Source organism: Oryza brachyantha, chromosome 7 (assembly GCF_000231095.2).
Source record: "Oryza brachyantha chromosome 7, ObraRS2, whole genome shotgun sequence".
Lineage (NCBI taxonomy): Eukaryota > Viridiplantae > Streptophyta > Magnoliopsida > Poales > Poaceae > Oryza > Oryza brachyantha.
Window position 1 is genome coordinate 11355303 of NC_023169.2, and position 142759 is coordinate 11498061.

General features: G+C 40.8%; 13 protein-coding genes, 1 non-coding gene and 1 pseudogene across 15 annotated transcripts; 6 read left to right on the plus strand and 9 right to left on the minus strand.

The window, feature by feature from the left end:
- The first annotated feature begins 238 nt into the window (after positions 1 to 238).
- Positions 239 to 5778, plus strand: LOC102703050. The gene is made up of 8 exons (XM_006658521.3): positions 239 to 1399; positions 2860 to 2978; positions 3232 to 3291; positions 3382 to 3921; positions 4108 to 4390; positions 4460 to 4607; positions 5207 to 5294; positions 5430 to 5778. The coding sequence occupies exons 1-8, from the start codon at positions 533 to 535 to the stop codon at positions 5545 to 5547; spliced, it is 2223 nt and encodes a 740-aa protein (XP_006658584.3). The 5' UTR covers positions 239 to 532; the 3' UTR covers positions 5548 to 5778.
- A 663-nt stretch (positions 5779 to 6441) lies between these two features.
- LOC121054993 lies at positions 6442 to 7617 on the minus strand. Its single transcript, XM_040526308.1, has one exon. The coding sequence runs from the start codon at positions 7615 to 7617 to the stop codon at positions 6442 to 6444; it is 1176 nt and encodes a 391-aa protein (XP_040382242.1).
- Positions 7618 to 16986: 9369 nt separating this feature from the next.
- LOC102718190 (GTPase activating protein 1-like) lies at positions 16987 to 18890 on the plus strand. Its single transcript, XM_006657668.2, has 3 exons — positions 16987 to 17200; positions 17990 to 18085; positions 18329 to 18890. The coding sequence occupies exons 1-3, from the start codon at positions 17060 to 17062 to the stop codon at positions 18617 to 18619; spliced, it is 528 nt and encodes a 175-aa protein (XP_006657731.1). The 5' UTR covers positions 16987 to 17059; the 3' UTR covers positions 18620 to 18890.
- Positions 18891 to 22327: 3437 nt separating this feature from the next.
- On the plus strand, positions 22328 to 24636 carry LOC102703322 (protein C2-DOMAIN ABA-RELATED 8-like). Its single transcript, XM_006658522.3, has 3 exons — positions 22328 to 22530; positions 23773 to 23868; positions 24092 to 24636. Exons 1-3 carry the CDS (start codon positions 22396 to 22398, stop codon positions 24380 to 24382), a joined length of 522 nt encoding a protein of 173 aa, XP_006658585.1. The 5' UTR covers positions 22328 to 22395; the 3' UTR covers positions 24383 to 24636.
- Positions 24637 to 40805: 16169 nt separating this feature from the next.
- On the minus strand, positions 40806 to 42752 carry LOC102721135 (programmed cell death 6-interacting protein-like). Its single transcript, XM_040526490.1, has 2 exons — positions 41140 to 42752; positions 40806 to 40897 (listed from the first exon to the last, which is right to left on the minus strand). Exons 1-2 carry the CDS (start codon positions 42494 to 42496, stop codon positions 40860 to 40862), a joined length of 1395 nt encoding a protein of 464 aa, XP_040382424.1. The 5' UTR covers positions 42497 to 42752; the 3' UTR covers positions 40806 to 40859.
- A 5423-nt stretch (positions 42753 to 48175) lies between these two features.
- LOC121055066 lies at positions 48176 to 48314 on the plus strand. Its single transcript, XR_005812285.1, has one exon. It is a non-coding gene; the product is annotated as a small nucleolar RNA Z247 (small nucleolar RNA).
- Positions 48315 to 53998: 5684 nt separating this feature from the next.
- On the minus strand, positions 53999 to 58565 carry LOC107304550 (calmodulin-binding protein 60 B-like). 2 transcript variants are annotated; one of them, XM_015839155.2, is made up of 6 exons: positions 58469 to 58565; positions 58294 to 58399; positions 56215 to 56397; positions 55277 to 55791; positions 54402 to 54460; positions 53999 to 54133 (listed from the first exon to the last, which is right to left on the minus strand). In XM_015839155.2, exons 3-6 carry the CDS (start codon positions 56283 to 56285, stop codon positions 54056 to 54058), a joined length of 723 nt encoding a protein of 240 aa, XP_015694641.2. In that variant the 5' UTR covers positions 56286 to 56397; positions 58294 to 58399; positions 58469 to 58565; the 3' UTR covers positions 53999 to 54055. The 2 variants fall into 2 exon arrangements, with proteins under 2 accessions (XP_015694641.2, XP_040382143.1); XM_040526209.1 differs by lacking the exons at positions 53999 to 54133; positions 54402 to 54460; positions 55277 to 55791 and having other exon boundaries at positions 56071 to 56412.
- Positions 58566 to 71192: 12627 nt separating this feature from the next.
- LOC102703597 (bisdemethoxycurcumin synthase-like) lies at positions 71193 to 72912 on the minus strand. Its single transcript, XM_006658523.3, has 2 exons — positions 72705 to 72912; positions 71193 to 72217 (listed from the first exon to the last, which is right to left on the minus strand). Exons 1-2 carry the CDS (start codon positions 72910 to 72912, stop codon positions 71220 to 71222), a joined length of 1206 nt encoding a protein of 401 aa, XP_006658586.2. The 3' UTR covers positions 71193 to 71219.
- A 4646-nt stretch (positions 72913 to 77558) lies between these two features.
- Positions 77559 to 80221, minus strand: LOC102703882 (bisdemethoxycurcumin synthase-like). Its single transcript, XM_006658524.3, has 2 exons — positions 80014 to 80221; positions 77559 to 78758 (listed from the first exon to the last, which is right to left on the minus strand). Exons 1-2 carry the CDS (start codon positions 80219 to 80221, stop codon positions 77761 to 77763), a joined length of 1206 nt encoding a protein of 401 aa, XP_006658587.2. The 3' UTR covers positions 77559 to 77760.
- A 3276-nt stretch (positions 80222 to 83497) lies between these two features.
- On the minus strand, positions 83498 to 93111 carry LOC102704161 (annotated as a pseudogene).
- Positions 93112 to 95513: 2402 nt separating this feature from the next.
- On the minus strand, positions 95514 to 96833 carry LOC121054994 (probable carboxylesterase 12). Its single transcript, XM_040526309.1, has one exon. It carries the CDS (start codon positions 96831 to 96833, stop codon positions 95514 to 95516), a length of 1320 nt encoding a protein of 439 aa, XP_040382243.1.
- Positions 96834 to 114996: 18163 nt separating this feature from the next.
- LOC102704434 (bisdemethoxycurcumin synthase-like) lies at positions 114997 to 116946 on the plus strand. The gene is made up of 2 exons (XM_040526416.1): positions 114997 to 115431; positions 115937 to 116946. The coding sequence occupies exons 1-2, from the start codon at positions 115224 to 115226 to the stop codon at positions 116932 to 116934; spliced, it is 1206 nt and encodes a 401-aa protein (XP_040382350.1). The 5' UTR covers positions 114997 to 115223; the 3' UTR covers positions 116935 to 116946.
- Positions 116947 to 119450: 2504 nt separating this feature from the next.
- Positions 119451 to 121666, plus strand: LOC102718469 (protein C2-DOMAIN ABA-RELATED 5-like). The gene is made up of 3 exons (XM_006657669.3): positions 119451 to 119904; positions 120823 to 120918; positions 121361 to 121666. The coding sequence occupies exons 1-3, from the start codon at positions 119788 to 119790 to the stop codon at positions 121646 to 121648; spliced, it is 501 nt and encodes a 166-aa protein (XP_006657732.1). The 5' UTR covers positions 119451 to 119787; the 3' UTR covers positions 121649 to 121666.
- Positions 121667 to 122074: 408 nt separating this feature from the next.
- Positions 122075 to 127664, minus strand: LOC102718753 (receptor-like protein 4). The gene is made up of 9 exons (XM_006657670.3): positions 127345 to 127664; positions 125572 to 126630; positions 125069 to 125216; positions 124296 to 124367; positions 123904 to 123975; positions 123282 to 123353; positions 123122 to 123199; positions 122806 to 122990; positions 122075 to 122708 (listed from the first exon to the last, which is right to left on the minus strand). Exons 1-9 carry the CDS (start codon positions 127442 to 127444, stop codon positions 122578 to 122580), a joined length of 1917 nt encoding a protein of 638 aa, XP_006657733.1. The 5' UTR covers positions 127445 to 127664; the 3' UTR covers positions 122075 to 122577.
- Positions 127665 to 133993: 6329 nt separating this feature from the next.
- LOC102704720 (transmembrane E3 ubiquitin-protein ligase FLY2-like) lies at positions 133994 to 141261 on the minus strand. The gene is made up of 15 exons (XM_015839861.2): positions 141064 to 141261; positions 140326 to 140395; positions 139283 to 139410; positions 138725 to 138840; positions 137762 to 137822; positions 137468 to 137531; positions 137316 to 137393; positions 136990 to 137147; positions 136839 to 136898; positions 136638 to 136731; positions 135725 to 135892; positions 134799 to 135127; positions 134492 to 134608; positions 134255 to 134411; positions 133994 to 134149 (listed from the first exon to the last, which is right to left on the minus strand). Exons 1-14 carry the CDS (start codon positions 141244 to 141246, stop codon positions 134310 to 134312), a joined length of 1728 nt encoding a protein of 575 aa, XP_015695347.2. The 5' UTR covers positions 141247 to 141261; the 3' UTR covers positions 133994 to 134149; positions 134255 to 134309.
- Positions 141262 to 142759: the final 1498 nt, after the last annotated feature.

The window sequence follows — 142759 nt, forward strand, 5'->3', positions numbered from 1 at the left end:
ACGTAAAGACCGCCCCGTGGTTTACCAGGCGGGACGCAACGCAACGCGCGACGCGACCAACCCAACCAAACGCATTACGCATCCGCACATGGCACGGCGCGGGCGCCACCGGGAGACCGGCCCGAAACCACGTAAAAATTCGCACCACCTCGCGCGGGCGCGGCGGCGGCGGGCAACCGAGCCAACGGCACTAGCGCAGTTACGCCGCGCGTGATGCGCCTCCCACCACCACCGGCACCGCCTCCGCCTAAACATAGCTCTCGAGCCACCCAACTCCGTGCGTGTCTCTCTGTTTGTGTGTGTGTGTTCCGGCGGGGGGCGCAACGGCTCGTCGCTTCCGTTCGATTTCCCTCCATTTTAATCCTCCCTTCTTCTGTCTCCTCCGCTCCGGGATCGCGGTGAGGGGGTTGTGTCTATATTTACCGCACACGCGTCCGGGGTCGCCGCGACCACGGGGAAGGGAAGGGCAGGGAAGCGCGCGGAGGAGGCGCGGTTCCTACCTTTGGCCTTGGGTCTGGGTGGCCACACGGCCATGGCATCCTCTTCGGTGGCAGCCATGCCGCACGACTCCACGCCATGGAGGGACCCCTCCAGGCCCTCCAGGACCCGGAGGTTCTTTAACATCCTCGTCCCGCAGCCCCAGCCGCCGCGATTCGCCGATGAGGATGCTGCTGCCGCCGGCGCCGCCGCGGCGGCGGCGGCGGAGCCCACGCCGAGGCGCAGGAGGCAGATACTGGATCGGTGGGCGGCGGCTGCCGCCGCCGCCGCCGCCACGGCGTCCGCGGAGGCGCCCGCGCCGCAGGAGCAGAGGCGGCGGGCGAGGGAGGCGGAGCTGAACGCGCTGGCGTCGGCCACCCGCCCCGTGGCCGCCCGCGCCGCCGTGTTCCGGGAGCCGTCCCCGGCGCCGTCGGACGCGTCGTCGACGACGGCGGGGGCGGGGGCGGGCCCCGCGGAGCTCCCTCCCGCGGGGCCGCGTGCGTCGTCGCTGATCCAGCGGTGGCGGGAGATCGAGGCGGTGGGGCCCGCCACGCCGCGGCCCTGCGGCGACCCGGCCTCCGACTCCGACGGGGGCTCGCCCCGGGGCCGCGTCGTGTGCATCGTCAAGAAGCTCAGTGGGACGTCGTCGCTCCCCGACGACGAGCTGGACGCGGCCAGTAAGGAGGTCGCGCTTTCGCAGTCCGCGCCCCCGTCGCCGGCGCCGATGCGCGCCGCGGTGGACGCGCCCTCCACCGCCGGCATCAACTGCCCAAGACCCACGCAGCTGGTCGTCCGGACAGTTCGTGGCCGCCGGGCAATGGAGGAGCTCGTCGCCATGATGGCCCATCGCCGGAGGTGCGAGGTCGCCGCGGTCGCCGAACGCCACGTCGTGTCTCGGTTCGCGCACAAAGGCAGGATCCAGGTGAGCTCCCCATTCTCTCATGCGGTCCTCTATTCTTCTTTTTTTCTTAAAAAAACATATTTCCATAACGCACTGGATATTTCGATCAAATTACCAGTACTAATCATGGATCAAAGTACTTGTTTGTCGATTAACTAGTGGGATATTGTTCTGTTTCTTGATCGAGAAATCATTATTTTAAGACGAGCCAAGAAGTTAGAAGTGTGAGTTGTTGATTTTGACCCTCTAGTCCCCCAAGGATGGGGCCATATGGCTGTTTGGTAGATCATGTTCCCAACTGGCATTGCTGATCATTGTCATGTGCAAACCACACTGTCATGTTCCTGTTTGCAGGTTCGTTAATATGCATCAGAACGTGATAAAAATGAGTTAAATTTATGACTTGATTGTCGTAAAGTGAGATGCTAATAGCCATTTAGTTTTAGTTGTGACTGGTTCAACATGTAGCACAACATCAACGAAAGCTCTACTAAAAGACCCAAGAATATTTTGATAATTCTATTGCTATGCAGCAATGTTCAGCGCAGAAGAAATGGATGTTAAATTGGTGAGCATTTTTTCCATCCTCGAGGAGGTACCATGAGATGTTACTATTTTCTATATAAAATTTGGTATTTTCTAGTATCTAAGGTGCCAAGAGCCAAGAGGTACCAAATTTTATATAGAAAACAGTGGTACCTCTAGGTACCTACTCAAGAATAGTAAAATTGCTCTAAATTGAAAGATCGCTTCCGGTTAGATCTAGTGGACGAGATGTCACAAGTGAATAGCATCGCTCGTTTGTCTTGACGTGCAGAATCTGACGTCCTGTGGAGTTTGTGGATGCTGCAGGGTTGTGGCTAGAGACCACACGAAACATACCACATGACTACACTAGAGTGTGCACTTGTTGCACATAAATATGATTAATGACAGAGCAGTTTGTTAATTGGAAGTACAACGCAATTTTTCAACTGTTATTAATGGCATCAACTTTTAGGTTGGATTTTTATGCTACGGTACGTTCCTGCATTACTTAGAACATTTTTGGATATTCTTTACTCCAACTCCAGAGAATATTGATGGGCTTGTTTCCCAGGAAAGCTTAACTTTTTCCTGAAGAATACATTGACGGTGTGTAGAAGTATAGGCAGTATTTGGAAGCAAATAAATTTTTTCGGCGCAAATTTTGAACTTTTTTGCATATTCAGGCATATGTAGGGCATAAATTGTGTTATTATTTATTTCTGTGAACAAGATTATTTCTTCTTATGAAAGATCGATAAATAGAACAGAGATTCACCTTTGAGATGGTGCAGCTATCATTATTTTGTCTGCCAAGTGCCAACACTCATGCATGAGAGTATCTATTCTCCGGTTCATTTCATTGGACTGTATCTATGCAACACAAGTACTTTTTAAGTATGTTTCTTAATTATGTGGCTTCCACTGTTCTTGAAATATTCTTTGACTCCATGCAGTCCATGCTTCGTCTTAGGCTGTTGCGTCAAGGAGTTAAAGTTAAGGATGAAGTTTGGACTCTACCAAGACCAGTCAGGCCACGCTTTCTGAAAAGTGAGCCTGAGGCCTGTATCATAAGGTAAACAACACACACTTTGGTAACCAAACTTCATCTTGTATGGTTTGTGATAAAAACTGGTGTATATGAAAATGTAACATCCCAATGTATTCTTTTCCACTACTGTTATGTCTACGTCCTTCCTAGTCCTTTCCAGGTTGCAGTTAAGTTCAGGATGGTTGCATTGTAAAACTGAAGTGGTGGAGTAAAAAAATTCTTATCTATTGCCTTATGCAATTGTTCATTACTATTGTTGATCCATAATTAATTGCAGAAATGATAACAAGTACACGGATGTACAAGATGCTGCTAATTTCGTTCAAGAAAATAATGGGTAAACAACAAAGAATTTGATCTTTATCGTAATTGTTTTACTGTTTCTCCTTTTTTGTAGCCTATGCCTAACATAAGTTATTATTTTCAGCAAGTGCATTGCTGATGACCAACATAAGGATGCCCATGTTTTGGCTGAGAAATCTAATGATTCTGGCAACAAACAATATGATGGGCACAAGAACACCAGTGGAAATCAATATCAGGAAGGTTGTGTAAACATGGTAAAATTGTGTGCCCAGAATCAGGAATATTCTGAGGCATCAAGCTTCGTGAGGTATGATGAGCATAGTACTGTCGATGATGTCTCGCCAAGTACCATAAGCACATTGCGCGAACTTTGCACACCATCCTCAAGAGGTGATACTCTACGAGAGGAAGACAACCAAAGCCTTAATGGCTCTTGGGAAGAGAGGGCTTTATGGATAAGTAGCCTTGGTTGGCCGGCACCAGTAGATGCCATGAGTCCAGACAGTTGGAATCAAGACACAATTGAGAATCACACTCAGATTGAGTTTAATGATCGCCCCTGGATAGACTCCCCTAACTCATGGAGATCATTGTGCGTTGCCACACAAGCAGACAGCCGTGCTTTGTCTGGCAATGCTGACATTTGTAATCTTCTTGAGAGGTAAATAAACCATTTTACATATTTGCACCAGTAATTAGATGCAAATCACTTACATAATGCTATGTTTTCCTTTTTTTTATCTTTGATTCAAACTTTACTTCATATGCCAATTATATTCCATAGAAGTCTTATTTGTAAATACTAAACCATATTAAACCATGGTTTTTTTTTTTCTCTTCCTTGCAGCAAAAAGGTGTCAAAGTCTCTTGAGAGTGATTTTAGCAATAAAATGAACAACCTCTTGCTAACAATATTGCACAAACAAAGGCAACAACACATGATTGATGATTTTGAAGGATATTACAATGAGCGCTTATACTGGAGGCAGAATGATGAACCCCAGAATGTCAATCAGGAGGTCTCTGCACCATGTTCTTTAGCACCTGTCTCCCATCTTGGCATCCACCAGCAAGAAAGCTGGCAGCATTCTACATTTGAACATCAACATCACGAAAACCAAAATTTCCTTGTAAGTTTTGTGCTATTCAAGTCAGTTTGTGGAGAAGTCATATTCTGACTATATTTTACTGTGTTATAGGAAATGGAAGTCAGGGTTAGAAGTGAAATGGCACAGGTTCATCATGAAATATATGAACTAAGGAAGTTGGTGGAAAGTTGTATTGCATCCCAAGTAAAGATCCAGCACTCTATTAAAGAGGAGGTGTGCAGTGCACTTCGTGAAGCAGGTGAGTTGTGGTGAAGTTTTCTAAGTTTATCTTTCCTATCTGCTAGACTGCAACAACCAAAAATGTTGTCCTGAATATGCATGAAAAAGAAAAGAGCCTGGTTTTCATATTCCTGGCATTTTCAGAAATCAGAACCAAGGCTTCCTCTAGAAGATTGCATTGAAGACGATATGAACTGTGAGTGAGCGAGCTAAGTTGCCTTTAAAGGGCAGTCAAATGAGATCTGGAGAAAAAGAACACAGTTGGTTTTGCAGTGACTATTGGAAAGAGTTACCCTGGTCTTGAAAGCAAAACTATGCACCATCTTTTTTCATAAATCTTGGCCTCGACCAACTCTCTAAACTAATACTATATAATTGTTAGTTTGCTAGGCTTTCTATGGCACCTTTAGGCTGCTTTATAGAATTGACAGATTTTGTAATGCGGCATGCTGAGTTTTTTTTTTGGAAATAAAATACCATGTGAACTTTGATTTGTTCTTCTTCACTACTTGGTCTTTGCACCTTATTGAGATCTTAATTTTACCTCATCTGTAATCATTGATGCACACTTTTTATACTTCAACATCCACTTCTTTCTGATGCCATTATTTTCAACAGGGTTGATGCCAAGCCAACCTGACACAACAGCAAAAAGGGGAAGCTGCTGCATCTGCCATCAAACACAAGTTGACTCTCTACTTTACAGGTAATGATCTGCATGGGTAGATTATGTGCTTTGACCCACTTTAACCTAGAAAATGACATCTTATGTTCACGATTTAACGAGAAACTGCACTCGCAATCTTGCTAAGTGTGTCCCTTATCACCGTCATTCATTCAGGTGTGGACATATGTGCACCTGTTTCAACTGCGCCGATCAGCTGAAATCAAGCAGCAGGAGTTGCCCAATCTGCCAATCTCCTATTGAGGATGTTGTTCGGGCGCATATGAATTTTTGAGATGTAGGTGTTAGGGGGAAGAACAACTGCCACTCCTATATAGCTTTAGATGTGGAGTTTGTGAAGCCCTGGTTTTGAAGGAGGCTTCTTCTTAATTTACAATTCATTGACCACTAAAAGTATACGAGCTAGCGTTTCTTGAGAAATGTAAATATGTTTTGCAAGCGCGATGTGTACTGACAGAAAGGAACCAAAGAAAAATCTAATCCAAATGCTGATCTTGTTTCAGATTGTTCTTCTTCCTTCTTTTTTTATTTCAGTTTTGTATTGAACCTGATTGGAGCCTTTGAGCTCTGATAATTTGGCTTCTCTTGTTTAATTGCTGAAGGTAAAAATTCTTACATTTGGAGAGATTGGCTCCTGGAGAACAAAGTAATATGATAGCAATCCGCGAAAGGGATAGGAATGGGTTTTTTTACCATCTTTAAAAAGTAACTCAATATTTACCACATGTTTTATATTTAAAAAATAAAAGTTCATATTTACCACACGTTTTATACTTAAAAAATAAAAGTATGTATGTTAAGGTACTTTTTTAAATACGGTAAAAAAAACTAGATAGGAACTTTTGCCGTAAAAACTACTCAAGTATGTATGAGCTTGCAATTTACTGTCGAATTTATTAAACAAAACACACTAATTACTTGTTAGCACATAAATTGCTTTGAACTCTTTCAAGGGAAGAATTTGCGACTAATTAAATAAAAATGAAACGAAAGCTAGCTCTTTCAGAACGGGATTTCATCCATGGAACTATGGAAGTATTTAATCATGCATATATGACAATAATGTAAGTAAATAGATTTTTAACTGCAGCAAATACTAGTATATGTTTACTGAGATCTTCACGCGTCTGTGACGTGATCTGAGCTTCAGGTATGCTGCGGTGAAGTCCTAATGATCGCCGGCGAGGACGCCGGACGCGTACGACGGCGTCGATGTCGGCGCAGACCCTGACGTCAGCGAGAACCTCACATGGCGGGCCGAGATGCGCCCTGACCCGTCCGTCGACATCCTCCCCACTGACGGCCGCGCCGCCGCCGCCGCCGCCGCGCGGCGCACGCCCTTCCTGAGCACGCTCTTCCTTATGCCGTCGCTGTCGAACATGAACGCGGCGTGCACCGGCAGGTCTCCCTCGTCGTCGCCGTCGCATCCAAGGATGAGCTCCAGCGGCAGGTCGAAGTACGCCGACGACGAGGGCGGCTCGCCGTCGAGGGCCAGGCCGGAGAGCGAGGACGCCGAGCACGAGCCGCAGTCGAACCGCTCGAGCGACACGGCAAGCGACATGGTGCTCGGCCGCGCCGTGCCTGGGTCGGACTCCACGCAGCCGCCGCCGCTGCCGACGCTGTGGAACGTCGTCGCCGGTGAGGAACACGATGACGACGTGCGCGCCGCAGCGGGGTGTGGATGCTTGGCCGTCCTCCTGGCGCCGAGCCCTGGGAGGAAGGGGCAGCACGTGAACGGCGCCGCTTCCCCTCCGCGCTTCGCCTTTCGGCGTCGGCCGTTCTTGCCGCGCCCGTCCGCCATGGCGTAGCCTGTCGAGTCATCGGCGCTGTCGCCAGCACCGATGAGAGGCACGTCGCTGCCCCACCGCTGCGGTGCGCTCGCCTTGCGCTCCGACAGCGAAAGGATGACGTCGAACTCGTCGTCCTCCATATCCGCCTCCGGGGCGCCGGCGCAGGACCTGCTCCTCGACATCGCCGCCCTGGGAGGCGCCATGACCGCCAGCGCCTTCGACGACGCTACGCCCGTAGGCGGAGCCGCCATGACCGGCAGGTGCGCGTCCCATCTGGTGGGAGGCGCAACCACGGCGGACAGGCGCCGCGGCGACGTCGCGGCGGAGCACGGCACGCTGGAGCTGGCGCCGGCGAACAGAGCCGGCCGGTGCGGGTGCGGCACGTCGTGGCGGTAGCGGTGGTCGACGGAGACGGAAGGGATGGGCAGCGGCCCGTCGATGTTGAGCTGGGAGAACTGGCGGAGCGAGAAGGGGTCGACGGCGATCTGCCTCTCCTCGGGCTCCTCCTCCTCGCCGACATGGCTCGCTTGTTGGAACACGGTGTTTCGCGCCATGGTTGGGCAAGGGTGTCACAAATTTCGCGCGAAACTAATCAACATGTAATGAAGCGATGGAGATTTTGTTCGATCACTTGAGCTGCTAGGTTAATTAGCTGTAAGTATCAAGATGGTTGACATGCATGCACGTAGACTGAGATCTTCTCGATCATGGCCGGCGTTCGTGCTTGCCACCACTCACGTCTCTAAAACTGTCTTGTTATAGTTTCTAGATGAGGTATAGAGCTAATAAGAAGCATTTTCTTTTTTTTATTAAAAAAAGACTACATATTTTGATATGGATGAGAATTCGAAAAGGGCAAAGTTTTGCATTAATATTCATGTTCCATATAACTGAGGCCGTTGGTCTCTGTAATCTGCATGGGCTAATGGGCATTCCTTAGTTAATTCGACTGGTTAGAAAAGTTACGCCTTTTCTTTTTTTTTTTTATATTCTGAACAACCGTAGAGTTACGATGAGGCAAAGCAGCCGAAACCGTTATTAGCACACGGGTGTATGTACACCTGTATGCTATCTAAATAGTTAAAAAATATGAAAAAAATTGATAAGATATATTAATATGAGTTATATCACTTCTCAAACATACAAGTTTAAATTTAACTTTTATAAGTTGCAGCAAAAAACAAACAAAACTAAAACTAAGTATACTCATATTCATAATTGTTTTTGTTATTTTTGCTACGACTTGTAGAAGTTGAATTTAAATTTGCATGTCGGTGGAATGATATAACTCATATTAAACTATCCTGTTAAATTTTTTCATATTTTTATAACTATTTAAAGAGTACAAACAACGTGTACATACATCTCTCCCCGTGCTTAACAAAAACTGCTTTCGGCGAAGCAGCCAAAGCTAGTGTGGTTCTCCGACTGCACTGCCCTGGCTCGATGGACATCTGCGCTCACTCCCTCAGCTGTCGAGATTGCTGCAACCTGTGCCTTCATGATTGGTTTGCTGCAACCTGTGCTACTGCTCCGAACAGTGACGTATCCAAAGACTTTTATTACGGAGTTAACTTTTTTTTAATTATCACAAATATGATATGCAAATATACAATAGAATATAAAATTGATCAAAAATATATTTTTATATTAAGAAATAATATTTTTCTTCTATTTCTATTTTTTCTATATAAATATGTGTATATATATGCTTAAGGTGAGAATTTTTGTGTGGTCCGGGACCATCCACTGTGTCAGCGGTCAGCCCCTGGCTCCAAATGCATGTTATTCTGATGTTCCCTAGCTTTCTCTCCGATCGGTTGCGAGTCCACATGGACTTAGAGTATATACAAGAAAATGACTAAATTTTAACTCTCCAAATTAAAATTTAGCTATTTATTTTAGTTTTGGCAACTTAAATTCTGAGAGCATCTTTAAGCAGGGACGAAGCTAGAGCGAAATAGAAGGAGTGCCACGGGTATTTGAATTTGAATCGAAGATGGTGAAAATTCATAAACTTTAGTTAAAAATTTTTTCGAGAGAGCATCTTTAAGCAGGGACGAAGCTAGAGCGAAATAGAAGGAGTGCCACGGGTATTTGAATTTGAATCGAAGATGGTGAAAATTCATAAACTTTAGTTAAAAATTTTTTCGAGGGGGTTCCTGGGAACCCCCTTCTTATATGCAGCTTCGCCACTGTCTCTAAGAGACTCTCTGTCCGTACTCTCTAAATCCTGACAATGGGAGGATGACAAAGGGTCCCACCCACGTGGGACCCATGAATAGTAATTTTGCTAGTGGGGAATGAGTTGCTAGATTTGGCCATTGATGACTCAAAAGTTTAGTGATTCAAATGGCATGACAAGTCAAATAGTCAATCTCTTAAAGGATATTTTTTATATAAAATTGCCAAATTTAAGTACGGCAAATATGATGATCATTCTCTTGGAGATGCTCTTAAGCTATAATCCTACGTGATATGGTGCACATGTGGAATTTTTGTACGTTTATAACATTTTTTTCTCCTATCTAGTTAATTTTACTAGATGATAAGTAAAAACTGTAATTGAAAATATCAAATTTTGTAATATGTTCCATTTATGTTAACTAAAATGCAAATGAAAAATCCAATATCCAAAATTTCAAATTAATCCGCGACTATTGAAGGTTTTGTCTGTAACAGGTGCGAATATTGATTCTATACCATATCCATGCTGATTATCTTATATATTGTATCACTTTTTATGAATATGGCCATGACGTGACTCCCTCTTTGCTGTCTTTAGGGCATATCCGATCTGAGGAGCGCTATGGTGAAATTGGTGGCATTGTGTGCCGTTGTGGAACGAGACAAGTGCAAAGTTATTAGGTATCTTTATGGAGGTCATTACGGTGGTTGCGTAGGCGGGCAAAAATCGACATATTGATATCTGTAAAACCAAGTGTTGGTTTTATGTTGCGATGGAAAATTGGCAAAGGCCGTAATCTTGTGTTGATAATTGTGGAAAATTTGAATGATACTTGGAGTGTGTCAGCATACGTACGTGTGACTAACGTGAGTCAGATTGTGGCATAAGTACCTGAAACAATTATTTCGTCCATATGTGTATAGGTGACAAAAGGTCCACATTTGCCAATGAACTTCATGACAAGGTGGAATGACAAGGTAGAATAGGTGTTGACAAGGTGGAATGACAAGGTAGAATAGGTGTTGATATTTGTGTACTAGGACTACGCTTAGGAAAGAGCGAATGTCAAGGTGGAATGAATGTCATATTTATTAAAGGTCAACTTTGATCAAACGGCGAAAAATATACTAGACTTAATGAGGAGTTGAGATTCATAACGATTGGGATACTGGATGATAAGGTTGGGGTTAAGGTTACGCACGATGAACGAACAATGGCTGGGTTCGAAGTAGAAAATTGCAAAAGCTGATTAGCAATGCGGTAAACGATAAACGTAATTAGTATATGATTAATTAAGTATTGCTTATTAAAAATTTATAAAATAGATTTATTTGATCTTCTAAAATAATTTCTATATAAAAAATTTTCACACGAAATATACCATTCAGTAGTTTAAAAAGCGTGCTAACGAAAACCGAGAAAAAATTTAGCTGGCTAGGCTGAAACGAACGCAGCCAATGCTTGGAGAGGAAATGCACGACATGCTTCACAAGTTACGTGGAAGCGCCAGAAATTTGCGAAAAAAATCAAAGAAGAAAAGGGGAGCAGTACATGGTGTAGTGCATGGGGCCTGGTATGCATGTATGAGTACGTGTTGTGCATGTGTGGGCCATGGCTCGGTGCAGCCTATGCACGCACTTGGTTGGCAGGAGGCAGGCGCAGATGCATGTTGGAGTGCGCGGGCGAGGCAGACGGTGACAGAAGGCTGAAGGAAGGACGGCCCACACAGCGCCGAGGGAAGGACGGCCCAGCGCACATGCAAGGAAGGCCGGCGGAGGGCACACGGCCTACAAGCGCAAGGGCGCAGTGGGGCCGCGTGTGACCAAAAAGACTAATCGGCGCGCACGGCCTTTCTCCGCCTGAACACTTCTAAAATAGATATATTTTTTTAATATATATAAATTTATTTACGTGGAATACCTATACTAAGAGTATCGGTAATCTATATATATATATACACACGTATAGGTTATGGGGTACCGAATAGGGAATCAATCTTATATGTACCGGATTCTACTCTGTTAGGATAGATCTTAGTTTGGTTGTATTAGGACTCTATCCGTAAGTCTTATCTCCTATACTATATAAGGGGGACATAGGCACCCCTTAATACACATATCATATTCAAATTATCTATTTTCTAGTTTGAAATTTGAATTTGTTTGACAAATTTTTAGGAGGTTTCAAGGAAGGGGATCTAGAACTCGAAGTCTCATCCAAACCAACGAAATGCATTGGACATGTTTATTTGTGGTTTCAAGGAGCATGAAATTGGGATCTATCTTGCCACATAACCCTAATTACAATCGAAGAACCAAAGAGTTTTGAAAATATGAATTTTAATTAAAATATGTTTTTCCTCGAAGCAAAAACTAGAGCATTACAAATTAGTGCCAAGATTCATGCTTCGGCGACGTCTAATGAGCCTTGATCTATGGTGAGGACATGTGACTTATGTTTTGGGTTTGGGATGTGGAGAAATAAACTGTGGGAGATTGCTAGGCATAGAAGGATGGCTATATGAGACGTTGGCCTAATGGTGAGCCGCAAGGTGGTGATCTTGGCATGAAAGCTATGGGGTTGTGAATCAACTATTGGGCCAGTGTTGGTGGTAAGGACATTAGATCCTAAATAGTTAGATGATGGAACCAACGATGATATTTCCGGCGACGGAGGATCTGCTAGATATAGGGAAGAAGGTGGACATAAACACCACCATCCCTTGGAGAAGAGGAGCATGGAAAGGAAAAAAAATAAAGGGTGATAATGTAGGGATGAAGCTAAGCAGTGGTACAAGGTGGCAAGGAGTTGTTAGAGCAGGAACGAGGCGCAGTCCAAGGTTGCAAGGAGATGACAGAACGGGAGAGGCAAATATGACCGTGACAAGGAAGTGAGGGAGTAAGGAGAGAACATATAAGGCTAGGTGTGCACGAATCTCAAAAGAATATTGATGGTTCAAATTATGTGATTTAGTAGGAAAAAATATGTTGGATGGTATAGACAAATCCTAAAAGGAACGATCCCTCCTATATATTGTTTCTTATGGGATAAGGGTGTGTATGGATGATGTCCTGAGAATCTCGTCTGACGCAGGCTAGGTGTCTTTAGCAGGTATCCATTTCGTTCACCTATGATCATATCGACATACATGAGTGAGAACAGCCATACCAAGATAGTAACCAAACACATTCTAATTCTAATTCCTGCAAGTTGGACATGCAACCAGGTAGCAGCTAGGCTGGGTCAACCGTTAGACACAGTAAATAAAACGTGAAAGCACATAGTGCTGAAGCAAATTGCCTGTGCAAGCTGATTCCCAATTTATCTTTCTCGTGATTTGTTCCACAAATATCGACTGCCTGACAATAAGAACGTGTATCATGCCTTCCAGAATTTTACTCAAAAAATAAAAATGAATTGGTCTGCAAAGTTAACACTATTATTGGTCCAGCGCCATTAACTTCGTCAGAGTTGTACGCTGGACAGATCATACAATCAAAGTGCTAGCTAATGCCTGAACCAGCGGTGGGAATGGACTAAGGCCCATGGATTCTTTCACAACCGTATTTAATTTTTAAATTTTTTTAACTCAAAACTCTATACCATTTTATTTTCAACCCGTTTTAAACCCGACATTTAAATTTTAAGTGCAAAATGATTGGACTCATTACCATCACTGAACCTAATAAGAAGGTTGGAGGCACAACTTCTGTCTTTTCTCTTCTCTGATCTTGGTTTAAGAATTTATGTATGGGTAAGATGGTTTCTGAAATTTGTGCTTGCGTAAGTTCGTGCAGCATAAGCTCTCGTGCTGAGTTGATGGTTGTGTCAAATCTTTTAAAAAGGGTGTGAGTTTAGGTGGCTTGTTTGGTTGTATAGAACCATTTTGGATGCATAGGCGGGTTTTATTCCATTTAAAAAACTCGAATAAAAGCTTAACCTTGAATACTTTTAAAACCTTATCATTTCGGTTACGATAAGTATAAGCGAAACCCTTTATTAGCACTTAAAAATAATTTATGGGTAGAACCTTTGCATATGTTTTTTTATTGTTCTAAAAATAGGATAAATTACAGTGAACAAAAATACAAAATCAACTTCAAAATTAAATTTTTAAATTAAATTTTGCCTTATGCATATATGCAGTTTCTGAAAGGATGTGGGCTGTTAATGATGTTTCAAACACATATAGATTGTGTTTAGCCCATGCATCTTGTTAGGATTATATCAATATTTGAAAGCAAAGTGTGTTTTAGATAGCAACCTTGCCTCCCCATTTTTTCTTTTATGTTTATATTTATAAGCCAAAATTTAAATTTTTAACCTTAAAAATTGAGTTGATTTTAGAGTTTTTTCATCATAGTTTATTTTCCAGTCTATTTTGACTTTAGATAGCTAAGAATAAGTATATGAAAGTTTTATTTATAAATTACTTTTAGTTTACAAATATATCGTTTGACTTTACAATCATCCCTACATTAAGTGCTCTGAACTGAATCTAACGATAGTTTAGATAAAGAAAACAAGAGATACAATATGCTTCGTAGTGTTGATTTACTCTATCCGGATTTTTATTTTATGCCATTGATTTCTGGATCTAGGTATAATCATTCATATTATTTAATTATTTTGCAAATATGCAAAATTATAAGTCATGTTTAAAATGTATTTCATAATAAATCAAATAATAGTTATGTATTTTTAGTAAGACAAATAGTTAACCATAGTCTCAAAGGTATCAAAAAAAAATAGTGGAGGAGTACGTACAATCTAACCAAATGTGTATCACGCCGCAATTCATCATAGACTTTACCACTATATATAAATAAGTAGACTTTACCACTATATATAAATGGCACTTAATTAGACAATGCATCATCTGACATCGTGATTTTCAATAACTAAGGTTTAAGCATCGATAGCAGAGAGATCCACCGTGACAGCACGCAGAAGGTTATTAACTAACCATGAAACCAAACCACATACATCCATAATTAGATTGCACAAATGGATCCAGAGTAACCAGATCACATGCACTGGTACGACTTACAGAACCTCTATATCTAGAATCTACACCAATTAACAACAAATTAATACAGTACTATATAGCAGTGATCACAAATCACGATGATATACCTAGTACACATGTTTCACACACTATTTGACTTTGTGACTAAATGCACCTTAGAACTACAGTCGATCGCCTAAATCATCATCAATTTTTTTTACCATCACTTGCACAGATTAATCAGATTCAAGCTCGAATGTCAGATCAATCAGATCGGTCTAGGATAATTGATTATGAAGGAGCACGAGTTACACAAGGTAGAGAAAAAAAAGAAGCCAATGCATCTCATCTGATGGTCAACATGTGGCAGGGAAGGTGAGGTTAGCTGTCTGTAATTAATTATTTTTAGTTAGGGGCCCACATGCGAAATAAATAATAACTGGTAGAAGATTATCTTGAGTTTTTTTCAAACCATGTATGATCCAAGCAGAAAATGATACTGCTGAAATACAACATGTGCTGATGTGCCTGCAATAATTCAGGCTTGATGTATCTGACTTGTACCTGCGACAGTTCAGTGTTCAGGTTTTGTTGTCTTCTAGTAGTATCTGTTGGTGATCTCAAGCGAATACAGATGTGTAAACTGTTTGGAAATTCTCATATCTTAGTTATACATGATTTAAAAAGAAACATTATGGAGTATTAGGGATTTAGGATTACAGAATTGCTAATGTTTTTACCCAAAAGTTTAAGTTGTCAATACTTTACACAATTATACAAACTTTTTTTTTACAATAACGATATATCCATGTCTATCGAGAAACCAACGAACCAATTAAGATGTATTATCACAATTATGTCGTTGCATTTGACTCCCTAATCCCACTTATATGCTTCGAAAGAGAGATCAGCCATGTATTTATTGAGGTCCCATGTATTTTTAAATGATTATTCTATTTTGTGCTTAATTTGTGACTATGGCGACAAAGATGTCATTTATTTGTCAAGCTATCACTATTTTCTTCCTTATCTATCAGTCACTTTTTAAACACCAAACAAAAATCGGGTAACTCGTACGTACTTGTAATTTTTCTTCTTACTTTGAAACTAAGAAATTTCTACTCCAAGATTAAAAGTAGTTTGTTGTTGAGAATCACTGTAAGTTTATGATCTAAATCTTTTATCTTTCATACTTACAAGAAAGATAATAATGATGATGATTTTCTGGTCCATATATGAACTAAAATTACTACAAATTACATTCATATAGAACGCTATGATTATATGTCTTTGTCACTGCCAATCCCAATCCAACGGTAACATGCTCCGTATCTCTTTCCTCTATAGCACGCTCTCTTCGGGAGCCTAGCTACGAGATGTTTATGTGTTTCTCCAACAAAAAGTCATATCCTCGCGAGCCCACCACACATCTCCTTAATTTATTATCAAAAACCATAAAAACGAGGTTTCCATGTATTGTTTTTCATCCCCACTTCCACTTCCAAGTTTAAAATATGGTTGTCCTTGCGAGATCTAATGCATTCCACATCAAAAAAAACACAAAATTGCAATTTCTATAGCTTGTAACACACGGTGCGCTATCATTAATTCATTGTCTTCCATTCCATTGACAGAAGAACTTCCGTACCTGGTATCATCACCATCATTAGAGACAAGGTGAACCCCATGTCTAGGGATGAAAATGGTTCAGAAACGAAAATTATCGGTTTGATTTTTTTTCAGAATTTATCAGAATCAAGAACATATTCGGATTGTTTTTCTCGGAAGCGAAAACAGATACGGTAGGTGCACTATTCATCGGAAATCGGAACCGGTCAGAAACTTTTCAAAAATTTTCTTGGAATTTTCACAGGCCTATATACCATAAATCTAGAATATCAGTCTAAATAGCCCAATTCACTTCAACAAGTTAACCTTAAGTCCTTAATTAGTCAAAACATACACAAACACTTTAGTTTACAATAACTTATATGATGTGCACTTTACTTTCTAATATGATATATAAACTCTGTAATAATATGTGAGATGTGTACATTAATATATAATAAATGATAAACTATGGCCTTTATTTGGTATTGGGCCACGACAATCATTAATAAAGTGATCTATGAACTGGTTTGTAATAATAAAATGTTCTATATATGGTTATATATGATTAGTTATTAATGTTTGGAATTTTTGATCTACTATTTTAGAAAAAAATTAAAAGCTCGGTTAAGGTTTCTATGGTGCAATAAATTTCTGTTAGCGTATCTGCTCTGATTTGTATTTGATAATATTTGATTCCATTTTTACATCTGAGGTTTCTGATTTCGATTCCAAAAAATATATGCAAACAAAAACAATAGAGATGGTTTTTGGCCTATTTCCGAGCCATTTTCATCCCTACCCATGTCTCATATGGTGTTAAAAATGACAAACATATAAGGTTAATTTTGTTCGTTAAGATTAACGTGCTTTGTTAGTGGAAATATTAAACGTGTGCACAACTTTAGGACTTAAAAAACTACTCCCTCCCTCGCATATTATAATATATTTTAACTTTAAGTAGATTTATTGATCAATCGATGTATATTATAAGTTTTCCAAGTAAGTCGAGACGAGAAATTAAAGTAATTATAAGATGGAGATAGTATTTGACAGCTGGGTGACTGAGTCCAGGGGAGCACTATGCAGGCCGTGGCCTATATAAACGGCGCCGGCCGCCTGCTCCATCCATCCACCTACTCTACTCTACTCGTCCTCTTCCTCTCGACTGCCCCACGAATCGCAGCTTCACATGGCGGCGGCGGCGGCGGCGCACAAGGAGGAGGTGATCGGGAAGCTCAACGTCCGCGTCATGCGGGCCTCCAACCTCGTCATCGCCGACCCGCTCACCAAGACCAGCGACCCCTACGTCGTCCTCTCCTACGGCTCCCAGGTTTGTCGCTTGTACCTGTACCCCCGTCTGCCCTCCTAATCCCCTCCCTGCCGCCTGTAGTTTGTTTTTTCTCTGTTTCTCCTCGCCGTCGGGATGCCATCTCGTTGTGCTCGCCATTCTGGCGATGGGGGACCGGGGGGGGGGGGGGGGGGGGGACGTTTGAGCAAGACACCGACATGCTAGCGAATTTTCAGGGACGGATATATGTTTTTTTTTTCTCCCCGCTTAATTCCATAGGGTATATTTTTGTCTATGTTCATGGTGATGGATATGGTAGGCATTACTTGCGAACACGTTGGTAAGGATTCTGAATTAATCGATTTGAGTTGTCCCTCGCACATCATCAGTCCCAGCCTGTTTGTGGACCTACGAAAACCGGCTAATTGGTGATTCTATATTGAAAGATCACAGATTGGTAGTTATTCTTTGACGAAAACTTGAAATGAACTTAACAAAATTGGACGGAATAATCCTTTGGCTGTCCCGGCAAGAAGAATCTCTTGAACTGAAGAGCAGATTAATAAGCCCTGTCACGACAAATCTTGTTAACTAAAGGGCTGCGTAACTTCACAGAACATCACTCCAGATGAATAGTTACTGCAGATGGTAATGTTGAGTATGATGACAAGATTTTTAGTTTAGTATTTTGCATAGTTGTAAACTTCTCAAACTGTAGTTTTTGCAGAAGCTTCCATGTTATATTCTGCGGATGCTCATCATTTTTTTAATCCTATTCCGGATCTTATTGATTCTTTTATAACTGAATTGTTGTTTTTACTGATGGTATAGAAAGTGAAGACCAGCGTCCAGAAGAAGAATATGAATCCTGTCTGGAATGAAGTGCTGCAGCTCTCAGTCACAAATCCTACCAAGCCAGTAAAACTTGTAAGAATGCTAACTGAATTCCAGTTTGACAGGCTAGTTTCTTTGCTGTTAGAGAGCCCAGTGCGTGGCGCCTAGCTAGTAGCTGGCTTTTGTTTGTCTCTTTAAAACTACCCTCCTAATAGAATCGACTGTACCCATCATACTTCCGTGGACGATTCATACCAATATAATTGAGCATTTGTTTTCCACCCATCCAAGTACGAGGAAAACGCCTCTGATTTCTGAACTGCCAAAAATATGCAGGAAGTTTTTGATGAGGACAAATTCACAAGGGATGACAGCATGGGCGTAGCTGAGTTCAATGTAACTGACATCTACGATGCTGCTAAGCTGGATCTGAATCATGTAACTGACAGGGCCATGATCAAGACAATCTACCCAGTTGGGGTGAACTACCTTGGCGCCGAGAGCCACGTTTCATGGAGGGATGGCAAGGTAGTCCAGGACATCATTTTGGAGCTGGCGAAGGTTGAAAGTGGCGTGATCGTGCTGCAGCTGGAGTGGGTTCACGTCGTCCCAGGTGTTACCCTGTAAGCAGTATCTGATGGTTGTGGATGGAGCTGCGGGTGCAGTTGGTCTCTGAACGTCACATTGTAGACTATGCGTGGATGTTGTTTACTGATTACAGTGTACTCCTGATATGTGTGCTGTTGATTTGAAGTTTCTGTTGTTATCTTTGTACCCGTTGTGAAGTATCTGTGCTAGTGTTTCGTAATAAGAATCACCCTGCTGTGGTCACCAGGAGTCAGGTGTAAATGAAGAATTCAGCTTAAATTACAAGGCATTGGGTGGTTATTATGTTGCAGATTTGTCTAGCTTGTTCCAGTACTGCACTATTGTGCTTTTGATGGTTACTATCGGATTGAAGATGCTGCACGAGAGCTGTATTCAGTATTGCCAGTGAAGTTTAACCTTTCTGGCAGACAGGTCGTCTGCGTATGCTAATTTAACTTTTATAAACTTAAAGCATAATTTATTTGATTTTTTTCGAGCAACTTATTTGCAAAAAAACTTGTGTGTAAAATACACCGCGTGACTGTTTGAAAAAAAAAGTATTTCCTAGAGAAGTAGAAGAGAACGGACGACATCTTAGTCCTTACTCCCTATGTCTCGAAACAAAGAAAAGGAAAAAGTAGTACTACCTCAATCCCTAAATATTTAACGTCGTTGATTTTTTTTTATAAATATTCGACTACTCGTCTTATTTAAAATTTTTATCAAGATGTAAAACTATATATATACATAAAAATATATTTAACAATAAATAAAATAATGATATAAAAATAATTAATAGTTATGTAATTTTTTGAATAAGACGAATAGTCAAACGCGTATAAAAAAATCAATGGTGTCAAATGTTTAGGGAAGAAGGGAGTATTAGATTAGGCATTCTAATACCACAAAACTAGACAGACCCAAGGTACCAGCCGGAGAGTTCGCTGCTAGCTTGGTGGCTCCAAGGTACAATCGCCCCGACAAAGGAAATTTCAAAGGCTCTAAAGATGCTGTACATTTTGGTAGCATGGGAACTGTGGCGCGAACGCAATAGGCGGGTTTTCAAAAAAGAAGAAATGGATAGCACACGCCTACTGAACAAAATCAAGGATGAATTGAAGAGATAGGTGTTTTGTGGTGCGTCCCAATCTAGCGAGAATAGTAACATAACTTCTGAAGGTCATGTAAGGACCGCGTAGTCACAACTCACAATCAGTTGCAGCTGCTTGTTCAGCCTTCTTTTCCTTTCTCTGGGCATTTCTGCCCCAGTCTGTAAATATACTCTACCTTCTTTAATATAGCACCAGGCAAACTGGCTTATTTCAAAAAAAAAAAAAAAGAGACACCTCCTAGTAACATCGGATATGCTGTCCTGCTGGGATACGTTTCAGGCGATACTCTGTTCGTATTTTAATAGATAATATTGTTAACTTTTTTTATATATTTGATCATTCGTCTTATTAAAAATTTATGTAAATATATAAAAATATAAGTTATAATTAAAATATAGTTAGTAATAAATCTAATCACAATAAAAATAAATAATAATTACACAAGTTTTTTAAATACAACGAATGGTTAACCGTGTGACAAAAAGTCAACGATATTATCACAGAGGGAATAGTTGTTATTATAGAAGGGATGATTGTAAAGCCAAACGATATATTTACAAATAAAAAATAATTTATGAATAAAACTTTTATATACATGGTCTTGCTCGAGAAGTGTGCCCATACAAAGCCAAATTTTATAGAGAAAAAACAAAGAACAGGGCTTTGATAGATTAGCTGAGTAAACATTTAAACTCTACTGTGAGCGCAATTTGTTATTCGGCTTAGAAAGCCCATGATGCTTGTTCTCCGCAACACTGTTGCTGGCGAAAAGCCCATCTTGTTAATGGCGGTGGCCTGACCAGGTTCCCCTTACCGTTATCGCCGCGAAAATCACGGTATCGCGCTCTCGCGGATCCCACAAGGTAACCATAAAAACCGCAACGAATTTGAAAAAAAAAATTGAATTCAAAACCGCACGGTAAACGCGGTTACCGCGCAGTTTCGCGCGGTAACCGCGGTAAGTACGTGTTGAAATAACGTATGAGAACGGCGGAAACTGGGGTTTCCTGCACGGTTTTTCAGCCAAAACCGTGGTTACCGCGAGAAAACCACGGTTACCGTGAGAAAACCGTGGGTATGATGTCAAATGCAAAAAAAACATTGAAAAATCTTGAAAAATACATGAAAAATAGGAAAATATTTTGTGACTATATTTGTGAGCTGTGACATAGGAAAAATAGGAAAATAGAACATGTTTTAGAGAAAACGAGAAAATTTCATATGACCTTTTCTAAATTCTTGATATTGCAATATACAAACACACACCGTCATATAACTCATATTACCCTTTACCAAATAATTCACACCAATAACAAGTAATAACTTTATTTTGATTGCTGCGTCACAACTATAACTACTACCAATTATTACTAACGTGCACGTGCACGTATAATTTTTCTTCATACATATTTTCCATATATCCATCATTGTATATTTGTATTTCAACATTATGTACTCTAGTGTCTAGTGTAAATTAATAATGACTTAACAACAATTTGTTTCTTAAAATTCTCGTTTATGATTTTTAATTACGCCGAAAATACATTTTTTTCATGAATTTCTTTGACAAAACTACATTATATATCAACATATACAACATATATTTTTTTATTAAATTTCCTCAAATTTTTTAAATTCTCCTCAAATTTAAACTTAGTTACCGTGGCTTACCGAAACCGTGCCTCCGCGGAGGGCACGGTTACTGCGGTAACCGCTGCAGTACTCGCGGTTTCGGAAACCCTGGGCCTGACTGCTTGTTGTTCGATAGTATCCATGACTCTAGCGAAGGATCCAACGTAGTGAATCCTCCTTGTTGTCGCCGTCGTTGTTGTTACCGCTGCTGCCGCAGCCATCGTAGTCGTTGCCAACACAGCAGATGCTATCGACCGACGTCGCTACCACCATTGTCGTGAGCTTGTAATTAAGGTCACCGCGGTCGTCGACCTCGCGTTGGCGTGACACAGGCCACCTCGACGACATCGTCAACAACGCCGGCGTCGTGGGCTCCATGGTGCAGTGCCGTCTCAGCTTGCTTAACCTCGCCGACTTCGATGCGGTCATGGCGATCAACATGCACGGCGTCTTCATCGGGGTCAAGCATGTCGCGCGCGTCATGGTGCCCCGCCACAGAATCACCAACATCATTGGCGTGCTCGGCAGCATCACCCTCGCACCCGTATAGCGTCTCCAAATCCGCCTTGGTCGACATGGTGAGCATCGTCGCCGCAGTCGTTGTCGTATCCCGTCGTCTACGGTATATCGTTGTATAGTATTTCTCTTAATAAAATTGAGCGAAAATTAGGAATAACCTTAATTAAATTATCAGCACCATCCACTTCGCAGTGGGGAGCGACATTAGTGCTCCCTCTACCTCAAATAATTTCATTTATCACTCATCCTAAGCATACCAATAAAAAAATACACTTCATTTTATCAAATCTCAATACAGTTGTCTCCTACTTTACCCATTTCAGTGTATTGATTTTTATTTTCCCAAACACTAATCCAATAATTACTTACAAATAAATTCATTTTACAATAAACAGGTGGAAAAATAAAGCTGATCTTATTTGACAGCTGGGTCCAGGGGAGGAGTACTATGCAGGCCGTGGCCTATATAAACGGCGCCGGCCGCCTGCTCCATCCATCCACCTGCCTCTACTCGTCCTCTCCCTCTCGACTGCGCACGAATCGCAGCTTCACATGGCGGCGGCGGCGCACAAGGAGGAGGTGATCGGGAAGCTCAACGTCCGCGTCGTGCGGGCCGCCTGCCTCGTCACCGCCGATCCGCTCACCGGGACCAGCGACCCCTACGTCGTCCTCTCCTACGGCTCCCAGGTTTGTTGGTGGTACCCCCCAATCCTCTCCCTGCCGCCTGTAGCTTGTTTTTCTCTGTTTCTCCTCGCCGTCGGGATGCCATCTCCTTGTGCTCGGCATTCTGGGGATCAGGGCGGTTTGTGGGGAGGGGGGCGCTCCGATCTGCCGCTATTTCGGTGCGCATGCCGCGCCGAGAGATGGGGGTGTGTCCGGACCGGGTTGCGAATCTGCCGCTTTGTGTGCTCACGATCACGAGACGTTTGAGCAAGACACCGACATGTTAGCGAATTTTCAGGACGGATATATGTTTTTTTCTCCCCGCTTAATTCCGTAGGGTATATTTTTGTCTATGTTCATGGTGATGGATATGCTGGGTATTACTGGCTAACACGTCGGTAAGGATTCTGAATCGATTTGAGTTGGTCCTCGCTCATCAGTCCCAGCCTGTTTGTGGAAGATCGCAGATCGGTAGTTATTCTTTGACGAAATCTTGAAATGAACTTAATAAAATTGGACGGAATGATCCTTTGCCTGTCCCGGCAAGAAGAATCTTGAACTGAAGAGCAGATTAACAAGCCCTGTCATGATAAATCTTGTTAACTAATTAAAGGGCTTGAGCAACTTCACAGAGCATCACTCCAACCCTGTACTTTGATTAGTCTTTCTGTTGCGTCACAGCATACAGTGAATTGACGATCAGAATACCATGTTCCCTTCGTAAACAGGTCTTGCTGTTGATAGCTCATGAAGTAGTGAAGATTATCCAACGCGACTTCCCTTGGTATTTTCAGTTTATAGCGTGAATTGTTCAAGGGTGTCTTTCATGTGTAATCATTTGTTAAGGACTTGGTCCACTGTCGCGGCATTGTATGATTATTCTACTCCTAGATTACAATGCACCAAAAAGTCCTGCAAGAAGATGTCATGTTTTATTAAATCGCCTAATGCAGTTTATTGAATGCTATAATTTTTCTATCATATTTTTTGTCATGTTTTATTAAATCCCCTAATGCAGTTTATTGAATGCTATAATTTTTCTATCATATTTTTCACATAATGAAATAGTTACTGCAGATGACGTTGAGTATGATGGCAAGATTTTCAGTTTAGTATTTTGCGTTGTTGATTGTAAACTTCTCAAACTGTAGTTTTGCAGAAGCGTCCATGTTTTATTCTGCGGATGCTCATCAATTTTTTTTTTATATAACTTCGGATCTTTGTGATTCTTTTATCACTGAAGTGTTGTTTTTACTGATGGTATAGAAAGTCAACACCAGCGTCCACAAGAAGAAATCGAATCCTATCTGGAATGAAGTACTGCAGCTCTCAGTCACAAATCCTACCATGCCAGTAAAACTTGTAAGAATGCTAATTGAATTGCTGAAATATTTACATATTCAGTTCAGTTTGGTACTCCCTGCTATCTGATAAATATATTTGTTCTTAGAATAAGAATAGGTAGATGACTGTCTCCATCATAGTTCCATGGACGATTCATGCCAATATAAATTGAGCATTTGTTTCCCACCCAGCCAAGTACTAGGAAAATGGCTCCGATTTCTGAACTGCTAAAAACATGCAGGAAGTTTTTGATGCGGACAAATTCACAGCAGATGACAACATGGGCGTAGCTGAGTTCAATTTAACTGACATCCACGATGCTGCTAAGCTGGATCTAAAGCATGTCACTGACGGGGCCAAGATCAAGACAATCTACCCACTTGGGGTGAACTATCTTGGCGTCGAGAGCCACGTTTCATGGAGGAACGGCAAGGTAGTCCAGGACATCATTTTGAAGCTGGCGAAGGCTAAAACTGGCATGATCGTCGTGCTGCAGCTGGAGTGGGTTCACGTCCCAGGTGTTACCCTCTAAGCAGTTTCTGATGGTTGTGGATGGAGCTGCGGGTGCAGTTGGTCTCTGAGCGTCACATTGTAGACTATGGGTGGATGTTTTTTTAGTGTTTACAGTGTACTCCTGATATGTGTGCTGTTGATTTGAAGTTTCTGTTGTTATCTTTGTACCCGTTGTGAAGTATGTGCGCTAGTGTTTCATAGTAAGAATCACCCTGCTGAGTTCACCTGAAGTCAGGTGCGAATTACAAGGCATTGGGTGGTCATTATGTTGCAGATTTGTCTAGTTTGTTCCAGTACTGCACTATTATGCTTTTGATGGTTATTATCAGGTTGAAGATGCTGAACGAGAGCTGTATTCAGTATTGTCAGTGAAGTTTAATCTTTCTGGCGGACAGGTCGTCTGCGTATGCTTATTTAACTATTATAAACTTAAAATATAATTTATTTGATTTTTGTGAGCAACTTATTTGCAAAAAAAACTTTTATACAAACTACACCGTATAACTGTTTGAAAAAAAAGTATTTCCTAGAGAAGCAGAACAGAATACCACAAAACTAGACGATCCTAGCAACATCGGACATGCTGCTATGTTGGAAGAATATGTCTAATAAAGTAATAAGGTGGTGTTGAAATAGAGACTTATTTTTAATCTACGTCACATTGTTTAGACACTAATTTAAAACTAATTACAAAACCTATTTTATAATCTTGGACTAATTCGTGAGACAAATCTATTGAGCCTAATTAATCCATAATTAGCACACGTAATACTACAGTAACATTTGCTAATTATGAATTACTTAGGCTTAAAAAATTCGTCTTACGGATTAGCTCTCATTTATGAAATAGTTTTTTTATTAGTCTATGTTTAATACTTCAAATTAGTGTCTAAACATCTGATGTGATATGAGTTTAGCCACTTCTAAACACCCCTAACCTTTTTCTATTTTAAACTTGGGGGTCTGTACCGCGACACCTTGTGGCCGTAGAGGGATCTGTATGGATGAAGGCCTGCTAAGAGCACTTACAATGTATTATAACAAAGCGTTAACTTTTTTGCGTACGTTTGATCATTCGTCTGGTTAAAAAAATTTATATAAATATATGAAAATATAAGGTATAATTAAAATATATTTAGTAATAAATCTAATCACAATAAAAGAAATAATAATTTGATAAGTTTTTTAAATACATCGAATCATTAAACCTGTGACAAAATATCAACAACGTTATCTATTAAACTACAGAGGGAGTAGTTGTTATTAAAAGAGAGTGATTGTAAAGCCAACCGATATACTTGTAAGTAAAGAAAATAGTTTATAAATAAAACTTTTATATACGTGTTCTTGACGATTTAAAAGTCAATGCTGGAGAAGTGTGCCCATACAAAACCAAAATTTATAGAGAAAAGAAGAACAAACTTCGCTCGATTAGGTGAGTAATCATTTAAACTCTACCATGAGCACAATTTGTTATTCGGCCTAGAAAGCCCATGATGCTTGTTATCCTCAACGTTGTTGCTGGCGAAAAGCCCATCTCGTTAATGGCGGTGGCCGGTGGCCTGACTGCTTTCTTATCCATGGCTCCAGGGGAGGATCCAAGGGAAGGGCTATACAGGATTCAACATTCAACAGCCCCTACACACGCTGCATCTCTATGGAGATTGGAAGAAAAATGAGAGGGGAGAAGAGAATTTTAAGAAAAATATGAGGGAGCTGAAAATATAAGAAGACGACCATGAACCCCATCACTATCCAAATCCTGCATCCGCCACTTCCAATGTGTCATTAAATCTTTTTGTTAATAAAGTATGTCTTTATTGATTGTATTGGGAATAGCCTTAATAAAATCGAGCCAAAACTGAAGGAGAAAAATAAATCTGATATTAAGAATTCAAGGAAAAGGTCTCTGTGGTCATTTTTTTCAATTCTAGCCGGTTACACTTATTTAACTTGACCCATCCTGGTAAGAAATGCTAAGCATAGTTTGATAAATCATGGTTGACACTCATAGAATCATCGTATAAAACATTTTCATATTATATAAATTTCACTATCCAAAATGTTACTATATTTTAACAATGTGGCAAGCCAAATGTCACATTTGAATGACTTATATTTAGAATCATGTTATTGGCACAAAATCGCCACCGTACATTTGAGCATATCGGATGCAACCCACAGCGACACCTAGAGATGCATCGCTGCATGGAGGGCACGTACCATCAAACGTTTACCTAAAAGGGACCATGTTAGGGTGAACTTGGTTCAAAATTTATCCTAGGTTCGGCAAGACAACTAGGGGATCCTCAAATGTCGTACAGATGAAAAACAACGAACGATTATGGATTAAGAGGTTAATGTATATGAGATATAAGTAGCAAGAAGAAAGGATAATATGTAGAATATAGAGGGTAAAGGTAAAAGATTGCTTTGGTGATTGATTCAATCGGTCTTGCCCCCCTATATTTGTAGGAAGCATGGTCTTACGTCTGCGTCTGCAGGGTCTTCTCCACTTCCAATTAGGCTTAGAAAAGTATTAGGCTATTAGCCCCATATTTTGTGCAGGAGGTGAATTTAATGTTGCCTATCAAAAGTCGTTCAAAATTCTTTTTAAGATTATTATAAACTTTAAAAATAATCTTATTTGATTTTTAAGCAACTTTTTTGCAAAAACCTTTGGTACAAAATACACCGTGTGACTGTCTGAAAAAAGTGTTTCCTGGGGAAGCAGAAGAGAACGGGCGACCAAAACCTTAGTCCTTACTCCTCCGTGTGTCTTAAAACAAAACCCGTAATATTATGTTTTTTTAATTTAAATTGGACAGAGTACACAACTAGATAATAATCTCTAACGTGACACCCCAATGTTGCGGCCCTAGAGGCACCTCTAGAATCACGTCAACGGATAACCCCGGCTAAGGACACCCTCACTGTATTATTTTGGGTCCTAATGTGGGCCTAGGGTCTACGTGGTACTCTCACCGTATTTTAATAGATAACGTCATTGATTTTATTTCATATGTTTAACCATTCATGTCATTCAAAAAAATTCATGCAAATATGTGAAAAATATGTTAAGATATAATTTATAATTAAGATGTATTTAGTAATGAATCTAATCACAATAAAGTAAATGATAGATTTACATAAATTTTTAAATAAAATGAATAGCTAAATGTGTGCCAAACATCAACGACGTTATTTATTAAAATACAAAAGGTAGTAGTTATTAAAAAGCCACAATGTATTATGGGGGTAATCGTTAAACGATATATTTGTAAATAAAAAATAATTTATGGATAAACTTTTATGTACATACTCTTAGTAATCTAAAAATAAGACTAGAAAATAAACTATGATGAAAGAATCTCAAAGTCTTCAAAATTTGATAAACAGAAACGTTTAGGGGTTCACCTTATAAAGATATCATTGATTAGCAATTAATCTTCCATAACCAAACGTTTAGGGGTTCACATATATGTAGCTTTATTCTTTCGTTACCGGCAATAGCATAGAGACCCGGTAGTAATTGTTGTCTCTACCCACTGTGCTTCTTGTGTACTCTCTCCGTCTCAAAATAAACCAATTTTTCACTTTTTACTTATATAAACTTTTTTCCGATTGATATTTTTGTTTTTATTAGATGATAAATTATGAATAATACTTTGTGTGTGACTAATTTTTTTTAAATTTTCTAAAATTTTTTTAAATAAGACGGATGGTGACACGTGAATTGAAGAATTCGTTTTTTAGACAGAGCGAGTAGAATAGTTACGAAGCTGGAGCATATTAATTGTGTGTACCTTAAGTTCTCTGAAATCAAAAAGGAACAAACAGAACAACTCAACAAGTGATCGGTAGAGCCTGGTATGAGTGAGAGCCCGGAGAGAGCCTGGAGCCTGGCGAGCTCACGCCACCCGCCGATCGGCACCTCGCCGCCGGCGACCACAGCCAAGCGAGGTCGCAGGACCGCACCCTCCCACCCATCGACCAACCCGTCCCTGCAGCTAGAGCCGGTAGCCCAGGGTCCAGATCTGCAGAATCGCCGGGTGAATCCGAAGCCATTGATTGGGGATTTGATGAAGACGAAGAGGATCCCTGTCCTCACGCTAGCCCTGCCGAAGGATTCAAGGCGGAGCTGTGCGACCGGCCGGGGATGCGGAAGAGCTGCGCCATTGAAGATTGATGGCATTACTTCAGCCACCCCTGCAGGTAAGCCTACGCCACAGGCAGAGAAGATCGAGGCGCCGAACAAGCTGAAGTCGGTGATCGTAGCCAAGCGGCAGGAGCAAGAGGTGATGTTTCACGAAAATGGGAGGTGGTGCGCTCGAAATTTTGGTGGCGGAGGCGCTCTTTGTCGGCACCCCCAACCACCGGAGTTACTACGGGCCATCATCAATCGTGGAGAAACCTGGCTACCAGAGGGAGGTGTTTCCGCTGCCTGGCCAAAGATCATCGCATCGCGGATTGCAGAGACCCAGTCCGTTGCATTTACTGCAGGAAATCAGGCCATACCGCCTCGACCTGCCGGGCCACTCCATTCCGTCCACTCCCGTATCTCATTCGCTTCAAAGTTTTCTAAGAGGAATTGCGCCTATTTAAACCTGCCTAGTGCGCAAGAATTCCCACCACTCCCAGCCAAAGCAAACCCATCCTATAAGAGTGAAGGAACTAGGGAGCATGGAGAGCCCGCCGGGCCTACCGAAGTGCCGGACCCGCGCTCGAAGTTCGGCTATGCCGCTATTCCGGGCACTGAGGTCATGGAGCATGAACTGGAGCAATTACGCCACCACGGTGTCGTGATTTCCTCTAGTCTGGTTGGCCATGTGGTTAGCCCAAGCGAGGTGGCGTAGGGCCTTGTGCATCAGATTGGCACCCCCTTGCCAACTACGAGTCACAGCCAGGGTTCACCTTACCGAAAATCCCTCCCGTGCCGCGGTGACTATGGAGCACCTTTACTGCACGGCAACTGTGTATATCGCAAAAACCACGATGAATTTAAAAATTAAAAATTTAAATTCAAACCTGGCTGGTAAATTCGGTAACCGCGCGGTTTCTCGCGGTAACCGCGGTTTTCGCAGCCAAAACCGTGCGGTTTCACACCGTAAGCGCGGCTAATGCGTGCCGAAACAATTCATGAGAACGGCGGAAACCGTACGGCTACGAAAACCGCGGTTACCGCGAAAAACCGCGGAGAGAAGAATATTTAAAACCAAGAAAATTTGTGAGATGTCAAATGCAAAAAAAACTTTAAAAAATCTAAAAAAATACAGACAAATAAGAAAAATATTTTGTGACTATATTTGTTACATTTAGGATATGTTATAGGAAAACAAGAAAATTTTAACATGATATTTTCTAAATTTTTGACATTGCGTCATAAATTTATTTTAACGAGTAACAACAACTTTATTTTAATTGCTGTGTCACAAATATACCTACTACCCATTATTACGATTTACGAACAAAACTATTATGTATGTACTAACATGCATATATAATTTTCCTCCATGCATATTTTCCCTATATCCATCATTGTATATTTGTATTTTAACATTATGTATAATGTATGTCTAGTATAAATTAATAATGACTCAACAACAAGATATTATTAACCATCTTCTTACGAAATATTATTTGCAATAGGCTATTTTTTATTTTTTTCCTCCGAAATTTTTGGTTATAATTTTTAATTACGCCGAAAATACACTTTTTCATGAATTTCTTTGACAAAATTATATTATATATCAACATGTACAACATATATTTTTTCCATTAAATTTCCTCAAAAATTTTAAATTTTCTCAAATTCAAACTCAAAACCGCGGTACAAACCGTAAACGGCCTTCATGGGACGGCCGGTTACCGCGGTAACCGTGGCGGTTACCGCAATAATGAGAACCCTGGTCACAGCCCATTTGCCGGAGGATTTCTTCGTGTACTTTGATTTTCCGGAGGACCAGGTCGCGGCGGTGAGGAGGGGATCGCTCAAACTTGATGGCGTTGACTACGTCATAGCCCCATGGAGTGCAGATAGGCAGATGCATCATCCCACCTGGGCTTACCGGGTCCGTGTGTGTTTGGAGGGCACGTTGAACACGTATAAACACATAATAATTTAATCGATCGCATAAATAAATCATCACAATGTAAAACGAAAGCATGACAATACATGGATCAACCAACCTGAACAGATTTAATCTAAACATGTATGCGAAATAGCTACATACGAATAGATTAAACAGATACAGAACTAAATTAAACATAGTTAATCTGTACATACCGAAGGTTGTTTTGAGGAGGATTGGGAGCAGCACGAACGAATCGCGACGTAGGATGTTGACGACGGCGAGCCGCGACCGATCGACGGGGAAGACGAGCCGTCGTTGACGAACAGCGAGCAATCGCGCAGAGCGCTTCCCAAAAACCTTATTCGTCCTCTCCCGGTGTAGGACTTCACGAGGACGACGGTTCCGGAGACTTGCTCTCCTGGTTGCCGGTTCACGCCGGTGGAGGGGATGGAGTAGACGACGGTGGCGGCGATGAGGTAGCGGTCCGATATTTATAGGACGTGTGATCAACACGCCTATCAATCGTAACCGAACCGGATAGGCTGCGCGTATCTACGCTATCTCGCGCAAGGAAGAATCCGATAAGTTTTCAAAACTAACACCGGAATTTCTGTTTCATGCAAGGAAGCCGTATGTCATGCGCGTGCACCACCCGACCCGGCCTGACCAGGCGAGGCGAGCGAGCGCGCGTGTTCCTCTATTTCTTTTATGCTCAAGTGCTTAGAGAGCACTCTCTTATTTAAGGATGTCTCATTCTCATAGAACTAATAAGGTGGTACTAAAGGTTCACATGGATGCTTCCATGAGGTGTGATTTTATGATTTTCCTAGGAATTATTATACACATGGGCCTTAGCCCAATCATTAATTCTAACAGGGCATCCCCAGCATGCTTGGTAGAGGGAAACGGTGGACAGGGTGCTTGGAGATGTTTGCCTGTTCAACCGGGTAGAGCATGAAATGGCAGAGCGGCAAAACTCGGTGATCTTTACCTGCTGGATTTGGATGTGGAATCCAAAAGATCTACCAAGAACAAAGCTGGTGACCTTCTTCATGGGTTACGTGCTGCCTCTACCCGTAGAGGTGGCGCCGCTACTAAAGGGCGGGATGGCGCATGTCATCATCCATCTAGACAGGGTGGAGTACTTGAGTGTTCCCCTAGAGCCGCACTCACCGGGATTGGGGGCGAGCGGGCTGCTAACCTCATCGGAAACATCCGACTCCTCCGATCAAGTGCCACACATCCACAACTATCTCTGACACATTGGTGCCGTCGACGCCAAGCAACCAAGACGCCATCGCGTTCTGCCGCGTGATGGTTGTGGAGGCAACCACCCTAGGCGCGTTGGGAACGACGAAGATGACGATGATGACGACGTGAGGCGTCACTGTCAAGGTATGACTGATCGGCACCATAGCCTATCTCGGCGGCGGGTACGGTCTAGGGCCGATCGGTGGTGCAGCAAGGGGACGGTAACTTACGCCGTCAGAGTCGTACTCCTCGCCCAGGGGCACGTGACAGGAACAGGGCAGATATAGACTCAAAGGATTTGATTGGACCACAGAAAAAATACAGGAATTTGATAAGAGATATAGACTCAAAGGATTTTTTCCATGAGGTTCAACCTCTTGTTAAATTTCCTCCAAAACTTGTATAGGAAGATGCATTCCATAGGAATTTTATAGGATTTCATAGGGTTCATTCCTTTGATTCAAAGGGTTTTGGAGAAAAAATTCCTATAGTAATGAAATCCTCTAAAGTTCCTATGAAATTTCTTTGAATCAAAGGGGGCCTAAATGCGTGAAGTCAGTGCAGACATTGGAAGGCCAAGGAAGGCCAAGGATGCGTGCAGCCCAGGAGAAGAATACCGGCCCTACTTAGGAAGAAGGCCTAGAGGCTGAGCTCTCACCCGTTGATGGCCAGGGGCAATCCGCCAAAGTGGGCCATTGAGGCAAACCAGCTCTTCCTGCCAGGCCTGGAGCCAATTCTTCCAACCGCGCCAACTCTGGTGCAGTAGGGAAGGCGCAAAGCAAAGGTCATGGAGACTCCTGTGCGCCGCAGTAACAGGCAAGCGGTGAGAGGGACATCTGTACCTATATCCTAGAGGGCATATGTGCGTGTCATGAGGGAGATAGGGATCCTGGGACCAAATGATGGATGGGGACAAGAAGCGGTCACAAACTTTGTGGAGGCGTTCAAGAAGCCGCTACCAGCACACGTCATCAAGGGACTTAGAGCCATTACAGGCTTGGAGGGAGGACTTGCTGTGGCGATCGCAGGAGAAGAAGGAACTACTTTGGCTTGAGGGGCTGTCACCAGCGTTGGCAAAGCGCCAAGAAGTTGGAAGTTCGAATTATCAATTTATGTATCCAGTAGTTTTGTTAGATCAGGGAGTAGTTTATCTGATCTATGAGCTTGGAACGGCTTCAACGTATCAAGCGAGCATACCTTTGCCTAGTAGCTATCTGAGCAGTGGGGCGGCTCCACTACCTCGCACTGGATTGATCCGTACTAACTTGCTCTTAGAGTTGTGCTTAGATATCGTAGTAGCCAAATGTACAATCAAGTAGTTGGTTGCAAATCTGCTTGTAGACAGGGGGGGTTTCACCCCTTTTCTCATGGTTTAAAAACAATCTACATTCTGGTGCTAAGTGGATGTTTATCGGTGGTTGATGTGGGATGACCTAAGGATAATGACCTAGAACGTGCGGGGACTTAACTACACGGCAAGGAGAGAAGCGTTGTGCCGGATAGCAAACATAGAGAATTTAACCATCTTGTGCCTACAGGAGACTAAGCTAAATGCTATTGACAGTGCCTTTGGGCGAGGAATTGGTGGACAACGGTTGACCAACTTTGATTTCCTACCAGCCATAGGAACTAGGGGAGGAATCGCGGTTTTCTAGGATAAAGATGTGGTTTCTCTTCATTCCTTCGTACACAAAAGCTTCTCTGTATGGAATGCATTGGATCACACAAACGCTTCAAGCTAACCATGGTCTATGGGCCGACGCAAGAAAGAGAAAAAAGAAGTTTTTCTACAGGAACTTGTAGGAGAGCAACCAGACACAACAACACCGTGGTTAATCGTCGGAGACAACAACATTGACTTTATGCATGGTTATGTTTAAATCTGAACTGTCTTGGTTTAATCCGATCTTCTATGTTTAACATGAATATGCATGCGGTTATTTATTATTGTTTTATGTTGATAATTAGTCTAGTTTTGCTACATTTAATTCATTGAACACCCTATCGGCTGCTAATTGCATGTGTGATAAGTGCTAGATCGGTCCGATCGGCTAATTAATCTTGAAACTGTCTCGGTTAAGTCTGATCTTTTAAGAGAAGTCAGTTGATTGAGCTATTTAGTGGTTATCCTACTCATAGTTCAGCCGATAAGATATGTTTTCACATTATCCCATGAAATTCATGTAAAGTCGATTGTTTAACGTATCGGCTAGGGCCCTAAAGCGATATCGGATATTTGGTCGATAGAGTCTTTAGGTTTAACAGTTTTTTCTGTCTTTTTCATATCATTTCAGTTACATGATCAAATTAACTGGCACGCCTGGTTTCTAAGTATTTAGGTCATGCACTGGAGCGTTCTGAGAAGTGGCTCCCATCCATTCGTGTGTGACACATCAGCAATCACATTTTGACGTCAACATACTCACAACCTATGGTATCCTTGAAAAGTTTTTTAGCACCTGTTTAAGCACTCATGTGTTGGAGATGCTCTAATAACCTATCTCGAGTAATCCAGCCCAAGTGCTCTGAGCCTGAGCGATCATACTTTAGTGCCCTAAGCCCTAGTGAAAATAACATCAAATTAACCTAAACAATTAATCATTAGATTGTTTTGCATAAATAATCATTAGATTGTTTTGCATAAATAAATGTCTTGAAGGCTCTACTAATACATTAACTCGAGTAGTTACGTGCCTGAGTTAAGTAGCACTCTAGGCTCACCCTGGCTAAGCACATACCGCACAGTATCGATTAAGCGCTAGGCGAGGCATGTGTCATCATTTTAATAGCTCAATTATTCACTAGATCCTCCTATAGTAGATTATTTTTCTCATAATTAACTTCTCAGTCACTCGGCATGACTATACACTTCCATAATCTATGACATCGACGGGCTTATAAGATATCTCTTTAATAATCTAGGAGGAACAAATCCCATGTTTATCATCCACTACGTGTTTTATAGCAAACCCAAAGACTAATTTTATAACTACCCATTCACAATGTACAGGTTGTCAGTCCCTATATATATATATAGGCTATTGCACATGTTAAGAGAAAATTGCTATTATGCTATCTTGAATATGTGCATTGGTCCAAATACCATTTTAGAATTTATATTCGCTAAAATACTACTCTTAAACTGAGAACTACCTTTAAAATAGATTTCATTCAATGCTAGTACGATGAAGTAAAGATATTATACGTATTATTGTTAAAGTACGAACGAAGCTACCCTCTCCACTCCTTCACAAGTCACAGCACAACTCCATTTGCTCCTAGTCCCCGTCGCCTCCACCCAGCTTGGACGCTGGCACTCTCCACCCAAGACCGGTGCCGGCGCCTCCATCCGCCGCCCCGGCCACCGAAGCACGCTGCCGCCGCCTCCAGCCCATCGCGCCGACGTCGCTGCCTCCCCCATCGCGCTGCCGCCAGATCCCGTGCCACCGGGTCGACTAGATCTCGACGCCGCCGCGGGCTCGGCCCTGCTGTCGCCGCCGTGGGCTTGTCCCGGCCGCCTCCTCCGCCGCCGGCGCGGGCTGCTTCGTCCCCGCCGCCATCGGTGCGGGCTCGGTCTCGCCGCTGCTACTTCGTCCCCGCCGCCGCCGAGCTGCCCCAGCCTCAGCTACATACTCGTTTGCATTTGTGCTAATGACTGTATAATAGAATAATTTTAAAATTGTCCAAAAAAAATATTAATATTTACAAAATATTTAGAAACTTAATATATAATATATACTATAAATATTTAATGCCACCCGCAACGCACAGGTCGACGGCTAGTTCCATTTAATTCACCATTCCAGTAAAATTGATAGCAAACTCATTGTATTATGCTCAACCAGAGGCATTTGGGTCATAACATTGATGCAAATATGTATATACATATTTCTATATGTAGTAAGGAGGTCAAATGTTAATTTGGCAAGTTAAATTGTTTGAGAGTGACATTTCAGCGAATGCAAATTCTAAGATGACATGTGGGCGAATGGACATATTGAAGATAGCAAAATAGCAATTTTCGCAGAACCATGATGATCTCAATGGTAAGGAATCAACATCATAGCTACTCAAGACCAACCAATAGCACATAAGGGCACGTACAAAGATGCCTATTAGCTAACTCTTTTAATCGCGACGTAAGCAAATTTTGTGACGTGGAGGAAAGAGACGGAAGGAGAGAGAAAAGCTGTTGTCATACATAATAACGGCTTAGAGTCGACTATTAGCGTTTATTAAAGGAAAGTTCCTTGTATGAGAATGTATAAAAAGGAAATTAGCTTAATAAAAAATATTTTATTGTATTAATAAAGAAATCACACCTGACTCTACCTTTATACGTATCATTATAAAATAGACTCTGGTTGCTGACATGGCTTGAGATAGAGTCCATAATGGGCTCTACCGTTGAACCCACCCTAATAGTCATTAAAGTGTCGCATATGGGTTTGCCAATATTTTCTGTAGAATTTGTGCATGTTATCCGGCAATCCATGTGTTAATCTTATAATCATATTAGTTGCAGATATGATATGATTAAGGAACATTTAGAAAATAGTACTATACATATCATATAAAGAGTCATAAATGAGTCATATATATACTTATTGATCAACAGCTAAGTTATCTATTTTAAGGAATGGAATAGCAATTTATTTTTAACATTTATAAACATAGTAAGTGATACAATCATATCTATATAATTGCCTCTAGATATGCATATCACTGATACTCATCACCTAGTATCGACTTTTAAGAACGCTGTTCTTAACACAGAGATCTGTAATGCTGAGACAAACCTCCGATGTATCACGATTAAAACTGGCATATGGTGCAAACTTATTTGCATTATAAATCTGTACATGAGTCAATCCATACGGATGCCTATTCTACAGTAGATCAAAGTGCCAGTAACCAGCGAAATAAATCGCTACACTATATCTCCCATTCACTGCTGGCTTGTATTGCGTCCGTTGTTGCCTGGGCCATTTCCTTACTCGTGTCCGAAACCAAAAGGTCCGTCCTCGAGCACTGCTGCAGTGGAGAAGTTAGCATGACGTGGGGCGACAGGTTGAAGTCAGATTCATATTCTGGCTCATCGATTGGCGTTGGGAAGTCGGAGGCAAAATCGTATTGCAGAGGAGATTTGTGTTGAAAAGGCCGGAGATTTTGCTCCTTGCAAAAGATTCTGCACAGCCGCCACTCGTCCTAACGCAGAAATTAACCACACAAGAAGATGTAATAAATGCCCATGCGTTTAAACAGTGATTAGAGCAAGTACAATAGCAGACTATAAGCATATTTTAAAGAGATAAGAGAATAAAGAGAAGAGAGATGTAATAAATGCCCATGCGTTTAAACAGTGATTAGAGCAAGTACAATAGCAGACTATAAGCTAAGCTAGCAATAAGCATATTTTAAAGAGATAAAGAGAATACAGAGAAGAGATGTGCTACTAATTTGTAGCCAGTTACACACGCACTCCCAAGACACAGTGTGTGTATGACATATAAGACCATATACTAATGTTTTGTAAATAACTATTATATGAATTGGTTATTAGATTGACTATAGATGAACTAGCAGGTGGCCCGCGCATACTGCGCGACTAGCATCATTATAAATTGTAGCTACATAGGTATCTTATCTTCATAATAATTAGGTTCTAATTGTTATTTGATTTTAAATTTTTTAAATTATATTTTTACATGGAACTCTATTTACCTGTATTCTAAATTGTACTGGTACATAACTCATTTCTACATAATATTTAATTTATAATTTAAATTTTAGATATTTCTAAATTGTTTTTATATATTGACTTTTTCTCTTAATTTTTCCTGTTAAGTTGCATGCACCAGCCAGTTGCACCTAAAAGCCTAAGCTGATAGGAAAAGCGGGCAATTCACTTTATACACTCCAACACTCCCCCTCACGCGAGACCCCCTCAAGTCTCAAGCGTGGAATATTAGAGTGGGCGCTGCAATTATTTTATTTAATTGCGCGCCAGCCAGGACTCGAACTCGAGACCTCTGGCTCTGATACCATGTTGGAAATATGTGGAAAGGTTAATTCTATTCCATGTCAAGGCACAGGTATATATTGAGGCTGGGGTGGCTGTAAGCCAACCGCACAGCCTTGGTACATGCCACTAATCAAGGGCATCCTACTATAATTACACTTGCTATAATTACAATAGGCTAACACTCCCCCGCAGTCTAATCGGGAGCATCGCGAACATTCAGGCTGGATCGAAACTCCTGAAACAGTGAGGTAGGAAGGCCCTTAGTGAAGACGTCGGCGTACTGCGATGTCGTAGGAACATGAAGGACCCGAACATGACCGAGGGCGACCTTCTCTCGAACAAAATGGAGATCAATCTCAACATGCTTCGTCCGCTGATGCTGCACTGGATTGCTGGAGAGATATACAGCACTGATATTGTCACAGTATACCAGGGTGGCACGACGAGGTGGGTGGCGAAGCTCAAGGAGCAACTGACGTAGCCATGTAGCTTCAGCAACACCATTTGCCACAGCACGGTATTCGGCTTCGGCGCTTGATCTAGAGACCGTGTGCTGACGCTTGGAGGACCAAGACACCAAATTGTCCCCAAGAAATACTGCGTAGCCAGATGTCGACCGACGAGTCTCAGGACATCCGGCCCAGTCGGCATCCGTGTACACCACAAGCTCAGCAAGTGACGATCGGTTCATGGTCGACCCAAGTGACAATGTCCCCTGCAGGTAGCGCAAGATCCGCTTGAGAGCAGCGAGATGTGGCTCCCGAGGATCATGCATATAGAGGCATATCTGCTGAACAGCAAAAGCAATGTCTGGACGGGTGAAGGTCAGATACTGCAGGGCGCCAGCTAGACTGCGGTACTCTGTAGAGTCAGCGACAGGAGGTCCATCAGCAGATAATTTGGAGTGTACATCCACAGGCGTGCTGCAAGGCTTGCACGCACTCATCCCGGCGCGCTCCAAAATATCCCGAGTGTACTGTCGCTGAGAGAGAAACAAACCATCTGTAGAACGTGTCACTGAGATGCCCAAAAAATGATGAAGCGGACCCATGTCGGTCATAGCAAACTCACGCTGGAGTGCACCAATGATATGCTTCAGAAAATCATCCGAGGAGGCAGTGAGAACAATATCATCCACATACAGCAACAAATAAGCCGTGTCTGGTCCACGACGATATATGAAGAGCGAAGTGTCTGACTTTGTTTCAACAAATCCAAGTGATACAAGGTGAGAGGCGAACCTGTGATGCCAAGCACGAGGAGCCTGCTTCAAACCATATAAAGACTTGTTGAGCCGACAGACATAATCTGAGCGAGATGAATCCACAAAACCAGATGGCTGCACACAATATACTGTCTCCGTAAGAGTGCCATGTAAAAATGCATTCTTCACATCCAGTTGATGAATGGGCCAATTCTGAGATAATGCCAGTGAAAGAACGACACGAACTGTCGCGGGCTTGACAACAGGGCTGAAAGTCTCATCATAGTCCACCCCGGGCCGCTGTGTGAAGCCCCGAAGGACCCAGCGTGCCTTATAGCGATCTAGTGACCCATCTGCAAGCAATTTGTGTCGATAGATCCACTTGCCAGTCACAACATTGACACCAGGAGGGCGAGGCACAAGACTCCAGGTGTCATTGGCGAGCAGAGCATCATACTCAGCCTGCATAGCAGCGCGCCAATTGGGGTCTGACAGGGCATCACGAACAGAGCGCGGGAGAGGCGACATGGGCACAACGTGGAGGTTGAGACGATCCACGGGTTGTGCGATGCCAGCCTTGCCCCGTGTGCGCATCGAATGCGCATTGGTGACCGGAGGTATGGCGGTCGGTCGAGTCGCAGTTGTACGGCCGGTGCCGCTGGCAACAACCTGGGCGCGAGCACCAAGGGCAGCAGAACCGGCAGTACTCTCGGGTGTCGTGGAGGTGCTGCTGGCAGCAGCCTGTGCGGGGTGCACAGGGGCAGCAGCACCAGTCGACGTGGACGGAGGCGCGGAGAAAGCCCCATGGGAAACAGTGCTGGACCCAGGGGACTGAGGTCCTACGCCAGGACTGGGCGGCGCAGGGGCGGCCTCGGGCACGGGGTGTGTCACCGAGGGATCAGCACTACCTGCACGCACAAAACGAGCTCCAGGAACTGAAGCGGTAAGATCATGATCATCGACTAGAAAATCCAAGGCTGAGGAGGCCATGGGTGTGGTAGACATGTCGGAGAAAGGAAAAAAAGATTCATCAAAAACGACATGTCTAGAAATAAGAATGCGATTCGACTGAAGCTCGAGACACCGATAGCCTTTGTGTTCCGAGGAGTAGCCGAGAAAAACGCATAAGGAGGAGCGTGGTGCAAGTTTGTGGGGCGCCGTGGAGGACATGTTGGGATAGCAAGCGCACCCAAAAACTTTGAGGTGATCATAGGAAGGCTCGGTAGAAAATAGGGTAGTGTATGGTGTGGAGGAAGCGAGGGTCGTAGTGGGGAGACGGTTGACAATATATGTGGCAGTGTGAAGGGCCTCAACCCAGTAAGCTGGAGGGAGACTCGCCTGAAACAAAAGGGAACGCAGAGTGTTATTGATGGTGCGAATGGAACGCTCTGCTTTACCATTTTGTTGTGAGGTGTATGGACACGACATGCGGAGTGCAACACCGTTGGAGAGGAAGAACGTGCGGGCCTGGGAATTGTCGAATTCACGGCCATTGTCGCACTGGACGCTCTTGATGGTGGTGCCAAACTGCGTGCGGACATGAGCAAAAAAATTAGAGAGAGTGGAAAATGTCTCGGATTTAAGGCGAAGCGGAAAAGTCCAAAGATAATGTGAACAGTCATCAAGAATAACAAGGTAATATTTGTATCCTGACACACTAACAAGTGGAGAGGTCCATAAATCACAATGTATTAAATCAAAATTATGAGTAGCTCGAGAGCTAGATGAACCGAAGGGTAGACGTACATGACGGCCAAGCTGGCACGCATGACAAATGTGATCGATATCATCTTGATTACAAGAAATGACATTGGACCTAATGAGTTTGGACAAAACATCACGCCCAAGATGACCGAGACGGCGATGCCAAAGGGAGGTAGGTGCAGCGATGAACGCGGAGGCACTGGTGGAAGGTGCATAGAATGGGTAGAGGTCACCAGAACTATTGCACCTGGCGATCACGTTCCTGGTTTGCAAATCCTTCACAGAAAGACCAAATGGATCAAACTCAATGGAACAATTATTGTCGGTGGTAAAACGACGAATGGAAATTAAATTTTTAATAATGTTGGGTGACACAAGAACATTATTAAGAGCAAGGGTACGATGCGGTAAGGAAAAAAAGTGTGATCCAGTGGCTGTGACAGGAAGTAAGGCACCATTTCCCACAACAATAGATGAAGGAGTAGACAAAGAGGGTGGGGAAATGGTGGAGAGTATACCAGCGTCCGAGGTCATATGCGAACCAGCACCTGAATCAGCGTACCACTCAGAGGTTGGCGGGTTCAGCGTCATGGTGTTGAAGGAGTGCGCCAGGGAGTCCTGGTGCCAAGAGCCGCCGTGAGTGGGGTTCCAGGGCGCTGCCTGGTAAGCTGGTGAGGGCGAGGGCGCCTGGAAGAGCGGCGGTGCAGCTCCCCCGTGGTACATGCTGTACGAGGGTGGCGGGCCAGCGTATGTGCCACCATAGGCACCGGGAGGAGCACTGTACCCACCATAGTGCGGGGCTGTGTGGAATGCAGGTTGCGGCGGCGGAGGACGTCCTGACGGATCGTACGGCCACATGCGCACGCTGCCAGCCCAAGGGTGCATGAACGATGGGTGCACACCAGCACCGTTGTAAGCGCTGCCCTGTCCACCAGGTTGTGCACCAGCGTTGGGTGCAGCAGGAGCACCACGTCCACCGCGGCCACGACGGCGTCCGTTGCGTTGGCCCCCAGTCGGTGCAGCGGGGCGTGGAGGAGGGGGTGCGCCCGGACGTGGAGCAGCAGCTGCACCTGGTGCCGCTGGACGCGACGGTGCGACGACGAGGGCGGCTGGCGGGGACGGAGGACGAGCGTCGATCTCCATCTCCTCCAACAGGAGGTGTGTACGGGCTTCACTGAACGTCGGGAACGGCTTCTGCATCTTGAGGATGGACACCATGTGGCGAAACTTGCCACTGAGGCCGCGGAGGAGCGTGAGGACCATTTGTGTATCACCGATGGGGTCGCCGAAGTCGGCGAGGGAGGCAGCCATGGACTCAAGGCGGCGGCAGTAGTTGGTGATGCTCAGGGCCTCCTGACGAAAGGTACGGAACTGTGTCTCAAGGAGAAGGGCACGGGACTCCTTCTGCCCGAGAAATTCATCCTCGAGGTAGCACCACGCATTGCGGGCAGAACCTTGCCGCATCATCAACGACTGCTGCAAGTCGCTGGAGACGGTGCCATAGATCCACGTGAGGACACAGCAGTCCGCCTGGATCCATGCCGGGCGGGCGGGGAACGCCTCATCCTCAAGGGCGTGGCGGGTGAGGGCATACTTGCCGAGGACGGTGAGGAATATGCCGCGCCACTTGGTGTAGGTGTCCGTGGCCTTGTCGAGGACGATGGGGATGAGGGCCTTGACGTTGACGACGGCAGTGGCCTGCGCCCAGAGAGCCTCATGCGTTTTCTCATACTCGTCTAGAGCAGCAGCACGAAGACGGTCTTCTTCAGCCCGGCGTGCTGCATCAGCACGGGCAGCGGCCTCGGCCGCGAGGCGATCGGCGGCCTCCTTGTCCTTGGCGGCCTGGGCAGCTGTGGCGTCGTCGTCGTCCGCCATGGCAGACGGGACCAGCGACCGCGCCCGGTGACGATGTCAACGACGGGGCGGGTGATCGGGAGCGAACCGGCGGCCACACCCGGCAAGGAGAGCAGCACGAGGTGTGGGCGATTGGCTCGGGAAGCAGGTGCTGGCGATGAGATCGCGACGTCCGGCGACGAAATCTGCGGCGGCGCGGCGATCGGATCAGCGACGGCGTGGGGTGCGGAAGAACAGGATCGTTACGTGATTGATACCATGTTAAGTTGCATGCACCAGCCAGTTGCACCTAAAAGCCTAAGCTGATAGGAAAAGCGGGCAATTCACTTTATACACTCCAACATTTCCTAATTTTTAACCAAAATTTTAGATCTTTCCAAATTGTACTTTTAGATGGACTCTTCCTCAATAACAATTATTTTAAATTTTTTAAACCGAGAATTATTTGTGTATGGACTCTTTTTTATTATTTTTCTTAATTCTGAAATTGTATTTCTTATCTGATTCTTTTTAACCGAAATTTTAGATGTTTCCAAAATTGTATTAATTTATAGATGGATCCTCTAATATCAATTATTTTAAATATTTTAATCTGAGGTTTAGATTTTTCTAAACTTAATTTATTACGCATGGACTCTTTTTTATTATTTTTCTTTATTTTTAATTTCAATAATATGAAATTTTCTAGCCCATAAAAGTGAACATGTTGACTTATTTTTCTATTATTTTATATATAAGATTCGGTTGACTGATCATTATAATGCACGTAAACATCTTGTCGTGTCTTTGTTTCGTATAGGCTTTACATGGTTGAGTTTTTGTTTGATTTTACGTGCGCTAATTCATGGGATTAACATATACTCATACCGGTCTGGAGGTGAAATTTGTGATTGTTTAACAGGGATTTTCCTTGTGCGATTAAAAACAGTTCTTTTCTCCTTTAGTTGTCCGATTAAAAAAATCTCCTTTTCTATATAATCTGTCCGATTGTTTTTTTTAATTGCTATTGATCGGGCCTTTTTTCTCTTATAGCTGTTTGAATAAAAAAATATATCTTATCTTTTGTTCTTATATGGTCTGTCAGATTGGTTTCTCTCTCCGATTGTTTTTATTGCTATTGCTATTTTTTCTTTAGTCTGACTGTTCTTTCTTTTTCCTTTTATTTTTTTCGATTAATCTTAAAATTTCTAGCCCGTGAGAGACAACGTGAATGCTTCTTTTTCTATTACTTTATATATAAAATAGTTTAGAGCTAATAGTTGACTATAGCTCTTAGTCATTAGTCTATAGTCTATAGAAAGGGCGCATACGTACCCGTGTGCTGGAGGTGAACCGTGCGCCCTTGGTACTGTTGATTGTAGGTGCTCCTTCATTTTCCAGTCTGTACTCGTGCATCACCCAGCTTGTCCTTGTGCCCCTGGGTGCGCGTCCCTCATAGAAGACGAGACACTTCTTGAGACCAACAATGTTGCTGCCTGATATGATCTCCTTTTCTTTGCCGGTGGATTTCCAGTAGCCTGATTTGGTGACGCGGTTGGTGCGGCTACCGAACGGGTACTTTTGGACCATTTGGTAGAAGAAGTAGCATTCGCGCTCACTGGGCTTTGCCCTGTCCGGGAGGTTCCACGGTTCTAACTTGTTGATGTCGACCTCATCGATGATGGTGTTGGGGCAGGTAGCCGATGATGAGCTCTTCATCCGTCGGGTGGAAACGGAATCCTGGAGACAGCAGAACAGGGTTCATGATGGACACGTTGTCGTAGGTAGTGAAAGATTCGCTTCTCGTCTGATGGGTGGAACCGGAATCCGGGAGGCAACGCTAGCTGTGCACCACATAATTTCATGTAACAAAATATGGAAAAGTATCTGCTATTTTCTTATGCAATACATAAACATGATTAAAAAAATATCATTTTTTGGTAAAACATTATTTATGCTGTCAATCATTTGAAGTACATATATATATCAAAATATACATGCACACAACTCATATGCAAGCTTGAACAGGTACGTACGTGTCAGATCAGGAATAATGTTTCAGATATAATATAATTACCAATAATTAAAGCTCTATCGAAGTCCAAACATGTTTTCCTACGAACTGAAAGAGAACAGCTAATTAAAAATGAGTACCTTTAAATTTGACGCGGTGATCCCTCACCCGGAATGATTCTGATATCCCTTCTTGAATTCTCTCTTCTTCGGCGCTGGCCAGCATTGCCCCCATCTTGAATTTTCCAGTTCTAGCACACAAGGAGGTTATCTGGAAAAAGGCATGAGTGAGACCTGCTTCTCCATCAGCAAGAAATAATATGCGATCACCTCCCAGAACCGAAGATGCTTCCTCTCCAGGTGGCGGAGACACCATGCAGCGACTGAACTCCTCCAAACTCCAGTAATCCTCGCCATCGAAGTCACCGTGGAGGACTACGATCTCAACAGAAGCTGAAGACAGGGGACCACGTGTGATCTTCGTGTCGCTCTCATCCAACAAAGCAACTTTAAGAAGGTTCCCGTCATCTGCTTTTATTTGATTGCATGTGTAATATTCCTCGCACACCTTATTCACAAATTTTAATCGATATTTGCAGTGCAACTTCCTCTTTAATGGTCTCCTGAAAGACATGAGAGAGACGACGAATGTAATCTATTAGCAAGATGACTATAATAGTAGACATAAAGGAAGTTTGCAAATACATATGTTTATGGGTCCATCTCTGGTGTATTTTACTGAAAGTATAATTTTATCGACACAATTTATTTACTTTTATCAAATGACTTTAGTTAAATTATATCATCAACAATATTAGGTGCAGTAGAAAATTTAAGAGGTAATATCGTCCTTTTTATTGTGATCTTTATTGCCAAAACAAAATTACAAAATACTACTAATCAATTAATTAACAAAGTATAAAAATACTTTTTTTTATCAATAGCTGAGATTAGTTCTAATAGAATGCAACGGAGAAAGACCCTGTGGTTATATATATCCGGGGGCTGATCGGATTAAGGAACAAAAATGCAAATGAATACAAGTTAGTAGGAAAAAGATGGCTATAAATGCAGTTTTGATATATATATAGTTACTACGTAAGTGAGGAAGGATTGAGCAACGCACACTTCATCTGAAACGTCTGGTTCAAGTGGCTCAATGAGAACACCTCTTTTCCGACGCGTCTGCATGACTTCCTTGGGTACTATGGTCAGTGAGCCAAAGTGATCTCGCATGAGCCGCATACTAGCTAAACCGCAATTGTTAAGTGTTGGTTGGCAACTATACAGCGGCATGAGCTGATCAAGAAGGTTCCAACGCTTGGTCGGCTCTCTATGCGGCATATCCCGTACGAGCTGCACCGGAAACATTGCTTGGTTCATAATAAACTCTGTACCTGCAGAACAAAGCCATAAGGTTATCATTTATTTTGTTACAAATACCACCTCTTAGTTCCGTTATGCTTCCGGACGGGTGCTTCTTAACTTAGGATTGTTCTATGCGCTCTACTGTCCTTAAAATAACTACTACCCCCTGCGATACTTCAGAACAATATTTATTATTTAAGATGAGATTTTGTCAAACTTCTATAATATTACACATCGCTAATTCTTTTCACAAGATAAATAATATACTTGTCACAACAATGTGGCCATTTCTCTTCCCTTCCGACCTCTAACATGGGCTAGTTCGTCCGCTATTGGCAACGAGGGTACTTGCACGGTTGCTCTGATAGTTCTCCCCTACCACCACTTCCAGGCTAGGTTCGGAATTACATGCTAATAATTAGGAAGATTAATTTAACCTAGAAGGGAATAGTTACAGGGCATGTTTGCAACTGCTACGTTATGTTTGGGTAATTAGCGCATGTAAAATGAGAAAATTCATTAGTATATGATTAATTAAGTATTAGCGGTTACAAATTAACTTAAAAATGGATTAATCTAATTTTTTAAGCAAATTTCATATGATTTTTTTTTGCAAAATACATATCATTTAGTGGTTCGGAAAGTGTGCATACGAAGAAAAGAGAAAATTAGCCTCCATTTGCATTTGCGAACGCACCCATAAAGTGCAGGATGTAGATTGGCGTTAGAATATAAAGCTTATGGCATAGATGACTGAGAAAAGGTTACTGACTATTAGTGTACATTATTTGTAGGATAGTATATGGCTGTACCATAGATTATTGAAACTGTAAATTTTAGTTAAACCTCTAATCATAAATGGCAACTTATTTCCGTTTCCATTTCTTTTTTATAGAGCATGGGCAGAAGTGGCTATCTGAACTTATGACTTCAATGGACAAAATGCTCAGGTCACATATAGAAATATCTGAAATTATAGTAGTAAAATCCATAAAAATAACCCGCTCAACACACCGTTTGTAAAACCTTGGAAATTGCCATTGTCTGTAGGATAAACATTAGGCGCCAAATTTGGTTCCATGAAGTTGTCATTGAATCGAATCATCTGTTCATCTCCAGCTGAGAAAAAATATGAACAAACATATATAGAAGAATGAAAATATAATGATCCTATAGTGTGATCGGGAATTCGAGGTATGAGACGAACAATTGTGCAAAATGAATATAGCTTGATTAACTATCTGTGCATAGTTCTCATACATGTACAACAGCGAAAATAGAGGTAACTAACAAACAAATTAACGTATTCACAATGAATGGTATTAGGTAAAATATGTCTGCATATACGTGTTTATACGGTTATGATTGAGATTTTCCTTAGCTAGCTAGCTAGGCGTGTTGGAATACAAAGGGAAGTAGAACCGATATGCCTTAGAAACTTTAGATCTTTTGTTTATCTTTGCTTAATCATGTATTTGAGTTTGGATATAATAGTGATTTCCCTGAAATATTCTTGCAATTATGGATATATGGATCAATGTGCCTTAAGGATATTATTTGTATATTTTATCTTCTGTACATTGTTAAACATGTAATACGCTTGCGTGTGTATACACGGCTTGGTTAGCTGGATAGATATGAGTAGTTAACGCTAGATAAAGTTTGTTGTAACAGAATAGGACCATATCTATCCAGCCACCAACGCAAATCCTTGTAACCCACGGCGATGGTTATTATCGCTAATATAAGATCAACAAAGGTGCGGCCCGAGAGGGTTGAACGCTTCTGAACCTCTGATGATTTGATATGGTATCAGAGTCTTTCCACTAAACAATCCCGATCCAATCTATGGCTAGTTCGTCCAAGATGACAGCCATCAATCCTTTCGGAGGAAACACAATCTCAGAGAAATTAGCCAAGAACAATTATGCGCTATGGAAAGCACAAGTTCTTGCATCGGTGCGAGGAGCTCGACTTGAAGGACATCTCACCGGCACGACGGCGGCTCCGGCCATCACCATCTCTGTGCCAGGAGAGAAAGAAGGCGACAAGGCCACCAGGGCGGCAAATCCCGCCTATGATGAATGGTTGGCTACGGATCAGCAGATCCTAGGGCTCCTGCTGAGCACCCTGTCCAGGGATGTTCTGGCGCAAGTGGCCACGTGCAGCACTGCAGCTGCTGCATGGAGCATGCTGGAGGAGATGTATACCTCCATGACAAGGGCACGCTTCATCAACACCCGGATTGCTCTCTCCACCACGAAAAAGGGCGATCTGTCTATCACCGAATATGTCGCCAAGATGAGGGCGCTCGGTGATGACATGACGGCGGCCGGCAAGGTCGTCGACGACGAAGATCTCATCTCCTACATCATTGCTGGCCTCGACGATACATATGAGCCGGTGATCTCTTCCATCGTTGGCAAATCTGAGCCGATGTCTTTTGGGGAGGCTTTCTCTCAACTGCTCAGTTTTGAGCAGCGCAACAATCTCCGTCAGAACGGCGACTCGTCAGCAAATCTGGCGAACCGAGGGCGCGGCACCAGCAATGGCAATGGAGGCCAACGCGGACGCGGGGGTAACAATCGTGGACGCGGCAACAATGGAGGCAACAAGGGCGCCAATCGTGGCAAGGGTGGCAGCGGGCATGGCGGCTTCAATGGAGGTCGTCAAGGAGGCGTTGACACCAGGCCCAAGTGTCAGCTATGTTACAAGCGAGGACATACGGTAATCAACTGTTGGTATCGCTATGATGAGGACTTTGTTCCAGATGAGAGATATGCAGGTTCTGCCACCTCCTACGGTACTGATTCCAACTGGTATGTGGATACCGGGGCGACTGATCACGTAACTGGAGAGTTGGAGAAGCTCACTGTTCGTGATCGCTACAAAGGAAATGATCAAGTGCACACTGCTAGTGGTGCAGGTATGGAAATTAGCCATATTGGTCACTCTATTGTTAAAACCCCCAGTCGTGACATTCATTTACGTAATATTTTGCATGTTCCTAAGGCTAACAAAAATTTAGTTTCTGCTCAACGCCTTGTTTCTGATAACTCTGCCTTTATGGAACTGTATTCTAAATATTTCAATCTTAAGGATCTGGCCACGAAGAAACTTCTGCTTAGGGGGCCCTGCCGTGGTCGTCTCTACGCTCTTCCATCTACACCGCCTCATGCACACTCAACCAAAGAAGTTTATGGAGTCTCCAAGCCATCCTTTGAACGGTGGCACAGTCGTCTCGGTCATCCCTCCTCTCCTATTGTAGAGAAGGTTATTAGTAAGAATAATCTCCCATGTTTAGTTGAGTCTAATAAACAGTCCGTGTGTGATGCCTGTCAAAAGGCAAAGAGTCACCAGTTACCTTATTCTATATCGTCTAGTATATCTAGTCATCCTTTAGAACTTATTTATTCTGATGTCTGGGGTCCTGCTCCCACTTCTGTTGGGGGAAAACATTATTATGTGAGTTTCATTGATGATTTTAGCAAGTTTATTTGGATTTATTTAATTAAATCTAGATCTGAAGTTATCCAAAGGTTTCATGTGTTTCAAGCTCTTGTTGAACGATTGTTTAACAGAAAAATCATAGCAATGCAATCTGACTGGGGAGGAGAATATGAAAAACTTAATTCCTTCTTTACAAAAATAGGTATTACCCATCATGTGTCTTGTCCCCACACTCACCAGCAAAATGGCTCAGCTGAAAGAAAACATAGACATATTGTAGAAGTGGGACTTGCTCTCCTTGCCCATTCGTCTATGCCATTAAAATATTGGGATGAGGCTTTTATTTCCGCCGTTTACCTCATTAATCGTACTCCTAGCAGACTCTTGAAATTTGCAACACCTTTGGAACGTTTGTTTAAACAAACAACTGACTATAAGCTTCTTCGTGTCTTTGGGTGTGCATGTTGGCCTCATCTCAGACCGTATAATGCTCGCAAATTACAGTTTCGCTCGAAACAATGCATTTTTCTAGGATACAGCCCTTTACATAAAGGGTTCAAATGTCTAGACCCCTCCACTGGTCGCATTTACATCTCTCGTGATGTAATTTTTGATGAGAATATTTTTCCCTTTGCTTCCCTCCATCCCAATGCCGGAGCAAAATTGCGTTCTGACATTTTATCCTTGCCATCCCATCTTGATATTCCTATAATTCCTGGGGTGCAACAAATGAGTACCACTGTGGCTAATGTTCCTATTAATTCTGCTAATCAATTTTCTGGAGATATGCTGCCTTCACAGGAAAAATCAGCGGCACTAAATGATGACACAGCTGCTGCAACTACACCAGCAGATGCCACACGTGATCCCCCTCCAGCCTCTCCTGACGCAGCGACAGATGTCTCTCCCATGGCTGCCACGTCGCCGTTGCAAGGACGCTCTCCCACTCTCCAGTGTCAGCTCTCTTCTGATCGCGTGCGTGTCGATTTCTCACCGGCGCACTCACCCGTGAGCATGCAGTCTTCAGCCACGTCTCCTGATGCATCCATTGACACAGCGGTGCCATCCACGTCTCCTGATGCTACTGATGCATGGGAGGCAGCGACACAGCAGCAGCAACAGGTAACATCTAGACCGGCCACGCGGTTACAGAGTGGTATCCGTAAGGAGAAAATCTATACAGATGGTACGGTTAAATATAAAACTACCTTTCTTACTATTACTGGAGAGCCTGAAAATTTAGATGATGCTTTAAAAGATAATAATTGGAAAAAGGCTATGGATGTAGAGTTTATGGCGTTACAAAATAATAAGACTTGGCATTTAGTTCCACCTCAGAAGGGTAGAAATGTTATAGACTGTAAGTGGGTATATAAAATTAAAAGGAAACAAGATGGGAGCCTAGACAGATATAAAGCTCGTCTAGTTGCAAAAGGATTTAAGCAAAGATATGGCATAGATTATGAAGATACTTTTAGTCCTGTTGTTAAAGCTGCTACAATCAGGATCATTCTTTCTGTTGCTGTTTCTAAAGGATGGTGTATGAGACAGCTAGATGTTCAGAATGCTTTTCTTCATGGAGTTCTTGAAGAAGAAGTTTATATGAAACAAGCTCCAGGTTATGAAAACAGTTCTTTGCCAGGGTATGTGTGTAAGCTTGATAAAGCACTATATGGTTTAAAACAGGCACCTAGAGCTTGGTATTCTAGGCTTAGCAAAAAGCTATATGCTTTAGGATTCCAAGGGTCCAAGGCTGATACTTCGTTGTTCTTTTATAACAAAGGAGATTTGATTATATTTGTACTCATTTATGTTGATGACATTATTGTCACCAGGTCTAGACAGGAAGCTATTCCAGCCTTACTTAAAGACCTACAAAAGGAGTTTGCTCTGAAGGACCTTGGAGATCTTCATTACTTTCTTGGTATTGAGGTAACCAAAGTGCCTAGTGGTATAATTCTCACTCAAGATAAATATGTCAATGATTTGTTGAGAAGGGTAAATATGTTTGATTGCAAACCAGTTAGTACACCTCTGTCTACAAGTGAGAAATTATCTATAAATGAAGGAGATCCATTAGGACAAAATGATGCCACAAATTATAGGAGTGTAGTTGGTGCTTTACAGTATTTAACATTGACTAGGCCTGATATTGCTTTTCCTGTGAATAAGGTCTGTCAATTTTTACATGCTCCAACCACACATCATTGGGCAGCTGTTAAGAGAATTTTAAGATATCTAAAACAATGTACTAGACTTGGACTTAAATTGAGTAAGTCTATGTCTATGTTGGTAAGTGGTTATTCAGATGCAGACTGGGCTGGTTCCCTAGATGACAGGAGATCTACAGGAGGTTTTGTAGTATTTTTAGGAGATAACCTTGTGTCATGGAGTGCACGAAAACAAGCTACTGTTTCTAGATCTAGTACAGAATCAGAATATAAAGCTTTGGCCAATGCTACAGCAGAGATTATGTGGGTGCAAACTTTATTGACAGAATTACAAATGGAGAGTCCTTCCATGGCAAAATTATGGTGTGATAACTTAGGAGCCAAGTATCTTTCAGCTAATCCGGTTTTTCATGCTAGAACTAAACATATAGAGGTTGATTATCATTTCGTTCGAGAAAGAGTTTCAAGGAAATTATTGGAGATTGAGTTTGTGCCTACAGGAGATCAAGTTGCAGATGGCTTTACAAAGGCTTTGCCAGTTCGACAGTTAGAAAATTTTAAGTACAATCTTAACTTAGGAAAGTTATGATTGAGGGAAGGTGTTAAACATGTAATACGCTTGCGTGTGTATACACGGCTTGGTTAGCTGGATAGATATGAGTAGTTAACGCTAGATAAAGTTTGTTGTAACAGAATAGGACCATATCTATCCAGCCACCAACGCAAATCCTTGTAACCCACGGCGATGGTTATTATCGCTAATATAAGATCAACAAAGGTGCGGCCCGAGAGGGTTGAACGCTTCTGAACCTATGATGATTTGATATACATATTTGTATAAATGTAATTCATGGAGATGGATGTTTTACTCGATTGTAGTGCAAAAAACAAAATATGCAACGGTTGGGATTAAATAGAAAGCAAAAATAGGAGGTACTCATTCCATCTTAAAATATAAGTACTTTTAACATTTAAATCTTACCCTAAAATATAAGCATTGTAACATTATTCATACAATACCACTTTTCCTATCAATAACTTTTCATTCAATATTCTTCTTATTTTATCTCCACATATCCTCCCACTCACATTCGTTCATTATTTATTAAAGGACACTTGTAGCCAGTCTTTTCTTGATAACCTTAATCGCTGCTAATTAGTATAGAAATGTATATATTTTGGGAGGGAGGGAGGTAGTACTTCGTTAGCTTACAAATTAAGTATATTCAATAGTAGCATGCTAATGCAAGTGGACGGTGAAAAATGAAAACCGGAACATTAGAAACGGAAAAAAAACTCAGCAGTCAGGAGTTTGTTTAGAGGACACATGGCTATGTTCGTGTTTGTGAACCGGTTATTGTGACTTATTTTGACCGTGTTATAATAGATAGATAAGTCAAAACTTTCTTTAATGTTCAAATCACAAAAAATTATAGGAGAAAAGTTCACATGAGATTACTCACTCAAACTTCTATTTATTTATGAAATAATGAACTCCCTCCCTTGCCAAATATAGGTCATGTGTTGGTTTTATCTTCTATATTGAACACTACTCAAACGGTGACTATGTTTTTTTAAAAAAATGCAACAATATGTAAGCCATTATATTGTTTCCTTAATCCCTTCTATGTGTTGATATATTTAATTTTATAAAGGGCCAATTCCTTGTATACCCCCATAATTTCACTTGATTGTTTATATGCCCCTGCTTGATCTCATGTATATCTCTCAATTTTTATTTGTATCTCTTACATGTCTATTTCATTCGTTGACCATTGGTTTTGACAATTAGTTATGGTACAAAATACATTACTGTCCTTGGTATATATTACTAAAAGCTAGAAATGTTTGATGTATAAATTATTTCATTAAAAATTAAAAAAATTATTGTGAAAAATTACTATGTAACTTTTATAAATTTTAAAAAATAAAACATAATTTCATTAAAAATTAAAACATATTTATTGAAAACAAAAACTCAAGCTCTCCACCAAATTAAAAATTACTTTTCAAGGAATATGTAGGGAAAGAAGATTCATACTAACACAAAGGGGGTGGAATTATTTTATCACAAGTTGAAAAATATATTTAAAACGTTTAGATAATTTTCAAATTAAATTTGATGAATTTCGTACATCTTCCTAAAAGTCAAACCTAAATAACACAGTTTTCGTTCTGAATTTTCTGGTAAAACTAATGTATTGATTTAATCATATATTTTTTAGAAGCAAAAACTTTAATTTTGTTTTTCAAGGTTGGCATCAAATGATTATATCCCTTTTATTTTTATAAGTTAATATTTTTCACTTGAGAATTTATGGAGTAATAGAAAGGGTAATACAGTTATTTTAGAAATATTTAACGGTCAACTGATGGACATACAGTGGATCGAGGAAAACTCAGAAAAATGTAAGTGATGAGGTAAAATTTAGGGGTATATAAGAGATTGAGTAAACTTTCAAGGATACATAGGGAATTTCTCTTTTTGTAAACTTGCATTGGTCAAATTCATTTAGAGACGTGACTAATGACAAACTAAAATAACCTAAGTTTTGGAATGGATGCAGTATCAATATGGTCAGCGATGAATAAAAGAGCTCTATATACCAGCTGGTGGGGTGTATGTAGCTTGGAGTACCGGGGGAAGAACATGATGCCGTGGTATCGAAGCCTGTGTCTACAATAAATAAATAAATATCAAACAATGGAAGTTTTTTTTTTTTGAATGGAACAATGGAAGTTAGTGTAACGCAATAAACGTACACATAAGCTAGTAAAATAAAGCGCTGTGATCGACCTTCTTAATCTAAACCTTATTCCTCTACAATTAGATTAACTATTTCATCAAAAATATTAATTTGCAAATTAACCATGTGTTAGATGGATTAATAGTCAAGGTTTTCGTCCTGAGATAGAAAACTTGCGTAGTTTTTCTAATTACTTACAATTGCGTCTGTAACAGTGTTTTCCGTGAGCTGTAACGTTGCCGCACGTGGATTGGATCCTGAAAATGGCCAGGAAATATCACGGTTATCGATAAAAACAAAGCGTGTTAACCATTTTATGGCAATACGGCTTTGTCATTACAATAATAAAACTGGCTGGTAATATATACGATCAAGCGTGGCACATGTTCTATCAAGAAAAAAAGATGATATTTCGTTTCAATATTATTTTAATGAAATTAATATATTGTTCCTTCTATTCCTGTTTTATTTCAAGGTAAACGAATTTTCTCATCCAACACCCAAATTTTCAAGAACAATATGATTAAGAGAATGTAAATAATAGATTTCCAGTTAAAACATTATGTGTATAATAATATAATATTAGAGTTAATTTCTTGAAACTATATTGTCTATTCGAAAAATAAACAAAAACATTTTTAGGATGGTGCAGATCCTTGAAGAAGTAAATAAAAAATCAATTATAATTTAGTTTCTATTAAAATTATAGTCCACTATTTATGTATAATTTTTTCGAAAAACTATTTTATAGTTTTTGTGCATGATACGGAGTAGTAGCTATCCATAATTTATTATTTTTTATAATTTTTAAAATATGAAGATAGAATGTACTATATCCGTTTTATGTTGTAAGACTTTCTAGCCTTGTCATCAATTGGTGAATGTATATAATTTATATATATGTCCAGATTCATTAGCATCCATATAAATGTAGGCAAGACTAAACAATCTTACAATATAAAAACTAACAAATGAAAGACTCCAAACAACTAAACAAGTACTCCTAAGAAAGACGGCCAATATAGAAGAACGGAGGAAGTATATATCATATAATTTGAGAGAGAATTATTTACTCTGTCTCCCTGGCCTATCATGGCCCCGAACAAAGAAGAGATTCGATAATCCTTCAAGAACTCGTTCTTCTGTCGGCGACAATACCATCGCCCCAAGCCTGACCTTCTTATTACACGAGTTATACAAAATTGTAGCATCACTGTGACTTTTGACCCCACCATCGAGTTTAAAGATGCAATTACTCACTATCGATTCTACTTCTGACTGATGCTCATCTCCCATTGATAAATTTCCTTCTTTTGGTCTCTTTATGTTTCTCTCGAAGTCCTTTCTCGACCAGTTGTATTGATTACCATGTTTATTGAACTCTCCGTTAATGACAACCAACATAACTTTTGCAGAAGCATACGGTCCATTTGCTACAATCTCATTATGATCATCATACAGAACTACACTTATCGTTTTCTCTTGATTTTTTGTCTCTATGACTTTCCCCTTTTCAATTTCGTCATTCACCTCACATGTGAATTCTAGTCGGTATTTTGGTAGCTGCTGCACTTGATTTATTTCGGACCTGCAAAAGAAATGTGCTAATTTAGGGGTTGAATCCGTTACATTTTACTGGAAATATAATTTAATCTATACCGTTGATCTATTTTTATCGGACGACTATGATTAAATTATACTACCAACAATATTAGGTGTAGAGGAAATTTAAAGGGGTAATATCATTTTTTTGTTATGATCTTTATTGAAAAAAACAAAATTACAAAATACTGCTAATCAAGTAATTAACAAAGTAAAAAATACCATTTTTCTACTGATAGTATTATACTATCAGTAAAATACACCGGAGAGTTGCCCGCTAATTTATGAAGCAAAACGATAGAGAGAGAGGTTATTTAATTCCAATTGCTATTAACATATTCTAATTGTAGCCTCACAAATTAACTCCTGCCACTGCCCTAAAAATAAATCATGGTAGCAAAAACAACACCTGGGAGCAGATCGAAGAATCATCACCACTTGAGCCATTGATATGCAGCTCCAGTTGTTTGCGTAGTTCATCGTGACTTTCAGTAAGCTTGTTCAGTTGTTTCATAATAAGCTTGTTTGACCGTTTATGCATTTCACTTGTGTCTTCCTTGATCTGTTCCAGCATCCGGATGATCACCTCAGCCTGAGAGCACCTTAACTTTCAATACGATTATTTTAGTATATATATGCTGGGTATCTGAAATTCAGACTTGACGCAAAATTTACCGAGACCCAAAATTTCCGTAAATTTCATTTGAATAAAATCTTCCAAAGTGCCACATGATCTAATGTGTACACAGTAACTCTTTTTTAAAAAAATACAAAATGGTAGGGCTCCAACACTATCTTTGAAAACTGCTGCTACCTTCTGTGTTTATATCATGGAGCCTCGTTTTTTCGGTTTCGTTTATGCTTTTATACTAAAATTTAAATTTAGAGTTGATTTTGGGTTTTTATCGTAATTTATTTTCTACCTTTTGTTTTTAAATAATTAAGAACACTGGTATAAAAGCATTATACATATATTATTTTTTATTTGCAAATATATTGTTTTGATTTTTTCTGAAAAAGCCAAACAATGACCACCAAGAGATATAAGCCCTTATTAGTTCGAACTATACAAATTTAGAGCAAGCTTATAAAGAATGATAATAAAACTCACGATATCCAATAAGCATCATTAGAGATTCACTATGAAATGTACTTTGGTTTTAATTCTTTGATATGGCCTCTACATATTAAAACTATCATTTATAAACTTTTTAAAATCAAGAGAATATTTTGATTTATGATAAAGTTAAAATGTCTTATATTCTAAGGGGGTGTTTAGATTGAGAAAATTTTTGGGAGAAGTGTTACGTCAAATGTTTGATCGGATGTCGGAAGGGGTTTTGGACACAAATGAAAAAACGAATTTCACGGCTAGCCTAGAAACTGGAAACCACGAGACGAATCTTTTGAGCCTAATTAATCTGTCATTAGCATATGTTGGTTACTGTAGCACTTATGGCTAATCATGGACTAATTAGGTTCAAAAGATTCGTCTCAAGATTTCTTCCCTAACTGTGCAATTAGTGTTTTTTTTGGTTCATCTATATTTAATGCTAAATTTATGTGTTCAAAATTTCGATGGGATGTTTTTGGAAAAAAATTTACGAACTACACAAGGCCTAAGACACAGATAGTGCGCACTTAAAAAACCATATAGCTGGAGTTTGTCTTTGGTCAACGCTTTCGACCTTATTTTCCACTACACTTATAAGCTAAAATTTTAAATTTTAAACCTTAAATTTAAAATTAATTTCAGGTTTTATATGGTAGTTTATTTTTATGCTTTTATTTTTAGATTGCTAAAAATGTATAAATAAAAGTTTTATTCACTAACTATTCTTTGTTTGTAAATTTGTTGTTTGACACTCCCTAAATAGGATATTGAACTGGGGGGCACGGCTGCTTCCTTTTCGACAGCTCACGTTACCTTGCTTTGGTCAAACTCGTTTGCTTGCTCGAAGCTAAACGTTGGTCAACGCAACAGTTTTATTTGGTATCAGATTCTGAATGTGGAACTTCGTCCCATTTTTCTTATGGTTATATATATTTATAAGCGAAAATTTAAATTTTAAAACACAAATTTGAATTTTTTTTCATTGTAGTTTCTTTAGTATTTTACTTTTGTATCAATAAGAACACGCATATAAAAGTACATATAAATTACTTTTTAATCGTTTGATAATTTGTTTTTGGATCACTAGGAACACACTTATTCTTAAAAAAGTAAACAGATGAGCTTGTTCATATTCCAGATATAGTATCATAAAAATAGACGTGCCTCGCATCTGGAAGCTAAAACTGCAACAGATATGCCGTATAGCTATTTGTTTCTCTGTAAAGATGCCTAGGAACGAACTCAATTAGAGTCCAGCAGTGCAAGACCACGAATTTCACGAGAAGCAAATCATGGCTCAACAGACAACTCTATGTATGTATGTTCTAACCACAGGATTTTGCCAAAACCAAAATTCAGGAACATGGGATTTACCTCTAATTTGTTCCTTGTATTTCGTTTGGCTTCAGTTGTAGAACGGCCATGCAAAGATCTTCTTGGAGGTGTGGTTGCCTCCTCTGCAGACATCTCGTCACCTGTGCTGTTTGGTTCCCAGCAAAGTCAGGCGAGATTTGAAGCAAAAACAAGAGCTCAACAACCACAAGGCTACCTCTCATGGCTGGAGCTTGATTCACGCCCCCTCCGTGGCTTCTTTTTCTTGCCCATTGCGCGTCCCCTCCTCCGTCTGAGTTATGATGCCATGTCTTCTTGATAAATAGGCACAGCCAGCTAAGATCCTACTACAGCCAATTGCATTATTTGATTCATCTACGTCCATATTCAGGCCTTTTTTTTTCCTTAATTCCAGTGGGCCAATTGGGGCGGTTGGACGACCGTCCATGAGGATAACTTGCGTATATATCTGGACTTCAACTTCCTCGATATATGCCTGGTTTTTCAAAGAAAATTTAAATATTTCTCACTCATAAGAAGGACATCTCTTCAAATGATTCTTATCATTGTTCTTACAAAATTACTCTCTTCGTATTTTAATAGATTACGATGTGTTTGTTGTATAAAATTACGCCTAGATTAATTGTTCGTTGGCTTTTGTGTGTACGCTTTCTGAAGTACGTTTTTTACAAAAGATGATCATCTCAGCTTTTTTTTAAATAGATTTTTACCTTTATACTATAATTTTATCATTTATACTATTAAATATCAATCAAAATATCAGATAATTTTTCATCCAAAAAAAACACAGTCTAAGTAATTGACCTTTTGTTACACGTTTGACCCTTTGTTATTCAAAAAGTTACGAAGATGTGCAAAATGTAACTTATAATTAAAATACATTTGATCATAAATCCAATCGTAAGAAAATAAATCATAATTATATATTTTTTAAATAAGGTAAATAGTTAAACATGAAATAAAAATATAGTATTATCTATTATATATATAAAGCAATAGGAAAAGAAGTCTCCATGCCGTCTCTTTCGCGCTAGAAATTATAAGATTAATCGAAAGAAAATAGGAGAAAAAAAAGAAAAGACATTTTTTTTTTTGAATCGGACAACTTTGAGTAAGAGAGGAAAAAAGGAGAAAAAAAAAACGCCATCTACGGACGGATGATGAGCTCTTCCTCGCCACGCCGAATCTGCGGCCATCTGCCCATATGCCTGTGTGCCTGCCATGCTTGGCCCCGGCGAATCGAAAAGAATAAGGGCAGAAAGAGCTATCATCATAATTCACACTATTATATAAATATAATTTAGAAACATCTAATATTCTGAGTAGAAAAGTAGATTAAAAATATAATTTAAAAATTAAAATAAAGAAAAATAAAAAAAGTCCATGTGTAAATACAGTTTAGAAAAATTTAAATCTCGGTTAAAAATTTTAAAATAATGATATTGAGGGAAGAGTCCATTCATAAATACAATTAGAAAAGAAAATTAAAAAAACAGATTAGAAATACAATCTAGGGATTAAAAATAAAGAACAATAATAAAGAGTTCATGTGTAAGTTTAGTTTAGAAAAATTCAAATATCGATTAAAATTTTTAAAATAATTGATATCAAGCGAAGAGTCCATCGATAAATACAATTTGAAATTCCGATTAAAAAGAATCAGATTAGAAATACAATTTTAGAACTAAAAATAAAGAAAAATAAAAAAGAGTCTTTGCCTGCATAAATAAATCTTGGATTAAAAATTTTAAAATAATTTAAATTGAGGGAAGAGTCTATCTATAAATATAATTTAGAAATATCTTAAAAAGAACCAGGTTAACCAGGTTAGAAATACAATTTAGGAATTAAAATAAAGAAAAATAAAAAAGTCTAGGTGTAAATACAGTTTAGAAAAATTCAAATATCGATTACATTTTTTAAATAATTGATATTGAGAGAATAGTCCATCTGTAAATACAATTTAAAAAGATCTAAAATTTTGAATTAACAATTAAAAAGTAATTATTATCAAGATATAATTTATAATGATGCTAGCCCACACAATATGCACGGTTATCTATTAAAATACAAACAAAACGAGAGTATAACAGAACATACGGGTCAGTACCAGCTTGCACTGACAGCACATGAAAAATAAATTTTACCCCCTGGTGGGCCCTATGGGTCACTGATTTTCCTTCCTTGTCTCTCTTTCTTTCTTGCCTGAAGATTCCCGTCTACCGGCGACGAGCAGAGCTGGCCTCTGCCCCTTGAGCTCGAAGCCGGCCTCCCTCCTGACCCGAAGCCCTCGTCGGGCGTTCTGAGCTCGGTACGTGCGTTCGTTCTGAGGACATCCGATCCGCCGTGGATATGTACTACGTGCATGCTTCTTGGGTTCTTGTGTATGTGTTAATTTTGGGAGATTCTTTTGAAGACCCAAAAAAAAAAAATTGGTGTGGTGGTTGTTGGAAAGTCAATTCTGTCGACATGAGACCGAATGGCTCATGTCCACATGCGCTGCGGGATGTAAGGCCTTGTTAATAAGTTCCCAAAATTTTTCCAAAAAATATCGCATCGAATCTTTGGACATCTAAATGAAGCATTAAACATAGATGAACTAAAAAACTAATTACATAGTTACGTGAGAAATCATGAGACGAATTTTTTGAGACTAATTAGTCCATAATTAGTTATAAATGGCTACAATAACCAATATGTGCTAATGACGGTATAATTAGGCTCAAAAGATTTGTCTCACAGTTTCCAGACGTCCTGTGAAATTTGTTTTTTCATTCGTGTTCGAAAACCTCTTTCAACATTTGGTCAAACGTCCGATGTGACATTCCTACCAAAAATTTTTGTCATCTAAACACCTCCTAATATGAGGGCGTGTTTAGTCGAGGAAATAAAAGTTTTTGGGTGTCACATCCGACGTTTGACCGGATGTCGCTATGGGTTTTCAGATACGAATGAAAAAACGAATTTCACGGCTCGCCTAGAAACCGCGAGACGAATCTTTTGAGCTAATTATTCCGTCATTAGCGTATATTGGTTACTGTCGCACTTATGGCTAATCATAGACTAATTAGGCTCAAAAGATTCGTTTTCATGATTTCTCACGTAACTGTGCAATTAATTTTTCGTTTCGTCTATAATTTAATGCTCTACTAGATATCCAAAGATTCGATGTTATGTTTTGGGGAAAAATATTTAGGAGCTAACCATGGCCTGATTATAAAAAGCTTTCTGACAAATAGTAACACTGTTCCGTTGGTCAACGTTGGCGGTTGTTGTGCGTAAGTCCCCGGGAACTAAAACAAGCAGAAGTCCAGTGGAGTCCCCGGGAACTCCCACTGGAAGTCGAGGGAGTACCGGACAAGAGCAGCGCTCTCGCAGGAGAATCAAACCAAGTGCTCTTGTTGTTTCCCTGCGAGGCTACGACTGATCCCTGGAAGTTTGAGTGGACTCCATGGTATGCCAATGAGAGGTGGGATGCAAGCAGCAGCAGAAGGCAGCTCTCGAAGGATGAACCAGAGCTAATATGTCATGGAACCACGGGTGTGTCAGATTTAGGGCAACGTCCCCGCCTTCGTTAGACCCTTTAACATAACTTATCATTTTCGTTTTTCATGCGTACGCTTCCCAAACTGCTGAAAGGTGTATTTGTTGTAAAAATTTTCTATAGAAAATTTGTTTTAAAATATTATATTAATTTATTTATATTTTTAGTAATTAATAATTAATTAATCATGTACTAATTTATTACTATGTTTTCCATACCGGGGTAAGTTAATTTACCACCCTATAGAACAACACGGCCTACTCAACAACTCTCAGTGTGTGCAGGATACATGGGGAGCAGGTCCATCTCTTGTTCTTGCTATCTAAAAAATACAAAGTCCATCCCTTCCTGAAGACCTAATCAGGTGTGGATGTCACCTTTAATTTTATCCAGCTAATTAATCCATTAGCTCGGCCATCAAGTATTATTTTTATATTTATATTATATTTTAATTAAAATTATACTTTAATTTATGATTTACTGTGTTTAAAATGTTGATATATAACCTCGACTCGTGGCATAAAACTAAGGAACATTTGCAAATTTGTCACTGGTTTTTTCTAAATTGTAAGGATGCTTTACTCGAATGATAGTTCTAGTGGTACTTTTGTATTTTTTTAGTGACAATTTTACAATAACATTTTAAACCAGTGGTAAATTTGTAATTATCTGTAGAACTAACTAACAAAAATATTGTGACATGACAAGTTATCTCAAGGGCAATGCATAATGGCTCTTCAGAGTTAATTTAAACATCTTTTACACCGGCTCAAATTGACGAAGTTAATTAGTGCGTGGAATTTTACGGAAGACAGATACATAATAATGGCCATTCCATTGATTTTGGTTGATCGGCATGGGGTGATATAAGAGCAAGTTCAATAGTATAGCCAACTATTTCAAGGAAGAGGAAGAAATCTCTTCGCGAAGGCATTGCAAATGGCGCATGGATCGCTGACCTCAACCTAACCAGCAACTCCAACGTCACGGTACAACTGATCAACCAGTTGGTTAACCTGTGGGTCGCAACCCAAGGAATCCAGGTCCAGCAAGGGGTGTTAGACCAGATCACTTGGAAGCTATCTAACCATGACGATTACTCAACTTCGTCGGCATACAAAGCGCAGTGTTTGGGCGCTACAGACTCTACCTTCAACAACCTCATATGGAAAACCTGCCCCGCCCTCAAAGTGCAAATTCTTCGCTTGGCTGGTGATCCAAAACAAAGTTTGGACCTCATACCAGCTCGCGACCAGAGGCTAGAATGGAGTATGCCCTCTCCGTCGCACAATAGATGAATTAGCAAAGCACCTTATGCTTCAGTATGATACACCAGAAGAATTTGGACGATGGCGGCCGCGTGGGTGGCATACCAACCCGACGTGATGGGAGGACACTGAGAGTGTCCAACTTTGGTGGGAGATGCTCTCCAGCGTCAGGGGAGTGCCAAAGAAAGGCTTGCGAACCCTCATCCTGCTAATTGTTTGGGAAATTTGGAAAGAGAGGAACCGACGGGTCTTCGATAGAGAGGACACCTCGGCTACTGGCCTCATGGCAAAAATAAAAGACGAGGCAAGAACTTGGGCCATAGCGGGCGCCAAGCGCCTTAGAGATCTACTCCCTAGCTCCATGTAGTTTCCTTTTGTTCCCTCTTCGCTAACGGCCCCATTTTCCTTCTCCTCTTTCCACCTCGCTACCGCCCCTAGGGGTCTGTACTCTCCTCTCTTTTTAATGAAAAAGCACCCTCTCGTGTTGTTTCCTTTCAAAAAAAAATAGTATAGCCAACTGGTAGCTCTAAATTAGATGTAATCAATCTAATAGCCAATTCATACAATAAGTACACTATTAATACATGGTCTCACCTATCAGAGCAGGTACAATAGCAGGCTATAAGCCAACTATAAACATATTTTAAAGAGATAAGAGGCGAGAGAGAAGAGATGTGGGCTACTAATTTATAGCTAGCTGCACACGGACTCCAAAATAGAATGTGTGTATGATATGTGGGACCATGTACTAATGTTTTGTAGGTAACTATTATATGAATTAGCTATTAGATTGACTATAGATGAATTGGAGCTAGTAGCTGTCTATACTATTGAACTTGCTCTCATACACATATGCGTCTTGAAGTCTGTGCTGTTGCTGTCTATAAATCTGTAGCTCGCTACGCTTCTCTCTCTTCTTATACCTCCTTAAAATATGTATATAGCTGGCTTATAGTCTGCTATTATATATGTTCTAATTGGGTGTGCTTAGTTAGAGTAATTTCAATACTATAGACAACTGCTGGCTATAAATTGTCTATAGCCAACTTAATAGCCAATTCATATACTACACAATTAATATTCGGTCCCACCTGTCATACACACATGTGTTTTATAGTCCGTGCTGTAGCTGGCTAAAAATCTGTAGCTCGTTGTTTTTCTATTTACTCTGTTATCATTTTAAAATATATTTATAGTTAGCTTATAGTCGCTATTATATCTGCTCTTAGATGTACGCGTATGAGATGTTTAAATCGTGTGCGTGGCGAGCGACACGATTTGCACTAGCAACCATCATTAGCGGTTAAGAAATTTTTAGTTATAAACATAATAAAGAATAAACTGGGTTAAAATTTTTTAAAAATTGTGTTAAAATTATTGAAATATACGAGATAAAATTTGTAAATAATCATAGTGGAATGTTTTAGTTTCGAGCATTATTTAATTTAAATTGGAAGTTTTGAATTAGGTTAAAAAGGTATAAGCTCGAGTTAAAAGCTTTGATCTGCGTGAACGGGCCCACCACCCTCTCGGAATCGTGCGCACATGGCGTGCTGCGGGATATGGCTCCGTTTAGTTTCCAAAAGTTTTTCCAAAAACATCACATCGAGTTTTTAAACACCTAAATAAAGAAATAAATATAGATGAGCATTAAAATTAATTATATAGTTATAGAGAAAATCATGGGACGAATCTTTTGAGCCTAATTAATACATAATTAGCCATGAGTGCTACAGTAGCTAACATGTGCTAATGATGGTTTAATTGGACTCTCAAAAATTAATCTTGCAGTTTTCAAACGGAATCTAAAATTTATTTTATAATTAGACTACATTTAAAATACTTTAAATATGTGACTGTACGCATCGATATTATTCCTCTCCCAAAGTTTTTGGAACTAAACGGGGCCATAATCTAATCCGTTGGTCAACGTGGGTGGTTGTGCGAAACAAAAGACGGGGCCCTCAAACGGAAGTCCACTCCAGTGGAGTCCCCGGGAACTCCCACGGGAGTCGAGGGGCGTGAGGAGGGAGCACCGCACCAGAAGCAGCGCTCTCCCAGGAGAATCAGACCAAGTCTACCCGGAGGGTACGTGCTCTTGTTGTTTCCCTGCGAGGCTGCGACTCCATGGAAGGCAGCTCTCAGAGGATGAACCAGAGCTAATGTGTCATGGAAGTCGCGCTGAATCTGACACACACACCCGTGGTTCCATCACAACGTCCTAGTCCCCTACTGAACTCCTCTCTCAACCCTTCGATGTGTGCAGGGTATACGTACGTACGTGGGGGAGCAGGTCCATCTCTTGTCCATGCTCTCTAAAAAAAAACACAAAGTCCATCCCTTCTTGACACGGAATGATTGGACGCACCGGCTTGAACCTATATAGAGGGATATATATACCTGCATGGAAATAATAGCATCCATCGATCGAACTAGCTTCTCATCCCTACACACGAGATCAGCAGACAAATTCGCACCCCCGGGGGCATTTCCTAACCTTAGGTAACGTGGATTTAGAGGTATCGTTACCACTTGTGTCCTACATGTTCGCAATTCTGTAATGTGTCTACACGCTAAAACTGATTTGGTCTGACGACCACTTAATTTGAAGGGATCGATCGTGTGGTTAAATGGCGGCGCCGTGGGACATCGTGGGGAGGGCAGCCAACCTGGTGCAGCTCTTCGGCCTGGACGCCGTCACGCTCATCGCCATAGCCACGAGCTTCCTGCAGCTTCGTGATATGAACGAGGAACGCCGGAAGCTGGAGGACCGCGAGCGGATGCTCCGGGCGCTCCTGACCTCGCCGGCCGGTCGCTGGATCATGACGCAGCAGCAGCAGCAGCAGCACACGGAACTGGGGCGCCTGGTGACGGAGGCACTGCAGGACGCGCGCCTTCTCGTCCAGTCCTACACGGACTGCACCGTGCTTGTGCGCGTCCGGAGGGGCAGGAGCTTTGCCACACGGTTCCGCACTCTGCGCGGTAGCATCGACTGCTACTGTCGCCTCATCCTCTCCATCAACGCCGGTCTCGCCGTCGTTCAAGCGAAGGCGCCGCCTCTTCTTCCGACGCCTGTCAGGTCATTCCGATCGATATTCCCTCCGTCGTCTAGATATATATTTAACTGATCAAATTACCTTTACGTAGTTGTACCCAACTACGCATACACGGGTACGGTTCCGGTTATGCTGGTAAGTCAAATTTTAACCTTTTAAATCTTATATTTAGAGTTGATTTTAGAATTCTTTATCGTAGTTTATTTTTTAAAACACTTCTAGATTGCTATTAATATCTATATACAATTTTTATTTTCATATTATTATTCATTTTCAATATGCCATTTGGCTTTGTTGAAAAATCCCCGTCCTCAGATATAAATCAACCGCAAACTAAAGCCTAAGCACATGCATTGGTAATGCAGGATCGAGGTGAACGATGGAGGCGTGCCAGTCCCACTATCACCTGGGTATTCCATAGGTGCAGAGAAATCTACGGCTTCTCCTCCCGACGAACACATTATCAATGTTAGCCAGGAATGAGCACATATTTGATGCCTTGCTATGTTGTGTGTGAGAAAGTGTTTCTATGTTGAATTCTTTTTATTTTTAAAATATTTCAATAAATAATCTTATTACTGCTAACACCATATGTCTTTTTACCACGTTACCGACCGTCTGACGTGGCGAGACAACACTAACACGGGGAGTAGTTGGCGTAGCACTGCTTCTCGCCACGCTAGTAGTGGCGGTGTTGCAGCCTCGCCTCAAAAACTAGTTTGGAGTGACATGGCAAAAAAGTAGTGAAAATATTTACATACTTTAATGGTTTAATAATACTATTATTATTAAAAATGTTAAAAAATAATAAAGTTCTGGGGTTTGTCAGGGCGCCCATATATATATATAGAGCATACACATATACAGGAAGGAAAGAGAGAGAACCAACCAAATATTATTTCTCGTTCATACGCTTAATTTGCATGCACCGCTTACCTCCGAACACGTATGGAGTGTTTTTACGGCACCCGACTGTAAATTTGGATCGATCTATTTGTATATATCCTGGGTATTATAATACACAATTCAATCATATCATTTTTTTTTCTGTTTGGGTGTACCGTAGATTCCATTGCCCTAGGCTATAGTTCCTCAACCGAAAATTATTTTGTTCTTGTTATTTGAATTCTCTACTACGAGTGATATGGTGTAGAGTCAATAATAGGGATTGTTGTATTACATTCTATGTTTACATATTTATCATACATTATGATCTTTTAGATAGATAATTTATTATTGATTAATGAATGTATGATTCATTTATTAGATTCTTTATGTTGTAAGTTACTATTTTTTTAAAAGCTCCTTGATTAAATATTATATATTAAACAAAAGTGGTTAGATGATCAACCCATGTATTGATTGATGATCATGTCTTATGAATCATAGTATGGACATACCAAATCGATTACATCGACACATGTTGAAGAACATGATGTTGAATTTAGTTGAAGATTTTGGATCACACTGGTGCAATATCCGTTGGAAGATCTCATCCTACATCAACCATCATCTAATTATTATATGTAAATACATAACAAACTAATTTAATAGTATGACATATATTTAATTTTTTAAATATCATATATAACATCTATATAACACTCATTCCTAAGGTCTAAATCAGAAGTAGTGATCTATATATATAGTTTATTGTTATTTATCTAAACATGTAATATAATAGTTACATATTTCCAAAATATAAATTAGCAAGGACTACAATACCCATCAAGAAAAAAAAATAATAGTGTACATGTATTTCCTTCACAATCAATATGATTATACCATTCTATTATTATTCACCTTCAAACAATAATGTACCAATACATGTATGCACACATGAGAACTACTCTAATCATGCTTAGTATGTTTTTTATATAAAATTTGTGAAGAAAACAAAAGGACTATTGTAGACAACATGTGTTGCTGTTGCTGTTATTAACGACATCAGTGTGTTGCTAGCTATGAAAGTGGTACTCCACTAAGCACCTGCCGATATGCACTGACACTACAAACGGTGACAGTATGTTGTTAGCCATGGAAGTACTGCTGTACTAGCTAAGTTACTAACGTCCATCGTTACGAATAATGTTGAGAACACCAGTTTGAGCCGCTAGCCTCTAGTGACTTCGCAAAAGAGTTCGCCTTGTGTATAGAAAATTCCTAATAGAGAAATAAGATATTGAATCTTATCCACCATATATTAGTGATTCTTATATTGAAAATTCTTAATTAAGTATAGAAGACTTTTGAAGGAAAAATTCTTAATTAGTGATTCTTCCATGATATGTTGTTGGCTTTTCGCATCAAAAGTTTCTATTAAATCAAACCATCTCCCTGTTATAAGGGAGAAGGATATGTATCATTAAACCACATATAAATATTTTATACGTTAGATATGTCACACGATAATGATGCTGATGAGTAAAAAGATTTGGTATGACCAGAAGTTGCTTAGGACCAATGATTTGCTCCACGCAAAAACATCCTAACCAGCATAGAGATTACAAGATACCCACACAGCACTTCATCCCGGCCTTGTTTGGACGGCCTAGCACATTTTTCCCAGCATATAAACGTTAGTGGGCCAGGGTTGATGGGCTATATCTATTTACACGTCGTCATGGCCTTTTAATCCAATGCGATTATGTGAACATGAGCTTCCAGCAAGAGCGGGCCCATCTCTTAGGACCTCCACCCTGCTCTTGGGGATTTGGAATTAGTGAGCCCATTAAGCCCAAGTAATCGAACATACGTGTGATGACGCATCTAAATTTGTTTAGACAGTATTCTTTTCTGGACGGATGGATACCTCACCGACATCTGTGAGCACCTATTTTAAGCGGCTAAATGGTACTATATCTTTTGAAAAAGGGCCATTTAAAAGTGACTTTTAAAATATTAAATCGATCTATTTTTTAGTTTTTAATGACTAACACTTAATTAATCGTGTGTTACAGACCCATCTCATTCCGTGTGCCGTAAAAAATCACACCTAAACTCTATGTTTAAACCATGCTACCATACCGCTGGTCAGGGGTGGACAAAAAGCTCGTGGCTCGTTAGCTCGCTCGACTGGTGACAAACTCGGCTCGGCTCCTTTCATTTTTCTAACGAGCCGAGCTAGCATTTTAGCTCGTTAGAGATAACGAGCTGGCTCGTGAGCTGCTCACGAGACTAACGAGCTATATCAAAGATATGCGACCGGCGTTCATTGATTCCACCCCGGAATTTATGTGTTCAATACTTTATAGGTTGATCATGTGATTTGTTAGTTCAAACTTTAATAATTAGATAAATTTCATATGATTACATGTTTGAACTAAAAATTTATTTGTGTTATCTATTGAAAAATTGTTTAAGTTAACTTTTTATGGATGGCTCGCGAGTCTAACAAGTCAGCTTGAGCTTTGTAACGAGCCAAAGTAAGCTCGGTTTTTAGCTCGTTATGATAACGAGCCAAGCCGAATTAGCTCATTATCTTAACGAGCTGGACTGAGTCAAGCCGGCTCATTATCCACCCCTAGTTATCCTGACCAACAAGCAAAGGAGGCTATCATTTTAAATAAAAGGGCGGTGCTCCATTGCAACTCAGAATTTTTTTATTAAATAAACCATTTTACCAAATAATTTTATTACTAAACCACCAGGCAAAATTTTTCCAAAACTAAACCTTTTAGCCACGCCAGTGTTGGTGGTGTAGTAAGACAACGCTGCCACGCAGCTTGATCGGCGTGGCAGTCTTGCCATGCCAATGCCAGTGGCGTGACAAGACAATGTTGCCACGCCACCGGTAATGACGTGGCAAACCATTTCGCCGTGGCGTGGCCAAAAGGTTAACGCTGTAAAAATATTTTCTTCAGAGCTTTAGTAATAAAATTATTTCTTTAAAAAATAAAAAAAATTCTACAACTCATACCTTTCTCAGCCTTTGTACTAAGATACTAAATTAATACTCGTCTAGTTTTTTTTATTTGATATAATTAATTTTTTATATCTAAGTTTAGTCATTCGTCTTATTTAAAATATTTTTTTTACAAATATATAACATTGTATGTAATTCTTAAAGTACTTTCAATAATAAATTAAATCATAACAAAATAATTAATAATTATATAAATTTTTAAATAAGAGAAATGATCACCAAAGTCAATGGCATAAAAAAAGCGAATGAATGAAGTATACAATATGTATTAAATTAATATTTTATAGTTGAAGGTTCATTCGTACATTTGCCACATGACCCCTCATGTGAGTTCACAAGAAAAAAAAAAGAGAGAACCTGATGGCCTCATGTCCCGCTATCGTGTTGTATGAGCTTGGCGCAGTCTGGTCAAATCTAAATCAAACTTTTAACATGTGATTTAGGCGAGGAAAATGCCATCTAAAATTGGACATGATGTAAACCTGACCATCTTTAGCATTCAATCCACTAACCTTCCTTTTGTTCAAAATCAATCAACTTAAAAAATAAATATTACAAGCTGTGAAATGGATCATTGTTGTAAGACATACTATCTCTATCTCAAAATATAGGCCATATTTTATTTTGGTATGACAAGATTTTAATCAGCAATTAATCTATTAAAGTATAGTTACGACGTAAAAGATTGATATTATTATATTCATATTACAAAGTAATTTCTTATCACTATACTTTTATGTCATATTAGTGATATATTAATAGTTTAATCTTTGACAAAGAAAAACTTATCTAATGTAATAAAATAAATCTTATGTTTTGAAATGAAAGTACTGTAGATATACGGAGAAATATTTCTTTATTTATTCTTTCCTATTACAGATATCTTAACTAAGGAATGATTGGCATGGCCATGGGTCGTACACTTGTACCATACCGACCGACAATACAATTGAACCATACACAAAAAATAGAAATTATAGTACCTACTCCACACCTTTTGGGCCATGATCCCTTTAAAAACACAAAATGTCTCCATGACCTCATTGAGAAGCAGGCCTCTGTATAGGACGCACACATTTTATTTTACTTACCTTCCAATGGAAACGCAGTGCTGTATAATAATAGGTAATAATAATTAATTAATTACTGGGATACTATTGATTTGGCTTGAGGCCGCTTGCGACACGGAGCAGCACCGTCTCGACGGTGACCCCCGGCCCGAACGCCATGAGCGCGCCCCAGTCGGCTCCCTCCGCGCCGTCCGCCTCGAACCGGCGGCGCAGCTCGTTGAGCACGAAGATCACCGTGGTGCCGCTCATGTTGCCGAACTCGCTGAGCACCTGCCGGCTCGCCGCCATGGCGCCGTTCTCCAGCCCGAGCGCCTCCTCGATGAGGTCGAGGATCCTGCGGCCGCCCGGGTGGACGGCCCAGAAGAGGTCCTTCCACTTGGCGGCGACGCCGACGGAGTCGAAGGCGTGGGCGAGGCAACGCTCGACGTTGCCGGCGAGCATCTCCGGGACGCCGCTGGCGATGTGGTAGTCCATGCCGCCCTTCATGTACTGCATGGTGATGGCGCCCTCGCTGTCCGGGATGGTGGTCTGCGAGGCGAACGCCATCTCGAACAGCGGGCGCTCCACGGCGTAGACCGGGTCGGCGCCGACGATGACCGCGCCGGAGCCGTCGCCGAACAGCGCCTGCCCGACGATGATGTCGTTGCACCCCACCTCGGGCCCGTAGAACGCGATGAGCGTCGACTCGGCGCAGGCGACGAGCACGCGCGCGCCGCGGTTGTTCTCGGCGAGCTCCTTGGCGAGCTGGAGCGCCCTGCCGCCGCCGTAGCAGCCGTGCAGGCTGAGGACAGTGCGGCTCACCGTGGGGCGGAGGCCGAGGAGCGACGCCAGCAGGCGGTCGCCGCTGGGTGCCTTGACACCGGAGTAGGTGCTGAAGATGAGGTGGGTGATGTCGGTGGCCGGGCGCCCCCACTCGGCGATGGCCTTCGCGGAGGCGGCCGCGGCGAGCTCCGGCACGTTCTTGGAAGCGATCTCTACCCTTGCGTCCAGCGACGGCAGGTGGCGGTCGGCGAACTCCGGGTGAGCCTCCATGAGTTTGTCGCTCACGTACATAAACCTCTTCTCGATGCCTGATTTGTTACCTGCAAACCATACGTCCATACATTATATTAGCACACATGAAATGCACTAATCCAATTTTTCCCATGCAATCTTAGCTAACTAAATTACATTTTGGCGATGCATACAATTTACTGGTTTAATTTTGCCTCAGGTTTAGAAAGGCAACAATGTTTCAGTTCGCAGCATCCCAAAGATTATAAGTTGTTTCACTTCACAGATCAACTTATTTTGTTTGCATTTAACAGGGGCATGGCTCATCAGTAGTGTCATCATGTTAATACCTGGGCCATGATTGCCAAGATTTACAACCAGTTAATCTGAACTTATTGGAATTAAGAGTGTAAAATGAAAGTCTATATTTTTGTACTGAAGCTGATGAACCAACACCTTGCCAAATCTTAAACTGCGCCATTTTAAGGTGAAAAAATGGAGACAATTTGCCTAAAAAAATGCTAAAAATAGCATACTATTAGAATGTGCAAATGCTTAATTAATTAGTTGGCTTACAGATTCTGCTGAGCTTGTCCTTGAGCTCCGGGAGGTGGTCGCTGTTGGTGATGCGGAAGTAGAAGTCGGCGTACTCATCCTGCGACACGCACTTCTCCGGGTTCGCCGTGCCGATGGCCAGCACGGCGGCGGGGCCATCGGCGCGCTGTGCGCGCCGGATCTCGCGGGTGCTGCTGCCGGCGGCGGCGGTGGCCGGAACTGGTGCCATGGACGTCTTCCTGGGATATGATGCTGCCAAAACTAGCTAGCTAGCAATGCAAGCGATCGAGCTAGCTAGCTAGGTTAAAATGTATCGATGAAGCTAGATCGCTGCACAAATATGTGGGAGATCGATGGATGGCTGCGTGATTTGGGAAGCTGATCTTTTGGGATCTATTTATACACATCTTGGATCAATCACGTGGTGGTTCAGTTCAATTCAGCATGGAGAATCAACGGAATGATCTTAAACCGTGGGAGGGAATGGGAGATTACCGGTGGCTGATGCGCTGCTGGGCCATGACTGATAATTAATTCTGGTCTTACGACCGACTGAACGACCTTTCTGAAGTTCTGTGTTGTGGAGATAGAAAAGGAAGTATCCTTCCTTTCTCAGCTTGCAATTAAATACTCGCGGCACTTTTTTATTTGAAGTCATTATTTTTTGGGGCTATGTTTGAGTATCTGTCTTATTTAAAAAATTCATATAATTACTTTGTTATTATTTGATTTATTACTAAATAGTATTTAAGAATAACCTATAATATTACATATTTGCAAAAAAGAAAATGAACGGTCAAACCAAAAGTCTAATGGCAATGATAAAAATGAAGTGAATAGTATATAAATTAAAAAACAGAAAGTCAAATTTTCAGCTTGAAATGTTGACTAGCTCTATAGTTTTCTTCTCCAAACTGTGTCTTTTTTAGGGCATGGGGAATGTTTATTTATTTTGTAACTTGAGAAAAGTTTATAATTTTGCGGTGAGGATGAATCAGAAATCAACACACTAACTCACAATAGAAGAATAAATTGATCATTCATCCTATAAACAACCTCGATCCTATAAAAAAACTATATAGGGGTAGTTGAGCACTCAAAAGTATTTTCTTCTTATTCAATATAGGAGGATAGTTTGAATAGACGACACCAAGTTCATTCCAAGAACTAAAAGAGAGAGTAAAAAAATTACACCGTTAGATCATGACGGATCCATATTATAATAATATGTAAATTGCAACAACATATATTTATCACATATCCATTATATATATTCTAGGTAATATCTTTGGTCCAAAGATCAAAAGATGTATGGTTTTTATGGCACAAATTACGTGTACTAGTTGTGAAAGCATGTATTGACTATTTATTTCTAAAGAGTAAAGTGCATGATTAGTCTCTAACTGTTTATCTGTCTTACATAGGCCCATATAGTATTGACTATCCACGGTTTTCGCTTGAACCGCGCGGTTTTGACTACTTACTGTGTATTTTTGACTGAGAAACTATGATACCCATGTAATAATTTAAATTTAAAAATTTCAAATTCAAATTGGTGCCGATTTCCGCTGTTTCCACGGTTACCGCATTATAACCGCGCCTCTGCCGGGGGGCGGTAGGAGGCCCTTCGATGCTTTGGGCGACCGTGAGCATGGTCTCTTCGGTTGTTTTCTTCCTGGCAATCTTCTTGTGGCTAAGGCAACTATCCAAACAAGCAACAAACACATTGGTTGGTGGGACTGCTCTTGGTACAAGATTCTGTGAAGTAATTGTGAATTATGTGATTAAAAGGTGCAATCATAAGCTTATTTTGGGAGATAATATAATGGCATTAAAATATCCCCGATTATTCTCTTATGCCAGTCATAAGCTTGACTCAATTTCAATGTTTCTTGCTCGGTTGCCTAAAGAACAGTTTATTTTGCCGTTGTCATTTCAGGCTTTTGCTGAATATCAACAGCTACAACAAGACATTCAAAGTTTACACTTGTCTGAAGGAAATGATGGCTGGTCATACATATGGAAGTCGGACAAATACTCCTCACAAAAATTCTACAAGATCAATTTTCTCCCAATAATTCCTCCTCCTACACTGAAATGGATATGGGAAAGCAGACTAAATATGAAGATAAAGGTTTTTGGATGGTTATTCTTCATGGATAGATTGAACACAAAGGATTTACTAGACAGGAAAAAGATGATCCCACCGACAGGTAATGCCTTTTGTCTCAGCTGCCAGTCCTCCGTTCGGGAAACAAGAGAACACATGTTCTTCTCCTGTGGTTTTAGTATGAGCTGTTGGCAAACCCTTGGTTGGACATGGCCAATCAATACGGATTTTCATCAAATGATTCAAATCAAGAGAAATTCCTTTCCTCCGCACTGCTTCATGGAACTTTTGCTACTAGCAGCCTGGAATATTTGGAAGGAGAGAAATGGGTTGATCTTCCAGAACATTAGTCCTCTCCAGTCATGGAGAGCAAACTTGAAAATAGATCTTAGTCTACATTTAATTAGGCTAAAGGATACACATCATACATTTGTACGATCATGGATTGATGCTTTGTAAACCTTTTTGTTCTTTTCTTTTAATATAATAGGCCTCCCTCGCTGCCTTTTGATAAAAAAAGATGCAGTATTACCTCGCCCATATGGACGCATAAAAATTATGCGAGATGCTTATGGACAATCAATTGCTTGGGCACGCACTCATGTAATGTTTAGGATTGATTGTTCTAATTGTTACAAGCAGTGATTTCGCTCTGGTACTTACCGGTGTTATCTTTTTATAGATTAAGTATGATGAGAATGCAAGAGGGCGAATGAGGAATAATATCTTCTCTTGTGTAAAAAAAACACTTTGATAGTGTCAAGTATGCTTTTAATTTGGAACATATTATTTAGAGAGTGGTTTCCTTTTAGTTTCTATATATTTCTTTAAAATTAACTTTATGTGTTAACTTTAGTGACTGCTTATATTTTGGTGAAATTGACGTTCTCTCTCTGTTACATAGTTACAATATGTCAATTAGTATTATTACATTTTGTTCATAGGATTTAGATTGACAACAACATAGATTTTCTAATGACAAGTCAAAATTATATTTGGTGATCTAGCTATAGAAATGACTACTACACAGTACATTCAGTTGTGGTAGTATTTACCTTGACTATATATATTCATGTTTATTTTTTACATATGCTACAAGTATGATGTTTTTTTAAAAGAAGTCATAAATGTAGCAAAAATCTACTTATATTATTTGCCCTTGCAATTAAGACTTGCATGTGCAACCATGTGGCTTACTGTCTAATTTTCCCAGGTGGTGGCAATTGATGTAAAGGCCACTAAATGAAGACAAGATGATGGATGTGCAAACTCACATGAAGTGCATTCCATACCTTTTCAATATCTAGCAGTAGCATGTGGTCTATTTTTTGTACTTTTGAATTGTGCTAATCAGATTACACAAAGACATGAAGTGAAATATTCTGGCAACTGTTGTCATGTACATGTTTTGGATTTGGGTAGGATGGAGATATGAGGGTGTTAGCTTCATCACTTTTGGTTGTGTCCTTGATGTATTCTGTAAAATTTGAGAACAACACGGTTATTCTTTTGTGAGGTTGAATCTAACTATTATAGAAGTTGTGGACCTTTTCATTAATTAGTTTGCACGATGATGTTGATTCACCATTGCCATTTTGATTGATTTATTCTCACTAGTGAAATATTTGTGCCTTGTTAAAGGTGAACTAAGTAAAAGTCAATACAAAATTATGCTAAGCTAAAAGCAACAGACCAGTACTACTAATGTGCATGTTGTTCTGGCTGTCTGGGAACTATTCTTTGAAACAAACTGCCGATGAAGCAAAAACAGAGGTATGCAATCCGCCCAGAAATGAAAAACTATCATTAAACATTGAACTGCCGGTAATAATCTCATATGCTAGGGAGAAAAAGAATTACCAACAGAAATCCGCCCGTAAAAAATATATCTGCTGGTAAAAACTATTCCTGACTGCTGGATTCTTTGCAGACGCTGGTGGCAAGCTGACTGTTAACCAGACAGTTTGACGCTAATAGATATTTATAGCGACATACGAAGTACTTCCATATGTAGGTCATGGGGTAGTGATCGAAAGATAAAAACATTTTCTGAGTTTCAACTTACTTAATGGTAGAAGCAATGAAATTAACTACTATAACGTTAAACACGTAATTTTATAAAGTCAATGACACCAAATAAAAAAAAGTTGAGGTCGTGTATCCGATACGTAGATTTGCCACTGAAATCCTCACGTGAGTTCACAGAAAAAAGAAATAGAGAGAACCCTTGTGTCCTGCTATCGTGTTGCATGAGCTTGGCGCACTATGGTCAAATCTAAATCAAAATTTTAACATGTGATTTAGGCGAAGAAAATGCCATTTTAAATTGGACATAATGTAAACCTGGCCATCTTAAGTATTCAATCCACTAACCTTCCTTTTGTTCAAAATCAATCAACTTAAAAAATTAATATTACAAGTGAAATGGATTATTGCTGTAAAACATACAATCTCTATCTCAAAATATAAGTCATATTTTATTTTGTTAGGACAAGAGTTTAATTAACCATTAATCTATTAAATTATAATTATGACCTAAAGATTGATACTATTGTATTCGACAGTAATTTCTTATAATTATACTTTTATGTAATATAAGTGATACATTAATAGATTAATCTTTGGTTAAATACTCATCTTAAGATAATAAAATAAGCCTTATATTTTTGAAATAGAAAAAGTAATGCACAGAGATATCATTATTTATTATTATTTTTGATATTATAGATATCTTTAACTAAGGAATGAATGACATGGCCGTGGATAGTACCTTACCAACCGACAATACAATTGAAACAACACACACAAAAAGAAATAATAGTACCAACTCCACACTTTTTGGGCCATGATCCCTCTCAAAACACCAAATGTGTCCTGGACTCACGTTTTATTTCCTTACCTTCCAATGGAAACGCAGTGCTAGATAATGTCGCAAAATAGGTAATTAATTAATTAATTACTGGGATACTATTGATTTGGCTTGAGGCCGCTTGCGACACGGAGCAGCACCGTCTCGACGGTGACCCCCGGCCCGAACGCCATGAGCGCGCCCCAGTCGGCTCCCTCCGCGCCGTCCGCCTCGAACCGGCGGCGCAGCTCGTTGAGCACGAAGATCACCGTGGTGCCGCTCATGTTGCCGAACTCGCTGAGCACCTGCCGGCTCGCCGCCATGGCGCCGTTCTCCAGCCCGAGCGCCTCCTCGATGAGGTCGAGGATCCTGCGGCCGCCCGGGTGGACGGCCCAGAAGAGGTCCTTCCACTTGGCGGCGACGCCGACGGAGTCAAAGGCGTGGGCGAGGCAACGCTCGACGTTGCCGGCGAGCATCTCCGGGACGCCGCTGGCGATGTGGTAGTCCATGCCGCCCTTCATGTACTGCATGGTGATGGCGCCCTCGCTGTCCGGGATGGTGGTCTGCGAGGCGAACGCCATCTCGAACAGCGGGCGCTCCACGGCGTCGACCGGGTCGGCGCCGACGATGACCGCGCCGGAGCCGTCGCCGAACAGCGCCTGCCCGACGATGATGTCGTTGCACCCCACCTCGGGTCCGTAGAACGCGATGAGCGTCGACTCGGCGCAGGCGACGAGCACGCGCGCGCCGCGGTTGTTCTCGGCGAGCTCCTTGGCGAGCTGGAGCGCCCTGCCGCCGCCGTAGCAGCCGTGCAGGCTAAGGACGGTGCGGCTCACCGTGGGGCGGAGGCCGAGGAGCGACGCCAGCAGGCGGTCGCCGCTGGGCGCCTTGACGCCAGAGTAGGTGCTGAAGATGAGGTGGGTGATGTCGGTGGCCGGGCGCCCCCACTCGGCGATGGCCTTCGCCGAGGCGGCCACGGCGAGCTCCGTCACGTTCTTGGAAGCGATCTCTACCCTTGCGTCCAGCGACGGCAGGTGGCGGTCGGCGAACTCCGGGTGAGCCTCCATGAGTTCGTCGCTCACGTACATAAACCTCTTTTCGATGCCTGACTTGTTACCTGCAAACCATACGTCCATGCATTACACTTTTGCTATTTATCAAACGTTTGATTTTTTATTCTGTTATTATACAGGCGCGCAATACATGGGTGCTGAGGAGAGAGCGTGTATAAATTTTTTGACTTACGTAAACACCATCAAATTATCGTCCAACAACAGTAACTAGATTTAGTTGATGTAATTAAAATTTTCTAACATTTCATCCTAGGCGGAGCCCATACATTATATTAGCATACATGAAATACACTAATCCAATTTGCTCATACACTTAGCTGGAGCCTTAATTACACTTTACACACGCAAAATATATTACAGATTTAATTCGGCATCATGTTTATACATACACTTCCTATTTGAATCGGGTGAAAAATAAGTTTCGGTTTGCAGTGCACCATCACGAAAGCACATAATTTGGATCAACTCGTTTAATTTTTCGTGTTAATGGGCATGGTTCCCCGGCCGGGTCACTGTGCTAAACTGCTAATACATGAGGGGTTTTTTTTTACCATCTTGAAAAATATCTTTACATACCACAAATTTTAGTAGAAGTTCTGATACCTTAAAATAGTTCTGATACCTTGAAATAGGTACTAAACTTTTATACTTGACAATGGTACATCGAAGTATTCTTTAAGGATGATAAAGGATCTGTTTGGGAGAGATTTAGATTCTGAGAAGCAACTGCTTGGTAGCCAGCTTCTGAGAATCTAGAAAAGCTCAACCCAGATTCTCCAGCTTTTGAATTAGATTCTTAGAAGCTATGGACTATTTGGGGTAGCTTCTGACAGAAACAACTTTTGGGAAAAGCTGCAGCTAGGAGAAACTCCCCATACAGGCCCCAAAAAATCTCTACATGGGCCATGACTATCAAGATACGGTTAAACTTAATGCTATAAATGGAAGTGTGTGTATATATATATATGTATAAGGGCTTTTTTATCATTCTTGAAAAATATCTTAAGGTACCAATAATTTTAGTATAAATTATTGGTATCTCAAATTACCACACTTTTTACACTAAAATGGTGGTATCTTAAGTTATTTTTTCCAGGATAGTAGAAAAGCTCTATGTTATAATGTGTAACCTAAAGCTTTAGTTAACACCTCGACCAAATGCAAAGAGAAACTAAAAACTTTTCAACCTGGTATACTCTACTATATATTTTAAGGTGAAAATAAAAGAAAGGAAAAACAAATTGTTTAAAAATGCTAGAAATGACACACATATACAATGTGCATGGCTAGTTGGCTTACAGATTCTGCTGAGCTTGTCCTTGAGCTCCGGGAGGTGGTCGCTGTTGGTGATGCGGAAGTAGAAGTCGGCGTACTCATCCTGCGTCACGCACTTCTCCGGGTTCGCCGTGCCGATGGCCAGCACGGCGGCGGGGCCATCGGCACGCTGTGCGCGCCGGATCTCGCGGGTGCTGCTGCCGGCGGCGGCGGTGGCCGGAACTGGTGCCATGGACGTCTTCCTGTGAATCTGTGATGCTGGCAAAACTAACTAGCTAGCAATGCAAGCGATCGCTGCACAAATACGAGGGAGATCGATCAATGGCTGCGTGATTTGGGAAGCTGATCCTTGGGATCTATTTATACAAATCTTGGATCGATCAGTACGTAGATGGGGGCGGTGCCAGTGTGTGTTTAGTTGAATCACGTGGTGGTTCAATTCAGCATGGAGAATCAACGGAATGATCATATACCGTGGGAGGGAATAGGTGATTACCGGGGCTGATGCGCAGCTGGGCCATGACTGATGATTAGTCTGGTCGTGTCGTGTGTGCGTAATCGCTATTTTAATCACCTTGAACCAATTAGGAAGTAAAAAAAGTAGTTCTAGTCCCTCTTTCTTATGACCGTCTGAACGACCTTTTGGAAGTACTGTACGTGTTGACGAGATTGATAAGGAGGTTGTTTACTCACGGCGTACTTTTTTTATTTGATGTCATTATTTGTTGGGGCTACGTTTAACTACGTGTCTTATTTATTTAAAAATTTTATATAATTACTTTTGTTATGATTTGATTTATTACTAAATACTATTTAAGAATAATTTATAATATTACATATTCGAAAAAAAGAGCGGTCAAACCAAAAGTCTAATGCCATCGATAAAAAATAAAGGGAATAGCATATAAATTAATACGCAGAAAGTCAAGTTTTCAGCTAGAAATATTGACTAGCTCTATCAGTTTTCTTCTCCTAACCATGTCTTTTTAGGGCATGGGGAATGTTTATTTATTTTAAAACTTGAGAAAACTTTATAATTTTGCGGTGAAGATCAATCAGAAATCAACACACTAACTCACAATAAAAGAATAAATTGATCATTCATCCTATAAACAACAAGCTCGATCCTATACATCCTCCCAGAAAAAAAAACTATATATATAGGAGGGAGTTGAGCACTCAAAAGTATATTCTTCTTATTCATTCAGAGTATAGGAGGGATAGTTTATATATATATATATATATATATATATATATATATATATATATATATATATATATATATATAATCACTATACAACACTTTGAGCGGTACGTAATAAACATCGTGTGACACACCATAACCAAAGCACACCCCACACCATCCACCAACAGAGCAACCACCCCACATTTGCATGTTGCATTTAAATTTTAACTTTCGAATTACTTACGGGGGTGCCCCCGAATAAAGAGAGTAAAGCTTTGACTCCTTTCAGTTAAATTACTGAAACACAAATACAAGCCACCGAACGCGAGTTAATTTTTAACTCAAGAACACGTTGCACACGTATTGAGTTATTTTTTATCTGACACGTCCACCAGCAAGCAGACACATCACGTTGTTATACTATGCGGTTAAATTTTAATGCTGCAAACCTTCATGGGGACTAAAAGCTGCGGGGGTCATTAGTTAATATTTAACTCCTCAACCCATTAGCACACACATTCCTTTCACATTGTTATCAGTTAAATTTTAACTCTATTTTGTATCTATTTTGTATCGTAGTAAACATCCCCACGTATATATAAGTTATTTTTTTAACTTAAACCTCACATCTATCAGTTATCTTTTAACTCCACTAGCTCTTGTTGGGGGTGGTGGTGGTGGGAGGGGAGTGTGCTGACAATGAGATTGGTTGGTTGATCGCTGTGTGACGCGCTACGTTGGTTCGTAGCACCGCAGTGTATTTGTGACGCGCTATGTAGCGCCAATGTGTGTGCTCGTGTGTGTGTATATATATATATATATGTAGCGCCAATGTGTGTATATAATATTGCACAAGACCCAATTTACTAGTTAAGGCTATTATAGCGAAACATGACATATTTGTAACTTCAGGTAGCTTCCTCTATCACAATGTTACACGTTAGAAATTCCTTGACCACAAAATGCCACTTAATTTGACCACCGGTATATTATATATATAATATTATTAAGACTGTTTGGATAGACGACACCAAGTTCATTCCAAGAACTTAAAAAAGAGAGTAAAAAAATTACACTGTTAGATCATGAAGGGTCTATATATTTATCACATATCCATTACATATATTCTAGGTAATATATATCTTTGGTCCAAAGATCAAAAGATGTATGGTTTTATGGCATAAATTACGTGTACTAGTTGTGAAAGCATGTATTGAACGGGTTATTAATATTGATTTCTAAAGAGTAAAGTGCATGATTGGTCTCTAACTTTATTTATCTGTCTTGCCCCCATGGTACAAAAATACAGATCCAAGTCACAGCACTTGTTAAAGTGTGACTTTCCGATCTGAAATTGCAATGAAAATGTCATGCTATACAGAAGCTAACATGGAACCATCTTCTAACCCTAGACTAATTGACATTTGGAGCCCACTTAGGAAATTATGTTTTTGTTTTTTTTTCTTCTTTTCTTTCCTTCCCTTCCCCTCCCCTCATCTTCTTCCTTTCTTTCCATACTCTTTTGTTTTTTTCCTTTTATCTTCTTTGGTGGCAATTGTTGCTGTTGAGCTATGTGGCTGGGAGGCCGAGGTCGGAGTGTTGGTGGTGTGTCACAGTGCCTCTTGCTGAGCATGTCCCTGGTTGTAGCCACCGAGCAATCCCTGATTGATCCCAACCAGTGAGCTCACCTGTCCTTGCAGGGTCGACACTGCTGAGCTCTCCTTGAAGTACATGGCATTGCGAAATAATAGAATATAAAAAGGAACAAAGAAAGAAGAAAAACGAAATGGCAGAGGAAAAAAATAGAAAAATGAAACTCTATGAGGTGGCAGGCACGTTAGTGCCACATGTGTTTCTAGAGGGGTTGGGACAATTTCTGACCGAAATTGCACTAAGTTATGGCACATGGATCTACATTTTCGGAGGACGAGGATCGAGATAACACATATGGATAACTTTAGCAATCGATGCTTTACTCATTTATCAATATCAAAATTGTAATCATGTATTGTATATAGTGCTTTTTTTAATTATACCAGTTTATAAATTTTAATTTCGCAATTAAATTGAAAATAATGAATTTAGATTCTAAGATGAATACAAGTTCATTTATAAAAAGATGCATGCGCAATAAAATAGCTTAAGGAAAAAAACAGCTTAGCTGACATATTATCCCAAGTATAAGTTATGGATGTTTGGCAATCCAGTACAACACAAAAGCAATGACATAAATAATGAAGCATCACCCGTGCATTCACACAATTAATCAAGCATCAACATATTAATGGAAAATTATAATGAAAAATAGATTTAGGAGACCGCGACATTATTACCAATGACAAGAATTATTAAACCGGAGGTAGTAAACTGTTTGATTATCTTTAACAAAATGATAGAAATATTACTACCGATATTTGAAGGGACGTCAATCTGTTTGTCCCCTGAATCTGGATAACTGCTTGCATACATTTAATCCACCCTAAAATTGGCTAGTATATATATGGCTACCTCGGCTGAAGCTCTGAAATCGTCACCTCGTTCTCTGAAACCGGGTTAGTGGGCAACTGGTTCTTCTCTGAACCGCGGGCACCGAACAATGGGCGTCCACCGGCAGCATCCACGGCGACGCTGCCGGAGCCGAAGAAGAACGCTGGCTTGGAAGGTGTCTGTAGCGAAGTGGAATTGCTGCCCAGCATTACTACCACAGCTGAAACGTCCGGCCTGTCGGTTGGATTCTCCTGAACACACGGCAACCCGATCTGCAGGCAGCTGAAGGCCCTCGTTTCCAGGGTACCGGCCACCCAGCGAAGCGTCCACTGCTTCAGCTATGGATCGTGTCCTCCACTTCTCCCATACCTGCACAATGGAGCTCGTTGTTCATACATACGCTTTTCTCTGAAGATAGAAGTGTACGGCCTCAACTTGCACTTACATAGCTTAGTAGAGACGTGGAGTGATCTGTGCTTTCGTAAGTATGATGATCTGAGTTGGTGGAAGCACAAATGCCATTGTTTCTTCTCCCGGTCACCATCTCAAGAACAATCACACCAAAGCTGAACATGTCTGACTTGGTGGAGACATGCCCGCAGTAGGCATACTACGGCGACATATACCCACTGCATAGAACACTCCAATGTCATCAGCGAAAATAAGCAACTTGTCTTTTCATATCGACAATGTAAGGACTATGTTTAAATCGTTCATTCGTAAGGATGCATCATATATAAGAGGTAGAGTTTAGTGAAGAAGGGTCTCATAATACATCTAATCTACTTACAGGGTTCCAACAGGGCGTCTTGTAATATCCTTGGATTGATCTCCAACAAAAGCCCTTGCAAGGCCAAAATCGGATATCTTGGGGTTCATATCTTCATCTAACAGGACATTGCTGGGCTTTAGATCCCTATGTATGATCTTCTGGCTAGACTCTTCATGCAGATATAGAAGGCCTCGAGCAATTCCACAAATGATCATAAACCTTGTCCTCCAATCAAGTAGTTGTGGCTTTTCGGGATCTGCCGATTAAATACACCGACTTTTGATTCATGACGGATTAGGGAGAGGGGGGAGGGAGTCTATGGGTGCCATTTTTAAAGAATTTTGCTTTCATCATTTCTTTTGTAGCTCGAGTTACTGGTACCTCGCAGTATCAAATCGTTTCTTACCATTAGATCTAGCTAGGTAGAATGTGCACCGTTAGGTCTAACGATCAGAAACGATTTGATACCGTGAGGTATTAGTACCTCGAGATAAAAAAAAAGGATGTGAGTAAAACTCATTTTTTAATGGTTTAGTTTGTTAAGAGCAGCACGAGATAATAGAAAAATAGTTGGAGGGATTAATTACCAAAAAGGATGGTATCTAGGCTTCTGTTAGGCATGTATTCATACACGAGTAGCTTTTCTTCCTGCAAGCAAACACCTAGTAAGCGCACCAAATTTCTGTGCTTGAGCTTGGCAGCTAGCACGAGTTCATTTTTCAGTTCGTGGAACCCCTGTGAGGAGGTCGCTGAAAGCCTTTTCACTGCAATTTCTTCCCCGTCCAATAGTGTGCCCTGCAAAAAATAAATTGCTTTGTTCTTAATTAGCTGTAGGGATATATATGATGGGCATCGAAATTAAGTTCCTAACCTAGCTAGAGTAGTAGGGCGGCCTGCGTACGACCATCCCCACTTAGGTCTTGTTCAGTTAGTTGGGATTTAATCCCCCAGAGGAATCTATCCCGGAGTGAATTAGGTGAACCCCTCCCGTATCACCTAATCCATGTGGGGTTTGAATTCTAACTTTCTCATAATCTCTTTCATAAAAATATCCGTTCGTTTTTGCACAGATTTATAGAAAGTAACAAGTTGGAATTTTATACATTATCACACAAGATGACGGGATTTTTTCATAACACCGATGAAGAGTATTAATTCCTCTCCCAAGACAATAGATTAATTCCTCTCCCAAGGCAATATATATAACATAATAGTAATATATATAACATAATAGTAATAGCGCTCCGGTAACTTTTACCAACACATTTATGTGGAATGTAGTAATTCTAAGTTGCACATGAATTAATTGCGGATTCAATATCATGTCATACATATTCTAAAGGAGAAATGTCTGTCAATTTTATTTCATATTTTATCAAAAATAAAATAGAGTAGCTAGACGGCAGTACCAATTAGGACCTCCAAGAACGAACGATGCATTGCTGTCTATTGCATCGTCTCAAATATTTTTAGTGGTTCTATTAGTTTATATGGTTTCTGGTGCATTTCTAATATATTAGCACTAATAATAAAGACCTTTAAAATATTTCAAAAGTATTTAGCAATGGCAAGTCCAAAAACATTACATCTCTGTATACTCGACCAGTTTTATCTGTATGTGTAACATGTCTTTCCCTATCATACAGAAGTAGTGATAAAAAAATTACTATACTCTTCCCTCTTTACCGAGAAATGTGAATAAAATAAAATAAAATAAAGGTACTGTTTAGTTATTTGATCTTGCTTCCTGCCCCTTTTTTATGGAGAAAGGAAGCCCCTTTTTTATGGAGAAAGGAAAGATGAATTTCTCCATTCATTGAACCTTAGTTTGGGGCAGTCTGACCAATTGAACTATGGGGCGTATCGCATATTTATTTTTAAATGGAACCAAATATGAATAGTCAAAGTTCAAAACACTCGTCGGATGTCAAGATATATTCTAGAAAGCGCTTAAAATGGGTATATTTTGGAATAGAAGGAATATTCACAAGATGGAACATAGTACGTTCAGGTTTTTTTACGTTGGTCAAGTTTTGGATTTATGTTTGATCATTTGCCTTATTTAAAATATTTATATAAATATGCCAACTTGCAAGCCATATGTCATTTGAATTGACTTACATGTTTTGGGTCTATGTTGGAACATTCTCTCAAAGTACCGTTAATGATAAAAACAAGTTACAACAAAATAATTAATAATTATGTAATTACAGAGATGCAAATGTTAGCAGTGTTAAATTAAAAAATGGGAGTTAATATTTCACCAAACCTTCATTTTGAGATAGGTATGTGTTGAGTGTCATCGCTGCAAAATCTTTTCAGTTGATTCATCAAATTAATAAAACATGTTATTTTCGTCTCACCCACTTGTTTTAAACTATTCATTAACTTTATAAACTTATCCCAATAGTCAACTAAACAATATGCAATTATAATCCGTTTCAAACAGGGCCTAAGGCACTGGTCTAATTCCTACTTCCAAGCATGTTAGGCCCGTTATATTAAAAACTTGGCTTTGTTTTGTGGCTGAAATGTACCTTGAAAACTTCTCCGAAACCTCCTTCTCCCAGCTTATTTTCCGCCGAGAAATTGCATGTTGCAGCTTTCAGCACAGTTAAATTAAGGGTCGCCGGGTTAACATAGTAAGTGTCATCCTCGCCAGCGTTTTCTGTCAAAATAATACGAGTACATATATGCATGAGAACGAGGAGATCTTACATGCTAGTGGCCAAACAATGATATTTGTTGTACCTGTACAAACTATTTATTAATAGAAATACTTTTTATTTGTATGGAAGGATATATCTAGTTTTTTAAATCATATTTTTTTAATCAATGTGATAAAAACGGTTTTGGAAAAAAATATAAAACACATAACATATTGCTCTCTAAGGATTAGGAATTCAATATTTTAGCTCTCTCACATGCATTAGTTGTACTGCAGCAAAAGTATACAATCATAATATTACTGTACTTCTATCGTGATGTTACTGTACTATCTATCACGACGTTACTCCAATTATGCAACACACATGTTACTGCACGTGCATCACAATGTTACTGCACTTCTATCACAATGTTACTGCAATTATGCAGTAAGAATACATATATTTTATAGCAGCATAGCGTTATTACTATATAGAAGACGTATCGTTACTGTACTTATATATATTTCTTAAGATTTCGAACTTTAAACAATTTTATCTCTCACCTCATATATTATTTTTTAAAAACTTTTGTACTATATTGTTTGAAAAAAATGTTTTAAAAAATAGATCCCTCATGGGTATGTTTCGACGCTGTTACTGTAAATTAGTCATCGTGTTATTGTATTTTTATTATCGTGTTACTCCACAATTAATTCTTGTGAGGCGAGAGATGAGCTTAGATAGATATGAGGAGAAGTCCATAACGGAATTGATCTACGGGGTTAACCCTTTAACTGGCCTTTAAATAAAGTAAGGTGATTTTTAGGCCTTGGAAGGAGGGTGGGAGGTGGGATGGGCCTTGGTTGGCCTTGGAAGGGAGGGGTTGGCCTTGGAAGGGAGGGGTGTAGAATAGCTTATACTGAGGAGGTGCACGTATTAGTTTTGCTATATATATATATATAATACAAGAAATAATTAATATATTTTTGTGAGCAAACAATTCCCGTAGTGCTCTCGCATGGTTGGTGATATTTAGTTATGTGGTCGGCAACATGTATAGCAACTCCAAATCAGTTTAAGCCTAACCCTGTTTTGGATTTTTTTTATTTTTTAAAACTTTTTAACAAATAATTTTAGTACTAAACCTCCAGAGAAAATATTCTCAGCATCTGAACTTTTTGGTCACGCCACCAATATTGGCGTGGCGAAAAGACTTGGCCATGGCGTGGCAACATTGTCTTGTCACGCCATTGTACGCCGATTTCGCTGCATGACAGCGTTGTCTTACCACGCCACCAACACTGGCATGGCTAAAAGGTTTACTTTTGGAAAAATTTTCCCTGGAGGTTTAGTAATAAAATTATTTGTTAAAAAGATTTAAAAAAATAAAAAAAATTCTATATGCACACTAGCACCTGATACGTGCTTTGTATCACAAGTACCCTATTAGTGTTGGTTGTAAACCATAAATTCCATCAGGTCCCAAATACTCTATTCACACAAATGAAATGTTGTGTATGAGAATAATCTACCATCCCACATACTCTCACTGTAAATTTTATAAATTGCCATTTCAACTTTTAGTATTATGAATTAAGCAAATATATATTGCATAGCAAAATATAACATTAATTAGAGTAAACATTCTCAATAGAAAAAATATATGAAACATATTTATTTTTGGTACCAAATCATGGACATTCAGCTAGAATATTTAAAACCAAATATGGATGAGTATAGTGGCCCTTGATCGAACAAATAAAATAAAGATGTTCAACATTGGCGCTGCAGTTGTAAGCCACACGTTTGTAATAGGTAGTTTCTCTGTTTTTGTAATTTGAGATTTTCTTTTCAATATTAATTTTTGGTTTCATGTTAAAGTTAGTTCTTAATTTGTTTTCCTACGGAACAATTAGTGAAAAATTCAATGGCATATTACCTGGTGGTATTATTGTCTGGGTGGCCTTTCTCCTGTAGATGAAAACAGCAATAAGGATGAATATGACAAGTATTGTTCCGATAGAAACGGCGAGGGCAAGAATCGCCCTTGTCCCGTCCTTTCCTGCGTGATTGGTCAGAGTAAAAGCTTGAAAACTAATTCTTTGTAACGCATATGTGTGGCGGCATAGTCATATATATGGAATATACACTAAATAAATAACCTTTCCTTTTTTTTTCAAAATATTGCTCCCTCCGTTTCATAATCTTTTTTACTTGCAATGTTTGATCGTTTGTCTTATTAAAAAAAAACTATAAAAATATTATTTATTTTGCTTGTGACTTACTTTATTATGAAAAGAACTTTAAGCATAGCTTATTATTTTTTTATTCATATTAAATTTTTGAATAAGACGAATGGTCAAACGTCGTAAAAAAAAATTAAACATATTACATTTATGAAACAGAGGCAGTATTTGTGATTACATGGCTTCAACAGATATCTAGTCGGTCCAAATGAACAGTACATATTTCCCTTTTTCATATAAGCGTCGTGATCTTCCCTAATATTCCGGAATAACCTATTGTTTCTACTGGTTTATTGAAGCGTTCCAGCGTACTACAGTATATTTTACTGCTGTCTCTATTATTTAGCTAAGATTGAGTTTACAAAGAAAAGATTACCGTACGCTTTAACAATAATAAATAAAGTTCGGATGGTATGTGAGAGTTAAAATGAGACAGTATTATATTAAACTGATCGATGGGACCAGTAGCACTATATGAAGCACTAAAGAACTTATATTTTAATTGGAAAATTACTATGCATAGACTCGATTATCCGACTTACGTACGACTCAATTGATCGATGGCTACACCATCATTTACTTAACTCATTTGCCTTGTGCTTTAGTCGTATGCAAGTATAATATAGTGGGAAATTTTCAAACTAGTTATTATAATTTTGCATAGTTAGAGATATGTCATTGGTATCTCAATGACATGTAGGGCCCACATGAGTCAATGACATGTGAGCCATGATGGCACATCTCCAATTTTTGCAAAATTATAATGGTATGCTTACAATTTTCCCTAATATAATTGGATGTTCATATAACGGGACTGTTTTAATACTACATCCGTTCCAGATTATAATAAATTTTGATTTTCTGTTTATAATATTTAACTTGTTTATAATATTTGAATACTCGTCTTATTAAAAAAATTAAAAGTATTACTTACTTTGTTTATTATTTTTTATTATTAAAATTACTTTAAGCATTACTTATAAATTTTTATATTTATACTAAATTTTTAAATAAAACGAATGCTAAAAATTATAATTAAATAGTCAGAATCCTCTGTAATAATATAATGGGGACAGACTCTATTTTAACAGAGGGAGTATTGCCGAATATTATACAGTCAGAAACTCAGAAAGCGATTGGACGAGGCGAGGCTGTCGTATCATCCTGTTACCTTGTTTAGCCGCAAGCGTGTACAAATGAAACTGACAGCTACTAATTGTTTCTGTTAAAAAAATATTTTTTATATATATTTAGCACTATGATAACTAAATTGATGGAGATGGATGAGCTGATGGCTAAAATAGGAATAATCTTGAATGGTTAGTGAGTGATAAAACAACAAATTGTATTAGCAATACTTCTGGCAGAAGATAGAAATATTGAAAATAATTATATTTTAAAACAAGGAGGGTATGGTCTATTATCTAGTTTACCATTTGAGAGCTCACTTCCACAAAAGAAAGACTTTGCAAAAAGAAAAAAGAAATCTTTGCCAGCACTAGTTTCTAACCAAGAAACCTCTTCGCGGAAAAGGAACAAATAACAAAAAGATGTTTTACCACCTCAAATTATTCGTGACCCTCTCCCATTTCTATTACCAAAAATGGACAATTACATATACAGCTGGTTCATAACATGTCATTGAAAAGAGAATCTATGAAATTCACACTTTTAGTCTATTTTATATATAGCGGCATTCCACTAATTTCATTTGAAAAGAGTGACCGTATGTTTTCTAAGTAGTCTTAGGGCTGATTTAAACAACATATTTATAAATAGAAAATTATGAATAAAGTTTTTATATACATGGTTTTGGTTATTTAAAATCTACCCAAAATAAAGGATAAAAATTTAAATTTTAGCTTATAAGTATAAACAAAATTGAGAAGATAACTTTGTTAGTAAGCCGTGCGGAAAATTTGGCAGAGAATTAGTGTATCATTAATTAATTAAGAACTAAAAATGCTTCTAAAGTAGATTGAGACGAATTTTAAATAACTTTTCTATAAAAAGTTTTAAAAACATAACATTTAATAGTCAGCAAAGTCTGGCACAGTAGACACGAAAGAATGAATGCAGTCGCAGTGCCACCGGCAGAAAGGTAGTACTGCGTGGACTTCCAGTCTTCCAGACAAGCCATACCACACATTCCGGAGAGGAAGTAGATAATATCTAGCCTACGCCCTATGGTACGGTCCAGCTTTGATTTAATTCGTCGGCCCTTAAATCAACGGATAAAATCATGTTCATACGATCTCTGGATTAGAAATTATTTTATATAATATAAAACTTTTATATTTTTAAAAATTACCTTAAGACCAACATTTCCCATATATTAGAGATTTTTATAGATATACACTCTATACCTTTAGAATTCAAGTACAATCCCGACATCCTTTTAGAAATCACTAATAATAAAATGAAATAAATTATTAGCAAATAGAACACGTATTTAGGGTCCTATAAATATAGTGTTGGTATCACCTTTCATGTGAAATAAGAATTTTTTTCATTTGTCAACTGATGTATTATTGTAGAATATTTTTAATAAGCATCAGTTGACAAATCAAAATCTAGGCAACACCGCGCAATAAATTTTAGTTAAGGGGCGAAGTAAGCAGGTATCATCGGTTTCGAGATTTAACGCTCGAGCAGCACAAAATCTGTTTTAAAGGATGAACTGCGGAAATATATAGTTTGAATAAAATATAAAATAAGCATCATTTTTCCCTAAAAAATCAAGTTTTTTTTTTCAGCAGAGGATCGTGTTCAAGTGATATATACATGGAATTAATCTGAGAGTCGAACATGACGTACTCACCCTGCCCTCCTCCTCCGATGATGAAAGGCTTGGAGGTCGATGGAGCGGGAGCTGGTTGCAGCTGCGGCGACGGCGACGGCTCCAAGCTGGTGAGATCGTAGTAGGTGTAGATCTCAACGCGCACGTAGCAGTTGTAGCCGAGCACCACCCCTCCCTGGTGCCCCCAGCAGCACGCCGGCAGCTGTCGCACTCCGCCGCGGTGCGATCCCTCATGCACTGCACCAGCCCGTACATCGTCCCGTTGGGGGCGGCGCCGGGGGCGTACTCCGCCTCCCCCGCCGCGAACATCAGCGCGGCGGAGCCGTCCACGGCCCGCGCCCTGAGGCGGCCCATCAGCGCGCGGTACGTCCTCTCGAAGCTGGCCTTGTCGGAGACGTTGTTGTAGTTGTAGAGCTCCTGGCGGTAGCCGCTCTCGTAGGCGGTGGACGCGTTGGTGTCGGCGTAGCTGAGGAAGCACTTGTCGTACCAGATGGCGGCACGGCGGTTGGCGTTGCAGTGGCCGTTGATGTCCAGCGCGGCGCTGCGGAGGTAGGTCGCGCAGTCGCCCGGCGAGGAGTCGCCGCGGCACATGCCGCGGACGAACGCGCGGTCGGCGCCGTCGCCGCGGGAGAGGGAGGCGAACCCGGTGGGGCCGGCCGCCGAGGGGAGGCTGTCGAGGAGCGCGAACACGTTGGACTGGAACGTGCTGTTGATGGACGAGGGCGGCGGCGACGGTGAAGCCGAGGGCGGCGGCGAGGGGCAATCGAGCCAGGTGAATGGGTTCGTTGTGTCTTTGGACGTCGCTCCGGTGAAAAGTGTGGCCACCGCCTCCGCCATGACGAAGAGGAAGACTGCAAGGCGCCTGTGGCTGTAGCGGCGATAGAACAAACACGCCATTGTGTATTCTGAGCACCGATGCGATGGCAGTGGAGAGATGAATTGTGTTGATGACGATGAATGAATAATCCTGTCTGATGGATGCATGCTTGGCATACACGAATTACTAGCGCCCTCGGTCATTTCGCTTATTTATACTTATTATTATAAGCCAAGTTTTAAATTTTTAATATTAAATATTAAATTGATTTAGAATTTTTTATCATAATTGATTTTTGTTTTTAGATTACTATACAAAGATATATATATATATATATATATATAAGTTTTATTTGTAAAATATTATTTTTTCCTAAATATACCATTTCGTTTATTTATGAAATAATTAAAAAGACAAGCATTTGGCAATAGTACTAGTAGCTCGTTACGTTCCATCCAATTAGTAAGCCAAAAATTTTCCCCTTTTTCATGCGCAATTTTTCCGAACCGCTAAACAATATGTTTTTAAAAAAAATTTATATTTAAAAGTTACATTAAAAACTATATTAATCCATTTTTCAATTTTTATAATTAATCATATATTAACTATTAAACGTACGAATTATTTATATCGCTGGTGAACGCGGCATAAGTTGTCCCAATCATAAAGAGTACCTTGATTGCAGCGCGTAGTGTCGTGGAGTGGTGAGGACTGAGGACTGGTGCGTGTCACTCAAAATGGAAACCGGAAACAAATGCCCAAGCGTGGACTTGCATCAGCTAGTCCCCTTCATTGGCCTGCAGTGCAGGCTAAGGCCATTCACACCTTCATGTGTCACATATATAAAACCACTTCAAAAGACATGACTCACACCGTGCAGGCTACTTAGGGGTTGTTTAGTTTGCAAAAAAAAAATTAAAAAACATCACATCAAAACTTTAAACACACATTTGAAGTATTAAACTTAGTCTAATTACAAAACAAATTTCAGATTCCATCTGGAAACCGTGAGACGAATCTTTTGAGTCTAATTAATCCATCATTAGCACATGTTGGTTACTGTAGCACTTATGGTTAATCACGTCCTAATTAGACTCAAAAGATTCGTCTCATTTTTTCCTCCATAACTGTGTAATTAGTTTTAATGTTTATATATATTTAATGCTTTATTTAGATGTTCAAAAATTCGATATGATATTTTTGGGAAAAAAATTTGGAAACTAAATAGCCCCTTAAAGTGGGATCCACGCCATTTTTTATTTTGTGCTCTCTCTTCACCTTTCTCACTCACTCAATCACTCTCACCTTCACCGAGCAAGAGACGATGCCCAAAGCAGCCACGTGGGGTGGCGACGGCGGTGGCGTCCACTCCCGGCGCGTGGGACGACGGTGGCCGAAGCGGGCACGCAAGGTGGCGGCGGCGGCCAAAGCGGATCTAATCGGGGCGGCGGCGTTTGGGCAACGGCGACGGTGACGTCCACTCTACGCGTGTGGGATGGTGGCGGCCAAAGCAGGGGTGCGGGGCAGCGGTGTGCGCTCCTAGCGATGGCGGCAGCGGCGACCAAAGCAGATTTGGTCAGGGCGGCGACGTTCGGGCAACGGCGGTGGAGCTCGTAGCTCGGGCGACGGCGGCGGCGGTGACATCCGTCGGGCAAGGGCTCCGGTAGTCGGTTGATGACGACGGCAGTGTTTGGGCGACGTACATGGGGAAGCCTCTCACGTCTTAGCCAGGATGTGTGGTCCTTTGCAGGGTGATAGAAAGTGGGTCTCATATGCACTGTGGTCGACGTGACGAGTTGAGGCTCCTCATCACGTCGACGCGCTGTGAATGCCCTAACGAAGGTTGCTTGACTCGTGGCTTACGTGAAAAGGGAATACTTCGTCATAAAACTTTTTAAAAAGTACTCATAGGTATTAAAAGAAATGTGAGAATAATTAGACTAAAACTATTATTGGCTAAGAAAACAACATAGGTGAAAAAATTAAATGAGGAATGATCGTAACAGGTTAAGATGAAAAGATAGTCGATGAAATAGCTATATTTTCTATCTTCGTCGCTTCGTCGTTGTTTTCTTGGTGTCATTTCTACCTTAGGTTGTGTTCGGCTGGCTGGTTGTTAACCGATGCAGGAACACGTTAATAGATTAGTACATAATGAATTAATTATTAACTATAAAAAATTAGAAAAATAGATTAATTTGAATTTTTAAAACAACTTTTCTATATAAAATTTTCAAAAAAATACACCGTTTAGTAGTTCGGGTTGCGTGTGTAAAAAAACGAAGGAAAACAAGGTTATTGGTGAGAAGTAAGGCCTACTATTAAATCTACGCAACCAATCAAATGAGTCATTCACTCTTCCAATAATTTTGCTGGAGTCCTCTACATACTATATCGCATTGTCGAATACATACATACGTACGTAAGTACGTACAACGCTAGCATTTATTTCCTTTCATTCTTTGGAATTTCTGGAATACATCACAGTAGCTACTGTTATTCGAGGAAAACATTTTTCTTTTTTGTATAAGCACTAGTTTGGCACCTGCATGGACACGTTGAGCTTCTTCAGCACAGCACCCGTAGACCCGCTGCCGAAATGGAGTATTTGTAGGTCCCACCTGGCATTGGGCGACCCATGCCCACCAATCGGTAACGCTGCGCCTTACAGGTGGGCCCGCCACCAACCTTCGCTTTGGGCCTGCCCAGCTTAGCAGGCCCACCTGATAGGACGAGCTGATCACGTCTCGGTGCACACGGTGGTGACGCCACCGTGTTGCCGTCGCCGGCCGCATGACGCAACGCGCGGCGGCGATGACGGAGCGGGAGCTCTTCAGTCTGCAGGCAGCTGGTCGGTGAGATGAATTCGGCGACGCTGTCCATGAGCTCCACGGCGCTGGCGCGCGCCGGCCGGTACAGGTGGAAGCAGTGGTCCTCGCCCTCCGACTCCACCAGCGTCACCTCGCGGCTGCCGCCGCCGCCGCGCAGCTGCGCGGCGTACCGGCGGCCGCGTTCCCGCAGGGCGTCCTTCTCGGCCACGGCGACCAGCGCGCGGCGGCAGGGAAGAGACGACACGTCTTCCGCCGGAGGGTCGATGCGGGGGTCGTCGTTGCCGGCCGCGCCCGCCGTCACGTACGGCCAGAGCGCGTCCAGCCTGTCTGGCGCGAGCATCGGCGGCTCGGCTCGCTTGCTAGCCGCCTCCTCGGACGGCAGCCACTGCGCGCCCCAGAAGCATGGCTGCAGCAGCGCCATGCCCTCGATGTCGACGTCGTCGCCGTCGGGGCCGGCGGCCCGCACGGCCACGTTGTGCGCGATGGTGGCGCCGGCGCTCTCGCCGGCGAGGAACACCCGCGTGAGGTCGGCGTAGCGGGCGAGCCAGGGGTCGGCGAGCGACGTCGCCCACCGGAGCGCGGCCCACCCGTCGACGAACGCCGCGGGCAAGGGATGCTCCGGCGCGAGGCGGTACTCCACGGAGACGACGAGCGCCCCAGCGCGCACGGCCAACGACGCCGCGTACCGGTGGAACAGCCGCCCGAACGCGCTCCCGGTGACGAAGGCTCCGCCGTGGAAGTACAGAACCAGTGGAAGCCTCCTCCCGGCGCCGCCCCCCGCGGCGCCGGCGCCGCCGGGAAGAAACAGTCGCGCCGACGCCCCGGTCCCTTCGTCAATGACCACGTCCCTCGTCGCGACCCCATCCCTAGCCGGCCGCCCACCCACCCCCACCGCCCCGTCGTGGGACGCCGCCACGGCGGCCGTGCTACGCACGAGCCGCTCAATGTGGCCGCCCTCGTACACGCGCAGGAACGGGTACAGGTCGACGGCGATGCTTCGGCCGCCGGCGGCCGCGCCACCAATGGCCGGAGACGGAGACGATGACGTTCTAGCCATGCATGCAACGCACGTTCGCACGGATATGCTTTTGCATCAATTTGATCTGCATGCATGCACGCACGCACGCGTGCTACTTATACTGATGAGTGGGCTAGCTAGCTCGTTTGGTGTCGTGAAAAATGTTCAACGAGGACGACGAGGAGTCACGCGTGCCTGTGTGCTCGTCAGCCATGGCGCACACAGGTTTGGGCTCAAACACACCACTTTCTGGGGCTTCCAAGTCTCGAGATGTTCAAAGCAGCCATCAGCTGCATGCAAGAGGACGTTAGCAGCAGAGGGAAGTGTCGAATTTGGGTATCAACACTTCACGAGCGTAGAATTCTAAACGTACGTAGGCCGTCAATTTTAATTACCAACAAAAGAGAAGGTTCAGAAATATGTCTAATTAAGCTGGACCTGAAGTTATTTTCTATGATTCTATCCAAACCATTGAGCGATGGATGCATCTTTTTCTTTTTCAGGAAAAGCTAGCTAGCATGTACAATATTGTTTTGTTCACATCGATCGGTCAGATTTTGTACAAGCTGGACAAGGAATTTACAAGTTAGGAGTAGCCTGTAAATATTTGAAAAGCAGAAGACTGGTTGATTTCGAAAAGGAGGGTAAAGGAGAAGGTGATTATACATTCTCTCTGTACTGGGTGAGTTTGATAGTGGGTAGAGAAAGAAGTAGAAGATCTCGCATAACGAGGATATATAGTTATTGTAAACTTTTATATATCAAAAATTAAGTACTATTAGCTATTATAAACTTAAAAAAATTGACACAATTTCTAAAGCAAATTTTATATAGAATATTTTTGGAAAAATACCGTTTATATATTAGTAATTTGGAATGTGGCTTATCGAAAATGATTGGAGTTTCTCTCCTGCAGACGAACAGCGCCCGATGTCAATTGCTAAGAGACATAGGCCGTGTTGGCCACACGGCATAAATTAACTTAACCCCATTGTTTTTCATTCGTACGCTTCCCGTGTATTTTTTTCAAAAAAATTATAGAAAAGTTGTTTTAAAAAATCATATTAATCTGTTTTATATTTTTAATAATTAATAATTAATTAATTATGTAGTAATCTAGGTTAACTTATTACCTCTTACCCAAACGTAGCCTTAGACATCCCCAACAGCTTATCTAAATTTGGTCATCCATATTTTCATTTGGATGATCATCTAAATTAGTTTCATCCCACTAGATCATCCATATATCTATATTTTTTTTAAGTATGGAGAGAGATCATCCAAATATGAAGGTTCTCTCTTCTAATACGGATGACATCTAAAAATAGATGATAGAATAGTCGTTCTGTTGAAGCTCAATTTGTAGTCTTCATCCTCTATTTTCAACATAGAGGATATGATAGGTGAGCTATTGGGGATACTCTAAAGCTTGGTTTATGATAAAAGCCTATGCTAGGATCAATGTTAGAATCGATCAGGCATATACATCTATAATTTGGTGATAAATTATATTCCAAAATATGTACAATTTTGCAATATAATACATTCAATCTTTTTTTTTTAAGTTGACCCTCGACATGTGGTTTGGCAACACAACGGTATTTTTTTCGCTTCTCTTCATGCTTATAAGCACAAAATTTAATTTTAAACCTTAAATTTAAAGTTGATTAAAAAAATTTATCGTAGTTTATTTTTCAATTTTGCTTTGAGATTGCTATGAATATTTGTAAATATATTATTTGACGTTTTTTTTTTTAAAAAGTGAAACAATGGCCCCAACGTGAAATTGCTTTTAAAAAAAAGCGTTGGATAAAGTGCCCACATCGGCGGAATCCTCCCTTTAATTTAATTATCCAGGGCAGGCTTTTCTAAGTTCAAGAAAATTTCAACACATAGACTTCAAGATGACGAAGTGTAAAAGCAAGAATGATTAGCCCAAATTAAAGGAGCCTGAGTTTTGCTGATAGTAACGCTTCTCTAAGCCGCCGGGCAGTGTGTGACTGTAGGCATATGGACATCGCCCCAGCGTGTTTACATTGTTCCCAATAATTGGTCAACATATAAATAGGCGTTCAGTTTAGCTCCCAATAACTGGTTATTGGTCAATAGATAATTCATCTAGCTTCCAATATACTACACACAGCTCATGCACATCGAGCCTAACTTAACATCAGATTTGGTAATCGAGATCAACAATCCTCTCAAACGCTCGTAGAGTTTGCTAAAAGCGAATCCACCCTTTTGTCCCTATCTTTTCGCTTATACTTTTGTTTACGAACCAAAATTTAGATTTCCAACCTTAAATTTAGAGTAGATTATGAGATCTTTAATCATAGTTTATTTTTTAACATTGATTTTTAGATAGCTAAGAACACATAGGTAAAAGTTATATTCATAAGTTATTTTTTATTTGCAATATGTTGTTTGATTTTTTTTACATCAAAGTCAAATGATCACATCATTTGTGTTGTTTCTGGATGAAGATGACAAATAAAATTTATTTGAGTTTCTAAGCTATTTAATAATATAAATGATATAATTATATGGAAAATTGAAAGTCTAATTTAGAAAGATAAGATGATGATTTTCTATATAAAAATTTTAAAACATTATTTATCATTATGGGAAACGTGAACACAGAAATCAAGAAAAAAGTTGTTACAATGTTGGGCAACAGAACATGGTCATTGATGACTTTGACCCTTTCTATTATATGTCGATGAACTTGTTAATTGTATCTGAAGTATGTCATTCATTGGGCCAAATACTTTATCAAAAATGTCAAAAATATGCAAATTTACATATTAGCCAATGTTGGTTTTGACCCTTTCTATAATATATCAATGAATTGTAGATTTATACATGGTATCAACAGTATGTCATTGGACCAAATATATATATTCCCTCGGGCCTAAAATATTTTTATTTTTGATTAGTTATTGTATTGGAGTTTATAAAAGTAGGCAATGATGTAATGAAACTAGATAAAGTAAGGGAACAATTGTATTAAAATTTGATAAAGTGGAGATTTTATTCTAGTCATTTTGCTTCTATATTGGTAATTAAGTTTGTGATGGGTGCAAAATGAAGTTATTATTTCTAAAATATATAACTTATTTCTTTGTATTCTACATAGAGAATACTATGTGGGGATGTTTTTATATGTAAATCACATATTTTTATGACATTATCTTTTCTTGGCCTTTTCTACATGTATAGTTTAAAATTCCTCGGAAATAAGACGGTATCTCCAGTACTGGACCTGTTCGAGGCCCAGAAAAAGAGCAGCCTACGGAATGTCTCGTACAGGATTTGCGATGTACTACTGTAACTTAATTTTTCGTTTTTCCGTATGCAGCGTTTGACCATTCGTCTTATTTGAAAAATTTATATGAAAAATTAAAAAAATTAGTCACGTATAAAGTACTATTTATATTTTATCATCTAGTAAGAATAAAAATATTAATAGTAAAAAAATTTAAATAAGACGAAGGATCAAAATATTGTATAAAAAATTAAAAAATGAATTTATTTTGGGACTTATTTTAGGACGAAGGTAGTAGCGATAGTTGAATCGGCCATAGTGATAAATTACGGTTTTGTTGGATAAATATCGCAAGAATTTAAAGCTTCCCAAGAAACTATAAAAAATCCAAAAAGCTATGGTGACACATCGCGAAAATTGTGATATACGCATGGTTTTCTCAGAAAATTACGATTATCGATATCGCGAAAACTGTCGTAATTATACGGCAATAATCGTTACATACCTTGCAATAATCACTCTTTACCACGTGTTTTGACCCCTAAAACTATGATGATTTTATTTAAAAATTTAAATTCGAATCTATATGGTTTTCGTGCAATTACCAGGATTCTCATTGATAATCATGATTTCGCTGCCACGCGGTTTCGGTCCATGAAACAATAAGTAGAGACTCCGGACTCCCACGGCCTAGTGCAGGCGTGCAGCCCCACTGATTGTCCACATCAATCAAACTGATGCGTTGCGGCTCGTCAGTCTATCTACCATTCTACCCGCCACGCTGCTATTGGCTGGGCCATACATAGAATAAGGGGGTGTTTAGATGGCAAAAGTTTTGATGTAAATATTATATCAGACGTTTGATCGGAAGGAGTTTTTGAACACGAATAAAAAAATAAATTTTACAGCTCGTCTGGAAACCGCGAGACGAATCTTTTGAGCCTAATTATGCCGTCATTAGCACATACTGATTAGTGTAGTACTTATGGCTAATCATGGACTAATTAGTCTCAAAAATTCATTTCACAATTTCACACATAACTGTACAATTAGTTTTTTGGTTCATCTATGCTTAATGTTTTATTTTATTTATATGTTCAAAGATTCGACGCGATGTTTTTAGAAAAAAATGTTGGGAGGCCTAATCATATGCATGCGTTGTCGGTTAGATTAATATACTGCTCTCCCGTCTCGATACTTTGATTAATTTTATACAAATTAGTAATTACATAAAATTATCTTTATATCCCTATTTATTAACCCTTTCAATAATAAAAGCATATGCTAACATTAGTTACTAATTAATATATGCAACAACTGTGTACGTTCCTATTTACTATGATATTTCTCTGAGTACCAAACTAGTTAGTAATTTTAGATAAAATTTTACTCACAATGATCATTTATTTTGCGATCGAGGGAGTACGAACCGACCAATTTTTTATTTGGAAAGCACGTAATCCAAGTCATAAGGATATGTTCAACAGTAGAGCCCATTATAGGTTCAAGCCACGTCAGCAACAAAGACTCTATTTTAAAATGATACCTATAAAGGTAGAGTCAGTTGTGGTCTATTCATTAATGCAATAAAATTTTTTTATTAAGCTAGTTTTCTTTTTACACATTCTCACGTAAGAAAGTTTCCTTTAATAAATACTAAGAGTCAACTCTAAACCGTTGTCATGCATGACAACAGTTTTTCTCTCTCCTTCCCTTTCTTTCCTCCAAGTCACCAAATTTACTTACGTGATGATTGAGAGAGTCAGCTAATGGGCACCTTTGTACGTGCCCGAAAAAGATCTCGTTTAGCTTGACTTGCTTCGAAGTTGCTTCAGTTAATTAATCAGGTTTTTATTTTAAAAAATATTTAATTGAAACAAAAATTGGTCTCGCTCGTCTTGGCTACGATCGACAGCTCGCCAACAAAACAATAGTCTAAAATTATAGAGAAAAAAATGTAAACATAATAACTTAATTTCCAAGAAAACTTCCTAAAAAAAGGACGATCTGGTTCAATTTTCACCACTTCTTTATATGTACTACTAATATGGCAAAATACAAATACCTTTATATTTAATTGGTCTTTTTATTCTTCTGCTTGCAAGACCTCATCTTCTTTTGTATGCTTATGCTTATAAACCAATTTAAATTTTCTAACTTAAATAAAGTTGATTTTAAAGGTTTTTTTTATTGTATTTTATTCTATAACATTTATTTTTAAGATAGTTAGCAACACATATATAAAAGTTTTAACCTTAAACTACTTTTAAACATCAATAAGCAGTTTCGCTTATGTTTTTTAACCGAAAAGAGATGAGGCTTTAATTTTGTGTGAAACCATCTACGCTAGTCAATTTCTCTCCCCTTCTTTCAACGTACCACCTCTGTCGAGTCTCCAGCAATTTCTCGTGCCCCAGAGGCCTCCAGCAATGAACGAATTCGCCGAGGCAAAAACACATGTACCTCCTTCCAACGTCGACCTTTTGCACGTTTTAATTATCCAAGCATATAATAAAACAAAGTTAAAAAAAAGTCATGGTAAAAGCATGGCCAGCCTAGCAGGAAAAGAAAATCTAAAACACAGACTCCCATCTGGACAAGAGTTTTACAGTACTTTGGATGCTAGCGCCGCTCCTCTGTGCTACGCGGCAGCCCCGTCCCTCCGTGTTGCTTAGAGCACCGGCGCTGCTCCTCCACGCTGCTCGCCGGTGCCCGCTCCTCCGTGTTGCCTCGAGTGGCGGAGTCGCTCCTCCACGCTACTCTGTCGACGCCGCTCCTCCGCATTGCCTTGCACATTGGACCCACGATAAAAGATAATAACAACCGGTATGATCTGGTTTATAATGTATCCCCTTCGAACGAGTTGTTGTATAAAAGAAATCTCACTTGTTTGCGAGAACTGAGGTACCAAGAACACCTATCTTTTGTATGATCATTTTACTGAAATTGCCTAAATATAACTTACATTACCATTATAGTATAATTACAATTATGTTAAAATAAATTATAAAATATAATATAATAAATACATGGTATTATTACAAGGAGAATTCACGTATATCATTTGTCTGGTACGAAATTAAGCATTTAAGAAATTATCGATCGGAAGTTTTACTGACTCTTATATTAAAACATAAATATAGTCACAGCGAAAAAAAAACATACGAAGAGACTTTTAGCAAAACCATATCTGAATATTACTGCCATTCCTAACATGCCACCTCGGGTCGGCCGTTAATTTCCGCGGCCGATTTCGTCACCGCTTGGGCGCGTGGAATATGGGCCGCAGCCTGTCCAACTCGCTCACCTTAGGCCTTAGGCCTTGTTTAGTTATAAATTTTTTTTTAAAAAACATCCCATCGAATTTTTAAACACCTAAATAAAGCATTAAATATAGATGAACCAAAAACTAATTGCACAGTTACGGAAGAAATTTTGAGACGAATATTTTGAGCATAATTAGCCTATAATTAGCTATAAGTGCTACAGTAACCAACGTATGCTAACGATGGATTAATTTAGCTCAAAAGATTCGTCTCGCGGTTTGTAGGCTAACCTGAAATTTGCTTTTTTATTTATGTCCGAAAACCCTTTCCGATATCCGATCAAACATTTAATGTGACACTTCTCTCAAAAATTTTCTGAATCTAAACACCACTAGCGACGTGCGCAGTCCAAGTCCAGCCACTGGCCTGCTACGAGCTTGTTTTATCCACGCCTACTCCAGCCGGCCTCATTCCCAAGACTGGACCACCAGGTCCACCACATCCACCGTAAGTCAAGCTGCGGCAAGTGGGTGCTCTTTCCGTTCCTCCATATCACAAAGACCTTCTGGTTTTGGGTTTTGGGTGTACATTCATCTATTCATGTATCGATAAATATGTTTTCTACGTATTTCTAGATTCATTAGCATGTATATAAATTTACATAAGATTAGAACATCTTATAATATGCAACCGAGGAAATACTAGCTAGGGACGAGAATGGATATAAACGTTTCTAGTTGGTTTACTAAATTTAAACTGAGATTAAAAATGATATTTTATCGGTTTAATGATCGACTTTTGAACTTTTAATGATATTTTTGAATTCTGAAGTATCTGGTTGGATTTGGAATTATCAAAATTATTAGAATCATGAGAATCGGTGTAGGGTTAACGGCTTAACGCTTATAAATGAATATAAATGTTTCTAGTTGGTTTACTAAATTTAAGCTGAGATTAAAGAAAATAATATTTTATCAGTTTAGTGATCGATCAAATTTTGAATTTTTAGTGATATTTTTCAATTTTTCAAGTACCTTGTTGGCTTTGGAATTATCAAATTACTACAATCATGAGAGTCGGAGTAGGGTTAACGCTTATATTATAGTATAAAATCTAAAATATATGACCGCTTATATTTTGAAACGGAATGAGTAGTTTTCATCTGCTCTGCATAAAAATGAATATGCAGATCGTTCGGAGCAGATAATATGGATATGAATATAGACAGTGATTTTCCCCGATACTATACGAATATGGATACTGATTTTTCCCGATACTATATGAATACAAATACTGATTTTTTCTCTATGAGCATTTTGAGTGGGTTTCATGTTCTAAGAAATATATGTTTCCGTATTTGTGTCCAATATTATTTAATTCTTATTTTTAATAAATGATATTTTTTTATATCAAAATTATTTATGTCAATTTTCGTATTCGGCTAAAATATGAAAACGAATATGCTATGAGCATTGTATGTCCATGTCCACTTTGTTTTCATCCCTAGCAGGAAGTCTCCATACTCACTGTGGTAGCCATTGTAAATGATGACCGTGCTGGCAAGGGAGGGGTAATCCCGAACGACGATGGAAGTTAGGGTGGGGATTGATTGGGGGGGGGGGGGGGGGGGGGGAGGGGACAGCAGCGATGGCACTCGCAAGAGAAAAGGAGGAGGATAACATGTAGGGAAAATTGGAAAATTATAAGAGTGTTATTATAATTTTGTTAAATTGAAGATTTGTTATTCTGACTTACGGTCATTGACTCATGTGTACCCCATATATCGTAAAATACCAATGCTATATTTTTAACTTTGCAAAATTATAATGACACGGTTGTAAATTTTCTTAACTTTTATGCGAAGAGAGAAATCGAATGACTCTATCACAGTATTTTCAGTAGAATGGAGATCCATAATGTGTCCTGACACGGAGCCTTTATAGATAGGAGCATATATCGATAATGACTCCCTATTAAGAGCCGTTACAAATAATTAGTGACATTAGTAATAGATCCTCAATTACAGTTGGTATAGATGAGTACACATGAGTGACGGCTCATTTTTAATTTGGCTATCTCTAATGGATACTAAATCCACGGTTAGAATTAAATGGCTATATTTGACCCATCACTAATTATTACCAGCGTAAAAATCTGTCCTAATGACTATTTTTCTATTTTAATGTAACCTTTCGAAATAAACAATAAAACATGAAGACTCCCTTTACGTACGGGTCAGCCAAATTGACCATACATTTAAAACAAGGAAAATTATTCATCCCATATTTGGCTCCTGTCGTTAGATGAACGTTTTGTATTTTTAACTTTAAGTTTAAAATTTTTTTGCTGTTGCTAGCATAATCTAAAATTTGAATTTTTTATCTTAAATTCTGGAGTTGATTTCAAATTTTTTATCATAGTTTTCAGTTTTGGCTTTTATATCATTATGAGCATGTACGTAAAAATTTTATCCATAAATTATTTTTCATTTACAAATATATTGTTTGATTTTTTTCTCGAATAAACGAAAAATTAACGGACCCTAGGAGAGCTAAATAGAAAAAGAAAGATATCTTAATAGTGACGTACGTTTGACAGTTGCGAGTAATTAATCTAACCAATTAATTAGCACGGAGAGGACATGGTGTTATACTAGCCGCGACCGAACGACTTAAAAGTTGTTTTTACCTGGTCAACTTTTCTTTTGTTTCAACCTTTTAGGGCATACATGCAATTAGTCAGTACTGTACCACTGACGTGACGTATATATATATAACCTCCTTGAAGTATCGAAGCAACTTCTTGAAAATATATATAGCATGCGTTTATATTTGAATGACGCCCCCCACACTGAAACTGTACATAATTGTCTACGCACATGACAAATATTGATCAAATTGTCAAGAAATATGACCCAATTGCATGCATGTGTTCTCGAGTTTCGGCTCTCGCAGGGGCAGCAGTATGTGGTTTTGGAATACCTCGCTGCATTTGTCTAGGGGCAAGGCATGGTTTTAGAAAGCTAAACCCCTTTTCTAATTCTCGTTAGCCTTATGATTCGTGCACAAGGGCTAGCTGACACTACACCACACCTGACCACATGACCATGCATATGTCTGTGCATGACTGAGACTTAGGAGAGAATTAATGTTCAAATTCCGAATGCCAGGTGGTGAAAAGTCGGCAGTTTGTTTTGTACCAAATTAAACTGACGACTGTATGTTTCTTCAATGCATGCCCGGATGGACGTACGCAGATCGAGGTGGCATTTTAACGACTCATTGTTGCCAGAGATATATAGCTAGTGAGATATACTTGTGACCAAAAGTTGTGAGGCTAATTTGATTTCAAGGTTAATTGGATTGAAATTGGATGCCGTGTTCAAAAAAATTATGGGCGTGTAAACACAAATTAATAATCAAAGTTGTGCGATTTGAGAGCGTCAAGTGTCTATCAAATTAAGCGACATGATGACGTGGTTAGACTTTAGAGAGTGGCCAGGCTCGTAGACGAGCACAGGCGAGCTACTCGACTGCACCGGCCCCCAATTTTAGAGGGCCCTCTACCTAGTAGCCTGGTACGGGACACTTCTCCCATCACGGCCGCAACCACGCGACGCAGAGAAAATGAACATTAAGCCATTTCTCAAAACATGGTTTCGCTAGAATGCTATTCTGAAACAACAATTCTCTAAAATACCAATTTGGACCACACGCACACTGCTACTTTGCCATTTTCTCCATTTTAGCCTTTTTTATTTTATTTTCGAAAATATAGAGGATGGAGAGACACTTTTGCCCCCCACCTCAACCTGTACCGGAGCCCCCGTTCGTCGGCGTGGTCGGCTATGGCTGCGGTAGAGGAGGAACCACCTCCGGCTGAGTTCGTGTGTTCGATCTTGGGCGCACTCATGGCCAACCCTGTGATCCTTCCGTCGAGACCGAAGGGATAAAATTGTCTACTCATCCTCTATATTTTTAAAAATGGAATGAAAAATGGCTAAAAGGCAGAAAATGCCAAAATAGCGGTGTGCGTATGGTTTAAATTAACATTTTAGCGAATCGCTGTTTCAGGATGGCATTTCGATAAAACCATGTTTTAAGAATGGTTTAATGTCCATTTTCTCCGCGACGCACACGGCACATGGCACATGCAGGTCACATGTAACCTCGGCGACTCGGCGACTCGGCGGCGGCGCGATTTTTCCTGCTGCTGCGGTGCTGCCGGCTGGGCACGCTGCTGCACGCACTGTGATGCGGAGTGCCTGCATAGTACGCTCAGGTTTTTTGCCTGAGACCTAAGTGCATGCCTGCTTCACGGCTTCACCTTTAGTGCTCATGATCTTTTAATCTTCAATTTCTCTGCTTTTGCTAGTTTGTTTGTCGGATTAATTATTTTGCCTCAATCGATTCATCAGGTCAGTGATCAGACATAAGATAATTTACTAATTTAAATCAGGCTTTCATTTACTAGTTCCAAATTTTCAGTAGAAAGGTCAGTGCTGTCGTTACTCTTTTAGCATTAATGTTTCATATATTTTTTAAAATCTCAATACTGTATAAAATAACATATGTTAAAGGTATATAGTTAACTGAAGTTGTCCCTTGCTTCTATTATCATATTAATTTTCTGTATTTTAGGATCCCAATGTATATTTTGTTCCGGGGCCCCAAATTTATAGAGATGGGCATGAGAGTGGCACATGGCACATGTGATGTTCAATATGCGTAACCTTTATTCGTATTTCCTATCTGAAACAACGATGCATTTTTTCTCAGCTTTTTCTCAAACGTTTCCTCTTCTTTTTCTTTTGCACGCATGTTTCTCGAACCATTAAAATGTTGGATATACAGATTTGACGCGATTGATTGATATACTGTAATCAGTGTTAACTAAAAATAGAGGGATTTATTTTACAAGGAGCCATAATAAATCCATGTGTAATAATGGCAATGAACTCATATCGACTAAACCCGCAAGTGAAAATCAATTTTTATGGGCTGGTGAGAAATCAATTCTCGCAAGTAGTCACTGTAAACAGAACCACCTACAAAAATTGTAAAGGGTATTAAAAAGGACAATTGAGTCTATCCATCTCCTATATCAGGGTTTGCAAAACCGCGAAAACCGCGGCGGTTACCGCGGTAACCGTGCTCTCCACGGAGGCACGGTTTCGGTAAGCCGCGGTAACCGAGTTTAAATTTGAGAAGAATTTAAAAAATTTGAGGAAATTTAATGAAAAAAATATATGTGGTTGGTGTTGATATATAGTGTAGTTTTGTCAAAGAAAATTAATGAAAAAATATATTCCCGGCGTAATTAAAAATCATAAATGAGTATTTCGGGAAACAAAATTAAAAAAATAGCCTATTGCAAGTAATATTTCATAGAAAGATGGTCAAAAATATTTTGTGTTGAGTCATTATTAATTTACACTAGACACTAGGGTACATAATGTTGAAATACAAATATACAACGATGTATATATGAAAAATATGTATAGAGAAAAATTATACGTGCATCTTAGTATGTACATAATAGTTTTATTCATAATAATGGGTAGTAGGTATAGTTGGGACGCAACAATCAAAATGAATTTGTTATTACTTGTTATTGGAGTGAATTATTTGGTGAAGGGTGATATGCCGGTGTATATTTGTATGTTGCAATATTAAGAATTTAGAAAATGTCATGTGAAAATTTTCTTGTTTTCCCTGTAACATGTCCTATTGTCATAAATATAGTCACAAAATATTTTCCTATTTTTCATGTATTTTTTTAGATTTTTTAAAGTTTTTTTTAATTTGACATCACACCCGCGGTCTTCTCGCGGTAACCGCGGTTTTCTCGCGGTAACCACGGTTTCGGCTACAAAAACCGCACGCGAGTTTAAATTCAAATTTTTTGGTTTCAAATTCATCACGGTTTTTGTGGTTACCGTGCGGGATCTGCGGGAGCGCGGTACCACGGTTTTGGCGGCTTGCACAGTAAAGGAAACCCTGCCTATATCGATAGCCAAATCAGCTAAGGGGTTGTTTAGATGAGGCTAAACTTTTTAGCCTTATGTCACATCGGATGTTTGGACACTAATTTAAAATATTAAATATAGACTAATTAAAAAACTAATTTCATAAATGAAAGCTAATCTGCGAGACGAATTTTTTGAGCCTAATTAATCTATAATTAGCAAATGTTTACTTAGCATCATATAGGCTAATCATGGATTAATTAGGCTCATTAGATTCGTCTCGCAAATTAGTCAAAGATTATGCATAGGTTTTATTTATAAACTACGTTTACTATTTATAATTAGTGTCTTTAACATTCGATGTGACTAGGAGCTAGGCTTTAGCCCCCAGAAACGAACACCCCCCGCCTTACCTACCGCCCGCTCTCTCCTCTCCGCCGCATAGTAGAGGCCACTACTGACATCAGCGAGAGGAGGAAGCGTCATGGGTCTGGAGTTCATCGTGGAGGCCAATAACTGTGTCAATTGGAGAAGGGAGGACACAATATTAATTGTCACTGAGCTTATCATCTTACTTGCTCCGGATAGACTGAGAGCTTGTTTGGTTGCTACCCTGAACAATATGCCTGAGTATTTTTCATGCCTGAGGCTAGCCTGAGGTTGGCTGTAAGAGTTACCTAATGTCACACCAGGAGTTTTATCCTAAGCCTAAATTCGTAAAGGAAATTCGTAAATAATAATTAGCTTAATTAACTCAGGAAAAATCCCTCTAAAGAGATTAATTTAATTAAATCGAGGTTCGCAAATTGATTAACTGGATTTAAACTCAAATTGCAAAGGTATAAAATTTGGCCAAACAAATTAATTCAAAATTTGGCAAAAGTGGGGCTTTCCTTTTTCCCTCCTTTTTCCTTTCTTTTTTCCTTTCCTTCTCAAATTGGGCTGAACTCCAATTTTCCTCATTTCTCTTTTTATTTTTCCTTTTTTTCCTCTCCTCCTTCCCGGGCCGGCCCAGCCGAGCCGACCCAACTCTCCCTCCAGGCCGGCCCAGCCGAGCCGGCCTTCCCGCCGCACGCGCCTCCCTCCGCCTGGGTTGCTGGTAGCTCGGCCCAGCTCCCTTCGCCCGCGCCCGCGCCGAAGTCCGCGCCGCCTCCCCGCCGCGTCCAAGCCGCCGTCGCAATGACCGCCGCAATTGCCGCCGCCGAGACCGCGTCGTGGCCGACGTGGACTCCGCAACCGCTGCCCCGCCCTAGCTGGCGTCGTCACCCTATAAAAACCCCCACCTCTCCGCCCCGCCTCCACTTTTCGCCTCACCCGTGCAACGCCGCTTCCTCGCTGTCGTCGACCGATCTCGTCGTCGGCCGTCGGACGTCGCCGCCTACCCGCGTCACCACCTCCGCCTCGGCTTCGCCGGCTTTCTGCCATCTTCACCGCCGCCGGTGGGGCACCCGAGCGCCCTCGTCGTTGCCTTCTCGCCCTATCCGCCGTCGCGCCCGACCTCGTCGCCCGCGCGCCGCCGTTCGCGCTTCGGCCGTCGTCGCCTCCGCTCCGTTCGCCGTCACCCGTCCCTCCTCCTCGCCGACTCGCTGCCACCTCAGTCACCGTCGGTGAGTATCTCCCTTCCTTTCTCCTTCCCCTTTTCCCTCTTCGCTCGCCACCGCCGGCACGCGTGTCGCCGTCGCACGCGCATGCTATTCGCTGCCACTGACGCGCCGCCCCGGCGCCATCGCCATCGCCTTCGCCTCGCTGTCGCCGCACGGTCGCCGTGCCGCTGCTGCCAACGCCCGCCTCCACCTCCCGTGCGCCGTCGCCATCGCCCCGACACCGTGCGCTGCCGCCCGTCGCCTTGCGCCGGTCGCCGCCGTCACCGTTATTGCCCCCAGTCGCCGGCCGATGCCGTCGTCGCCCTCACGCCGTCGGTGCTCGCCGTCGCCGCTCGCTCACCGCCGCCGTCTTCCCCTCGCGGCTGCACTCTCCCCTCCTCCTCTGTTCGGGGCCGCTGACGAACGGGGCCCACCCGCCAGTCGCCGGCCGCCTCTCCCCTCTCGCTCCCTCTCACGCTGACCGGCAGGTCCTACCCGCCAGCCGTCGGCCGCTGCCCTTTTCCCTCTCTCCTCCCCGGGCCCGCGTGTCAGTCCCTCCTCCCCTCTCTCCCTCACCGACAGGTGGACCTCACCTGTCGGCGCGCCTCCCTCTCTCCTCGCTGACGTCAGCAGCCCTATTAATTGCGCAATAATTGATTTAGGACTTTTCTGTTTAGTTAAAAAACCAAGAAAATTTCTAAAATTCATATCTAATTCATCTAGTCTTCGTTTAGGCCCATTCAAATTTCATTAAATTCATAAAATTATCAAGAATCCATTAAAAATACTTTCTTTTACTGTTTTAGTAGAGTTTGTGCCTGTTTTATTTATTTTTGTGCTTTGTCGCTTAGATTCGGACCCCGCCGAAGAGTCGGTTTACTTCGAGATCGTCGCTGAAGTTCCGCAGGGGCCAGAGCAAGGCAAGTGGCACTCATCTTTGATCATGTTGAACCTATTATTGCAAATTCCCCGTTTTATTTATTCAAATATGCATTGTTTTAATTAAAGTATTTACTATATTTATTTTCCGGGTAATCCCTATTATTATGCCATTGTTTACCCAACTTTATTCATGCTAGACCAGGGGTAACTTTACTAGAGTTAGGCCTAGGTTAATGCTTAGCCATGCTTAGATCAAGTAGCTCATGGGATCATTTAATAATCATGATTAGCTTGAATAGCTGTAATAATGATTCATTACCCGGTTCGGGTTAATGCCAACTAAAATATTGCTAATGGTGGGTCGTGGGTGCTTGGTTTTGACAGTCGCACCCATGACAATTAAGGAACGGTTCGCAGGAAACCCTAGAAGTTATTTCTGTGCTAACCACAAGCCAGAATGGGCAACGGTGGGATTTGAAGTGTAATTGCGAACTATTCGACGTACTCAGGCAAGGGTGAGCGTGATGGAGTATGGATGGGAGTCGTGGTGTAACGATGGCCTATACTACTTCCGGATTCACCTAGGCACAAGAGGGGGTTGCCCGACTTGGTTTTAAGGAGGGGGTGAAACCTAAAGTATAGTGCGATTGAATGGGGAGGGTTATGTGACGGGTCCTATCATAGTTCCCTTTCCGGTATGCCATGGTGGTATGTCGGCGCACGTTCAAGTGTAGTGGGACTATGTCTTGTGGGTACAGTAGTACACCTCTGATCAGAGTAAAATCTATTCGAATAGCCATGCCCACGGTTAAGGTCGAGCTGCCAGCTTCACTGCGATTAGTTGAACCTTTAATGACCTGAGTGAACTGGCTTTTGCTTGGGACTACTACAACGTGGTGTAACGTTGAGTAGTGGTTGGGCCTGTTGCAACGTGGTGTAACGTTGGACAGTGTTGTGATATTTTACAACTATTATTTATTTATCCTTTAACGTATTTAATTACCTTCATTCAGTTTAATCTCTGTTATTTATTTAAGTGCTGCTTTATTGCAACTAACCCTAAACCTGTCCTTGATGATCCTTATGCATCATTTGTACCCTCTTTTCCATGCTACTTGTTGAGTACGGTGGTTTGTACTTAACCTTGCCCAATTTTCCCCTCCAGAATTAGAAGTGGAATCCGATGGAGGAAACTCTCAGGAGTGAGCCGGTCTGCCGTTGAAGCTTTGCCTGTGGATTGGAGTCGTACCCGCTGGAGCTAGTCTACCTTTCTTTCCGCTGCATTTTCGTTAGAATAAGTGTTATTTTCAGTTGTTTGTAAGAACGATGGTTATGTAATCAACATTGTCTTTTTGTGTACCTTGGCTGGTCCTGTACAGGGATTTTAATACACAATTAAGTTTAGAAATTCGTGTGAGAAATTTCTAGGCGTAACACCTGACCAGTGTTTGGTTGAAGCCCTGGGAACATGCCTGAGTGGACTCAAGTGTCAGGCAGTGTTTGGCTCATATTTTGCCTGAGTATACAGTCACCACGTTATATAGAGAGGGTGAGATTACCCTCTACATATACTCAGCTTAACATGTTTATATTTGCAGAAATAACTAAACACACAACATAAAAAAGATGGATAAAGATTTACAAATTTTCAATAGATAAATACATATTACGAAATAATCTTCCATCTCATGATCATTCTCGTTGGTCCGGCCAATAAAAGTACAACTTAAATAACATTACAGTAACCAGAGCTACGACAAAGCTACCAGGTTATCAAACTATAAAAAAAATTAGCACTGTTTTCATATATTTAACTCAGGCAGGTAGGTGAAAAGGTGTGGTTTGCTCAGGCCACCTTTTTGCTAGGCCTGAGTCAGGCAAGTTTTTTCAGGCATGAATTTTTAGGCAAATATTCTCAGGTAGCAACCAAACACCTCTCAAGCAGGTTACAGGCATGAGCTCAGGCAGGTTACAGGCATGAGCTCGGGCCAGGCTAGTTTACTCAGGGCAGCAACCAAACAGGCTCTGAATAATGCATATTGTTGCCCATTCCTTGGCCAAATATAGAGGCCATCCACGACAGTAGAAGGTGGATACAAACAAGCTCATACACGATGGCGGCAAACCTCGGCTATGACAACGAAGGGGAGGGGCAGCTAGAGTGGAGGAGGGTTATAAGGAAGCACGCATACTACTAGAAAAATAATTTATCGCCACCAATTTATTACAATGAAAAATAATTCATGGCATATGTTATAATATCATAATGATAATTTTTTTAACAAATAACTATATTTTATTGCAATGATTTACAATCATTGTTTTATTTTATTACGATAAAAAATGAGCTATCACCACAAAAAACATTACTATTAAAAAAACATGTTGTATCGCCACAATTTTAATTTAGGTGGCAATTTACATAGTACATGTTACTTTTCATTATTTTCTATTGCCATGATTAACAAATTCGTTGTAACAGAAAAATTATCATCTCATAATTTAACTTATTCTTTTCATATAGACACGGATTATGATAAATTTTATATGAAATTTAGAGCTCTACAACTTAAATTTTTCATTTAAAATCATTTAAATACTCAAATTCATGACTTAAATCTCAGATAAGAAGACTTGAATGGAAAGATATGCATTTTTAAACAAGACACAGTTAGGGGAAGAAAACTGATAGAGCTAGTCAATATTTTAAGTTGAAAATTTGACTTTGTGCTTAGTAATTTATATACTATTCGCTTCATTTTTTATCGATGATGTTAAACTGTTGGTTTGTCCGTTCGTTTTTCTTTTTGCAAAAATGTAATATTATAAGTTATTTTAAAATAATATTTAGTAATAAATTAAACCATAACAAACTAATTATGTAAAATTTTTATATAAGATATATAGTTAAACGTGGGCCAAAAAATAAGGACGTCAAGTCCCGTGAGTACCTAATTGCAAGCTAAGAAAGGGTAAACAACTTCCTTATCTATCTCCACAACACAGTACATCCAAAAGGTCGTTTCAGACGGTCATAAGAAAGAGGAACTAGAACTACTTTTTTTACTTCCTAATTGGTTGAAGGTGATTAAAACAGCGATTACGCACACACGACACGACCAGACTAATCATCAGTCATGGCCCAGCTGCGCATCAGCCGCCGGTAATCTCCCCTTCCCTCCCACGGTTTAAGATCATTCCGTTGATTCTCCATGCTGAATTGAACCCCCATCTACGTACTGATCGATCCAAGCCGTGTATAAATAGATCCCAAAGATCAGCTTCCCAAACCACGCAGCCATCGATCGATCTCCCACATTTTTGTGCAGCGATCTAGCTTGCATTGCTAGCTAGTTTAGTTTTGCCAGCGTCATATCGATACATTTTAACCTAGCTAGCGACTCGATCGCTTGCATTGCTAGCTAGTTAGTTTTGCCAGCATCACAGATTCACAGGAAGACGTCCATGGCACCAGTTCCGGCCACCGCCGCCGCCGGCAGCAGCACCCGCGAGATCCGGCGCGCACAGCGTGCCGATGGCCCCGCCGCCGTGCTGGCCATCGGCACGGCGAACCCGGAGAAGTGCGTGACGCAGGATGAGTACGCCGACTTCTACTTCCGCATCACCAACAGCGACCACCTCCCGGAGCTCAAGGACAAGCTCAGCAGAATCTGTAAGCCAACTAATTAAGCATGTGCACATTGTAATAGTATGCTATTTTTAGCATTTTTTTAGGCAAATTGTCTCCATTTTTTCACCTTAAAATGGCGCAGTTTAAGATTTGGCAAGGTGTTGGTTCATCAGCTTCAGTACAAAAATATAGACTTTCATTTTACACTCTTAATTCCAATAAGTTCAGATTAACTGGTTGTAAATCTTGGCAATCATGGCCCAGGTATATATTAACATGATGACACTACTGATGAGCCATGCCTGTTAACATGATGACACTACTGATGAGCCATGCCTGTTAAATGCAATCAAAATAAGATGATCTGTGAAGTGCTTCGGGATGCTGCGAACTGAAACATTGTTGATTTTCTAAACCTGACGCCAAATTAAACCAGTAAATTGTATGCATCGCCAAAATGTAATTTAGTTAGCTAAGATTGCATGGGAAAAATTGGATTAGTGCATTTCATGTGTGCTAATATAATGTATGGACGTATGGTTTGCAGGTAACAAGTCAGGCATCGAGAAGAGGTTTATGTACGTGAGCGACGAACTCATGGAGGCTCACCCGGAGTTCGCCGACCGCCACCTGCCATCGCTGGACGCCAGGGTGGAGATCGCTTCCAAGAACGTGCCGGAGCTCGCCGCGGCCGCCTCGGCCAAGGCCATCGCCGAGTGGGGGCGCCCGGCCACCGACATCACCCACCTCATCTTCAGCACCTACTCCGGCGTCAAGGCGCCCAGCGGCGACCGCCTGCTGGCGTCCCTCCTCGGCCTCCGCCCCACGGTGAGCCGCACCGTCCTCAGCCTGCACGGCTGCTACGGCGGCGGCAGGGCGCTCCAGCTCGCCAAGGAGCTCGCCGAGAACAACCGCGGCGCGCGCGTGCTCGTCGCCTGCGCCGAGTCGACGCTCATCGCGTTCTACGGGCCCGAGGTGGGCTGCAACGACATCATCGTCGGGCAGGCGCTGTTCGGCGACGGCTCCGGCGCGGTCATCGTCGGCGCCGACCCGGTCGACGCCGTGGAGCGCCCGCTGTTCGAGATGGCGTTCGCCTCGCAGACCACCATCCCGGACAGCGAGGGCGCCATCACCATGCAGTACATGAAGGGCGGCATGGACTACCACATCGCCAGCGGCGTCCCGGAGATGCTCGCCGGCAACGTCGAGCGTTGCCTCGCCCACGCCTTCGACTCCGTCGGCGTCGCCGCCAAGTGGAAGGACCTCTTCTGGGCCGTCCACCCGGGCGGCCGCAGGATCCTCGACCTCATCGAGGAGGCGCTCGGGCTGGAGAACGGCGCCATGGCGGCGAGCCGGCAGGTGCTCAGCGAGTTCGGCAACATGAGCGGCACCACGGTGATCTTCGTGCTCAACGAGCTGCGCCGCCGGTTCGAGGCGGACGGCGCGGAGGGAGCCGACTGGGGCGCGCTCATGGCGTTCGGGCCGGGGGTCACCGTCGAGACGGTGCTGCTCCGTGTCGCAAGCGGCCTCAAGCCAAATCAATAGTATCCCAGTAATTAATTAATTATTATTACCTATTTTGCGACATTATCCAGCACTGCGTTTTCCATTGGAAGGTAAGTAAAATAAAATGTGTGTGTCATATACAGAGGCCTGCTTCTCAATGAGGTCATGGACACATTTTGTGTTTTTAAAGGGATCATGGCCCAAAAAGTTTGGAGTAGGTACTATAATTTCTATTTTTTGTGTATGGTTCAATTGTATTATCGGTCTGTAAGGTGCAATTAATCCATGGACATGTCATTCATTCCTTAGTCAAGATATCTGTAATATGAAAGAATAAATAAATAAATATATCTCCGTGCATCTACAGTACTCCGCACGTTTCAAAATATAAGACAATTTATTACGTTAGGACAAGTCTTTGATAAAAGATTAATTTATTAACATATCACTTAATTGATGCAAAAGTATAATAATAAGAAATTTCTTTTCAATAGGAATATAATCATATCAATCTTTTCGTTATAGTTATATTTTAATATATTAATTGCTGATAAAACTCTTGGCCTATATTTTCAGACTGAGATATTATGTCTTACATCGATGATCCATTTCACTTCTAATATTTATTTTTTTAGTTGATTGATTTTGAACCAAAGGAAGGTCAGTTGATTGAACGCTAAAGATGATCAGGTTTACATTTGTCCAATTTTAGATGTCATTTTCCTCGCCTAAATCACATGTTAAAATTTTTCATTTGGAGTTGACCGGATTGCGCCAGGTTCATGCAACACGATAGTGGGACATGAGTTCTCTCTTTCTCTTTTCTCGTGAACTCACGTGAGGGTTCCTGTGGCAAATATACGAATGAACGTTCAACCACAAAACATTAATTTAAAAGTTTTTTTAACCATCTTTAAAAATATCTATGAGCTTTTTTCTATGCTTGAGGCAGAGGTACCAGGTACTAGGAAGTACTCTCTCCGTCTCTGAATATTTGACGTTGTTAACTTTTTTATATACGTTTGATCATTCGTCTTGTTCAATTTTTTTAAAAAAATATAAAGTTATATATATGCATAAAAGTATACTTAACCATAAATAAAATAATATAAAAATAGTTAGTAATTATATAAATTTTTTAAATAAGACGAATAATTAAACATGCATAGGAACCAAATAAACCTAACCGTTCATTTGTTAGGGGGTAGGATTGGTAGGGAAAAAAACGAGTGCAATAAATAAAACTTATCTCTTTCTTGCCGGCGCCGCTGACGGCCGAAGGCAGCGGGGAGGCAGCGCGACGGCGACCGTGACGCTTGGTCGCGCGCTTCTCCCGTTGGCCCAGCCCCTCGCCGATCTCCACCTACACGGCGAACCACGCCACCACGCTGACGAACGGGCAGGCGACGATAGCGTCGCGTCATCGTCCTCTCGTCGCCACCCGAGGATCCCGGCGAAGAAGATGGCGCCCGCCGCCCGCGAGCTCCCCGCGGACCCCGATGCCGCCGCCACCGCCTGCGAGCTCCCCGCGCGCTGATGGCAGCCACCGCCGCCCGCGGACCCCGACCCCGACGCCGCCGATGGCTTGGAGGAGTTGAGTGGCGGTCGGTCACTGTATTCCATATACGCGAAATTACTTTTCTGCCCCACAATCCAAAGTACCATGTGTGGGGATTCCTCGAGAGGTACCATTAATCAGAGACCTCCGATCGAACAAAATCAACAAAAATGATTTGGTATTGGTACTTTGTACGACTTTAAGGATGGTACAATTGTTCAAATTTTATTTGGTACCTGTTGATACTTTGTACTACCTTAAGGATAGTAAAATTGCTCAAATTTTATAGTAAAATTCAGGAACTTTAATATACATTATAATTTAAGGTACAAAATTTTACGCAAAAAATTATGGTATCTCAAGATAATTTTTTAAAGATGATAAAAAATCTCTTAATAATATCTAGCACATGATCTAGATATTCCCTCTATTTTTATGCCATTGACTTTGGGTGATCATTCATCTTATTTAAAATTTTTAATATAATTATTAATTATTTTATTATAATTTTATTACTAAAATTATTTTAAGAATTACTTATAATTTTGCATATTTGCACTAACATCTTAATTGGGACGCGGTCAAACTTAGAAATCAAATAAAAAAACAGGCCCTTAGTATCCTAGTACAAAGGCTAACAAAGATATGAGTTGCCAAGCTACAAACCATATTATAGTTTTAGCAATTATTACTTTTATATGAAAAATATTTTAAAATAGTCCTATATATATTTGTTCCATTTTTTATCATCAAAATAAAATTTTCAAACAATATATAATAGCAAATTTAATTTATATTTCTCCGGAGCAAAGCACATGTATTTAGCTATTTTTTAAAAGCTTCCATATATATATTTTTCATTATCTCTCTTTTCTATAATAGATTTTTTACAACTTAATATCAGCTAATTTCATCATTTAAACTATTAGCATAAAATCTTATCTCCACCTTCGTCTCCATCTTAATCTCCCCAGAGCTTTAGCTAGACGCAGTTTCAGAAATAGCACAACAATAATCAACAAAAGCCTCTCTGGCTGGCTGGCTCTGCGGCCTTGGCGTCCAGCCTCTCCCTCTTCCTCTCCCGCGCATGCACAAAGGCAGGGAGGTCTCTTTCCCTTGGTCGTCGTCGTCGTCGCCTCCTCCTCCTCCTCCTACATCCAGCCATCGAGAGGAGTCGCTCGATCGGGTCCGGCCGGCCGGTGGCAGAGAGACGAGAGGAGCGAGGAGTGTGTCCATCCATCGTCGCCTTCTTCTTCTTCAGTCGATCGGGGTTGATCTCTTGGACGAGAGAGAGAGAGAGAGAAAGAGAGAGAGATCGAAAGGCCCAACAAATAATGGAGTGCCTGCTGGGGCTGCTGAAGGTGCGCGTGGTGCGCGGCGTCGGGATGGCCATCTGCGACCCGCTCACCCACAGCAGCGACCCCTACGTCGTCCTCCGCCTCGGCTCCCAGGTGCCCCTCTCTCTCTCTCTCTCTCGTCCTTCTGATGATCAATTCGTCTGTGTGCTTCTAGCTAGCTAGCTTCTTTTCTCTCGTCAGTTTCAGTCAATCGAATTGCTTGTGCTGATTCTCCTATATCGGGACCATGACACTATAATCAATAGATTATTGTATTACCAGTCATGCTAATTAGCACCAACATCTCCAATTCTCCATCAGGGCATGTAATCAATCGCCTCATGCAAGTAAATGTACCAGACTGGTAATTTGTATCATCTCCGGTCCATGTTATAAGATTTTATTGTTTTGTCTGGATACATAAATAAAATCTTTTTTGTTTTTTTGCTGGGTAGCCGAAGACAGACTACCCATATTTTCATTATCGGCGGGAATTTACAAGCAAAAACCAGAAACCGAAAGAACAAAAGAAAGGGGCGACAGCCACTCAGCCAGGCAGGCTTTGGCCAGCTCAATCAGCCAACAAGGGAGCTGAGGCCGTACATGAATAAATTTAATCAAACATAAAAAGTCTTATATATGAAACGGGGGAGAACATTCATTTCCTTCTGCAAAATGGCCAGACGGTGAAGCTATTTAGTCTGAGAATTTTGAACAGATGAAGAAATTCTGGGCCGTCGAATACATAAGAGCGTTATAAGTTCCTTTCCGATTCAACTGTAAATTGTTCGCTTAGAATTTATAGGAAAAAGCAAATAGAATCCATCTCCCGAATTATTTTTAGAAAAAAATAAGTCGGTTTGTTTGATGTTACTGGTTACTACATATTTTTTAAAGGTAATGCAAGAGTGATGTAATTCAATTCACAGTTATCACAATTATTATTCTGATATCTTCCTTATCCTCAATCAGTTGACTAACATCAAGTCTTGTAATTGTCCTATCTGCTAATTTTATTTATGTGATGTGCAGAAAGTCAAGTCAAGTATAAAATATCATTCCATCAATCCAGAATGGAATGAAGAACTCACCTTATCAATCACAAACATGATGCTGCCTGTCAAAATTGTAAGTTCATCGGCACTTCTCGTACTAATTTGGTACCTCTTGGTACCTTAGATATTAGAAGGTAGTAAATTTTATACAGAAGACAGCGGTACCTTATGGTACCTGCTTAACGATGGGAAAAATGCTCTAATTGATACCTTCAAAATCTGGGTTTTTTGTTTCACTTTTCGAAGCAAACGGTATTTTACAAATGAAAAACAATTCACGAATAAATATTTATATACATGTTATTAGTGATTTAAATACAAAAGCCGGAAAATAAACTATGATGAAAAAACTTCAAAATCAACTTTAAATTTAAGTTTAAAATTTAAATTTTTTGTCTTATAACTATAAGCGAAAAGATGAGGCTGTATTACATCTGCTACTTGTGAACATTTGCTTGCTACTCCTATCTCTCGTCTTCTGAAAACAATGACCTGCTCTGGCACATCAACTGCAGGAAGTCTTTGACAAGGACACTTTCACCAAGGATGACAGCATGGGTGACGCCGAGTTCTGCATCCTGGACTTCGTCGAGATCGCCAAGAGGGACCTCAGCCATGTCCCCGACGGCACGGTGATGAAGACGATCCACCCGGAGAAGGAGAACTGCTTCGCGACAGAGAGCCAGATCACATGGAAGGACGGCAAGGTGTCCCAGGACATTGTCCTCAAGCTCAGGAACACCGAGGCCGGCGAGATCATCCTGAACCTTCAGTGGGTCAACATCCCAGGTGTCGCCCGGTGATTCGCGGCGGCGCCGGCGCCGGCGCCGACATGGCCGGTGGACATGGCCATTGCCTGGATTCTGACATGTAATGGCGGTGGTCCGGCTATGAGGTATGACAACTAAGCAAAGCATCCTGGTGAGATCCTGAGAGATCAGTAGGATGGGTAAATATGTGATCCTGATATGCAGCAGGCCTATGCTACTGGCAGTAATGCTTGTGTTTTCAGTATTTGGTTCTGCATCATTTCTGTTGCCTTTTCTGTTCCACAGGGGTGTATATGTTCTGGAACACATTTATAGCTGTGCCATATCAGTATGCCACTTGGAAATCTTGATTACATTCTTAATTGACACATTGCAAATTCACAGACCATGTGCCATTCCAAGTTTATCCAACAGTATATGGATACTCTCCTGAATTTACATTTGGCAAAATTAAAACCAGTACGGGAGTTAATCTGGCAGCTAGTTTGCACATGCATAAGACGGTGCAATTCAGTCACTACACCACTGACCCATCAGAATTCACAAGCAATAGAACAATTTGGATCATTCCTTTCCCTAAACTGATAATACTCCTGCACTGTGAACAATGGAGCCAAAAACGGGTGTCTATACACCATCCATGACCTAGGGCTTGTTTGGGGCTGTTTGGAGGAGCTTCTCCGAGCTGCAGCTCTCTCAAAAGCTGCTTCTGTCAAAAGCTGCTCCAAACGGTCCACAGCTTCTGAGAATCTACAGTTACAGTTACAGATTCTCGAAAATGAACTAAGAATCCAGAAGCTGGGTTTAGGAGCTTTTCCAGATTCTCAGAAGCTGGCTACCAAGCAGCTTCTTTTCAGAATCTAAAGTTCCTCCAAACAGGCCCCTAGTATATACAACTTGTTTTACAACTCAACCTGATAGCAGAATCAACTGAGCAAACAAGAAATCACCATTGCTGGCAGTTAACTAGGAAGCAAATGTGGCGTGCTTTCATCATTGCCACTTCGAGAGCTTTCATGTGGGCGGTGATGCTTGGCCATTTGCATGTCCCGTGTAAATTGGGTCCGAGATTTTGCATAAGGAGCTTCCCTTGCTGCAATATAGGGGGGACATGGACAAGCAGTCCGTTATATTCAGAAAATGTGTACACCCTACGCTCAGGTTTTAACAACTTATGTACTGCTTCTTACCTGCTGCTAATTTCTGAGCACGGCGAATGTTCTGTCTTCTCTTCCACCAGCATGCCGCAAATACAACTAGAAATAGGATAGCTACCAGTACCCCAAAAGCCATACCAATCTTTGCAGCCACAGATAAATGTGGGCCGCACTCATGTAAACCAGGAATGCCGCACAGTCCAGCATTGTCCGTGAAGCTGCCATATCAGCAATCGTAAGATACTTAGGTTGTTATCATTCACATTCTATTAACAGAAATTGCCAGTCAAATGCATCTACAACGGTGTCATTACATATATAAGTGACACAATGAAAAGAAGGTGCTTACTTAAATCTAGCTCTGTGCAGAGGCCTTCCTCCAAGGCTGGCTGGTACCCTTCCAGAAAGATCATTACCATTTAGATTCCTGCACAAGAGCAATTCTTTGAAGATAACAGGGATAAGGATAAAGTCCCAAACTTAAAAAAATGCATAATTAATGTTCTCACAGTATCAGTAATGATGCCAGCTGACCAAGGCTATCTGGAATAGAACCATTAAGTTCGTTATACGACAGATCTCTGCAAACATAGTTATCAAGTTAGCATATATAAAACACTGCAACCTTTTACCTAATATACACTTAAATTTAATCTAAGAATCGTGCAGATTTTTTTTTTTTTGCGAGAAGAAAAAAAATCTTTGACAGAGATAGGATCAAGGCATTTAACTGAATCATTATATTTCAACTACAGTTTCTTTTCTCAGGAGTAAAAGGATATGGAAGTGCAATTCAGTTTTGAGTTCCAAATCAACAGAGAAAAAATAAGTGGGGTGAATATTCACAATAAAAATAAAAGGAACCGGGACATCAGCAATTTTAGACACATGATGCAAGATGCCAATATCTAACCATTGTAATATCCCATTCTGATGTGTCCTACTATCACCAAAAAGGTAAATACTTTAACCAAACAAATAAATGCGCCTTTTTATTACTCCCAACAACATAATGAATACAGAGTACCATTTTTCATACTCTTAATTTAATCAAGAGAACATATTATGAATGTTCTTGAAATAAGGGAAGCAACACAGAGTATACGTAAAATATAGTTGAGGTGCACTTACAAAACTTGCAGCCCTGATATGGTACCCAAAGTGACTGGAATGTTGCCCTTTATGCTATTACCACTTAAGTTTCTGTTTGACAAAATGGGATTATACTTGTGTCAGACTGAAATATAGGTGCCAAAACTTTCTTATGGCAATAGGAGTAAGAGCATATCATTTAGATTATCATATTAGATTTTCAGATGATACTGGACTTGACTACTTTCCAGCAATCATCTATTGCAATGTTACAGCTTACAGGTTTTGAGTACTTGCCAGCAGTCCTTCATGCTGTTATAAATGTGCAGGTTCCATATACTGCACTTATCTTAAGATCTAGACTCTAGCAAAGCATACTACTGCTGCTAAAAAAAATGTAACAAAATCATCTCTGTTAGATAAAACCTTACATGCTCTGTAGATGTTGTAGTTTAGATATGTCACCAGGTATAACTCCTCTCAAACCTTGGTTGTCAAGACCGCTGCATATCGTGGAATTAACTTCAAATACTTGCAATAAAAACGAATTATTGTTGATGGATAGCTATTGAAACTGAAATGTGTGTCAGCAACTAGATCATCAAAATACAACTGTACAACACTAAAACCAAACTATGAAAATATTGATGTTCAAATCAATGGTTTCCGCAGCAGTCGAATTGGGAACCCATGAGAAAATCATAACAGTTGATAATTGACTGAAAAAAAGAACATTGTGGCATGGCATTGCAAAATCAAATTCTAGAGTATTTTAAATGTATTGTACAATACGATTAAGGTGAAAACTGTGGTAGAACTGCTAGCAATAGTAGTATGCTTGCAACAATCTTCACCTGATAATCGAACATGTGGAATTTCACAAGTGATATCAATTGGCATTAGCCTTTAGTTAACAACTATATGTTCAGGGCTCATATTTTGTCTTCTGTTATTGATCCTTTAGACCTTCCATTTTCTCAATGCAGTTTGATGATTGGGTTACACAATTGATGTAAGATTGCTCACTAGAACATGCCTTATTATTTAAATATTATATTTAAGTTACTAACTTAATGCATAAATAAGCAAATAGACAATGCAAAATCCTTCTGTTTGTGTCATTTGCACAAATAAATATCAGTGTAGTACTTCAAGCATGCTAATTATAAAGACAATATTGATTTTTGTGATGTAGAGAACATACAGCCCGTCAATGACCCAGTGACCTTTGGTATCATCGAACTGGCATTCAACCCCACCCCATGGATGTTGTTGAGGAACGCACGGGTCACCATTCCAGCCTAATCGAAGAGGAAGACCAAGTGAACCCTTCAAGGTTCGCAGTGCACCCACTATAAAGCATTAAAGCAGTAAATCATTACATAAGCTAGTAGCCAAACTATGGTAATTCAATGTAAATTCCTGTTTTTTTGAAAAAGGACATCAATATATATTTTACATTCAGTAAAAGCTACTTTATTTGGCAGTTCATTTCAACCATCATTATACATCATGAAATGAAAAGGTGGACTGAATCATCTACAGGATGAAATAGGACTATCAGTTTCATATGCAATTTGACATTAAAAAAAAGGTCCAATAGTAAAACAAACTTGGTACATGTTTTTTTTTAAAAAAGTAGCTACCTTAGTAATCTATTTGCTTGAAACAAAAGGAAAGTGAATTTCCAGGGCATCAAGCACCAACCTTCTTGAGTTAAAGTTTTCTTTTCAGCCAGAATGATCTCAAAGACCTCAATGGCACTAATAATGGCACGTGTTCCTTTAACAGGTTGCAAGACGATTGTTAGTGTTGTCCCAGTGACAACAATAGTTTTATTTAGAACAAGGGCAGTAAAACGTTCTCCCGCCATGCGAATTATATCAATATCCTTGAATGCAGTATCCCCGTTGATAAGTACATCAAACACCCTTTCCTGCTCCGCAGTTATTCCATTCTCAATCTCTGCAAAGTGAAGCCACACAGAATAATTCCTATTTGGAGTAACATCCATTTCAAAGGATAAGCTTGGTTGCCTATCTGTACCCACAATAGCTGACTGATAGATGCTTTGAGGATAAAAATTAGGTGCAAGTAATGTTTCTGCTATAACGTTCTCAGTTGATAAAGGCTGGTCATCAGAACTGGACGACAAAGTTTTCACCCCTAACCAGAATCTGTCCCCACCCCAGTGAATGCCATTCAGATCTTCATCGAATGCTGGTTTTCCAGAACCACATGTCAACCTTTTGGCAGTTCTAAGCACTGTGCCCTTTCCCCATGAAGGACCAAATTTATAGGCATTGTCATCTATTTGGAGAACTTCAATAGAAAGTATTGATGGATCACCATGACCTGTGCTGTGGAAGCAAATCGACAGGCTTGAGTCCTGGACAAAAACCAAAGCTTCTGCAAATGTCTTCTCATCCTCACTGCTCCAGCCCAACAGCAAAGAACTAAATAGAGTACCCTCAACGGAAACATCGAAAATTGGCTCACTGTCAAGATTAGGATCAGCCACAAGGGCAAAGAAAAGCCTAACTTGGTAGTGCCCATTGGGAACATTGTTGATGTAGTAGCAATTTTCTGGACCATCAGACAGAGGGAAATGCCGGAGAGTTTTCAGAGGAGGAATAATAAAGCTCGGCCGAGTAGCATTTGCAAATCTGCCACCAGTATAACCAAAATCTCTGTACCACAATGTGTTGGTAGGCGCCGTCCGGACATCATCAAAACTCCCGCAGCTTATGCGGATCGTATATGGCTCTGAAAATAAGGTACTTGAATTACGGCACGCAGCTATGTCATGCTCGACAGAAACAACCAAAAGAACAACTACAACAAATAATGTATTATCTGAGTTCATTAAACCGTGAACGTACAAGCATACAGAAATGGAGATTTGAGTTCCTATTCAGTCACAGCTTGAGCAAGATTTTTCTTGAATGGCACATGTAGCAATATGGAAACTACCGAATGGCACATGACAACAAGAATGGGCTATAGCTCAACTGCGAAGCTTGCGAATATTGTTCGCAGAATGATGAACGGATAAAGGAAGAGAAATACCATAAGTACTCAAAATCAATATATTTTCCCTGAACATCGCAGTGCCCTAAATATAAGCAACGCTTAAAAATAGAAGGATATTCCAACAAATTTGCTGGACTGAAGAGTTAAGAGACCAAACAACAGCACCTGAATTTGGCTCAAGAATGCAACATTGAACCAAAAAAAAAAAGACTCAAACAGGGGCAAAACCCACCTCACCATTTACAGCGCCCAAGACACGATTTGCATTTCAAGATCCAAAAGGGAAAGGAAAGTAGGGGCAAATCTCATCGATCTGCAGGCTAAACGCTCGCTGATTTGGGCTAGAGCCCAAGTGCGCAACCGCTGCGCTGCATTTAAGCATGAAGACCCCAAAAAACGGAACTTTTTAAGCTGAAAGCACACAAGAATCAAGCACGAAAAGCTCACCTTTGCTAGGATCCGCCGCAAGAACAGCGAGTGATGCAGAGACCGCGAGCAGCCACAGCCGCCACCGCAGATGCAGCACGCCGAGAGATCTGTTCTGCATTGTGCTCCTCCCTCCTTCCCCCCTCAAAGTACGAGCCTTTCTCCGCCGCTTTGGCACTCCAGGATTTCTCTTTTGCTTTCTTTTCTAGTACTCTACTAAAAGAAAAGAAACAAGCTGTCTCAAACTCAGAATTGGGAAGCTAAAACCGAGTCAGAATAATCGTGATTAGAGGCAGGCAAATACGGATGCTTTTATGATAGTTAATGGATATTTGAGCTGTAGATGTGGTCACGGCATAAACTTTATCTTTGTTTTTTTGTACGGGAGCGACAGTGAGAGGAGTGCCCCGTGCACGTTCTTGCTCCCGACCCACGAGCCACCCGAACGAAGAGGATGGATTTGCCTGTTTGTCAGTTTATCGTGTCTAAAAATCTTAGGGCTTGTTAGCTCTCAAAATTTTTTTCTCCGTATTATTACGTCGAATCTTGGATGCTTAAATAAAACAATAAATATGGATACAAAAACTAATTGCACGGTTAGAAGAAAAATTATAATTGTAGTTAGAAGGGAAATTGTATGATAAATCTTTGAGCCTAATTGGCTTTAAATGCTACAGTAGCTCACATGTGCTAATGATAGATTTATTAGACTCAAAAGATTCATCAAACAATTTCCAAGCGAGCTATAAAATTTGTTTTTTTATTCATATCCAAATACCTCTTCCAACATTCGATCAAACGTCCGACATAATAACCAAAAATTTTCTTTTCGTCAACTAAACAGGGTCTTATTAGGTTTAAGTTTAATCCGTATTTAATATCTAGGGGTATTTATTAAGATAAAAACAGTATGTAGCATGCTTCAGAACGAATAGACACTATAGGTACCCATTTCGTGCATTTACCGGTCTAGTTTTCCCAACCCAAACTTCTCAATCAGACCCTATTATTTTATAGGACATGGCAGGCACCCACACTCCACCACGACTGAGTGCACAACGCTATTGCCACCCACACACCTCGCCACCAGGCCTGGTACCGTCGCCGACCACGCTCACATTGCCGCCAACCCATAGCACACTCTCTAGGCAGGTGCGGAGAACCAAAGACATAAGGGGCCACCACATGCGCCACGTCCGCATACCTCCTTTCCATCGCCAACTACATACCTAGGTGTAGAGAGGGAGCATCCTTCGCCGACTACAACCTTAGGCTATGAACAATGCAAGGAGGTGGCGAGTGGTTCAGCTAGGGGTGGGGGTGGGAATGGGCCAAGGCCTGTGGATTCTTTCATAACTCTATTTAATTCTTTAAAAAATTAGCTTAAAACTCTATACAATTTTATTTTCAACTCGTTTTGAACCCATCCTTTAAAATTTATAGGCAAAATGGTTGGATATATTACCACCCCTAGGTCTAGCTGTGCCACCTCGGATATCATCCTGCGTGGAGGAGAGAAACCGCAGAGGGAGTGGTTTCTGCAAGAACTGAGTACCTTGCAGAAGACGTGCGAAGCTTCACAGGGGCATCGACCGAAGTAGCATCTGGCATAGCCAGCCGTCGTCTTCCACTCGCACAGCCGGATCCCGTCAGCAGCCGCCCGCGTGATCTGTGTCGTCAGACCCTCTCCCATCCGCGCTGCCAGAGTCTGCAGCCGGCCACCCGCTTTCATCTGCGGCGCTGAACCCGCCGCCAGTGCCCTCTTCCGTTCGGGTCGCCAGAGGCCGCATGCGGCCGCCCACGTCCATCGGCGCTGTCGCCTGCCGGTGAGAGGGGAGAAGGAGCGCCGCCCGCCGATGGAGGGAGAGGGACAGTCGCCCGCCGGTTGAGGGGAGAGGGAGTGGCGTCGGTGGGGTGAATAACAGTGGAAGGCGCCGGTGGATAGGGGGATGGCGCAGCAGCGAGGCAGTGAGGGGGTGACGACGATGGTGTGACGGGAGGAAGCTGGGGGCGACGGCAGTTGTGTGATGGAGGGCGGTGGTGGCGTGATGTTTGGGGTTGGGGAGGGATTTAGATTTCCTTTCTTATTCGGGGGGGTATAATGTAAAATTTTGGATTCTAATGTACACCATGAAAATATATGGACTATAAGAAAATTTAACAGGGGCTGATATATAAAATTAAAGACACAGGCAAGCCACTTTGTATTGTGAAGGAGAGAAATGGCCTTAGACCACGTGGTACGTTATCTCTCCTCTAGAGCCACTTGATGAGGGTACGTCCCTTGTTCATGCCCTTAGGCACCACAATCATCCTCCTAGCAGCTGCATCCACCTTCTAGTCTTCCTCCAGTTGGTCCCCTCCTCTGCTGCCTCCAGTCACCTCCTCCCCTACCTCCGCTGCAAGATATTCTCCACACCCCCCCCCCCTCTCTTCTACTGATCTCTCCTAGCATCGATATATTTTTCATGTCTTGGTTTATAGTATTTGAACGCACGTAGTATATGCAAGCGGTGATGGTTGCAAGATGGAGATAATAGGTCGTCAGTGTAGCACAATTTGGTTTTTTTTTTCTTTTTGCATAATACGTCTGGGAGGAAGTGGATAAAGAGGGTCATTATTTAGTTTTTAAATGGAAAAGGTCAAATGACATATTTATAAATATAAAATAATTTATGAATAAAACTTTTATACATATGTTCTTAACGATATAAAAGCAAAGCCTAAAAATAAATTACGATAAAAAACATCAAATTCAACTCTAAATTAAAGTTGAAATCTCAAATTTTGACTTATAAACATAAGCAGAAGTGAAAAGATGGCGATGATAATTTGATACATCAAATATTTTGGAAATAGAAGAATTTCGGATACGTCTATGCGTCGGGTGCCTGATCTAGCGCCAACACAACTTGCAGTAGGAAAGAAAAGGAAAAAAACGTGCATTTTATCAGTGTAAGAGCGGAATACGTACGGGGGATAGCGTGGGAGCGTCCAACCCGACTCCGATCTCGGATTCATTATCGCAAAATTCCATTCACTACTCGGGAGAGATGAGCCAGCATGGAATGGAAGCTCACCATGAACCAAACACACTTGCCGGGTCTCTGGTTTGCCTTCACTACATCTCTGGTGGGTAAATGGAGTGCGGCCAAAATCAGAGAACCAGCTATACTACTACTTTATAAGCTGTTCGAAGATGGAGCTCCAGCTCGCCACGGTTGCAATGAAAAGCTACCTGCCAGTGTGCTGCTGCTGCATGCTACTGCCCTTGTGTAACTGTCAGGTGCAAGCTAAAACTGGCACCAGCTGATAATGCCAACCAGGAACTCGGCGCGGCACCGGTGGTCACGTGCAGCACTAGACAGGTCCAGACAACGGACGGCGGCTAGAGGTGCCGACAACCACGGGCACGGCAGAGGCAGTGCCACGCCTTTCAGCTCAACTGCAACGTTAATGCACCTAAGGCTAAGGGCATACACATGTGTAAGTCACTCCCTCAGAAAAAAGGTAGGTGGCACTTAGGATAGATCCCACAACGCATGGAGTTTTAAGTGGGTCTCATTATTTATTTTTTATTTTTTTCCTTACCTCTCTCTCTCCCTTACCCAGCTCTCTCCCTCCCTCCTCTCTCTAGTGCTCTCATCTCTCTCCCGCGGCCGACGTGCTTGGCGGAGATAGCGACTGTTGCAGCCGACGGAGGAGCTCGGCACCGGGCAGTGGACCCCGATGGCGGTCGCGTTCCCGTGACGACGCGATGGATCTGGGGTGCGGCGGCACGTCGGGGCAGAGGAGCACGGCGGTGCCTGTGTCCGCGCGTGGATCTAGGGCCCGACAACAATGGTGGATGAGCTCAGCGGCGGCGATGCTGGTGGGCGGCGGCGACGGGTTGGGGGCGGTGTCGACAGGAACGGCCGGCCTTGGTATGCCCGTCCTGGCGGAGTGGCGGGCGTGGGTGGGCGGCGTCGGTGGCATCCTCTCTCTCTCCTCCATTCTCGGTCGTCTCTCTCCTCTCTGACAGAGCTACCGTCCCCTGAGGAAGGAACGCGCACCATGGCCGAGGCACGGTCCACGCCGGCGTGGCGAACCAGCTCTTACCTGGCGAGCTAAGCTCCTCGCCACGTAGGAGCACTGTGCGAGTCCTAAGCCTGTCGCCTGCCTGCCTGTGGCTAGGGGTGGGAATGGACTAAGGCCCATGGGTTTTTTCCCAACCCTATTTAATTCTTAAAAAAATAGCTCAACACTCTATACAATTTTATTTTCAACTCATTTTAAACTCGACCCTTAAATTTTATAGGCAAAATAGTTTGACCCATTATAGCAGGTACAATAGCAGGCTATAAACATATTTTAAAGAGATAGAGGGAAGAGAGAAGAAAGGTGAGCTATTAATTTATAGCCAGCTGCACACGGATTCGAAGACATAATGTGTATGACATGTGAGATCATGCACTAATGTTTTGTAGGTAACTATTGTATAAATTAGCTATTAGATTGACTATAGATAAATTAGAGCAAGTAATTGGCTATACTCTCTTGCCATCCCTACGTGCGGCACTGGCACGATGGAATTACCGCCGAATCGCCTCCTCGAGTGCGTGCGTGCAAGTGCCAATGGTGGCGAGCTGAGATGGGGCCGGGCCGGCTGTTGCGGCGAGATGCGCGCGCTGGCCCGAGTTAACACCGTCGCGCGGTGCTGGACCATTTGGATGCTCCGCTCCGTCGGTGGGGAGGACCCGCTCCAACGCTTTGGGGTGGAGGTGGAGTACCGAGAGCAGCAAAACAGTTGCGATTTGCACGTCCCCTCCCCTCCCCTCCCCTCCCTCGCTGTTATTTTGGGTCGGTCTACTCAGCGAATGTCCGCGTATCTGTTAACCTATATAAAAACTTTTTCCAGCTCATATTTGCATGTATAAAATTCTGTTTTTATACGTAGAAAATTTGCATAAACACAAATTTAACATAATTTTAGGTTAAAATTGATTATATAAAAACAAATTTAACATATATAAGTATCTAGTAAAAAATATTTACATTGAACTTATTATATTAGAAATATGCATCTATAAAAATTATACTAAAAATTAGGGACCAAACCAAACAAACCGGAACTGAAACCAAACTAACCAAAACCATTTTTTTCATCAGTTAGGAATAACCGAAATGATTTTGGTTACCGTTGTCGGTTAACCAAAATAACTGGAAAACCAAATTAATATAAACAACAGTAAAACAAATCCTAGTAACTCACAAAATCCATCAAATTATGCTACTATGATGCCATTAGAGATATATTTGTGATTTGGTGTTACCTTCACTTATTGAACTATAAAAAAACATAAAATAGGGATTTTATTGTCATTTTTTTTCAATTTCTATCATTCTGGTTGCAATATTAAACCGAATTGATCGGTCATGACTTTTTTCAAAGTAACTTTTGTCTTGACTTTCTAATAATCGAATTTTCTCAGTGGCCAAACTAACTGAATCGAAATAAAATGTTTTGGTTGGTTGGATTCACGTAGGGAGCAGCCTTTTTTCCGAATATCTCATCTTACGTAAAAAAAATTAGAATCGATACTTCTTATTCTTTTATGTACCTAAACCGTTTTTATCTATTTATATGAGATTATATATTGATAATTCGGTCAATAAGCTGAAAAGAATATGGTAGTACAACGATCGAGCGGGGCTCGGTTTTCTCTTAAAACAAGCCTCTGTTCACGACCGGTGTTCACATTTTCGTTCAAATTTGTTCGTCGTTCACAACTCACAAGCGTCAATCATATTTCATGGCATCTCGCTGGATTTGTCACCTTTCTGGGAGCCCGTCACTTCGCTGATAGAGAAATTTTGGTTTCCAAAATCGCCAATTCACCTCGCTGGATACCACAGTGAGGAATCCTCTTCTGCAAATCACTACCGGTCACGTCCTCACAACTTTCACGGTTAGTTGAATTGTCAACGCTAGCCAAGTAATGAAAAGAAACCCAAATATCACCACCACTTCAGTTGCAACACCACACTAGCTAAACACTCCGTATGCCCTCGAATAATTCCCAGGGGAAGTGGGCAACTACATCATCACAACTCGAAGTTTCCGACGAGCAACACCATACAACACTACAACCACATCCCCACACTCCTGGCAAATGTAGCATACTGGCAGCAGCTCACACGGCGCAGAACATGGAACCTTTAGGCTGTGTTTAGTTTCCAAAAATTTGAGAAAGAACACGTACAATCACATATTTAAAGTATTAAACATAATCTAATTAGAAAATAAATTTCAGATTCCACCTAAAAACTGCAAGACGAATCTTTTGAGTCCAACTAAACCGTTATTAACACATGTTGATTACTATAGCACTTATGGCTAATCATATACTAATTAGGCTCAAAAGATTCATCTCACGATTTACCCCATAACTGTGTAATTAGTTTTAGTGTTCGTGTGTATTTAATACTTTATTTAGATATCCAAAGATTTAATGTGATGTTTTTGGAAAAAAAATTTAGAATTAAACAGGGCGTTAGCACAATGCTCACGCATTCAAACCAGGGACAGGTGCTCACGCAGTCAAACCAGGGACAGGCTTGCAAATAGCGTTGATGAAAAAGGAAGGATATGGATGAGCGCAGCATGCCGAGCAAGAATACTGCATAAGGATTAAGGAAGATTTTCTCCGTGGGAAGAACTGGTACAATGATTTTTGTACAAGACAACGATCACCTGAGATTAAAAACGTAACAGATTTTTTTTCTACATTATCTTTCCGAAACCACCCATGGTTGAACTCTCGTCTTATTGCGCCTCAATTCCCACCTAAATATGGAACGAAATAGAAAAAAAAAATATATGTAAGTTTTGCAGATCTATAAAGCTACTTTTATGGATAAAAGGAAAAAGGGAGTCTCTTGTTTGTGATACCTTGTATATGCTGAGCTACCTACTAGTTAACTATATGGTACAAAGTAGTGCTCATCTAAGCTGGCGGCAAGGAGCGCCTGCAAGTTGGGCACTCCATCTTGATATCCATCCAACGCTGTAAACAGCCTGAGTGGAATATATGCTCACAAGGTGCAACCTGAAGGACGATGCAATGCATGTTCAGCCAAGGTTATATATAACATATTGACATCACCGGCAGCAAGATATCACGATTACCATGTATTCACTTGTTCTTTGGGTAAGGTCGATTGTGGTCATGCAAATAACACAATCAACGGGCTGATTTGAGTTATCCTCAACCTTCCTGTGGTAGCAGTATTTCTCAGGGAGAATCTGAAATTTTGTACCCATGACAATTTATTAGTGATCATGTGGTACTGGTAAAAACAAATTGTCCAGTCTGAGGAACGAAGTACTGAAGCGCATAATACTAAGTATAAAAAATCCTGGGGATAATAGAATTAGTGCCATGAAAGGCAACTGATCAAGTGTGCATTAGGGAAGATCACGTTAGTATAATTACCTGGTGAGGAATGAAACAACGTGAACCAAAATAGTGCTGGAGCAGGAGCACCGCTGCTTGGATACCCATGAATATTGTCACAGCTATGCACCACTTCTTGTCAGGCTCAATGCGCATGAAATTGTTAGGGCAACCAAATATATACAGCGGAATAGCAAGGCGTGTAATCGTCATGCCTAAAATATACTGAGGGTGCAAGGGTTTTCTTGTATCCCGGATGACATTTGTGACGATTTGAGGAACCCAAAAGGAGTACATCAGGAAAAGAAGTGGCCGCAGAAAATTGTGCAACTCATACATGAGAAGGATCCCACCCAAAAGAATGCCATCTGAATAGCACGAAAAAAAGAGTGATCATTATCTTAACATTTGTTAAATAGAAGCCAAAATTGGTAAACACCAATGTGAAGGTGGAAGTGACAACTAATTTGACATCTTACAAACATACGGGTACTAGAATGGAAAAATAAGCTGTTCCAACAAGCAACAGGAATAATCATAAGCTGTTTCAATAAGCAACAGGAAAAATCATACTAATGGTTCCCACAGAACAGGAAATCCAAAGGACTCAACAAATAGCACATATCAAGCGCTTTGCCCACTGACTTACAAATGAGGTATGACTTATTTGTCATAATAAATTCACCAGAAGGGTTTAGAACCATAGACAAGAATGACTGGGCAATGGTCAGCACATATGCCATCTTACTAACTCAAAAATGATCGACATGGGTGCTAGACTGCTAGAAACTCAATGTTAAATGGCTAATCTTTTGTGATCCAGATTACATGCATATGTGAAGTTCTAAAGTTCACATAGATTCATGCTCTTGTGCACTATAAATGTTGGTTGGAGAGATGACCTACTGATTGGTTTTTAAGACAGAATACACAAACCAGGTGATAATTGATAGTCTGGTACTTACAGAAGCGGCTGTAAAGAACTGACAGTTCTCTTCTCATTACTTCCCAACCTTCTCCACTGCTCAATGGTCTACTGGCTTTCCATATCGCAAGGAGATATCGCATCTCAAATATAGAAAATACAACAAACTTGAAGAAAGCTGCTGTTGCGAATGCGTTGAAGAGAGACTCTGTAGATAATTCAAACAAGCAATTAATATGTCAATGCCATCAATACATTTTGAAAATATGCAGAACTTAGAACATAAAAGGAATCAGGCACATGAAAATCTTAAAGAAGTTAATATTATGACTAACATAATTGCAGATCAACAGTCTAGGGATTTACAAATTACAGAACTTGTTTGATTGGGTTGGCAAATTCATACCACTCATGCATGTTATGCCAAATATTGCGGAATGTTGATGGAATGATGGTACTTAATTGGTTAGCAGGTTCACTGTTGGATCAAATTTATCCACGATCGCTATTTGATAAGAAACATATGTAACCATAACATACACTTTACTTTTATATGGCTTGGATTATAATTATATTTCATTGCTACACCGCTCTTCAAGAATTCAACAGAAAATACTACTTTACAAAGAATAACCGTTAACCGAAGACCAAAGTGCTCTCTCTCCCAAAAAAAGAAAAAAATTAACCAAAGTGGAATTTGAATTTAATAGAGAGAAATCAATTTGCGCATAATTATTTTCCCAGAACTATTGGGAGAAATTTTATTTTAAAGGTAACTCAGAAACACTTGAACAATCATGCAACTTGGAACATATCAACAGACAAGTGTCCGAGGACCTAACTTTTACCAGCAAAGAAAGAGTGTGTGGTACTAGCAGTTGACACTACTTGTCAGAAGGTAACAGAAAAAAAAAAGGATAGCTATTTGATATTTCAGGAGTCAAAAGACTTACCAACCAATATCCCAGCAGTCAGATGCAGTAAACAAAGATATGCATCCATGATAGCTTGTTGTCCAATCATTAGAATTGAAACCTTGGCAGCTCCCTGCAAACAATACAGACTACATCAGAAAACTGAAGTCTTGCAGACTATGAAAAAGCAACGTGCCCAAGTTGTACTGATATATTCTGAAAAGGCAAATGAATACATACAGACTGGGTGTTGCTGTGCTCCATTTGTCTAATCAGTAACAGAACTTGGAGGAAGGAGATCTGGTATACTCAACTAAGGAATTCACATAGAGTATAGAACAAACTGAGAAAAAAATCAGAACTAAGAAAGTTGGAGAGTAACAAAGGATACAAAAGTGACCATCAGTGTATAATTGACTGCTTTGTTGTAATAAACTTCAACATTCAGTGATGTTGCATTTAATAAAATTGGTGAGAAGCATTCTCCATCATCATCCACTGCTGGACTCTCCATCAATCCCTCCAAACGGTATTTTTCATGCTCTCCCTCTAGTTGAAAAGAAGCATTTACAAGAGCTGTTTAGATGTCATTGAAGAAACAGAAGGAAAAGGCAATCCCAAACTGAAAGCTTAAAATATGAGCATGTTGCTTTTGGTGATGCACAACAAACTACCAGTAAGAAATGAGTTTACAAATGTCACAAGGAGATTCAGTACCATTTAGGTTAGAGGACACACGGACCACCTTAGCAGCTATTTCTACGCTACAGTGCTTCTCCATGTCGTACGTTAGAGCTGATAAGTAAGAGGTCACACATCAAAACCACATGAGATTGTAGGTAGTATTCAATCTAGAAATCAAAACTTACAGTTCTTCCTTCGATTCTTCTCTTCAGATGTTTCTTGGAACACTTGAGAGGAGAAAATCCGCAGCTGATAAAAATTTAGCAAGTGCATTTTCATAAGCGCTGGCATTTGTTCTAAAAGAACCTCTTTTACTACCATAATGAACATAAATGCCTGGGGATTACATGAATATCTACAAACTACAAAGTACAAAAGGAAAACTGGATTGTGGTATGCCTATGAAAGGTTAAGAGGCTATTTTGTAGAGTATAAATATTACACATCAATACAAAAACAAGAAAAATGATGCTTCTTACCAAATGATAAGGATTTGACAAGAAGTAATCCTCTTCTTGAAGTGGCTCACCATCTGCGCCACTAAAAAGTATAATACATTTGCAGTAGATCATATGTTAGAAGAAAGATCTACAAGACTACAACAATAGTTAAATTACACAAAGATTTGCAAATGTCACTATAGAATACTCCAAAACAAAATTGCCACTAAAAACAAATAAATATGCCTCTCTACAAAAGGGTGATGTTATACTGCCCTCATTATAACTAATATAAATCAAAGCAACACCACAATTAACATAAGCACTAGTAAACAGAGAAAAAAGATCTGTCAGCATAACCAAGGAATGTGAATGAATTTATGATAGTAGGTGGTAGCTAAGCTTGCATTAAGTAATACTCCCTCCGGCCATGTCCATATTCGTAGTGCTAGGGTATGCCACATCTAGTACTATGTTGCTTTATTTTGGAATAGAGGGAGTATAATGCAAGTTCACTTGCAAGATATAAAAAATTCAGGTAAGTAGATATAATTAGTAACCGAATTTGGAAAACAGAAGTAATGCTTAGAACACTAAGTTAGGAGTAGGAGGGCTTGCAGGACAAGATCTTTGAGACTTTGAGGACCATGCTTGCTGCGTAGAGGATGGTTCTCAAATGAAGACCTTTGAAAACAGAAAGTTAGAAAGGCATATCTAGGTTTAGGCTCAAGACTATGGCCTGTCTTTAGCTGGACATAGTAGCATATAGTATTTTTTTAGCTCTACTTTTACAATCCCCCCCCCCCCAAAAAAAAAAAAAACCTGTATTTCTATTATTGGAGTGTTTGGCGATGGAACAAATTAATAATGAAGTTCTCACTTGCTTAAGTGGTCAAAAATAACAGCACATAATATAATACGGAGGCAGGAAGACAAACATAAACTGTAAAACAAAGTTCCTTGGTAACAAAGAAAAAAAAACAAGAAAAGTTAAATATGCACCTGTTTGCAACCATCCGAAGTTGCCTAAAAGGCCATATATACACGCCTTCCAACCTTATTTGAGCAACTCCACGATCATGGGCATTGTCTATAACATCATGAAATGTAACTGATCCCTGCCATCCCATGGTAAACAGAGTGAACAAAGGAGCAGAAAATGCAGAAGAAAATAATCATGATCACCACAAAAATACAATTAATTAAATCGAATTGGGCATGTAAAAGACTCTGTGACTTCCTTTTTGTTATTATTTTAGGACTACGGAAGGCTGCCAATCAGGCCACCTGTAATTAAATCTCTTCAAAAAGGCCCCGAAAGGGTGGGATTACAAGCTTCAAGTTGATTGAGATCAAGGGACTGGGGGAAGGAATCTTAGGAAACAGGGCTAAAGTGGTTATACCAATGTAGCAATGGCTCAACAGGGAGCATTTGCAGGGTGTGGGAGGCCCACAATGCGGCATAGGCTCAACTGCATGACTTATAAATGAAAGATAAACTAGAATTGCAAAAGTAAACCTTCTAATTCATATGCCTGTAGGGGTGGGGAGCTTCATTACCTGAACATAGTGTACACCACTTATCTTTGTTGGTGTACTCAATAATTCCAAAACTGAATCGCCTTTCAATTTTGTAAACTCAAGAAACCTAGAAGAACCATTTGTGGAACCAGCAAAGCTCCAACTTCCTGAACCAAAAATTGGTGAGATTATTTCATAAACCACAATTAACACTGTAATGAAGCAACAGTATCCTATGCATAGCACAACATAGGATACTACAAAAAGAGGCATTATATGTGCATTTATTTAAATTTACAAATAAATTAGAGAATAATGTGTGCAGCACATAACACATATAGACATATGGTGTACTACTGTTTGGACATGAAGGGAAGACCACAGTTGCTAGGATTGGCAAGCAGGTGCAGGTGACAATGTGGCTTTTCAAAAGCACATACTGTTTCTTCTTTTTTGTTATGATAACTATTTAAGCATATATCTGGATCCATAACAGAAAAATCTACCATAGTTTGTTAAAATACTCCTGTAAATAACTGGATATGCAGCAGCAAATGTCATACATTGACTGAACATCTGAACTTAAGAACCAAGACAGCTCTAGGTATTACCAAATCAATATTAGGCAATAAGAATATCACAGAACACAATAAGAGAGACTCAGCAACAGCAAATTATGAAAAAAATAACATGATCTAGAATTTTAGCAAAAGAGGTAAGAGCAAAGAGAACAAGGCATGACCAAGTTGTATGACATGGTTTGAATAGGCATATCATTAACTTCTAATCTTTAAAGAAAAATTGGTAACGCGGAAAAGAATCATTGCAGCCCCTAAAATTCAGGTACAGTACTGAACTGCAGGGAACAGAGGGCACACATGTTTCAAATAATATTCTCACAGCCAATAGCACATAATTAATTCCTGGAACAGCAATAAGTCAGCCAAATGTGTGCAGTGGTCGTAAAATAAGCGTCAAGGGAAAGACAAGGTATCACTATGGCACACGCAGTTAGGATGCAAATTTTAAGCTAAAGTGGCAGATGGCATCGAGTGTAAGTGTAATTATGGCCCAAAGGTTACCTTTATATGTCCCTGTGATATTCCATGAATATGGACTTATCTCATTTTCATCCCTCTTGAAGAATGCATGCTGCAGTAAGTGCACAAACATAGAGATGATGAGCAACACACTCAACTAGGGACATAAAAGTAGGATTCATAGTTGCATATAAACAGGCATTAGCAAGCTGCAGAGCATGTTCAGCTAACAACCCAGTCAGAAATGAAATAAGCCACTCAAAAGACACCATTTTGTTTTGTCAATCAGTAATGCTATTACTGAGGAGTTGCTCGAACCACCTTGAGCTGCTAGAGTGCTCCCGCTTCGTGTTCCCCTAGGGCCTAGATGCCCAGTAGACTCTTATGCCAACTACAACAGGTGCCTATAGGTACAGAGGTACCGTCAGTTGGCCATGCATATCCAGTTCATAAATGGCTACGCAGAGTAGAACATCCTATTTTGACTTGTAAACCTAGATGCCGCAGTTTTGGTTTTGCACTATCCATCAAATTCAATAGACCAGAGCTATCTATTTACATCGAACTTATTTCCATCGAATTGTACAGCAAGGAGACATGCACCAAAACAAGCACACGAAACTACACCCACGGACTACCAAATTTAGAGAGGAAAAAATGCCTATTTCCGCCGCGTTGTTCTCACCAATTGCGCTACTCTTGGGACCGAATTCGCCTAAAACCCCACCCACAGAAATGGGGGAAAAAAAAAGCTCCCAATCCCAAGGCCGTCCCTCTCACCTCATCGCCCCACGATCCGGAGGAGGAGGAGGCGGCGGCGGACGCGACGCGCTCCCTGAGCGGGCGCAGCGCCGCGGCCAGCGGCGCGAGCGCGAGGCCGACCGCCACCAGGAGGCCCGCCAAGGCGGCCGCCCTCCGCGCCGCGGCGGAGGCGGGCCCCATGTCCCCGATCGCGCGGCGCATATATATTAAATATATATATATATAATCAATCCCTCGCGACGGCGGCGCCGGCCGCGGCAACCACCATCAGCAAGCAGCCGAGGCCGGTCGGTGCGAGGGCTCCGCGCAACCTAGGAGGGTCAAGGGGGGTGGGGGGAGGCGGAGGGGAGGGGACGGGAGGGGAGGCGGCGGCGGCGGCGACTTTTTGGGTTGGTCGAGACGCGGAGGCGAAGCAACAGCGGCTTGCTTGCTCGCTCGCTCTAGTTTTTTGGGGGATTTTGCGCGTGCGTGGGGGGATGGGTGGGTAGGGGTGGTTGGCGCTGGGGCGGAGGCGGAGGCGGCTTCTGGGTTGGAGACGCGGGGTGGGGAACAGCTCTGCTGGTTTCGTTCGTGGTCGTGGGCCTCGTGGCCCGGTGGCCGTCCGCAGCGCTCCGCTGTGGGGCCCACCTGCCAGTAACTGCGTTTATGGGATCCGCGTGTAACTGGCTCTCTCTATATTCTCTCTCCTTGTGGTGTTGGCCTTGTTTGGATTTCAAGTTTCGAAAACGGATTCAATTTTATGTTTGTACTAGCCGGAATAAATCCCTCACGTCTCTCTTGCCGTCGTCACTACCGCCGTGCTAAGAAAGCGGGAATGGATATTTTTTCTTTTTCGAGTCTTGTACTCTTTGTTTGTTTCTGATTTTAGCCGAGACAGCCACTTTTCTCCAGTGCATTTATATGTGTAAAGTTTATGCGTATTATATTTATATGTATAAAGTACAATTTTTATATGTATAATTTTTTTATATATAATATTCATATGGGAAAGTTTATGCATATAATGTTTACGTAGAAAATTTGTGTATATAATATTTGTATATAAAATTTTTATGTGAATATTTGGCCATAGTATAAAGTTTATACATAATTTCAATTTGTTTTAAATTCATACGTAAAATTTATATATGTAAGGTTTTATGCACAAAATTAATATGTATAAAAAATATCATTTAGATGGTATATGTGCACTTTTCTGTATGTATTTTGTTTCTTTTCTATGTATAATAGTTTTATAAATGAACTTTGCATATATAATTTTTATCTTTTCGTTTTATCTCGAAATAATACGTGGTCATCGCGGGGATTCGTATAGCTATACGTTGATTCGTTAGGACGAAGCGCGTGCAAATGTGTGCCGATCAGACCGACCCGTCTCACTTTGCCGAGCCACGATTTAGCCGTGCCATATTTTCTTGGGTTATACAATTATAAATTTGACTGTTTTAAAATAATATTATTACTATTCGACTAATTGTAAGAATGTCATTATAATTTTAGAACTATTTCAGAGTCATTTTTGAACCAAATTATCCTTTGCATATACAACGACGCAGTGAACATCATATGAACAATATGGTCTAAATTTTTCTAGAAAATACACCGAAAGGGTATGGAGTAGCATATTTTGAATAGTTCTAAAATTATAATGTCATCCTTATAATTAGTCGAATAGTAATGATATATTTCAAAACTACCAAATTTATAATGGCAT

Coding starts and splice junctions, on each gene's coding strand:
- LOC102703882 (XM_006658524.3), bottom strand. CDS start 80,221: ATGGCACCAGTTCCGGCCACCGCCGCCGCCGGCAGCAGCACCCGCGAG. Junction 78,759..80,013: donor GGACAAGCTCAGCAGAATCT/GTAAGCCAACTA, acceptor TATGGTTTGCAG/GTAACAAGTCAGGCATCGAA.
- LOC102703597 (XM_006658523.3), bottom strand. CDS start 72,912: ATGGCACCAGTTCCGGCCACCGCCGCCGCCGGCAGCAGCACCCGCGAG. Junction 72,218..72,704: donor GGACAAGCTCAGCAGAATCT/GTAAGCCAACTA, acceptor TATGGTTTGCAG/GTAACAAATCAGGCATCGAG.
- LOC121054994 (XM_040526309.1), bottom strand. CDS start 96,833: ATGGCTAGAACGTCATCGTCTCCGTCTCCGGCCATTGGTGGCGCGGCC.
- LOC102703050 (XM_006658521.3), top strand. CDS start 533: ATGGCATCCTCTTCGGTGGCAGCCATGCCGCACGACTCCACGCCATGG. Junction 2,979..3,231: donor CCTGAGGCCTGTATCATAAG/GTAAACAACACA, acceptor AATTAATTGCAG/AAATGATAACAAGTACACGG. Junction 3,292..3,381: donor TTCGTTCAAGAAAATAATGG/GTAAACAACAAA, acceptor TATTATTTTCAG/CAAGTGCATTGCTGATGACC.
- LOC107304550 (XM_015839155.2), bottom strand. CDS start 56,285: ATGAACTACGCAAACAACTGGAGCTGCATATCAATGGCTCAAGTGGTG. Junction 54,461..55,276: donor TGATAGGCCAGGGAGACAGA/GTAAATAATTCT, acceptor GGCCATTTTCAG/GATCCAATCCACGTGCGGCA. Junction 54,134..54,401: donor ACACTGTTACAGACGCAATT/GTAAGTAATTAG, acceptor TATTTATTGTAG/ACACAGGCTTCGATACCACG.
- LOC102704720 (XM_015839861.2), bottom strand. CDS start 141,246: ATGCGCCGCGCGATCGGGGACATGGGGCCCGCCTCCGCCGCGGCGCGG. Junction 139,411..140,325: donor TATCACAGGGACATATAAAG/GTAACCTTTGGG, acceptor TTTTTGGTTCAG/GAAGTTGGAGCTTTGCTGGT. Junction 137,823..138,724: donor CTTCGGATGGTTGCAAACAG/GTGCATATTTAA, acceptor TATACTTTTTAG/TGGCGCAGATGGTGAGCCAC.
- LOC121054993 (XM_040526308.1), bottom strand. CDS start 7,617: ATGGCGCGAAACACCGTGTTCCAACAAGCGAGCCATGTCGGCGAGGAG.
- LOC102721135 (XM_040526490.1), bottom strand. CDS start 42,496: ATGGCGGACGACGACGACGCCACAGCTGCCCAGGCCGCCAAGGACAAG. Junction 40,898..41,139: donor GCATATGACCTCGGACGCTG/GTATACTCTCCA, acceptor CTTTCTGTGAAG/GATTTGCAAACCAGGAACGT.
- LOC102718753 (XM_006657670.3), bottom strand. CDS start 127,444: ATGCAGAACAGATCTCTCGGCGTGCTGCATCTGCGGTGGCGGCTGTGG. Junction 125,217..125,571: donor GAAAACTTTAACTCAAGAAG/GTTGGTGCTTGA, acceptor AATGCTTTATAG/TGGGTGCACTGCGAACCTTG. Junction 123,200..123,281: donor CTGGCATCATTACTGATACT/GTGAGAACATTA, acceptor GCTCTTGTGCAG/GAATCTAAATGGTAATGATC.
- LOC102718469 (XM_006657669.3), top strand. CDS start 119,788: ATGGAGTGCCTGCTGGGGCTGCTGAAGGTGCGCGTGGTGCGCGGCGTC. Junction 119,905..120,822: donor TCCTCCGCCTCGGCTCCCAG/GTGCCCCTCTCT, acceptor TGTGATGTGCAG/AAAGTCAAGTCAAGTATAAA. Junction 120,919..121,360: donor TGATGCTGCCTGTCAAAATT/GTAAGTTCATCG, acceptor CATCAACTGCAG/GAAGTCTTTGACAAGGACAC.
- LOC102703322 (XM_006658522.3), top strand. CDS start 22,396: ATGGCGGCGGCGGCGCACAAGGAGGAGGTGATCGGGAAGCTCAACGTC. Junction 22,531..23,772: donor TCCTCTCCTACGGCTCCCAG/GTTTGTTGGTGG, acceptor CTGATGGTATAG/AAAGTCAACACCAGCGTCCA. Junction 23,869..24,091: donor CTACCATGCCAGTAAAACTT/GTAAGAATGCTA, acceptor AAAAACATGCAG/GAAGTTTTTGATGCGGACAA.
- LOC102718190 (XM_006657668.2), top strand. CDS start 17,060: ATGGCGGCGGCGGCGGCGGCGCACAAGGAGGAGGTGATCGGGAAGCTC. Junction 17,201..17,989: donor TCCTCTCCTACGGCTCCCAG/GTTTGTCGCTTG, acceptor CTGATGGTATAG/AAAGTGAAGACCAGCGTCCA. Junction 18,086..18,328: donor CTACCAAGCCAGTAAAACTT/GTAAGAATGCTA, acceptor AAAAATATGCAG/GAAGTTTTTGATGAGGACAA.
- LOC102704434 (XM_040526416.1), top strand. CDS start 115,224: ATGGCACCAGTTCCGGCCACCGCCGCCGCCGGCAGCAGCACCCGCGAG. Junction 115,432..115,936: donor GGACAAGCTCAGCAGAATCT/GTAAGCCAACTA, acceptor TATGGTTTGCAG/GTAACAAGTCAGGCATCGAG.